Genomic DNA, 144,179 nt, shown 5'->3' on the forward strand with positions numbered 1-144,179 from the left:
TTTCTGTTGATATCTTGATTTCATGTCACTTAAACTGTGGGAAGGTAGAATTTCTGGGTTGTTGATTTGGCCCTCACGCAGGCACTGTGCGGTGGTGACATCTACGGTATATGGGGCAAGGTGAAAGGTCCTCTCTGTGAGCGCTCCATCAGAGGAGCAGGACCACTGGGAGGCCTATGCACCGAGGGCCCTCCCTGCTCAGAGATGAGCCTCCCATGGTGTGGGGAGCTGGGCAGTGTCTGCAAAGCTGCTGTCTGCCTCAGCCGCTGCCTGCCAGTGGGCAGAGCAGGACCTCAGGGGGCAGAGCTCTTGGGAAGCGGAGGGTGGCAAGGGTGGGCGGCTCTCACACCTCCAGCCCCCGTGTGGATGTGGGTGCCCTGTGGTCCTCACATCTCCAGCCCCAGCATGGGCGTGGGTGCCCTGCAGGAACCGCAGGTCTCCATCAGGAACAGAGTCCCAGAGGAGGAGGTGAGGGGCAGGAGCGCTGGGGAGCGGAGCGGACGCTGTGCAGGGTGCTCAGCGGAGGGGCAGCTGCAGGTGAGAACCCCGTGCAGAGCCCCAGCCTCTCTACTCGGAACAGCACAGCTGCTGCTACCCTGTCTCCTGAGGACCACAGAGCCCTCTGTGCGCAGCCTCACTGGAGACTCACCTGGAAGGAACTGGGAGAAGTCCTTAAGAGCCAGCTCAACACTGAGGCCTGCAGTGTCCCCCCACACAGGGCTGTGTGCCAGCTTGGGTGCGGGTCCCGCCAGGCCGGCCCTTCCTGAAAATAATGCAAGAAAAATAATGTGGTACTTTTCATTTACCAAAATGGCAAAGAAAATGACATTTTCAATCTTACTTGGGAAATGAGGAATTTCCCCTTTTATTATTATCATCTTTAACGCTTAGTTTTTTAAGCTCTACTCACTAAGATTTTCTCATCTCTTCTTCAAAAATCCATTTTTCCCTTAGAATTTTACACTAATAATTGTGTGTTCTTAGATCACCATGGCTTTACCTATGTGGGGCTCGTGTGATTTTAACTTTGTTAATTTTATAATTTAGGAATATACCGATATTCTTTTCTAATTAGTCTCTACGGCTCTTCAAAGAGTTATTTTATCTCAGATAACATCAAATAAATTATCTTACAATTTTATTTGCTTTATAGTTCTTTAAAGGCTACAAGGACATCATTTGTGAATAGATGATCAAATGTTAGAATTTCTCTTTGTATTCAAAAGTCCTGCTAAACTAAAATTGTATTTGAAGTTCAAATTATTTCAGTGTCCTGCTTTAGGACTAACCCTGAGAGGTGGTCTAGGAAAGAATGGTCACGATAACATATTTCTTCCATTTCTCTTTTGGCTGTCAAGAAAAGTGTTCTGGTTGATGTGGTAGAAGAACAAGCACTGTAAGAAAGAAATTGTGGTTTTCTGTCCTACTTGGCAGAGGAGGTCTTGGAACTATAAAAACCAAGACACAGACAAGGAGATGAAAAAAACTTGACAATAAGAAAACTAAAATGGGATGAAAATAACCACCTGTGGTAAAATAAAATAAAATAAAATAAAATAAATAAATAAATAAATCACTCCTCCAAGAGAAACATTTCCAGATGTTAATAATAAGGGTAAATCTACTGCCATATTTTACTGGTTGAAGAGGACTTTGTTTTGAGCATAATGACACTAATCCTATCTAATAAATAGGGAATATGCAAATTGACCGTCACACCATCCCAAAGGTGGTGGTGCCCATAGCCACAAGAGAGCCCATAGCCACAAAGGTGGTGATCCCCTTAGCCTCGTCAGAGTCCCCAGTCCTTTCAGCCCCATGGGGGGCGTGGTAGGTGCATGGTGCAGCTGAACCCGCCCTCAGCCCCACAGCCGCCCAGGGCTGGCCTGAGGTGCAGGCAAGTCTCAGATGGCAGCTGCCTATCTTCCCTGGGCCACCCAAGGCTCAAGTAACCAGGGCTGCCCAAGGCTTGCAATGCTGGCAGTGGCAGCAGCAGAGGTGTGATGGGGCCATTGCCTTCCCCTGATCGCTGGGTTGCCTCCTGCCCTGAGGGCTCCTGGACTGTGAGAGGAGGCAGGCCAGGCTGAGGGAACACCCCCTCCAGTGCATGAAATTTCATGTCCCAGGCTTCTAGTAGATAATAAAATCTATTAGTTTGTATAATTATTTTAAATAATGTTAATAATTTATCAAAAGGTACTGCACTGTAAGTATTCAATAAATCAAAACCTTCTTATTAATAAGTAATTTTAATACAAACTCAGTAAATATTCTATATTGCTAAAATCATTTCCATACAAACTAGAGGCCCAGTGCACCAATTGCACATGGGTGGGGTCTGGCTGGCTCACCCTGATGGGGGCCCATCAGGACAAGCCAGTGAGTGGCAGCGGCTGTGGGCAGCTGGCATCTGGCCTCACAGATTGGAGTGTTGGGGGACACTTGGGGACCGGGCCGGAGGGGCAGCTGCAGGTGAGAACCCTGTGCAGAGCCCCAGCCTCTCTACCTGGAACAGCACAGCTGCTGCTACCCTGTCTCCTGAGGTGCAGAGAGCCCTCTGTGCGCAGCCTCACTGGAAACTCACCTGGGATTATCAGAGGGGAGGGGGCAGCAGAAGGCTGAGCGAAGCCTGGATCAGGCTAGTTGGCTGCCATAGTGTGCATCATAGCCACTGGTCCTTCTGGTCATTCCACCATTCCAGTTCCTGCCCAGGAACTAAAAATGGTAAGATGGGGGTAAACATTTTTTTAAAATATCATTTTTTCTTCTCCTAATTACTTTAAAGGACACTGCTATTTAAATACACACAACATACACTGCCTAACAGATTATAACAGTTGTACAACTGTTTTAAAAGTTGTACAACTTTTAAAAATAATAGTACAAAGAAGAGAGTATATAAATGGAATGATACCATTATAAAATTATTATATTTTACATGAAGTGTAACAATATTATAATTAGTTAATAGTGCATATTATGATCTGAAGAACCCAAAATTTTCATGATAAACCTCCTAGCAAGTGTCATTCACATATTTATTCTTATACTAGAGGCCTGGTGCATGGGGTGGGAAGTGGGGGGGGGTGTCCCTCAGCCCAACCTGCATCGTCTCCAATCTGAGACCACTCGAGGGATGTCTGACTGCCCATTTAGGCCCAGACAGTCAGACATCTCTCTCACAATCCAGGACTGCTGGCTCACAACCGCTCGCCTGCCTGCCTGATTGCTACTACACTAACCACTTCGGCCTACCAGCCTGATCACCTCCTAACCACTATCCTGCCATCCTGAAAGATGCCTAACTGCTCCTCTGCAGGCCTGATTGCCCCTAACTGCCCTCCCCTATTGGCCTGGCCACCCCTGCACAAACCTCCCCTGCAGGCTTGGTTTCACCCAATTGTTTTCCCCTGAAGGCCTGGTTGCCCCCAACTGCCCTCCCCTGCTGGCCATCTTGTTTCCACCTGGGGGCAGCCATCTTTAACCATATTGGGGCAGCCATCTTGTGTGTTGAAGTGATGATCAATTTGCATATTACCTCTTTATTAGATAGGATCTTTATTCAATGCCAACCAAGGTCTCTCAGTAAAAGCAGCTTTATACAGTATAAAAATAATTTGAAGCTCTTTGTTAATGATCTGACATGAAACAAGTATAAAACTTAATTCATTTTATATCCCCAAGTATTATGTCTTAAAGCTGAACATTTGATGATTTCTAGCATTAATGAGTCCCATAATTTGTAGGTCTGTGGGGTTAGTTGTGACCTTCCCCTAGCAAAGCTTGTGTGACTTGTATTTGCTTTGCCTCTGATATTTTGGGCCAATTGTTATTTATTCCATGCGTATTTTTGTATCAAGGCCACAAAATCCCCCAAAGAATATTCTAAATGCAAATAGTTAATGGCATATATTGATCGTTAGTATAAGTAACTATACTAATACAGAGATGCAGCTCTGTAGCAGTAAACAGACTTTGAAAGGAGTCTACCTTCCCACACCATGTCCTCTGACCCCCTCCACCAAGCCCTCTGACAACTCTACTCTACAAATTACAGTCCTCAAGTCGCTCCATCTAGTTGATGACTTTCTCTACACATTAATTAATATTATATTGTTACATCATAATATAACTTCATTGTTTTATAATCAACAGCAAGTGACTGTGGTGATTTTGGAGGAAATAAAGACTAATGACAGCACATAATTATTTGTTTCTTAGAGAAGTCTCTAGCTTCAATCGTTCCATTTTATTTTAACAGAAAGATAAACTAGATGATGATCTTGCAGGTTTTTCTCTTGGCAAAGGTTGTCTTCCCCTGAAGCTTTTATCTCTGGATCAGATTTTGAGTAGGAACTAGATATATGGATGCATGAGCCAAAATAAAAAGCATAAAGTTATAAAATAAGAGGATATTCAAACTGTTTTTATTTAGATAAGACAACAAAAACAGAGTTTATCAAGAAACGTGAGCCTGGAGTCTGCACTCTGGTCTGCATGATTTAGCCTGGGACCTCAGAGCTTCATTTGGTACCATCTTTTGTTTCTCAGTCTGCTCTGCCTGGTCTTGGTTTCTCCTTACTTCTTATCATCAACTGTGGTTTAGCTCATTCATTCCAAGTCCCAGTCCAGACTCTATCACCCAGATGGAGAATTTTATGGTCCAAGTACATCTCTAAGCAAATGAGTAATTGGTTTAAAGGCTGGCATTTGTATGGAATGCACTTAATGCGATGTCAATAAAGGCGCCAGTGGCATATAGTTTATCCTGGAGTTTAGTCTTATCTTTATTGATGAAGTACATGAAAACATTAAATAGAATGCTTAAATCTTCAGCTCTCATAAGGAAGGATTACAAAGACAGGAATAGAATTTAAAGTTAATTATCTAAATTCAAAAAAAAAAGGTGCACTTTAAAATGAAAGAAAATTCCATACAGAAATTTTAAGTAACGTCACACACTCTGATCAAAAAGGAAATAACAGGCCCAAAATGGAGGCACTTGTGCTAAGCTCACATTACTGAACCAAGACTTAAAATCGAGGCTAATTACAGTGTTACTTCCCCCCAGGAGGGAATTCAAACAGCTCACCTGGCCGGAGGGACAGAGCCGTCCCCAATGGCGGCTCCTGGCCTGGAACCATTTCTCTGTGCCAGTCAGGCATGCCACCACTTTGGGAAAAGGACGGCACCGGTGGTGTTCGATCTTCTGGTTTTGTTTATCTAGCTGCCATTAATCCTTATGTGGTCGTGCCACACCCTGAGCAAGAAGCCTGAAACGTGGGGGTAGGGCTGTCTTCAGGGGTAAAGTCTTGCCATAGAGATGGGGTGGGCTTACGTAGAGCTAAGCGCAGAGGCTCAGGCCCGGAGTCCCATTGACACTAGAGAAGAACTGGATCTCGTCCGGATGAGAGAAGCCCGGAGGGCTTCCCACAGGGGCTGGAGGTGAGATTCTGAGGAAGCATCTCTGGGATGTTAATCACAGAAGCAGGCAAGTTCAGGGACTGGCAGCATTACAATGAGGTTGGAGAAAAAGAATAGGGATCTCGGAGGAAGCTTTGCTTTTAGCCACATTTTGAAAATCTACACTAATAAAAGAGTAAGATGCAAATTGACCATACCTTTGTGACACCCACCAGCCAATCAGGAGTGAGTATTCAAATTAACCCAACAAATATGGTGGGTTAATTTTCGTACACAGGCGCCAAGCAGCCGGGGGTGGGGTGGGATGCTTGCATAGTGGCCATGTTGACAATGCAGGCATTCTGCACTGTCCCAGCCACTCCAGGCCTCTGGGTAGCATCAGAAGGCAGAAAGGCAGCTCTGGCCAGAGCAAAGGCGGTGGCAGCAGCCAGGGGAAGGAAGGCTCATGCTTGCATGAATCTTTGTTCATCTGGCCTCTTGTCATGTTATAAAATCTAACCCTTCAAGGTCTTCCTTAGCTGTCGAAGGAATCTGGAAGTTACCAGATTGATCATAGGATAAACTGAAAGTCATCTTACCATGGAAATTGGCTGATCAAGGTAGTTTTTAAAACAATGAAATGGAGCAAAGCACAAGAAATGAAGTTGGGAAACAAGGTGAAATGGGTGCCAGGTGATGAGAAAACAGACAGCTGCTGGGTGAACACTCGGCAGGGAAACCACTGTGGGCCCCAACCAGGAATGCCACTCCTGGAGGGAACGGGATGCTGGTCCTCCTCAGCACGGCGCCCCAGGCTGTGCTTCTGCGTCAACCTCTGTGGAAAACAGCTTTGACTGAGCATCGAATGCCCACACCTCTTTGAAATGTCATTTCACAGCCTTTTGGAACATCTGCAGACCCTCCAAAAACCCAATCTGTTTCTTGTTTCCTATTCAACGTTAGGAAAACTTGTTTTTCAATTTTTCTGCTGCAGGAAGAACTTCTAAGGGATAAAGCTTTAGAGGTTTTACTCCCTTTTCCTCTAACCCAAGTCTTGTCTGTGCACTCTTCCTCGCCCTCTGAGTGTGAGTGTGGTGTGTGCGGGAGGAAGGGGTGAAGCACGGCATTTGGGAATGCTCATTGTCCCACATTGGCGGAGTGTCCTTGCAATCAGTGCTGGCCGGAGCGGCTCTTGCTGTGAACCACAGGCTTTGCATGACCTTAAAAAAGCTCTCAGCCACAAGTTGGATGCTTTTGGCAGCGTTACAATCGTAGCACCACCGGCAGGGAGAGCTTTGCTTCCCTGCTCACTCTGGCTGGGAGGGGAATGCTGGGTGTCGGGAGGCACGGAGAAGGCTGCCCAGCGCCTCGCACCCTGCCTGGCCCCTGGGCCTCCCCCCGGATCCCAGGTAAGACCGCAGGAGCCGGAGCAGGGTCAGCCAGTCCCTCCTAGAGAGGTCGGGAAGTGGGGTGCAGGGGGGTCCAGGGCAGATTGCCTCACCTTCCAGAGCCCCAGGCCTGTCTCAGCCCATAGGGCTCTAATTCAACCCAATAAATTGGTGAAAATGTGCTTTTATGTTTTATTATTATGCATATCTCTGTATATCACTTTGCAACATGCTCTTCTATAGATTATTAAAAACATGAAAACAGCAACAGAATGTTTGTTTTTTACAAATCTGTGGCTAGCCATTAATGTTATTCTTTCATATTCATAAATTATAAAATCTTATAGCAACCTATTGCTGAAAAATGAAATATCATATAAAGTTTAGTTTTCAATATTAATATTTTAAAATATTACAAATGGATAAAATGTCAGACAGCATAAGGCAGTGAACTGAAAAACTATAGGGAAAACACTTTCCTATAATATGGCATTAGTCTCTAAATATAAAGCTCAATGTCACAAATTTGGGTTCTTAAAATTTTTTTATATCACAAATTGTGTTTCCACTTAGATGTCAGAAACTGAGCTGGAAAAGATAAAAGTAAGAGCAGCTGAGCATTTTGAAAATGATAAAAGTAATATTTCTTGGTTGAAGGAAGGTAAGTCCTCTTGCTGTTGATTTTCTCCGAATGTGGAAGTTGTGCTTTTGTTTATAAGAGACCGTGTGGGAGACGGAATGAGTGCAGGGCGATTAAAACAATGTCTGTGCTTCCGCTTTTTTTAAGTTTTCTCCTCGGGCTGGGTGGCGTGTGAAGGTGTTTAGCACTGAGGAGCTTTTGTTCCCTCTGCCGCAGTAAACAGTGTTTTGCTGGGAGAGAATATGCATTTTCAGCTCAGATTATCTGTGAGGTTCTGGTTGTGCTGTAGGTTTCTCCTTTAGCCAAGGAGACTACATCATTGAGGACAAGTATTTTCTAAGTAATAATCACAGCAAGGAGGGCTGCTGTAGGAAGTGATGTCTGCAAATAGCATCGCCATTCACTGCAATTAAAGGGCCGCCTCCCCGGGGAGAGCGGCCGCGGCACCGTGTGCGTGAGGCGCTGCTGGAAATACACACACAGATCAATGCGTTCTCCTAGGACAGTGCGACTTCGTGCGCTTTTGAAAACACGTATAAGCTCGTGATTATTTACTAGAAGGTTTCGTTTTGTCCTCTTTTCATTTTACGAACATCTTAACGTTTCTTAAAGTAAACTGACTTGATATTTTATTGAAATAGGTGTATTTTTTGCATTATTTCATAAATGTATTCAATCGTAAAGTAACAGCTCTTAAGTAGTTGCCATTCCTCAAAATTGTATTCTCAGATCATGGGAGGAGACTTTAACATACACGTCAAGGAAGTTCTACAACATCAAAACAATAATAGTAATAGCATGGCCCTCATTGCAAATGTGTGCTGATAGTATGCTGAGTCATCACAACAGCCTGTACAATAGTAATTATTCCTAATTTTCAGAGGAGAAAACAGAATCACAAAGGGCTGAAGTAACTGGCTAAGATGGCAAGATTGTAAACGTGACAGAGCTGAATTCGATCCCAGAGAGTGTGACTCCACAGCATCTGAGTTTAACCACGACCTTACACAATGTTTCAAAGAAAAGATGTTAAATTACTTGCAGGGCGTGACCTGCCCCATGCCCCACTAATCTCAATTAGTAGATGGAGCTCCTCTCTGCTAGAGATTCTGTTTCAGGATAAAAGTTGATGCAGACATGAAGTATTCTCAGAATCATTTCCTTCAAAAAGCCACAGGCAGTAAAATTCTCTGGCTTCTCTTTATTATGATATTTTTAAATAGAACACTTAAAAAAACAGCACTGTGAAATGAAAAACTGAACTTGGATCAAAGATTTCCTTTTGCATTTCCTGTGAACTCCAAACCCATGAAGACAAAGGTGTTGGGCACTACTATTGGCAGTGATGTTTACATTATTTATTTTTGCTATAATTATTCCACTTTACAGTCTCATATAGAAACAGTGGTGGAATTGATAGACCAGTCGATTGTTTACTGAAGTACTTTCTTTTTTAAAAATTGTGTTCACTAAGTCTGTCTCAGCATTAAGTTTTTGTGATCTGTAAAAGCTAATTCCCCGGTGACCTGCCTTATCCCTTTGGACCCTTCCTTTAAGCTACATTCAAATTATGTTTAACATATTTCATAAAAGGACATTGAACCAGATTCTAGATGTTTATTAAAGTAAATTGACTTGATATTTTATTGAAATAGGTGTGTCTTTTACATTATTTCATGAGTGTATTCAATCGTAAAGAAACAGCTCCTAAGTACAATAGTTGTCATTCCTCAAAATTGTATTATCAGGTCATGGGAGACTTTAACAAATATGTCAAGGAACTTCTACAACACCAAAACAATAACAGTAATAACTCGCCCGCATTGCCAATGTGTGCTGATGTTATGCTGAGTCATGACAACAACCTGTGCAACAGTAACATCTTCATAGGGAATCATCTGGAGAATGAGCTAGTATTCAAACATAAATCTCTCTTTTTAATGTTAAGAAAAAGTATACGTGTTGTCTTATTTATTTTTAAAGGCAAACTGGCGCATTGGAAAGAGTAGAGCAATAGAAGCTAGGCAGGTGTGGTTTTCAAATCTCAGCTCAGCTGCTTGCTAACGGGCTGTGACTGGCGTTTTGCTGAGCCTCTGGCAGCTCAGAGTCCTCAGCAAGGCCTGGTGACACCTGTTTGTGTGATTGTGGAGATGAGATTTCATTATTTCTGTGTGTCCCCTCTTTAAAGCATAATTCAAAATAATATAGTTATATTTTTTGAGATCCTCATTCACATTTGGAGCAATTATTAATAGTAAGAGTCCTCTGTATTTTTATAGTATTTTATATAAATTTCATCATTTAGTCCCTAGAACAGCTTGATATGCAGTAACATTGTTCCCATTTTATAGTTTCAGAAAGACTTTGGATGTTCCTCAAATTTGGCAAACTGAATCTGGAACCCAGGTCTTCCAGCTCCAAATTATATTCTTTTCCTTAAACTACTCTGTCACATTGATTTTTCTAATGGTTATTAATCAACTTCCCCACCCTCAAAAAAAAAGTATATAAAATAGATGGCTTAAATTTGTTCCAATGGTTTTCACGAATGACGAAAGTAGTTGCTTCTCATGTCACAATGTGAGTGAGATGAGAAGCAACTACTTTCCTCCCTCTGCAACTCTAGCTGAGCACTCCCATGGTTAAATGTAGAGAACCATAGCAACGCCTCGCTGACGAGAGGCGAAGTAAAAACACCCACTGGAGGAACCCAGTGCGGACCTCAGGGTGTGCATCACCATCATGGCCAACCTGGATGCTAATGTCCTTTATAATATTTCAGATATTCACCCCATTTATCCAATGCGACTCAGCATTGTGAGCCACATGTTCCTGGAGCTGAGGCACGAGAGGGCAGGAAGAAAGGAGAAAGAACAGTCCTGCCCTGGAGAAGTTTACTATCTTATTGGCTTGCTTTTGCCTGAAAGGCAAGGCGCTGACTGCCTTCCACCTTGCATCGGCTGGGTCATGGGGGCGATGGCCTCAGCAAGGGCGCCAGAGAGCTGGTTACAGCACACCCAGAGCTATTATCCACAATTAGGGCGAATAGTGTTTGAGAAACACGCCGCAGACCCAAAATGCACTCACCTCCAGGTAATTGCATCCTGTTTCACAGTCTATCAAGGCATCAGGCGGTCCTCCATCGCTGTGAGTCACGCTGCCTTTAAACTCTAGATGATCAGGCTTTAGATCTATCACATTCCTACGTCCCAATTTAAGGAACTCAGGAGCCCAGGGATAAATGCTTAAGAAGCAAGACAGGTAACTCTGAAGTCAGATGTCCAAGGATCATGCTCAGAGAAAAACCTGTTTTAAGACAACCAGAGAAACAAAGTGTGGTTTTGAAAGATGGAGCAGGCAAGATGAGCTATCTTGTGCAATTTGGACCGAGGTGGTCTAAAGGCCAGTCTTGAAGGTGGTGCCCATCTATTTGCACAGGTGGCCGGAGGAGTGCTGGGAGCAGAGTCATCAGAGGCCATCTGCCTGCTTTGTGCTCCGGTCAGGGCGCCCTGGCCACTCTTCCTGTAGTTAACACAGAATCAGAGGGACAACAGACTGGCACAGCAAGGGCAGGACCCGGGGCTGAACTGAAGCATGCTGAGGGCATATGAATCCCTAACTAGTCTGCAGAATGGCTGGGGCAGGCAGAGGCCAGGCTAGGCAGCAGGCATGGTGATGGCTACGACAGAAACCAATTCAGGAACCCCAAGTGAGGAAACATGTCCTGGATAAAAGTCATAACAAGGAGAGGAGAAAAATAGGCCCAAATGTGAAAAACGTTATGAAGGGAAAATTGATATAACGGAGAAATTGGGGGGAAATTACAGGTGGAATAAGATGGCATGTAATGCCCCATTAAGCCAGGGAGCATTCTGGGTAAGCATTTCAGTGCCTACTGCTTCCTCCATTCGATACGGAAGAGAAGCATCAGGCAGGATGGAGCCTTGAAATTGTTGCTATTTGTAGTTTAAAATCGCAGCGTCGCCAGTGCTTGAACTGCACATAATTTCTTACAGTGTCTCCTGATTTTTTCAGGAGAAACTGGAAATCTGAAATTCCATGTGAAACCTCCTAACTTCTGAAGGTTAAGAAAATAATAACAACAATAAGAAAGCACCTTGCAGAACAAATTACGCCAAGTTCTGTGACTATTTCAGCCCATTGGCTACCAATTTGTAAGAATTTGTATCCCTAAACAAAACCTATTACAATTTTCCCCAAACCAGTTTTCCATAAAAATTGCTTCATATGTGCACACGCACATATACATGCACACAAATACTCACATATTTATAGGTATGTGCAAAGTCAGTTCTTTAAAAAATATGACATTACGACTGCTGAAATGAAGCTGTTTTCCTGAAATTACCTGGTCTTGTTTCAACAAGGCATTCTCTTCTGGTTGTAGTGAGCAGAGGGAAGAACAAAAATAGCCCAGTTACAAGCGTGCCCTCCATGCTTTATCATCTTCTCATCAGGTGCTGACTTCCCAATAACTGCCGGAGCAGGTGGGCCTTCGTGGGAAAATTCGTATTTCTGGAAGAGGTGTGATTTTAAAAAGAGGAGATGAGGGCAATGAACAAGTTTTTCTCTCATCTTCCAAGAAATGCCAGGAAGAAAGACACGTGGATGTTGAAAATTGTGTAGTCATTTTGAACTAAGTACAGGTAGTCATATGGTGACTAGAGTCTTTGGTGATTTCAAGATCATTATTTAAATACACTCTTGAGGAAACTCGATACATTTATTTAGTATTAAGATAGAGAAGTTGGGTCACCAATGACTTGGCATCTTGAATATATTGGTTATCATTTAATCAGAGTTAACACATATTAGGAATTGATGTAACAAGATACTGGAAAACAGCATAGAGCTTCCAAAAGCCATGTCCTAAAAATTCTCTTCTTAATAAAATGCAAAACTTCAAATCATATTACAAGAATCTCATCTCATTTCTGACCATTGTTTGCCAATGAGATGGAGAAAGTGAGAATCCTACTTCTATTGATATTCATAAATTCACTGAACTTCCATAATTCTAAGTGAACGAAAGCCCCCTTCCTTTGATCAAACATAATTTCAGATTATAAGCATTAAAACAATCTAAAATATATATTTTATTCAATTTAGCAACTATTTGATGAGGCTCCTCTTGAGCCCACAGACAACATGTTAGGCAAAGAAACAAAGGTGTCAAACAATGAAAATGCCATTTCTTCCTTTAAGGAACTCATTTACTTAAGTGTTTTATAATAATGACTAAGTATCAACCCAGGCTAATTCTTTCACTCAGGTACTTCTCATTTTTAAAAGGGCTCCTTTTTTTGACCAGCTTAAATATGAAGCCTCATTTATGTTTATTTCCACAAACAGCATAGCTTGAGATTCCTATTCTTACGAAACAGGATAATTAGCTCTTATTTCATTAGTCTTCATTAACTTGTGAAAATGTGTTACCTAATACCCAAAATACAGGTGAGGAAAAAGTAACAGCCAAAGAGAACGTTGGTTTTTGTTTAAACATAATTAGAAGGAGAAGCTAGATGGGAAAATGTGCCTTTGCAAATCATATAAATAAGTAAAATGAGAGCAAGATGCTTTTACAGGAGTCGTTTTCTGGAAGCTTTGGAACAGGCTGATGTGCTGGAGCATTGGGAACTCTCCTTTAGAATTAGTGATTAAGAAAGTTAAGAGAAAGATTTGACGTGAGAGTTAAATCACAAGAAGAAGCCAGCTGTGCGAAAATCTGCAAAGAACATTCCAGCAGGGAGAAGAGCTTGTATGCACACAGAGTGGCTCAGGATCCAGAATGGCTGAGTGGAAAAGAAGGAAGGAAGGGAAGGGGTACTGAAAAGGAGGGAGGGAAGGAGGGAGAAAGGGACAGAAAAGAAAGTGATGGAGAAAGGCGGGGAGCTAAAGGAAGGTGCTTAAGTTGGCAATAATGTTGGCCTGCCTTGCTGGCCTCAATCAGGAATTTGGATATTTTTTCCTTCATAATTGGAGCCACTGGAGATTCTAAGAAAGGGAATTTGAGCAATCACTTATATTGTATGAGCTAAAGAGTATACGGAGCCCTAGCTGGTTTGGGTCCATGGATAGAGCATCGGCCTGCAGACTGAAGGGTCCTGGGTTCAATTCTAGTCAAGGGCACATGCCTGGGTTGCAGGCTCCATCCCCAGTAAAGGGTGTGCAAGATGCAGCTGATCTCTCATCATTGATGTTTCTATCTCTCTCTCCCTCTACCTTCCTCTCTGAAATCAATAAAATAAAATTTTTAAAGAGTACACAGAAATAAAATAGAAGATACTGCAGTTGAATAAGCAAAAGGTGATAATTGAAGTAGGATAAAATTGTGAAAGTGAAACGGAGGAAATAGGTTTGGGGATCTAGTTCAGAGGGAAAGGTAACTGAACTGGCTGGTGCAGCAATTTGTGGCAACACAAGGAAATGAGTCAAGGCTGACCACTGGCTTGAGGCACTGCCTGATGGCGATGCTCAGTGGAGGGGATGGGAACACTGGCTGGAGGGAGAGACTCAGACCTGGGGAGTCAGAGTAAGATGAAATGCCTCTGAGGCATCCCACACAAAGATATCAACTAAGCAGAAGGATGTGTGAAATCAGTTGTTGACAAGGAAAATCTGCTCGAGATTTTACTTCAACATGAAGATTGAGAAAGCATTTGCTGATAGAGTAAAGGCAATGAAAATAAATTTCACATAGAAGGAATGGGACAGACAAAAACACGTCATGTTTCAAAAAGTGAATGAAAACAAGAGTGGCTGGAGCATCTTGACCCAAAGCAAGGCTGGCATTCGGAGAGTGTGGGGAGCTTGCCAGGAAGAGAGCCAAGAATCATTCATAGACTTAGGTCAGCATTTTGGATTCCAATAAACACTTTCCCCTGGAAATGCTACTGAAGATATATTTTACATTGCAGTAAAATATATTCTACTACGTTTTATTTTCAAAAGAATGTAAGGCTAAGGGCTATCAAAGGATAATACACTAATATCAAAATGTAATAATTATAAAACAAAGTTTTAATAGTTTGTATTAGGTTCTGAAGAACAAAATCAATAGAGATAGAGGACTATCTCTATTGATAGATAGTTGATAGATTATAGATATATACATGATAGATAGATAGAGATAGATAGATAGATAGATAGATAGATAGATAGATAGATAGATAATAGGAGACTTATTATGAGCTACTGGCTTATACATTTATGGAGCCTGAGAAGTGCCACAGTGTGCCGTCTGCAAACTGGAAGCTCAAGAAACCAGCCGTCTGCTTCCAGGCAAGCCCGGCTCAGGAGAGCCAATGCCGTAAGTCTTGCTTCAAGCAAGACATTCAAACAACAGGAGTGCCAATGGCCGAGGGCAGGAGACCATGGATGTCTTAGTTCAAGTGGAGGGAGCAAATTTGTCCTTCCTCTATCTTTTTGTTCTATTTAACCCCTAACAGATTGGATGATGCCCATCCACACTGGAGAAAGTGATTTTTTAAAAAATCAGACTGCCAATTTAAATACTAATATATTCCTGAAACACCCTCATGGACACAGTCAGAAATAAAGTTTTTGCCAGCGACCTGGGTAGCCTTTATTCTAGTCAAGATGACACATAAAATTAGTCTTCACCTAGTTCTTGAGAGGAAAGCAACAGGTGCTGATTCTAGCGAAATTAATGAAAAGCGGATTGTCTGGAGACTTGGAAGTGGCTCACAGGCAAGAAGCAGAACTCGGTCCAGCGGGGCTCCAAATAGCAAGACAACAAATGTGCTCAGGTCTCCACTCCTGGAACAAATTAGCTCCGCATACTTTTCTCTTCTCTTATCCTTATAGTCAAGACTCCAAATGCCAAAGAAGAAGGCTTACTAGCTTTGGCCATTGGTCCTGAGTGGACCGCCAGGGAGCCTTGGCCGGCAGCTCCCCAGGCCACACGGAGGACAAGAGGTGCTTCTCCAGCGGGAATTTGGGCTCTGGCACCAGATGTAGGGAGAACAGACGTGTGGCCCCCAAGGAATGTCTACTCTGAGAGCCAGCATTCCTGACCCGTTGTCAGTGCTCTTCTCCTGAGGGGCGTTCTCTTAGGAGCGGGGCAGGCCTTGCGGATGGAGTGCCGGACATTCCAGGAAGGGGCGTTCTTAGCCTCAACGCATTGCCCTTTTGCTGAAGTTCAAATGTCAGAATCACTATGACTCTCTGATAACTTCATTTTATGTTTGGAAAGTTCAGTAAAATAGGAGATTCTCTGTGTTCTCATAGGTCAACAAATTAAAGTCCAGAGGCCCAGTCTAAAGCTGACAATTACAATGTCTTTCTAACCGAGTCTATAAAGCAGTAAGTTCATTTCTTGTAAAATGATGACATTGATCCCAATGCAGTGGAAGGCCAAGAAGATGCCTTGTCAGCCCTGAGACCGTGGCAGCAGGAATTAATCAGTGCAAGTCCCACAAGTTGTTAACAGCAGATTTAAAGACTCCCTTCCATGGATGATAGAGCAGTGCATCAAATCCAGAATGGCCTTAGCTCCCGTTGTTAATTGCAGTTTTATGAACTCAGAGTGAGGAACCTGGAGAATGGGAACCGGTTTCTCCTCTTCCAAACGGGAGAAGAAAACTATAAAGAATGAGAAACTTCAAGAGACTTGCTCCTTTTAAGAGGGGGTTTCAGTGGACTAATTCATTTGCCTGTGTGTCACAACAGCTGTTGGTGTGATACACTTAATCAACATGAGTGTGGTGAGAGAAAAAAGCCCCTTATGTTCTATGCCTCAGGAATAAGGACATTCCATTTCTTGTAAATTCTACAGAGATACTTTAATTTTATGTGATGATGGCCCATTTCTTTCAGCTTAGGAGCAGCGTTTAGAGGGAATATACTCTCTAATAAAATGCACCTACACTAGGTGTTCACCAGACCATTAGTTAAAAGAGGGAATGTGAACAGAGCAAATGAAGACATCCCTCTGCGGGCATGAATCATCTGAGCCATTTGAGCCATTATTTAAGCCTGTCGAAAAGCAAATGTGCGGCAAAGACAAAAAGCAAGGGCAATGACAGTGGCTCTGCCAGAGGGTGACTTCAAGGAAAAATAGAGGGGACGCTCACAGAGGTGCAGTCTTAAACAAGACGTCAGGATTCTTCTTCTTTAGTTGAATTTTCTCACCAACATGGATTTGAAAAGAAATAGCTACACTAAGAAGGTAAGGAAGATGCTTTGTGATGTCTAATCTCAAACAACAGACACAAGGAGAGAAAAATCTGCATTTTCCCTCTTCTTCCACTCACAATTTTCTTTTCTGTTTTATATTTAGAATATTCAGCATTATAGATAGGAAATCATATTTCTACCAGTCACCAAAAGATATAAGTGAGTACCCTGAATATAATTTTCATGAAAATATAAAAAAGTTTATATAAATATACTCTTCAGGAGAATTAAAAAGTACATTAAGACCACAATTAATAAAAGAAAACATTCCACTCTATACATGTCTTAAAACTAACTTCTTGGACTAATATATAAACATTCATATTGATATGGTAAACCATTCATAATATAGGAAGCATTTGTTTTACAAAATGATATAAAATCAGGTAAACCAAGTCAGCAAATGTTTGGACTTTGCAAGGCACAGACTTACACAGCGATGTGCTGTGACTGCCATGCCCGAGGGACTTGTGATTAGTTGGGAAACAAATAACAGCAACTCATCCTGTTGCCGTACAAGGCAGACAAGAGCAAGCTCCCCAGCTGTATTGAAGTACAGTAGAATGCACACAACCAGTTTGGATGGAATTGTTTTCAGTATAAATCTCACACATCAAACCATATGGGTACATCCAATTCCTTAGATAGATGCAGATTTCTTTCAAGATTAAAACAGAGCTTGTTGGTTTGTTTTATTTTTAATGAATTTGGTGGATTTGGGCTAACACTACTATGCTAAGGAGTCACTTGAAAACAGCAGGAATCATTTAAAAATATTAACTTAGATTTCTCACATATCTTAAAAGATCTTTTATTTAAATATTGTTTAAAATGAAAAAAAAGAAACATATATCATAAAAGATAGACATCTTAATAGATAGGAAGGACTTCACTTTTCCAAGGGAAATGTTTAAGTAAATAATTTTATTTTTAATAAAGAGGGAAAATTGCACTAAAGACAAACAAAAGGTAATAATACTTGGAGGCACAGTGTGCTTATCGCACTGAACACTTTGGAGCATCTGAATTCAGTAAAATGTTAACACTTTACTATCTGCAGGCCAATGCCCATTAGTTAAGGAGCCCCGGGGCCTCTAAGCTCCAGATGAAGCGAGCGAGGCAGAGCTCTGTCACGCGCTCTGAGAGAAGCATGTGCTCCGCTTCAGGTTCACTTAAGGAAGTCAGTCTCATTTTGGTCTTTCCTGGATATAACGAGCAAAAATGATCTTTTTGGAAACCAATCATTTTGGAGACCAAACTAATAATGCTAATTAGGAATCGATTTCAACTTTCAAAAACACTGAACAGGAAAAAGCCACATGGTTAAATATGCATATTTAAAACACATGCATGTATTATATGTATAACTATGTTGCTGGAATAAAATATTTTATTCAATCCTTCCTTCTGGCCCTCCAATTTATTAATTATCTCTTATTTGTAAGATAACATAATTTCTACAAATTCAGAGAAATTGAGAATTTAGTTGGGCTATAAATCATAACTAGAGCTTCAGTAGGCAGTATCATTACAACTGATGAAACATGATGATGAAAACTGCAGACTGCGAAGCCTGGGGTCTTCAGAACACAGCAGTTATATTTGGAGGCAGAGTAAGAAATAAACCTTGCCGAGACCGGTTTGGCTCAGTGGATAGAGCATTGGCCTGCGGACTGAAAGGTCCCAGGTTTGATTCCAGTTAAGGGCATGTACCTTGGTTGTGGGCACATCCCCAGTGAGGGGTGTATGCAAGAGACAGCTGATGGATGATTCTCTCTCATCGATGTTTCTAACTCTCTATCCCTCTTTCTTCCTCTCTGTAAAAAATCAATAAAAATATATTAAAATAAATAAATAAACCTTGCCTATGCTACAAATGGCTTTTAAAGCTGGGCCAAATGTCCTAGGAGCAAGGGACGCCATCAGACACATCCGAGGTCAGCTTTGTGCTTCAGCAAACATTTGTGATTTGAGAATCTTTATGAAGATGAACTGGGAGGGTAAAATGGAGGTGAGGGGGCACAGAGTGTCTAATTAGAAGCTTTTTGCATGCACAGATGAGAAATAGTGATTTCTGAACTGGGATAATGGTGGCAGGGCAGTGGAAACAAAGATGCTGGCGCCCAAGACGGTGTTGACCCAAGGCCTTGACCATGGGCTGGACATTAAGGGGTAAGAGAGAGAAGGAGTTGCCAGGGATTAAAGAAAGTCTCTGGACTGTAGCAGACAGTGTGTGTGTGTGTGTGTGTGTGTGTGTGTGTGTGTGTCCTTATGTAAGTAACCTGTTTACTTTAGAAAATTTAAAAATGTAGATGGAAAACTTATTCCAAATCCCCACACTTGGAGATAGCCACTGTACATATTTTCTTTTCCGTTTCATACTTATGTATCAAAGTGTGTGTGTATATTTTTATTTACACATGCGTGATTTAATAATTTTAACAAAATCTGTTTATGCAATATATGTATTTAATAATGTGTTTCCCATACTCATATGAATGCAAATACCTTTTCTGAGTAATGAATATAGATTTATAGCATTATTTTAATTTTTGTGCACATAGTATTCCACTATTAAAGTGATAAGATATATGTAGCCCATTTCCTATTTTGGATATTCATATTTAGATTATTTCAAATGTTTTGCTTTTAAATCTCAGAGAAATGAGATTGTCGTTTCCTTATAAGCAGACTAACCAAAAGCACAAAGGCACTGGTGTCCTCAGACCTCACTGTGGGCTCTCAGGCCATAGTTTATGATGGATTGCACACCAGGGCTTCATTTTCATAAAGGTCACATGCAGAAGCCTTATCGTGCTAGTTCTACAGATGCAGAAAGTAAAGCTCAGAGAAGTTGAAATAATTGGGTTCAAGTCAATGGGTAATAGACAACAGCGCTAGGTCTCCAGTCAGGTATCCTGTAAACTGTCACTTCACTGAGACTTCCAGGCTTGCTGTGATCTGTAGCGATTACCCCTCAGCCTCGACTCCAGCTTTCCCAGGCATATTTAAGTAAACAGGCTCTTTGGATCTGAAACCCAGTGCATTTTTATCAGAAACTCTGCTTTGAAATAGAAGGCAGATAACCAATAACCCCTAATCTGTACTCATTTGGCAATTATAATTAAAGGAGACAGGCAGAATTTTGGGAAGTCATGCAGATGACGCCTCTTTAAACCTGTTATTCACTTAGTTGGATTCTCTAAACAGTGTCTTCAGCTTAGTCATGGAGAGTTGAAAGAGAAAGAGGACAGAGTTATGACATATGGCAAAGACTCAAAAGCCAATTTATCTACAGATTGTAGTGATCAAATAGTTCAGAATGAATTGCAATTTTGTAATATTACTACATTCATATTCAAGAGATAAAAGTTGCTCCCATGCAATCCAGTCATTTAAGACACAGTGAGTTATAAGGATTAATCATTTTAATATCTTCCCCATGAAGTTGGCTAACTACACAAAAAACAAAGTGGATGGAGGGGGGAGTGGAAATATTATTTTGTTTGCTGATCTTTGTGAAACAAGCCCTTGAAAATAAAACATAATATATCAAAGTGTGGGTGTGGGGATAATTCCAGGGGCCGAGTGAAACTATGATCAGATTAAGAAACAGCAATATATTTTTGCATGGCTAATAAACAGATCAAAAACCTGCAAACCTAAGGATATTTGGATGCAAACTCTAAGTTTAATTTTCCCATATCCCTATCTGGTCAGACCATCTCTCCAGCAAGAAAATTATATTATACACAGCCTTGTTTTCCAGTGTTCAGCAAGTAGCACCCACTGTCATCCTCAGATGTGACCTTGATTGTCATTGTTATATTTAGAACTTTAAAAAAAATGTATCCCCTTAAATCTTTAAATAGTAGGATTTAGCAAAGAATAAGGACACTCAGTAAAAGCTTTTCTAAAAGCCAGAAACAACATCTTTCAAAAAGCCACTATAGATATTACATCCACTGTATTTTTCAATCATGAATTAAATTCATTTATCCTTTGATGATCAGAAGACTTTGAGTTTATAATAATATTTTAATTAAAATTATAAAGCTATATTTAGGTAATCAAATTATGCTTTACAAATTTCCCCTCAAAAGGAAAATAACAATAAAAATGCTTAAGGAAGGAGTTTAAGAAACTAATTAAAATATTTCCCACTCTCCAAGAAGAAATTTAGTGCAATTCAAAAATTTCTGATTGCATAAATATACCATTGCTCCATAAGGCATCCAGACCTGTGGAATATTAAGCATTCATATTTCTGCCTAACCAATTGAAACTAAGAGATTATATGAATGTGGCTGAATTTGGCAATAGTAATAAGGGAGACTAAGTAGATAACTTTGGATTTAAACAGATATATAGTTTAATTACAGCTTTCTAGTGGATTAAATATCAAATATCGAAACTGCTCATTTTCACCGAGCCCTCCAGGCTTGCTGTGGTTTGTAGCAATTATCCCGCAGCTCTACTCCAGCTTCCCCAGCATATTTAAGTAAACAGGCTCCTGGGTTCTTTTGCATTGTTTTTATAAGTATTCATTTTATAATAACTAACTAGAGGCCTGGTGCACAAAATTCCTGCAGGAGTAGGCCTTTGCAGCCCCAGCTGTCTCTGCTGCCCTCGCAGCCCCGGCTTCATCTGGAAGGTCGTCCAGTCTATTCTGCTGTTTAGCTGTTTGTCAATTTGAATCTTACACTTTATTATTATATAGAGGCCCAGTGCATGAAATTCATGCACTCAAGTGGGTTCCTCAGCCTGGCCTGATGTCCTTTTGCAGTCCAGGAGCCTTTGGGGAATGTCTGACTCACAGCAGATAGTCAGACATCCTTAGCACTGCTGCAGAGGCGGGAGAGGCTACCACCATGCTGCTGTGCTTGCCAGCCATGAACCCAGCTCAGGACATGGCTGAGCGATGCTCCCCCTGCAGGAGCACCCTGATCACCAGGGGGCAGCTCCTGCATTGAGCGTCTGCCCCCTGGTGGTCAGTGCGCATCATAGCGACTGGTCGTTTTGCCTTCAGTCGATTTGCATATAGCCTTTTATTATATAGGATTACCCAGAGTCAGGCAAAAGAACTTGAACATTAAAATTGTCCAAAATAAACTTCAACAAGCAGAGAATTGTGGTTACATATAAATGTATTTGTTCTCTCTTTTATTTTATTTTATTTTTAAAATTTCTTTATTTATTAAGGTATTGCATATGTTTCCTTATTCCCCCATTACTCTCCACCCCCCCCCCATTCATGCCCTCACCCCCCTGTTGTCTGTGTTCATTGGTTAGGCTTATAAGCAGGCACACAAGTCCTTTGGTTGATCTCTCTTCCTTCCCCCCACCCTCCCCTAACTTCCCTCTGAGGTTTGACAGTCTGATCAATGCTTCTCTGTCTCTGGTTCTGTTTTTGTTAATCGGTTTATGTTGTTCATTATATTCCATAAATGAGTGAGAACATGTGATATTTATCTTTCACTGAATGGCGTATTTTGCTTAGTATAATGCTCTCCAGTTCCATCCATGCTGTTGCAAATGGTAAACAAGGTTTCTATCATTTCAGAAAAACCTTTTGATAAGAAATAATATATACCCAGTTAACCAATCAACCAACATTAGCAAAGCCATAATACACTAATGGCAGGGGAGGGAGGATATTGGATCAGATCCTGGCATTAGACTGGACCAGAGAGGCAGATCACTCCGTACTGATTAGCTTGTGAACATAGTTACTCTAAGGGCAATGGGGAAACACTGAATGGCATTAGCCCAGAGAAGCTGCTGTTGGGATCTGCGGTAGTGGAAGGGAGAGGAGAGCATGTGGTGGTGAAAAGCAGGTAGGAGGGCTTGCAGTACCTGGAGGAAGACTTAAAAGGGTGGCAGTGTGAATGAGAGCTATCCTGAGTGTGCATTGAAAATCGGAATGGTCAGGAATTCCTGGCACATTGGGGAAGGCAGTGGTCAGCAAACCATGGCTCGTGAGCCACATGCGGCTCTTTGGCCCCTTTAGTGTGTCTCTTCCACAAAATACCACGTGCAGGCTCACACGTACAGTGTGATTGAAACTTCAGGGCCCATGCGCAGAAGTCGGTTTTCCGCCTGGGCGAGTCTATTTTGAAGAAGTGGCGTTAGAACACTCAAGAAGCCACATGTGGCTCGCGAGCCGCGCTTTGCCGACCACTGGGGTAAGGGACACAGGAGACAGAGACTCCACACACAGCACCCAGCCTGCTGGAAAATGATTAAGCTCTTTGCTCAATTAAAAACACAGGTATTAAGCTGTATGCTCCACCTGGTATGAGTTAAAAGTAACTGATTAGAAAACGCATGTTAATGGATTCAAAGTGTTAGAAGTGACAGGTTCTGGACACTGGATCTGAGGACTTTGGTTGACTAAAGTGAGGACTTCGGTTGACTAAAGTTGACATATTTTCGGGAGGCAGTAGTCAATAGGGAGAAAGTATCACGTGTTGAGTTTGTTTCAGTATAGGGAGAAAATCAGCTGCAGATTTGGGAGAAAAATGAAGCACAGCATTTCACTGAGTTTACAGCACCTCATGTTTTACACTGTCACCTCCTTGGGGGCGTATGGGACAAGGGAATCTCAGTTTAGTAGAAAGTGTGAACAACTCATTCATTTAATTTCCCCTTTTGTACAGCAGAGGAATGCTTTCCCCTTCCCCAGCAGAAATGCTGCTGCTCCGGTGGATTATAAGATGTAAAACAGTTAGAATTCCGTTGATGCCTCCCAAAGGTTGATCCGCACATTAGACACAATCTTAAGTGGGGCCCAAAGAAGCTGTGAGGTTTTCAGGTCAGTGTGGGTTCTGTTTTACACAGAGTTTTGCTTTTTCGTTTCCATGAAGATGAAGGAAAACAATGAGCAAGTGTAGGAACAAGGAGGAAATAAAGTAGGGGGCCTGGATTTATATTAAACCCTGTTCAGTTTTATGAAATAAAGCCTTATATTGACAACAAAGAAAACAATTTTTGTGTATGCTTCTTTTTAAATGTTTCATTTCTTTTTCAGTCACAGCTGACATACAATACTATGTTAGTCTCAGGTGTACAAGATAGTGATTAGACATTTACGCACATTACAGAGCACAGAAATCATCCCGGCACCACACACAGTCATGACAGTAACATTGACTACATGCCCTGTGCTCTACCTCACATCCCCTGGCTGTTTCACACCTGGCAATGTGTACTTCTCAATCCCTCACCTCTCTCACCCATCCTCCCAGCTTCCCTCCCATCTGGAAACTACACATTTGTTCTCTGAATCTATTACTTTGTTTCTGTTTTATTTATTTAATTTCTTTTTGAGATTCCACACATAAGTGAAATCATATGGTATTTGTCTTTCTCTATCTGATTTATTTTACTTAGTATAATATTCTCTAGGTCCATCTATGTAGTTGCAAATGGCAAGATTTCATTCTTTTTTAAAGCTAATATTCCATTGTATATATGTATACTTTTTAAAATATTTTATTTTCAATTACAGTTGACATTGAATATAGTATTACTTTCAGGTGTACAGCAGAGTAATTAGACATTTATGTAGCTTATGAAATAATATCTTATAGATCTAGATCCCCTCTGGCATCATACATTAGTTAATACAATATTACTGAATATACTCCCTAAGCTGTACTTCATATCCCTGTGACTATTTTGTGACTACCAATTTGTACTTCCTTTTTAAATTATTATTATTGATTTTAGAGAGTAATGGAGAGGGAGAAATAGAAACATCAATGATGAGAGAGAAGCATGGATCAGTTGCCTTCTTTACATGCCCTACTGGGACTCGAGCCCGCAACCCAGGCACGTGCCCTTGACTGAATCGAATCTGGCTGGGCCCTTCAGTCCACAGCTGGATGCTCTATCCACTGAACCAAACCAGCTAGGGCCCAATTTGAACTTCTTAATCCTTTCACCTTTTTCACCCAACTCCATTCTCATCTGGCAACCATCAATTTTTTCTCTGATATATGAATTAGTTTCTGATTTATTTATTTTGTGTTTTAGATTCCACAGGTGAGTGAAATATTATGGTATCTGTCTGTCCATGTCTCTCTTATTTGACTTAGCATAAAAACCTCTAGGTTCATCCATGTTGTTGTGAATGGTAAGATTTAATTCTTTTTTTATGACCCAGTAATATTCCATTGTACATATGTACTACAATTTCTTTATCCAATCATCTATCACTGAACATTTAGGATGTGTCCATATCTAGGCTATCCTATCTAATAAAAGAGTAATATGCAAATTGACTGTACATCCACTACATCCACAAGCCACACCCACCAGCCAATCAGGAGTGAGTATGCAAATTAACCCAACCAAGATGGCTGTGGCCACAGAGCAAGCAGGAGGCTTGGGTTTTCCAGGAAATGGAGGAAGCCAAACTTCCCACACACCCTAGCCAGCCCAGGCCTCCACTCAAGGCTACAAAGTTTCAATTATAAAAGATAAATAAATTCCAGACACCATGGCCTCTCCTTGGGTCACTGGGGGGCGTGGCTGACCTGAAAACCACCACAGGCCCTTCACCCAGGCCGCTCCATGCCCCAAGGGAACCCCCACCCTGATCTAGGACACCCTTTAGGGCAAACCAGCGGACCTCCACTAGTGCACCAATCCTCTATCCTATCTAATAAAAAAGTAATATGCAAATTGACCATTACTCCAATACACAAGATAGCTGCCCCCATGTGGACATAAGATGGCTGTCACAAGATGGTCATCTGGGGAGAGCAGTTGGGAGGGATCAGGCCTACAAGGGAGGGCAGTTGTGGGTGATCAGGCCAGCAGAGATAGGCATTTGGGAGTGACCAGGCCTGCAATGGATGGCAGTTGGGGGTGATGAAGCCTGCAGGGGAGGACAGTTAGGGGTGACCAGGCTGGCAAAGGAGAGAAGTTGGGTGTGACTGGGCCTGCATGGGAGAGCAGTTACGGTTGACCAGGCCTGCAGGAGGAGGGGGGGACAGTTAGGGCCAAAGAGGCTGGCTGGGGATAGGTCAGGGGGCAATCAGGATGGCAGGCAGGCGAGTAGTTGGGAACCAGCAGTCCTGGATTGTGAGAGGAATGTCCAACTGCCTGTTTAGGCCTGATCCAGGATCGGGCAGTTGGAATCCCTTAAGGGGCCCCAGATTGGAGAGGGTGGGCTGAGGGACACGTCACCCTCATTCCCATACACGAATTTCATGCGCCTGGCCTCTAATTGTAAATAATGCTGCAATGAATGTAAGGGTGCATACATCTTTTTGAATTAGTGTTTTGAATTTCATTGGATAAATACTCAAAATGGGATTTCTAGATCATAATTTTTAGGGTTTTTGTTTTGTTTTGTTTTGTTTTTGAGGAACTTTTTTAATGCTGCACCAATTTGAAATCCCATCAACAGGGTATGAGGGTTCCTTTTTCTCCACATCTTCACCAATACTTGTTGCTTATTGATGATAGCCATTCTCCAGTGTGATGATAGCCATTCTCTCATTGTGGTTTTCATTTGCATTTCTCTGATAATTAGTGAGATTCAGCATCTTTTTGTATGTCCATTGGCCATTTGTATGTCTTCTTTGGAGCAATGTCTACTCAGATCCTCTGGCCATTTTAAATTGCATTGTTTGGGGTATTTTTGGTGTTAAGTTGTAAGAGTTCTTTATAAATTTTGAATATTAACTCCTTATCTGATTTAGCATTGGCAAATATCTTCTTCTAATTGGTATGTTGATGGCTTCATTTGTTATGCAACATTATTTAGTTTGATATAGTCTAATTTGTTTATGTTTTCTTTTGTTTTCCTTGCCTAAGGAGATATATTAGAAAAAATAATACTAATTGAAATGTCAGAGAGCTTATGTTGTGTGTTTTGCTCTTTTTCCCCTAGAATTTTTAGGGTTTGGGGCCTTACATTTAAGTCTTTAATCCATTTTAAGTTTAAGTTTGTATATGGTATAAAAATGTGGTCTGGATTCATTTGTTGTATGTATCTGTCTAGTTTTCCCAACATCATTTATTTAATAGGCTGTCTTAACCCCATTGTATGTTCTTGCCTCCTTTGTCATAGATTAATTGACCATATAGGCATGGGTTTATTTCTGAGCTCTTTCTTCTGTTCCATTGATATATGTCTCTGTTTTTATGCCAGAACCATTCTCTTTTGATTATTATAATCTTGTAGTATAGTTTGGTATCAATAAGTATGATACCTCCAACTTTGTTGTTCTTTCTCAAGATTGCTTTCACTATTTGGGATCTTTTCTGGTTCCATATAAATTTTAAGATTATTTGTTCTAGTTCTCATTGATATCTTGATAGGAATTGCATTAAATCTGTAGATTGCTTTGGGTAATATGGACATTTTAATGATGTTAATTCTTTTTATCCCTGAGCAAGATACATGCTTCCATTTATTTATATCTTCTTCATTTCTTTTTTCAATGTCTTATACTTTTTCAAGTACATGTCTTGTATCTCCTTGTTTAAATGTATGCCTAGGTATTTTTAATGAGATTTTTTTAAAGTTATCTTTCTGATTGTTTGCTATTTGTGTTAAAAAATTCAACCAATTTCTGAACATTAAATTGTATCCTGCTACTTTACTGAATTCATTTTTAGTTCTAATACTTTTTGGTGAAATCTTTAGAGGTATCATGTGATCAGAAAATGATAATGCTTTTACCTTTTCCTTTCAAATTTAAATGTTTTTTTATTTCTTCTTGTCTGATTGCTGAGGCTAGGACTTCCAGTACCATTTTGAATAAAAGTGATGAAAGCAGCCATCCTTGTCTCTTCCTTATCTTAAGAAAGACACTTTTAGTTTGTGCCCAGTTGGAATGATATTAGCTGTTGGTTCTTTCATACATTGTTTTTGTGATGTTATGTTCCCCTTATTCTGATTTTTTATGATAAATTGGTGCTGGATTTGATCAAATTAGTTTTCTACTTCTATTGAAATGATCATTTCCTTTTTATCCTTCATTTTGCTTATGTGGTATATCACATTAATTGATTTGTGGATTTAAACCAACCTTGCATTCCCTGAGTAAATTTGACTTGGTCATGGTGTATAATCTTAATATATTGTTTAATTCAGTTTGCTAATATTTTTTGAGGATTTTTGCATATTTGTTCAGCAGGAATAGCAAAATGCAACATAACCATTGTGGATCAAAATATATAGCACTTTACATATTTTTATTGTTGGATGTATGCCATTGAGAATAATGCAATCAAGTACCAAATTTTTGGAGCCACTCTGACCTGCATTTAAATTAGGATTCGCTACTAATTAAAAATTGGTCTTAGTCAAATCACTTAACATCATTGAGCTCTGATTACCAAAGCTACAAATCAAACATAATAAAGGCTGCTGCAGCAGACACAATTGATTGCCTACCCATCATCTATTCTTTTCTTCATAGTGAATCTCAATTTACATCAGAAATCCATCTGTTTCAGTGCAGCCATGTGTTCCCAGGAAGACTGGCTCTATCATCAGTCCCAGGAGTGGGAAGAATTCTGATTGATTTAACTCAATTCTAGTGGTCCCACTGCCATTTCCAGTGTTCAATGTAGACAATAGTTTGTGAAATAATTCAGGACAATGCAACAAGAGAGTTGTCTGCTAGGAGCTTTCAGTAAAGGTGTTTGTTTTGTTTTACTTTGGGGGAAGGTGGGTTGGTTTCTTTTGGTTTGGTTTGGTTTGGTGTTTTGTGTGTGTGTGTGTGTGTGTGTGTGTGTGTGTGTGTGTGTGTGTGTTTTTGTTTTGTTGTGTGTGTGTGTGTGTGTGTGTGTGTGTGTGTTTGTGGGTGTTTTTGTTTTGTTTTGTGTGTGTGTGTATTTTTTGTTTTGTTTTTGTTTTGGTGTGTGTGTGTGTGTGTGTGTGTGTGTGTGTGTGTGTGTGTGTGTTGGTTTCTAAGAGAGTTTACAAGAAAATGTTCTTTCCTCTTTTGGATATTGTCAAGTATTTATGTAATGCCTGATAGTGGGGAAGCCATCATATTATTACAAAGGGAAGCAGATTGATAACAAAGCCACATAACTAACCTAAAACAACTCAGAAAAATGTCTATTTTATAACTATTGTTGAGTCATTGATTTGATCAATCCTGTAGTCATCCTACCTCTGAAATTAATAAGTGAGAAATAAATTACCTTATTTTTTAAGCCAGTTTGGATTTTGTTAATTGAAACTGAAACTATTTTGCAGAATGAGTAATAACAAGTGAAAAGTACTGGACACCAAATAATAGCGATTATTATTAATTTACCTTTTTCTCATAGTCACTTTTTCATTTTCTTTATCTCTTTACCTGACCATTTGAAACTATCAGGAAACGTGTTTTTTTTTTTTTTATTTCTTTCTATATTTTTCTACATACCTATAGCAGTGCCTGTCAACAGTAAGTGTTCATAAACATTATCAAATAGAAACACATTTGAATCTAAGCCTTTTCATACACTGTAAGGTCTGTAATGACCTAGAGTGACCAAATTTTATTAGCAAAGAAAAAGAATGTTTTAAAATTAATAGTATAAGCAAAATAATTGTGATTTTCATTTTAAAGAATGATACTTTTTTCATTTGAAAGGAAAAAATATATTTCTATTAACTGAGTTTTACATGCTGGGCAAAATAATTTTGAAAAACTGACATTTTTAAAACACTAAGAAAAAGAAACTAAGATGAGGGGGAAAAATCTTAAAAGATGACAATATCTTTGTAAGATCAAACCGTGTCCTTAATAAAAATTGATAAATATTTTGACAAATAAATTTTAAAAATGCATTCAACTGTTGACTAAAGTACCATCCTTAAGCTTACATGCAAATTTCTGAGTGGGTGCTTAAGCCTTGTATGTTTATATGCTCCCTCTTTCATTAAATAATTTTGCTCTTTCTCTGTCTCCATAAGTCTCTTTGGAGCTCAATATGTAATACAAAATTTTAAAAAAGTGATGTGATAGGAACTGACACAATTATTTTTTACCAATTAGCAAATGTGACCAGACTCATAAAAACTTTTTTTCAGCCGAGACCGGTTTGGCTCAATGGATAGAGCGTCGGCTTGGGGACTGAGAGGTCCCGGGTTCGATTCCGGTCAAGGGCATGTACCTTGGTTGCGGGCATATCCCCGGTAGGGGGTGTGCAGGAGGCAGCTGATTGATGACTCTCTCTCATTGATGTTTTTAGCTCTCTATCTCTCTCCCTTCCTCTCTGTACCAAATCAATAAAAATATATATATATAAAAAAAACAACTTTTTTTCAATAAGGCCAGATACCTATTTATCTTTTTTATGTTTAGTTTAAGATTCTTGAATGAATATTAATCCTGTCTAATAAGGAGGGAGTATGCTAATTGACTGCCGCGCCCTCAAAGATGGTGCTGTCTACAGCCAATAAGGAGGGAATATGAAATTGACTGCCCTGCTCTCAAAGCTAGCACACCCACAGCCACAAGATAGCAGTGCCCAGTTCCCCCAGCCATTGCCACACACATACCTCTGGAGTCCCCGTCTCTGCACCCCCAATACTCCCCATGGCTGCCCCAAGGCACAAGCAAGCCTTGAATGGAGTCTGCCCAGCCACACAGGGCCACCCGAGGCTCAGGTAACTAAGGCTGGCCAAGGCTTGTACTGCCCGCAGTGGCAGCACAGAGGTGTGATGGAGCATTGCCTTCCCCTGATTGCCAGGTTGCCTCCTGCCCCTGAGGGCTCCCTAATTGTGAGAGGGGGCAGACCGGGCTGAACGACTCCCCCTCCAGTGCATGAATTTTCATGCGCCAGCCTCTAATGTTATATATATATTTTTAAAAATCATGTTACTGTAAAGTTGAATGTTATCTTGAAAAGAGAAACTTGAAGAAAAGGAGGAGACTTACAAATACTCTTATTAGGGACAAAAACCAGGTTAATACCATTTTATATCACTGTAGCAGAGAAATGTATGTGTTGTTTTTTTCACTAATCAATAACTAATATTATATCATAATAGTAGTTTTGAAAACAATGATGTTTTTATGAGAATAACAGAAATCATGATTATTTTTGACATTGTTATCATTGCTGATATCTCAAGGTATTGCTTATTCTGCCGAAACCGGTTTGGCTCGGTGGTAGAGCATCAGTCTGCGGACTGAAAGGTCCCAGGTTCGATTCCAGTCAAGGGCATGTACTTTGGTTGTGGGCACATCCCCGGTAGGGGGTGTGCAGGAGGCAGCTGGTCGATGTTTCTCTCTCATCGACGTTTCTGGCTCTCTATCTCTCTCCCTTCCTCTCTGTAAAAAATCAATAAAATATATTTTTTTAAAAGATATGTTTATTCTTATCTCATCATCAGTTATTCAATGTCTTGGTATTATTTAATTTATTGATAAATATGAACATATAACAATTTTAAAAATATGGTTTCCTTATGATCCTATAAATTTAATTTTATGCATTTAAAATGCTATTTTGAGAAGCGATCCATAGGCTTCACAGGTTTCTGGTGAAGCACCCTTGACCTAAGGAACAGATGGGCAGAACATTTCCAGAAATAGAACAACAAGGTGCAGGGGCCTGGGTGGCTACCACCGAACCCTGCCTCTGCCATCATGTAACATGCTACTTATTTCATGCCAAACAACAAAAATTAAAGTCTGCGATTGCATTACCAAAAAAAGTTCTTTAGTTCTTTCAAAAAAAAAAAAAAGCCTACATGTTTAATAATCAATTTTACATGTTTTTCTTTTGAGACCATTTTATTTTATTTTTTTTTTTTAGTTAAATGTATTTGGTATACAATATTGTGATAGTTTCATGTATACAAGATAGTGATCTAACATTTTTAAACCTTGCATTATGACCATAAATATTCTAAACTTACTTCAAAAAAGTTGATTATGTAGAATTTATATCCACCAAAGTAATTCTACTTTCAAAAAAGTTAAAACAGAAGTGCTATGACAAAATTTAAATCCGTTGTATAATCAAGGAAAGATGTTCTTTTCTTTATTTGAAAAATTATAGATGGATAGATGTGTATAGAAATGTATGCATGATATGTACTTATATCATCAAGTACATAGTTTTAAATATTTGTACATTATTAAATAAACATTTGATAGGCTATTATACTGAAAATGAATTTTGGTAATTTGTTAAATTCTTAGATGCTTTAAACAGGTTATTGCTCAAAGAAAAAAATTCATCCCAATATAAAATTTTAATTGTAAAAAAATTAAAATACATACAGATACAAAATACTCTCATAAAAAATAAAAAAAAAACAAGTTGAGACAACCAAGATGGCATTGTAAGTAAATCCCAGTACTCACCACCTCCCAGAACTACATCAAAATTACAACTGAAATACAGAACAGCCATCATTCAGAACCGCTTGAAAACTGCCTGAATGGAAGTCCTATAACTAGAGAAGTAAAGAAGGCACACTGAGACTGTTGGAGAGGCGAGTTGCAGAACAGGCTGCTCTGACATCCATGTATGGCATGTTTTTAATTGGGAGGGAAGCATGAATGAGGAGGACTCCCGTGAGGAGCAAGAGGTCCCAGCCCCACACCAGATCCCCAGCCAGGGATTCCAGAGAAGGAAGAGAAGTCCCCATAACTTCAGGCTGTGAAATCCAGTGGAAATTGTGGCTAAGTGACACAGAGGCTGCTGGCCTCTCAAAGGGCCTGAGCATGAGGCCAAATGGTCCCACTTACTCTGAACTCTGGCAGCAGCTTTAGGGAAATCCTGGGACATATGGGGAGAAATGGAACTGTATGGCATTGGGGTAGGAACTTGAGTGGTTTTCCCCCAGACAGGGGTGTTCACAAGGGTCATTGTTCCTATACTGGGACCATCCCTGTTGCACAGCTGACTGGCAGACATATCTAAATTTCCATAAACATGCCCACACTGTTCCTTCATCCCTGGTGATTCTCTGAGACCCCATCCCTTCCAATGTGCAGCACAACCAAGCCGTTTACCACAACTTTTTCATATGAATGGCCTGTCCAGGCTCAGCTTCAGACTTTGCTAAAATCTCTAAAACAGCAGCTGCTGTCAGCATGACCCAAACCTATCAATAAAAGACTCAAAACCCAGCACTAGCACAGTCTGCCTTGCTTCACAGCTGTGCCTCCCCTCGGCACTTATAAAACCAATATAAAAGGTAGCCATCTGCAAATGTCTCTGTAGTTCCTGCAAGGTGGCCCCGGGAAGAGGCTGACTGCAGCTCCCTGGAGGCCCCAGAGCCAGTGCACCCAGTGGACAGCTTCAGACCACACTATATTACAACTCTCCACAACCACAATTAATACATTCAAGTAGCTGACTCAGTGAGCATCAAGCTCCTCTGAAGTAAGTCCTGCTCTATACGGATGTCTCCTGCACAGCAGCTCTCTCACTGTAGTCGCAGCAGGTCCTCACAGTCAATTGGCCTGGAGGTCAATTCCTCCCAGTGATACCAACAACAATCAAGGTTCAACTACATGAGGAGTGTGCACACAGCCCACACAGGGGCACAACTGAAGTACCCAGCTTAGATAACTGGGGGGCTGAGGTACTGGGCCCTAAAGCACTCCTACTACATGAGGCTATTCTTCCAATTCCAGGAGACATATCAGATCTACCTAATACATTTTACAAACACAGAGCAGCAGCAAAACTATGAGACAAAGAAACATGTCATAAGTGAAAGAAATGGAAGCAAGCAAACTACTGGATAGAGTACAAAACAATGGTATTAAAGCTACTCAAGGATCTTAATGAGAGCTTCAAGGGACTTAATGTGACCTTCAAGGGACATAGTGAAACTTTGAAGGATCTTAGTGAGACTATCAAAGACATGAGAAAGGTCCAATCAGAAATAAAGGGTACACTAACTGAAATAAATAATAATTTACAGGACTCAACAGGAGTAGAAGATGCTAAGAAACAAATATATGATTTGGAATATGATGAAGCAAAAAAAAAAAAAAAAAAAACTAATCAGAAGAGCAAAAAAAGAATTAAAAAAAAAAATGAAGATAGTGTAAGGAGCCTCTGAGACAATATCAAGTATACTAACATTTTTTTTATGGGGGTGTCAGAAGGAGAAGAGAAAGAGCAGGTTATTGAAAACCTATTTGAAGAAATAATGACAGAAAAACCCTCTTACCTGTTCAAAGAAATAGACTTACAAGTTCAGGAGGCACAGAGAGTCCCAAACAAGAAGAACCAAAAGAGGCTTACACCAAGACACATCATAATTAAAATGCCAAAGAGAGGATCTTAAAAGAAGCAAGCAAATGGTAGTTAGTTACTTACAAGGGAGCACCCATATGACTCTCAGCTGATTTCTCAACAGAAACTATGTGGGCATGAAGGGAGTGGCAAGAACAGCAAGAACCTACAACCAAGATTACTCTATCCAGCAAAAGTATAATTTAGAATTGAAAGTCAGATAAAGAACTTCATAAACAATAAAAAGCTAAAGGAGTTCATCACCATGAAACCAATATTACATGAAATGTTAAAGGGTATTCTTTAAGAAGAGGGGAAAAAAAGATTTTTAAAAATATGAACAATAATGTCAATAAATATCCATGAATAATTGAATTTAAAAATAAAAAACTATATATATAAAACCCTAATATGCAAATAGACCAAATGGTGGAATAACTGAACAACCAAACAACTGGTTGCTATGACATTCACTGACCACCAGGAGGCTTGTGAGGGACCATGGCGGGCATCAGCAGCAGGCAGCAGAGCATGGAACATGGCAGGCATTGACCACAGTGCAAGGGTGGAAAAGGTAGGTGGGGAGCCAGACCAAGGCAGGGCACTGGTCACTGTCATTGGGGCGAGCCTCTGGTGGTTACTGAAAACTCTTTGTTCCCGCATGCCACAGTCCCACCTGGCACTCACACCTGCTGCCAGCACTGGACCTGCTCACACCTGCTGCAGGCACTCAGTGCCAATCCCAATCACTAAGTGAGAGTGGTGGTGGTTGCCAGCCCCGATCACCCCTCAGAGCTGCTTCACCTCCCCCTGTTCCTGAGGGGCGATCGGGACTGGCAGCTGTCTCTCATACCCGCTGCCAGCAACAGCTCTGCTTGCACCTGCAATCATGGCTGGAGCCGCTGCTCGCACCCGCTGCTGGTACCCAGTGCTGTTCTCGATCGCTCAGCACCATCAGTGGGTTCAAGTGGCAACTGCTGGCCTTGATTGCTCCTGAGGGCTTCTCCAACTCCTCCTGCTCCTGAGGGGCAATTAGGGCAGAAGCCACCACTTGCACCTGCTGCAGGCATCGGCCCCAATAGCTCCACAGCATCAGTGGGTGCAAGCAGGGCTGGCGCCTTCAGTGCATGGGGGTAGCAGTGGCAAGAGTGGGGCTGCAGGCAGACAGGAGACTGGGGCCACGGCGGGAGGGGCCAGACAGGGGCTTGGAGGATGGGCCGAGACCTGTACTCACTGCAGCCTCACAGCCCACTGTTCCTTTCAAAGTGCACAAATTCGTGCACTGGGCTCCTAGTAAATAAATTTTAAAAATCTAATTAACAAAATAAACAGATGAATAAAATAGAATCAGAGGCATGAAAACATGGAACAGACTGAGGATTCTCAGAAGGAAGGGGTGAAGGGGTTGTGGGAAATTCTTATGTGCATATATGCATGAACACAGACAATAGGGTGGTGAGACCTGGGGTGGGGAGGGGGACAGGTAGAGGTGGGCAATGGTTGTAAAAAGGGAGGATATCTGTAATACTTTCAACAATAAAGTGTTGTTGTTTTTTAATCACAAGTTTATGAATTTTTTTTTTTCTCAAACAGAAGGAGTCAGACACATGTAGCTTGAATTCACCCTGCAATAGCTTCCAAGTTGACCCTTATGGTTGTTAAGTGATTAACAGTAAGTTACAATAATTGGTCTTACTATGTGTCTGGCACAGTGTTTAAAGCTCTATCAAGGGGAACAAGGCAAGTAGAATAACAACACTCAGTGGCTCCAGTCTAGTAACATAGATATCTTATCACAAATAATTGGTTAAATGCAATTGTTTCCAATATTATGAAAGAAAATCTTAGGTTGTATTATCTAAATTCTTGCAAGTTTATGAGATATGTGCTATTATTTTCATTTGATAAAAACAACAACAGCAAAAATCTGAATTCAGAGACATAGAGTCACATGCCTCTTGTCTTAAGGGGCCACAGAGTGCCACCAGCATAAAAGAAGAGTTTAAAATACACAAAATTAATCATAATGTAATAACATCTTATACATTCATATTTGCCTTCTTTAGATAAGAGCTAAACATTAAATAATTGTCTATTAATATTTGAAACAATTATATCTTGTATATGTTAAGTAAAAGTTAATGAATGACTCAAAATAAAACATCATATAAAATGTAAGAGAGGAAGGGTGGGAAAATAGAAAGTATTGCATTCCTATGTTCTTCCAGAAGTCAAAGACCATCCATCTTGGAAGAAGGTTAGGTTCATTCTTGGTTTAAAAAAAAGTAGCACTTTGTTGAGTGATATTCATAATAGGAAAGTCTGTGCATGAGTATGGGTGGGGATATGTGGAAATCTCTATACTTCTCTCTCAATATTGTTACAAACCTAAATATGCTTTAAAATTGTCTTTAAATTTGTTTAAATAATAAATAATAAATATAAAGGAAATATTATATAGTATTCAATATTTGATGAGCATCTATTATATGACTAACAAATACATTGCATCTTTTTAAATATAAGAGATATAATTTATTGAGATATAATTTACATAGCACACAATTAACCCATTTAAAGTGTACAATTCAGTGATTTTTATATATTTTATTGACATATAAATGACATACAATATCCTATTTATTTCATGTGTACATCATAGTGATAGTTATATACATTACAAAATGGTCCACACAAAAAGTCTTGTTAGCATCTGTGACAGTTATTACAATACTTGAGGCCTGGTGCATGAAAATTCATGCACTGGAGGGGGTGTTCCCTTAGCCTAGCCTGCCCCCTCTCACCGTCCATGAGCCCTCAGGGGCAGGAGGTAACCCAACAATCAGAGGAAGGTGACACCCCATTACAACTCTGCTGCTGCCACTGCTGGCAGTGCAAGCCTCATCCGGCCCTGGTTACCTGAGCCTCAGGTGGCCCTGTGCAATGGGGCAGCCACCATTCGAGGCTTGCTTGCACCTTCAGCCAGCCTTGGGCAGCTGGGGGACTGAGGGGACTGGGGCACTTTGGAGGCAGGAGCTTGGAGTGACCGGGCCTGCTGTAGGTGGGCCTGGCCTTGCCTCATGCCTGCTGCCCTGGTGGAGCTGAGGGGACTGGGCACCAGTGGCTGTGGGCTCCACCATATTTGAGGGTGTGGCAGTCAATTAGCATATTCCCTCTTTATTAAATAGGACTAGTAGCCCTGTGTACAAATCCATGCGCCAGTAACTCTCCAGTAGCTCACTGCCACCCTCTGGTAGCTCTCCACCCACTGCCCCACCCTCCTGTAGCTCCCCCAACCCCCTCCTCCCTTCCCCTACTCATAGCTTGCTGCCCTGCCCCCTCCTATAGGTCTCCACCGCCTGCTTGTAGCTCACTGCCCCACCCTCCTGCTGATTCGTGATCTGGTCATTACATGGTCAGTCATTACACTTCACTGCCCAACAACCATTTGCATATTACATCTTTATTATATAGGATTATTGACTACTAGTATATTCCCTCTGCTGTACATCCTCATGACTTATCTATTCTATAACTGGAAGTATACATTGCATCTTGAACTATTTGATTCTTCTAATCTGTTTTCAGTGGCTCTTAGGAATGTTGTACTAATGAAGATTCAGAGTGGGGTAAGAGTAGCAATGCTGCCATCAGTGCCAGAGAGGATGACTGAAAGCTTGCCAAAGATTGGCCATTCTTGGCCCCTGAGGTTTCCAGACTGTTCTGAGGGTATTGTCCCTTCCCAGGAGAGTCTGAGTATGGTGGAAGATCAGGTCAAAGGAACAGAAAAAGCATACTACCCTGTGACAAGTACAGGAACAGAGTTATGTTCAAGATTTTGTATCAGTCCAGAGAAGTGAGATAGGTATGCTGCTAAAAGAAATTAGTAACTCTACTTATTAGTTATAATAATAAAAATAACATGTACATATATTGCATGCTTACAATTTGCCCAGCAGTGTCCTAAGCACTTACACGAATTTTCTCAAAATTCTTGAGATGGTTGATACCATTAAGTTGGGTGCAGATACCCTAGATGTTAATTATGAAAATACTAGAGGCCCAGTGCACAAAATGTGTGCACTCGGTGGGGGGTCCCTCAGCTCAGCCTGCACCCTCTCACAGTTCAGGATCCCTCAGGGGACATCCTTAGTGCTGCCATAGAGATGGGAGACTCCCACCTTGGATGTTGCCCTTGCCAGCCATGAGCCCAGCTTCTGGCTAAGCAGCATTCCCCCTGTGGGAGAGCACTGACCACCAGGGGGAAGCTCCTGGTTTGAGTGTCTGCCCCCTGGTGGTCAGTGCACGTCATAGCAACCAGTCGTTCTGCCATTTGGTCAATTTGCATATTACCCTTTTATTATATAAGATGTGAAAAAAATATTCTTTTGCAGTGGGTGTGTTTCCTAACGAGATAAGTAAAATTACTTCAAGTGCCCTGGCTGGTGTTTCTCAGTGGTCAAGCATCCTAGACTTGATTCCCAGTCAAGGGAACACGCCTAGATTGCAGCTTTGATTCCCTGGTTGGGCCACAGGAGGCAACCAATCTGATGTGTCCCTCTCACATAGGTGTTTCTCTCTCCTCCTCCCTCCCTCAGATGAGGATTAACTACAACAACAAAATTACTTCAAGCATATTATTTTCCTTAGTGAAAAACAAATAGTTTGGAACCACAGTGATTTAAGTTTTACCCATATAATATTGTCAATGAAACTTCAAAAACATGGCTCAACTGTACCAATTACATTTACCTTATTTGCTTATTTATCTTTATTTTTTAAAGTATTACAGATGTCTCCCTTTTCCCCTGTTGACCCCTTCACACCCCACTCCCTCTCAAGGCCTTCACTGCACTATTGTCTGTGTCCATGGCTTATGCAGCCCCTCTCTTCCCTCTGAGGTTGGTCAGTCTGTTCTGCTCACTCTTGATGTTTGTCAGTCTTCAAGGAATTATTTTTTTGTTTTTACTTTTGATTTTGCTTTTAGAAAAGTTAATAAAGTTTGGCAGAAAATAGATGAAGAGTCAAATACAAATGTTGATAGTTTATAATTTGGAATCAGATTAACTTCACTCTATAAATAATTTCAAGGCAGGATTGCAGAAACAAATCATAATAATTAGCAAGTACAAATATCCTGACCTTGTCACTTTTCCTGCTAGTTACTGTTCATCAAGACTGTCCTAATTAGATAACAACTATATATTAAGCACGTGACCCTTGCTTTCATGGAGCTCTAACTAGTACATGGTAATAGCTTCAAGAGTTATACTCATGAAAAACAGTCTAATTGGGCTTTAACACCAAGTTTTTGTCAGAAATTTAAAAAGCCTCTAGCCATGCCCAGTTGCTGTGCTCAATGGTTTGACCTCCTGCATCAGGAGGTCACCGGTTCAATTCCAGGTCAGAGCACATGCTCTAGCTGCCAGTTTGAATCAATGTTGATGTTTCTCTCTCATTGATATTTCTATCTCTCCATCTCACTTTCTCTCTCTAAAATAAGTAAAAACATATTCTTTGAAAACAAATTTTAAAGCTACTAGCCAGTATTTCTGTCACCCAAAACTATGTAATGCCCTTTTGTTTGAGGATGGGATGGCAGGAAGACTAAAGATCAGGGATCAGAAGTAGAGTTAATATAGTCTTGTAAGATTATTAATAGCACATATATTGAGTAATGTGTTTTTGACATGTTACACATTTTAAAAATACATTATTTACTCCCCACCCAAATATAACAGCTGTTAACATTCGGCCATAGTTGCCTCAGATCCTTTTCTTTTTTTTTCCTTTTTAAAAAAGTGGCAGATTCATTTAGTTTGCATACTCTTTATTCTCTTTCTCTGTTTGAAACTCGAATTTTAACTTGAAATGTAGACATCCAAACCCCAGCACTTACTGTGGTTACAGCTATAAGAGTCTGACTCCGCCTCACTGCCTTCCACCTGTGCAGTCAGCACTGGATGGTAGTGCAGTGGTGCCCTGAGGTACCAGGGAGGAGACACAGTCAGTGACACATGGGAGATTTGAACTCACCTCTGCCTGTCTTCAAGCTGCTTGTTCTTTGCACATGTCTAGAGTGCCCAGGAAGAATAATGAGAGACCTGCGTTGCAAGGGTAAGCATCCCGCCTTGGCTTCCACCAAATCCAGCCATTATTGAGGGTTTAGCATCTGCCAGAATGTGCACTGAAAACACAGACCCATCCAAAGCAGCAGTCAGAGTGCAGCTTGGTCTGACAGGGCTCCTGCAAATATGCTCCTGTGTCCTCCTCTGAACGAAGCTCTCACAGGCATTTCTGCCCCAGCACAACGTGTCTCCTAGCCACCCCATGCTGAACCACTGTCAAGATTATGGAGTCTATGGTTTAATTATTAATCATCCCCAAAACCATGGGCGGAGAGAATCCTACTGAGATTCTCAAGCCAATAACCTAAGACCTTTGGTGACTGGATGTATTTTCCACTGCTTCTTCTGCCTCCTGTTCCGTTTTGTCTTGTACCCAGAGCTAACCTTGGTGACAGGCCCCTTGGGACACCCGTGGGTTATAAGATTCATCCTTCCCCTTTTGTAAATTTCACATGGTGAGACCATGTTGTGGATTCATTTCCTCTACAAACATTTATTGAGCATGGCTCTTTCAGGGCACTCTGCTAGGCAATGTGGAAGGACTAAATAAAATAGCCGTAGTATCTGTATTTTAGTGGAGAATGGCAGGCAAGAAGCAAACAAATAAGTGCTTAGTAAGTCTGGTGATGAACATGCTAAGGAGTGGAGGAGGCAGAGTGTCGACAGGGCAGTCAAGGAAGGCTTCTCTGGTTAGGTAATGCCACAGCAGGGACCAGAATGAAATGAGGGCAAGAGCCACGTTTATATCGAGAGGGAGGGGATTCTGGCATGGGAAACAGCCATTGCAAAGTCCAAGTCCCAAAGATACCTGCCATGTTCAAGCCCAGGGAGGGAGAATGAGCCAGCCTGGGTGCTCGCTGCTGAGGCCAGAGAGAATCAGAGTCCGGCCATAGAAGGTTTTAAATTCAAGTAAGAGAGGAAAGAGAAATAGCAGGTGTATGTAAGGAACATGGTATGATTTCCATATTTTAGGTTGCATGGATAGGAGATGTGGCCATTGGGGGACGTGAGGGCAGAAGACATCTTCTTGAGTGGGTGTCTAGCCAGGCGGGCTTTCATTCCAAGATAGCACTGGCCATGGGCGATGCATCGGGTGCTAAAGTAGATTAAGGAGCCACCCACACTCAAAAAGCTATTTATACTGAATATTGAATGAGACCCCCTAAGACACATGTGTCAAACACAAGGCCCGCGGGCCAAATCCAGCCCGCCAGGCCTTGCAATGTGGCCCGCACCGCGCTGTCATCACTGCACTCCGCTGTCAGTTTATGACATTGTCAGTTTATGACTGTTCAGTAAACCATTCGGCCCGCGATTTAGGCTGGATTTTAGATTTTGGCCCCTTCTCTGATTGAGTTCGACACCCCTACCCTAAGACATAGTGACCCAGAACGTTTGGGATTGAGGTGAAAGGATGTGCATTTCAAACAAGGTGCATATGATGACTTACATATGCAAGAATTTTGAACAACTCTTAGAGTCCGGGAAAGCTTTGCAGAGAAGATAATTCATGAACTGAGTTCAAAGACAAGAAAGAGCCAGCTTGTGGGTGAGGGACAGAGAGCATGGGTAGAGGATCCCTTGGGGAGAGGAGTCATCGTGTATAAACACGGAGAGACAAAAACTATCAGCCAACATGTTCGTTCCTGTATTTGGTTGGAAGTAACTGGAACAGCTTTTCTTTTGAACTTTAACCCTGTGCCAGGCATACATATGGTCTCATTTTATCATTCCAGTTCCTCTGAGGGAGGGAGGGGCCTCTCCACGCTTTCTCGGCTAGTGAACAAATTCAAGCAGACCTGGTTTATCTCTGCCTCGTGTGGTCTTAGCTGTGAGACTGAGGACAGTCCAACAATGAAGTCCTACAGACCATAGGACAGACCAGGAGGTGCTTGGATGCCTTCCTATAAGCCAAAGAGTTTTAATGTTGACACAAAATCCATGGCAGGAGACTCTTTGTAGAAGTTTATACAAGAGAGTTGGCTCTGGCTTCAGGAATATATGGAAGAAGTAGTAATGCAGAGACAATACCTCCTCTCAGCTCCTTCAGAAAGCAGAGCCTATGGCAGTGGTAAAAGTGTCCGTGGCACATTTGAGAGGAGCATACCTAGAGTGGCCAAGGTGCAGAAATAGGGTTAGTGTCACAGGCTCAGTAAGGGCCACCCAGAGTTACCAGGTCCTAATCCCTGGGACCTGGGAATGTTACCTTGTAAGAAAAGAGGGTCTTTGCAGATGTGATTAAGTTAAGGATATTGAGCTGTGGATTGAGATGAACTTGGATTACCCATTTCAATGGGCCCTGCACTCAGTCATAAGGGCTCCCTTTTAAGAGAGAGGCAGGAGGAGATGTGACACACACAGAAGGGAAGAAGGTGTTGTGACCATGGGGGCAGGGGTGGGGGAGAAGTCGTCATGAGTTGAGAAAAGCTGGAGCCACCCGCAACTAAGAGACTCAAGAGACGGATGCTCCTGTAGAGCCTCCAGGGGAGTAGAGCCCGCTAACACCTTGACATTGCGCCAATGAAGCCAATTTCAGACTTCCAGCTTTCAGAACTGTGAGAGAATTCGTTTATGTCTTTTCAAGGTTGTGATTTTTGGTGGTAGCCCGAAGAGGCTATGCACTGGAAAGAAAGGATGCAAAACAATGTGACGGTATGCATTGTGATGCCTTACTATGCTGGTCACCACTCCACAGAGAGCAGCATCAGGGCATAGCATGGGCTGGCGGTGGAGCCAGCTGAGGGACCTCTGAAGAAACAGGACTCTAGTGCAGCCCAGAGTGGTTCCTGGAAACTCCATTCCAGACCCTATGTGAATGCAGAAATGGAGGAGCTACTTAGTGGTGCAATTAGAACTCAGCTTGTGTTTCAAGAGATCCATGCAAATCTGAACCTTCATCTTTGATTCTAAGTGGACTTAGATCTCACCAAGGGTGCAGGAAAAGGCGATGGTGGAGTGATGCATTTGGCAAGAATGTTGCCAAGGGAACTTGAGAAGGGACACAAGAATTGAACGCAAAACAAGGAATAAAGATGAAATTACATATCCAGGAATGTGTAGGAGATAAAGTCAAGAGGACCTTCTGCAAGTTTACTGTATAAAATTGACATTAATCAAATGAGCATTTGAGTCAAACAGATTTCACCTTAAATCTACCATTCATTCTATATGAGATCAAGATAATTTGATTTCTCAGAGTCTCAGTTTCTTCCCATCTATGAAATGGAAAGAATAATATGTACTTTTAATAGTTCTAATGAAAGGTTATGTGTAAAGCATTTATCACAGTGTTTGGCCTGAGGCACAAATAAAACATTGCAATGATGCTCACTGCTGTAATTATTGCATAGAGTGAAGAAGCAGAGGAAAGGATGGTAGAGGACGTATAGGAATCTGGCTTGGGCAACTGAGAGGACATTAGGAAGGGGAGAAACCTTGACAAAGTAAAAAATGAGGCATCTATATAGTGATGAACTTCTCAGAGCAGCGTCATTCCTTTGCTTGACCATCAGGACCACTCAGATGAGGAGAAAGGACCTATTTATTGAGCCCCAGCTGTAAGACACTAGCTTGTTTCTTTACATGTGCTATTTCATTGGTCTTGATAATAACCCTTTTATTTTGGATGCTTTACTATGTTATACAGAAGCAGAGTCTGAGGCATAGGCAACATAAGTAATTTTACTAAGGTCACTCATTTATGAGTTGGTAGAGTTAGAGATGTCAACCTAAATCCCTCTTACTCCAAAACTTGTATTTTCACTTTTTTCAGTATTCTTTCTTTTCTTTCAGACACCCCCATGGCCTACCATATTCTCCACACAAGCTTAAGTGTACATACAAAACACATTCCAAAAACAAGTATATTATTCTAGGATTTTCTGTACATGCAACATATAAGATGATATTGCAACTGACAATATCAAGTACTGATAACAATACAGAGCAACTGGAAATCTTGTACACTGATAAATGGACGTACAGATGGGAGTGATTTGGGGAAAGTGGTAAGCAGTATCTGATTAAAGCTAAATTATGCCCATTCTATAAACCAGAAATTCTGCTCCTAAGTTTATGTCCTATAGTAATGAGTGTGTATGTCTCTTTTACAAAACATGCATAACAGTATTCAAAGCAGCTTTATTCAAAATGGCCAATCACTGGAAACAGTCTCAATGTCACCCAACAATAAAATTGGTAAATAAATTGTGTCTTGCAATGGAATACAACACAGAATAAAAAAGAATAAATTACTGGTACATATAAAAACATGAATAAATTGTACAGACATAATGTTGAACAAATAAAGTTAAATATAAAAAAATATACAATGTATAATCCCATTTATTAAAGTATAGGAAAAATAATTATTAGTAATAAAAGTTAGAATAGTAGTTCCTCTTTAAAAAAAAATATGCTTATTGTTGAGAGTATTACACATGTCCTCCTTTATTCCACCTATTGTCCCCTCCACCAGGTTCACACCCCACCCCAAGCCTTCACCACCCCATTGTCTGTGTCCATAGGTAATGCATATCCTATATAATAAAAGGCTAATATGCAAATAGACTAAACAGCAGAACAGCCCATTGCCATAACACACACTGACCACCAGGGGGTAGATGTTCAATGCAGGAGCTGCCTCCTGGTGGTCAGTGCACTCCCACAGGAGGAGCACCACTTAGCTAGAAGCCCTGAGCCAGGGATCATGGCTGGCAAGCCCAGCAGCCATGGCAGGAGCCTCTCCTACCTTCATGGCAACACTAAGGATGTCTGACTGACAGCTTAGACCCACTCCCCTTGGGCCAAAGCCATCAGTTGGACATCCCCTGAGAGCTCTCAGACAGCAAGAGGGTGCAGGCAGGGCTGAAGGAAATCCCCCACCCCCAGTGCAATAATTTCATGCACTGGGCCTCTAGTATACATATAAATTCATTGGTTAATCTCTTCCTGACCCCTGCCCCCTTCCCTCTGAGATTTGTCAGGCTGTTCCATGTTTCCATGTCTCTGGTTACAGTTTAGTCATCAGTTTACTTTGCTCATTAGGTTCTTTCTTTGTTTATTTTTAGATTCAATTGTTCATAGATATGTATTTCTTAACATTTTATTGTTCATATTTTTAATATTTTTCTTATTATTATCAACTGTTTTTCTCTTGCTGCTTTAAATTCTCTCTTTGGGGTTTTAATTGTGATGTGTCTTGTGTGGGCCTCTTTGGGTTCTTCTTGTTTTGGGACTCTCTGCACTTCTTGGATTTGTAAGTCTATTCCTTTCACCAGGTAGAGATTTCTGTCATTATTTCTTCAAATAGGTTTTCAATATCTTTCTCTCTCCCTTTTCCTTCTGACGCCTCCATAATGCAAATGTTGGTACGCTTGCAGTTGTCCCTGAGGCTCCTTATACTATCTTCATATTTTGGATTCTTTTTTTCTTTTTACTGTTCTAATTTGGTATTTTTGTTTCCTCTGATTGTTGATTATGTTCTCAGAATTTTCTACTCAACTGCTAAATCCACTTTAAATTATTTTTTTCATTTCAGTTAGGGTATGATTAATTTGTGACTGGTCCTTTTTCATGTCTTTCACATTCTCATTAAAGTCTTTGAAAGTCTCAATAAGATCCTTGAGAAACTTTATAACCAATGTTTTGAATTTTGTATCTAGTAATGTGCTTGCTTCCATTTCATTTAGTCCTTTTTTTTTTTTTTTTTTTTTAATATTTCTTCTTTTCTTTCATTTGTGACATGTTCCTTTGTCTCTGCATTTTGGCTGTTTCCCTGTTTGTTTCTATGTAATGGGTAGAGTTGCTATGTCTCCTGGAGTGGCCTTGTGTCGTAGGTGTGCTGTAGGGCCCAGTGGCTCAGCCTTCCCAGTCACCAGAGATGAGCACTCTAGGTTTGCCCCTGTGTGGGCTGAATGCATACTCTTGGCATAGTTGAGCCTTGATTGTTGTTGGCATCACTGGGAGGAATTGACCTCCAGGCCAATTGGCTGTGAGGACCAGCTGCAACTACAATGGGAGAGCTGCTATGCAGGAGACATCCCTGTGGAGCAGGACTTGGTTCAGTGGGGCTTTGGTGCTCACTGAATCTGCCCCTTGAGTGTGTCCCTGGGGATGTGTAAAGGATAATCTGGTATGATCTAAAGCTGTCCACTCAGTGCACTGGCACTGGGGCCTCCCAAGAACTGCAAAGTCAGCCTCTGCCTGGGCTACTTTGCATGAGCTACAGAGTAATCTGTAGATGGTTGCTACTTGTTTTGGGCTTGGAAGTGCAAGGTGAGGCCAAGCTGTCTTGGATCTCCTATTGATAGATATGGGACATGCTGATGCCAACTGCTGCTTCTTTGAGACATTTTAGAGAGTTTGAAGCCTGAGCCAGAAAAGGCTATTCATGTGGAAAATATACTGCAAACAGCTTGGTTGAGGCTAAGCATTGGATGAAGTAGGATCTTAGGGAATCACCAGGGTGGAGTAAAAAGTGTGAGCCAGGCTGATAGAAACTAAGATATGCCTGTCAATCAGTTCTGCAACAGAGGAGGTCTCAGCATTGAAACAGGGGAGGTCTCACCCCTGTGAGCACCCCTGCCTGGGAGAAAGAAATCTACCTCCTGAGTTCTTGCTCTGATGCCAGACAATCCAGTTCCTTCCAGTATGTCCCTGCCCCCCACACCACACCAGCCATTGCCCCAGGGCTGGATCTCAGAGGGAGCAAGTCCATGTAAGTTTGTGTGTCGGCCCTTTTAGAGGAACTGCCTGGGTGTCCAACACCATCTGTGTCACTCAGCCACAGTCCCTGCTGGTTTTACAGCCTGAAATTACAGAGGCTTCTCTTCCAAATTCTAAGATCCTGGGCTAAGGGTCTGGTGTAGAACTGTAACCCCTTATTCCTCACAGAAGATTTACACAGGCGAGATATCCCTCTTGATTGAAAACAAACAAACAAACAAGCAAACAAACAAAACAAAAAAAAACCCCACCACATATAGGTGTTGGACCAGCCTGTTCCTTGACTCTGTCCTCCTATTAGTCTCTATATGTTTTCTTCTTTTTTTAAAAAAAAAATATTTTTTTATTTATTTCAGAGAGAATGGGGAGGGAGAGAGAAATAGAAACATTAATGTTGAGGAGGAACCATCAAATGGCTGCCTCCTGCACACCCCACACTAGGGATCGAGCCTGCAACCTGGGCATGTGACCTGACTGGGAATCAAACCATGGCCTTCTAGTTCATAGGTCAACACTCAACTACTGAGCCATGCTGGCTGGGCTGCTTCCTTCTGTACTTCTTTAGTTAAAGGACTTCCATTCAGCCAGCTTATAGGTGGTTCTGAACGATGGTTGTTCTGTATTTTAGTTGTAATTTTGATGTGGTTGTGGGAGGGGAATGTACTGGCATTTACCTGTGCTGCAATCTCGGTTCTCCTGGAATAGTAGTTACTCTTGGGCAAAGGTCTTCAGGAGGTTTGTGCAGGGGCACAAAGGAGTTGTCTGGGATGCTTAAAGAATTCTATATCATGGGTAGTGGTTACATAGGTAAACACAAAAATTTAAATCAATCTTTACACTTAAGAGTTATATATTTTGTACTATAGAAGTTATATCTCAATTATATATGAGGGAGCCAATAAAATCTGCCCAATAGGTGCTACGACTCTCATTCTTTCATCCTCTGCACCTGGCACATAGTAGGGCTTGAAGTATGTATGCAACAAATGAGCACATGTCTAAGACACTAAGCAATTTTCCACCCATCTTTAAGAATATCTCTCTTTTTTTCCCCCTCAGTGTCTCTCAGGTAGATAGTGGAACATCCTCACACCTGAGCACATGCTCATTAGAAGGAATAAACCATTGAACCAAGCAACAGCTTTGTAGTATGACATAGCAGTATCACTTGCATTAGGCCAATTTCCCACTTATGACAGCAGTAGTAGCACTAAAAGCCAATGAAAGTGATCTATCCATTCAGAGATCGGCTTTTATGGCTTATTTTAAATATTATCAGCAGAATCAAGAGCCACCATTACAGTGTCTAAAAAGCCTTCCTATCTTGTTAGCAAACTGTGATTTTGACAAATACTTATTACTAGGCCTGTGCAAGGCCAGTGCTGGGAGAGAAAAGCCAGATCATCCTACCACCCAGGTCATTGTGAGGTAAGGCCTGGGCAGGAGTGGACCCCCAGCGATCGATAGCAGGGAGCAGGAGTGGAACCCCTGTGATTAATTGCAGGAATCTGGGGGGTCTGCTTTCAGTCTAGGCAGGAGCGGACCCCCTGTGATTGATTGTAGGGAGCTGGGGCTCTGGTCCTGTCCAAAAGGTTTTTGGCCTGGGCTGGCCTTAGCAGGGGCAGAGCTGGTCCTCAAAGGAAGCTGGAGGGCCCCTGCCCAGGCCTAAAGCTTTGGCTAGAGGCTTTAGGCCTGGGCAGGGTCCAGCCCACAATTGGTGTGAACTACAGAGGAAACACCTTTTGTCACTGCACACTGCCTAAGCTTCCTGTATGACACTGGTAATAATCTTGGGGAATAAGAATCCAAAAAGGTAATCTAGGGTTTTTCACACTTCTGGAGTAAAAAAAAAAGAAGATCCTCTTCTGGAGGGCTAAGAAATGTCATATCCTGCTCTAGCCAGTTTGAGTCAGTGGATAATGCCTTGCCTGCCGACAGCAGGATCTGGGTTTGATTCTGATCAAGGGCATGTACCTAGGTTGCAGGCTCCTCCCTGGCCGGGGCCCAGATCAGGGCTCATGCAAGAGGCAACCAATCAAAGTGTCCCTCTCACTTTGACGTTGGTCTCTGTCTTTCCCTTTCTCTTCCACATTCTCTAAAAGTCAATGGAAACATATCCTCAGGTGAGGATAAAAAAGAAAGAAAGAAAGAAAGAAAGAAAGAAAGAAAGAAAGAAAGAAAGAAAGAAAGAAAGAAAGAAGTGCATAGCCTATGAAAGACACAAATTGAAAATGCCTAAAGAAAGTTGTTATTTTTTCTTGGTGAAGGGACTGGAGTCTGTGTTGATGAAAACACCTTGGTGGCTGTGGTGACTGGCAGTGGCTGCAGCAGTGGGGTGATGGGGCTGGTGCCTTCCCCTGATCTGCCTGGTTGCCTCCAACAAAGGGAAGCCAGACTGCAGCTTAGGCCTCCATGCGGAGTGGGCCTAAGCCATCAGTAGGACATCCCCTGAGGGCTCCCAGTATGTGAGAGGGGCAGGTTAGGCTGAGGGACCTCCCCACCCCCAGTGCACAAATTTTGTGCACCAGGCCCCTAGTCTTCTATAATTGAAACTTTGTAACTTTGAGTGGAAGCATGGGCTGGCCAGAGTGTGTGGAAACCTTGGCTTCCTTCATTACCAGTGAAACCCAAGCCTCCTGCTCACTCCATGGCCACAGCCATCTTGGTTGGGTTAATTTGCATACTCTCTCCTGATTGGCTGGTGGGTGTGGCTTTTGTATGGTGGAAGTACAGTCAATTTGCATATTATGCTTTTATTAGATAGGATATATTTATGTAATATGACATGTATCATATGTATGCTATGTATGTGAGATATATATATATATATATATATATATATAATATATATATACACACACACACATAAATATATACATGCTAGACACTACTTAAATACTTCACAAATATTAATTTATTAGTCCTTGCAACAGCACTATGAGGTATTATTATTATTATTATTATCTCTGATTTACAGATGAAAGAACTGAGGTGTGAGCAATGGGTAAGTGACTTGCCTGAGGTCACAATGTAACCAAGGGCAGGGCTGGGAGGTAGATCCCAGCTGGGCAGTTAGTTCAGGGTCTGTTTTCTATCATTATGAATACTGAGAACACAATATATAAAACAGATAACAATTTGTTAATATCAACATTTTTATATGTTAAAAATTTCTAAAATTTATTTAATTATTAGAGGCCTGGTGCATGAATTCATGCACCAGTGCAGTCCCTTGGCCTGCCCGATGGGATTGGGCCAAAACCTGCTCTCCAACATCATCTGAGGAGACCTGGATTGTGAGAGGGTGCAGGCCAGTCTGAGGGACCCCAGCAGCAAGCAAACCTACCAGTTGGAGTGTCTGACTCTTGGTGGTTAATGCATGCCATAGCGACTGGTTGACTGGTAGACTGTCTTTCCCCTGTGGTTAGTGCACATCATAATGAGTGGTTGAGTGGCCTTAGCATATCATTAGCATATTACACTTTGATTGGTTGAATGGATGCCAGATGACCAGACAGCATATTCGGCTTTTATTATATAGGAGAAGATCAGAATGATGAAGAGGCATTTCTGATAACTATAGGAATTTATGAATGACAACTGCAGACATATCACCCTAAAGAGATAGCTTATCTCTACAGTTTGCTTTGGAAAACAAAGTACTGAATATCTTCATTCTTACAGATGAATAGTTTCAAATGGTAATATTTCATTCTCCCTTTTTTTTTTTTAAACTCATCTTAATAAAACTAGTAAAAATCTTTAATGAATTCATATTTTTCAGGAGCAATAGTAATAAATTTGGGTATTAAAGTTAAGTCACTAGCAATATTTAATGATTTTTATAACATCTCTTAATGCATAAATATGGACACTTTGACAAGGTCAGTTTAACATTATTTGCAGAAAATATTTTTGAAATGTATCTTGTAACACTAAGCTGATAAACAATGCCATTAAAAAATTACATATCAGTACTCATTTCTGTCAAATCTTTACTCTATATTTCAAAAGAGATACATTTATTTTGTTCAAATGATTATTTCAAACCTTGTTTCATTTTCATCAATCATAATTTATCTGTAATTAAAACCACCAAAATATTATAATCTGAATTGCCTAATTAAACTCCCTGAGAGTAAAATAAATCAGGTCTCTCACTCTCTCTCTCTTCTCTCACCCTCACTCTCTTTAAGGGCCAATAAATTGTATCAATAGCAGATTCTGGCCCTCAATGAAAAAATAACTCTTTAAAAACTATGATCAATTAGTAGTGCCTGCAATTGGCACAGTCCAGGGAGAATAACAGTGTATATATGGGCTAGGTATTTCTATACCTTGCTCTTTTTCCCCTCTGACAATAGCAAACTGCTCATATACAGTAAAGCAAAAACAAGACCCTGGGTTATAATATTCTCATAACTCACAATTAAACAAAGATTGACTTTTTCCAAATTAGATGCTATTACTGAACTATCTGGAGCTTCCTGTGTTTTGGAGGATTATTCCGGAGCACCTCCCAGGAGAAGACTATCATTCTAAAATACTCCTGAGAGAAACAATTCTATGATCTCATCCTGAAGCTTTTAAGACTTCCCTTTGGATTAAAGGTCTTAGCATCTCGATTTGAAGAAAAAAAAGGTGATAAGTATTATATAAACACATTTTCTTTAGCATAATCTTCAGAGAAATTGTTGAGCCGAGTGATTTTTCATGAGCTACCTAGGATTAGCACACTTGTGATTCTACCTCTGGGATCAGCAGGAAACCTCATGCATGTCTTTCATGTCTCACTGATCACTGGGGTGAATCGGAGGTTTGGCAGTCCACTCGGGATCTTACTCATCTTCCTTGTAAACACAGCTTTTTTTCAGACAAAACTCAGCTCTCTAGGTAAACTTCCTGGAGCAACAGGGAGGCTGGAGTGCAAGAATACTTGGAGGTAGCATGAGGAGGGAGGAGACTGTGTGACCTGGATTGAGGCCTTAGGCACCAGTTAGGAGGCACCTGCCCGTAAAGGGCTCTTCAGAGTGTTTCTGCAGGATATTACTTCCTAGTTGTCTCTGCAGTTATTTATTTCCATGATCTTTTCTGCTCTCTTTCTCCCCAAAATCTTACCAAAAGAAAATTCTAGCTCGGTGACATGGAGGTTATTAATTTATGCTTTTCAACAAGAATTTGGAGGAAAGCGTGGAAGAATTTAGAGGAATGATAACAGGGTTTCTGCATTCCGGAAGTCACATATTCTCCCTAATCTCATAATTTAAAAAATTCTGAGCACTTTCTGGCTCAGCAATTGCATCCCTAGGTATTTACCCTAGAGAGGTCTGGGGCATGCTGAGGCCGGATACTGCTTGTTTGGGAGATTTGAGAAAAGTCTGAAGCCTGAGCCAAGAGAGGCTGTTTGTATGGAAAAGCCATTGGAAACAGCTTGGGTGGTCCTGCAAATTGGGTGGGTCTCAGAGGATCACCAGGGCAGGTGACCAGTGTTAGGAGGCTTAGTGGGGGAAGGGCCCAGAAAAGGAGCAATGGCTTTGGCCAGCACTTCCTTCTGAGAGAAAGCTGCCTCTCCAGCTTTCACTCCCACACCAGACAACTCAACTCCTCCCCATATATTGCTGGTACCTTTTGAGCTACTGTTTCAATGCTACCATTCAGAGACAGTGAGTCCAAGTAAGTCTGCAAGGGCCCTTTAAGAGGAACTGCCTGGGACTCTAGTAGCCTTGTTCTCACTCAGCCACAATCTCTGCAGATTTTTACAGCCAGAAGGTATGGGGACTTCTCTTTCTGGCCCTGGAACCCTGGGCTGGGGAGCCTGGTATGAGGCTTGGACCCCTGGATAGTCAGGGGGAACCCCACAACTGAGATATCCCTCTTGATTTTTATATACCACATGAGGATGTGGGACCAGCCTGTTATGCATCTCTGCCCTCTTACCAGTCTCAGTGTGGTTTCTTCTTTATACTAGTACCTTTAGCTATAGACTTCCATTTAGCTAGATTTCAGGTGGTTTTGAACAATATTTGTTTTGTAGTTTAGTTGTCATTTTGATGTGTTTATGAGAGGATGTGAGTGCTGCATTTACTATGCCACCATCTTGACCAGAAACTTTAATTACCAATATTTAAAATTATGATAGTTTCCATAGAAATGCCAAACTTCTGATGTCTCTTGGAAAGCAAATATCTAATGATACTTAATCTGCATCGCAAATGGCATCCATTAGCTGGAACCAAACCCATTTGTTCATGCATAATAAGTGTTCTCCAGTTCCCCTTACTTCCTACCAAGCACTTTCAACGTTTATATATCTACTACATGGTCATTTTCAGTTTGGAAACCATAAGCTAGATCAATGGATCAATAACTTGGATCCTCAAGATGTAAACAACTTTTCAGCTTGATAAATGACCTATAATCTCATTAGGAATGAAATTTTTATGTGCTAAAAATCAGTCCTGCGAAGTCACTTCCTCGTGTATATAAAGGAAGGTGCCTGCGAGCTGTGAAATTCCAGACAGCCTTTGCAAACACTGGAGTGGGACTAAGGAAACAGTCACACCTGCTGTAGAGAGAGCTTCCGTAATTGAAGTAACCCAGACTTACCCTGTGGCAGCCACTGATTGACACGTGCATGAAACACACAGCTTGTTTATTTATATTTTTATATTTGTGTGCGATTGCTCTGTGTTCTTTTTTTGTTTATCATTTGGGGGTCAGGATTCCCTATTGTTTATAAAAAGTTCGAAGTAGCTATATCTTAGATCTTTGAAAGGACTCATGAATAAAATCAGTTGCTTTTTCCTAAGTTGTTAGTGTATTTTGCTTGTTTTTGTATTCCAAATTTAAATGTAATCTAAAATTTCTAACTTATTTGCATATTCTGTGGTTTTCATTATTCAATTTCTGAGAACTCTGAACCTATTTTTTAATATTTTTCCTTCCCTAGAGAAAAAATAAATTCTTGGATTTATCTTTGTATTCTTGTTTAATTCTTATTTCTGCTTTAACCTATTTTTTTCTTCCTTCTCTTTTTCTTAAGATCATTGTCTTTTTCAATTTTCTTGAGTTGAGTACTATTTCAGTTGTTGTCACTTAAGAACAGAATTTTCCTAAGTTTATATTTGACTCATACTTTAAGTTTGTATATTTTACTACTATTGTATTTGTTTTCTAACTACAATATAATTTTTGTTTGATTTCCCCTTTATCTTATTAGGATTTTAGAGAATAATATTTAAATTTTCAATTGGCTAAGCATTTCATTTTAAAATTATCAATAAGTTCTAAATTTATTTCATCATAGTAAAATATAGTCTGCACATTTTCTGCTGTTCAGCATTTATTGGTATTTTCTTATGACCTAGCATGTTACAATTAATGTTTAATTTTTGTGAATATTGAATGTGGATATTTCAAATAAATATTCCAAAGATGTTTTAAAAGAATAGGTATTTTCCATTATAATTCTGCCTGTTGGTTTTGTTATTCCAATCTTTAATGCTTTATTTATAAATATATGCATTTTTAAACATTTGATAGCTGGATAAAGGGATATCAAGTTATCTTCCACCATAACAGTATTTTCTCAGTTTCTCTTTATGTTTGATCCTTATAGTATACAGGGAGCAGAAGCCTCACTCTACTTCAAAGAACAGAACTCTATTTCCATTGCTAACTATTATTCAGAGGCAAACATAGTATGTGCTTCAGAAAAATAATTATCATAAATTGGGAGTTTATAATACTATTGATTCTAAATATTTTGTAATAATAGTTTAAGTTCTGTTATAAATGAAACAAAAATACTTTGAAGCAAATAATCCCATCAAAGAGGATACTCCATTGTGCTACTTCACTAAAGGAGTAACCAAAATCAATAGCTTTTATTCATCAGCTGAAAAAAGGGGGGAGTGAGAGGGTACTGAGTTTAATATTTTGAAAAAGAATGCTCAAAAATTAGAGCTAATACCCAAATTCCCAACTCTACTTTTCAGAAGGTGAACTAATCTTTTGACTGGATTGGTACTCATGTCAGATTCCCATTTTTACTTAACAGAACTCGTTTCCTAAAAAACAAGTTAGCTTTCACCTAGGGAGGCTCTTTATATTAAACTAGGGGCTCAGTGCAGGGATTTGTGCACCTTGGGCCATGAGGCTGCTGTAGGCACGGGGGCAGGTCTCCGCCCATCCTCCGTGCCCCTGCCCAGCCCCTCTCATTGCAGCCCTCAGGTCACCTGGGCTGGCAGCCCTGCTCCCACCACTTCCACTCCCACATGCTGACAGCGCCAACCCTGCCCACACCCGCTGATGACACAGGGTGATCGGCTCTGGTGCCATCAGTGGGTGTGAGTGGCAGCTGCTGCCCGATCGCCCCTCAGGAGCATGGGAGGTGGAGAAGCCCTCAGAGGTGATCAGAGCCAGCAGCTGCTGCTCCCACCCGCTGATGGCGCTGAGTGATTGGGAATGGTGCCAAGCACCCACAGCAGGTGCAAGTGGCAGCTCTGGTGCTGGCTGTGGGCGCGAGTGGGGCTGGCACTGGCAGTGGATGTGAGCAGTGGCTCTGGCACCGGCAGCGGGTGTGAGTGCCAGGCAGGACCGAGGCACACAGGAGCAGAGAATATTCAGTAACCACCAGAGGCTCACCCCATGAGAGTGACCAGCCTTGATCTGACACCTCTGCTCACCTGCTCCACCATCCCACCATGGTCAATGCCCACCATGTTCCACAAACACCCTCTGGTGGTCAGTGCACATCATAGGGATCAGTTGTTTGGTTGTTTTAGGTGTTCTGCAGTTTGGTCTATTTGCACATTAGTCTTTTATTATTGCTTTCTATGCAGCTGTCATAAAAATATTACTTAAAAAAAATCTGGCCCAGCTAGTGTGGGTCAGTGGTTGAGTGTGAACTTATGCATCAAGAGATCACTGGTTCAATTCCTGGTCAAGGCAAATGCCCAGATTTCATGCTCAATCCCCAGTAGAAGGTGTACAGAAGGCAGACAGCTGATGTTTCTCTCTCTCTCTTTCCTCTTACCTTCCTCTCTCTAAAAATCAATTTTTTAAAAAGTCTGTATAAGAGAGAACTCACAATCCTGTAAGTTAGTATTATTTTAGAGCATGATAGAAATACCTTCATAATACTTAGATGAACGCATTATTTCTTAGTTTTCTTTCCACTACTGATAAAAATAAAGCTTTCTTCCCTTCTGCAAAATAAGGAAACATTAGGTATAAAAACCATTGTATAATTTATCTAATAATTTTATCAAATTTTAACACTCCCTCTACTGTCCAATCTTTGGGGGGGGGGGGGGAGATTAAAATTCCAACTCAACTTAATTCTCAATCTCCATTAAAGAGAGTGTTAAAATTCCAACTCAACTTAATTCATTGACACAACATTCTCAGAGGAAGCTGGAATTGCTCAGTCATGAGAACTTGGGCAAAAGCTGGCAGTGTCCATCCTGTATGAGCTGATGTGAAGGCTCTTCGGCAGCAAAGCGCCAAGGACCTGAGCCCTCCGCCAGGCCTTGCCTCTTGTGAAGGTGGACGCATGGGCTTAGTGTTCTCAAACTTCTACTTTAATGATTTTTGACATTTTCATATACCATCTGGGCTGATATTTACTAATTTTCTTGAAAACTGATTCATGTTTCAAAAATTAACTAAATGTATAGAAAATTATATATTTTCAAGATTGGTAAAATAACACGTGTAGCTGCCATAAAATGTTTAGATTAAAAAAAACAATTACCAGTTAAACAAAATATCATTCAACTTTACAAATTAAATATTTGACAATAAGTATAAACAATTAAGTAATATAAGATTGAATCCATTAACAAAAATATATATATAAAAATGACTTTCTTAATGAAAAAAAAAGATATGTTTATAAATGCTTTGTAATGAAGAGACCTTCTGTTTAAGATCACTTAATTGAAAAAAAATATATAAAAACCAAAATAATGTAAGAAACTTTGGTTCAATAAACTTTTGGTTCAAAAGACAGAGACATCAATGTGAGAGAGAAACATCAATCTATTGTCTCGCAACTGCTCCTCCATCAAACCTGCCCTGACTAGAATCAAACTTGCAACTTTTGGTGCATGAGATGCTCCAACCAACGGATCACCTGGCCAGGGCTCTGTCTACTTTTGACAGCCCAGCCCCACCCCCAAAGCTCACCAAACTGGGAAGGTTGGGCATGAGCATTAGTGTCTCAGTGAGGCTGTGCAGCGTGTTGAGATGGGGTGGCATTAGGTAGGACTGGGGTTGGGGGGTGGGGGAGTCATAAAAGTCCCCAAATTAAACGAGATCCCTCTTCATTTCTCCCTTCAATGTGTTCTAGAGCCTATGTCCTACCTTTGTCTTGCCTACTATCAGTGAAAAGAATGTCACATCTTGGAGAATACTAGTTAGTTTTTCTGCCTTTTTGTATGTGTATAATTCTTATTAATCATATCCTTCTGACTAAAATATGACTTTCCCAGAGAGCCTTACCTGAGTCCCAGCCTGCTTTATTTTAGCCTCGGTGCCTGAGAGCTCCGTGGCTCCTGCCTTTCTCTGCCATAAGACTCAGCACACCGCTATTGCTCCACTTTCCGTTTGCCCGGGAACTCTCAGAGCACGGGCCTCCATCTGTCTCGTTCACTGCATTCAGCAAAATGAGTTTTTAACCATAGGGGCTCGGAAATCTTTGTCTCATAGATGGATGACAGAATGTATGGCCTGATGCTAGCTAATGCACTCTGTTCAATTCCATGGTCAGCAGGGAGTCAGGTTGTATGCTACAGCCAGAGAAGCACTGGTCACACGTGCTCAGGCACTGTGATCTTTGTGGCTAGTCTGTAAATTAGCAAACTGATATTCAGCTCTTAGACATATATTTTATAAACCCAGTTGCTGTGAGTTGGTCCCTGAAAAATTAATCCACTCTTAGAAGGTTAAACAAAAGCAGATTTTTAAGAATGTAAAGATGATGAAGTTCTGCATTATGGAAAATTACCAAAATAAGCTAAACCAAGGAGATTTCTAGAATTCCCCTGATAATACCAAAGCCTTTCAAAGGTTCAGGATGTCAAGACAAGCTCAAGCCATTTTCCTGAGGCAAGCTGCATATATGTTTTACATAAAATGAAGAAATACCAAGACCTTGGTGCAAAATCAATGCTATATTTTAAATATTTATATTTTAATCATTTCCAAATAATGATTTTTGCAAAAAAGATAAAATGCAAAATGGTTTGGCTCATGACAAGATAATTACAGAATATAAAAAGTAATAACACTTCCTAGTACACTTACTGCTTCCAGCCATCAGGGCACAGGAAGATCCGATTCATCCTTCTACCTAGCATTACCAGCCAGAAAACTGGAAACACTAGAAAATAACTGTTCTAGCAATTGGATTATAGGACCTGCAGGGCTGTGCTTCCTGAGAGAAAGGAAGCAAACAAGAAGAGTCCTACCATGACCCAAGCCTCCTGCCTGAAGTCAGCTCCGAGCTGGAATATAAGCAGAGGACCCCAAAGGAAGACAGGCGATGCCACCGAGAGGGCCATGGGAAGACACAGAGATGCTACATCTGACTCTACGCAGACCTGAGTGAGATATGTCCTTGAGACTGGTGCCTGTCAATGCTGGTTTTCTTGAAGAATAATGTGAAGTCCCAACCCCAACGCTTTCCTTTTGGTTTCCAGCACTGACTACAAATAGAGTGCATTCTGGGAAAGGACTAGAGCTGAGGCCGTGACCTGCACGAAGCACCACATGAGAAAGGTCTGTGCCCCAGCCTCTGGCATGCAGAGCCTGGACTGAGAACTCCAGGAGCCATGGTGTAATTTCATGAGGGACTTACCTCATACACACATTATCTTCATCTAGTTAGTGCTAACTTCAGGATCCTTCTCTGTTATATCATTTACCACTTCCTTCACCTTTGTAGTTGTTCCCAATTTTACATTTAAATTTTAATTATTAAATAATAGGTTCATTGTTGGAATAAGCCTAACAGTTTTTAAAGAAAAAGGTCAACTATAACCATCACCCATTCTTACCATTTTTGTGTGCTTCTTTCCAGTCTTAAATTTTATAGGATAAATACCATTGTATTGAAGGTTCCATTTCTCTTTGATAACTATTTATATCATATTAAAGTTTTCATTATTTAAACATACTTCACTGTGGTCACTTAACATAAATCTCTGATTGTATAGTTTCTTTTTACTTTCTATAAATTTCCAGTAATGGGAGAGCTGGGTTAGAGCATATGTATATGTTTAAAGATTGTGCCGATCAGCAGCATTATCCATCTGCAATTGATAGAAATTCAGGTCATGCTAACTTAAGAAATGATGCTTTATTTGCCCTCATTACTGGATAGCCTAGGGATTGGTCTCATTTATGGCTGAATCCAGAGTTTATGTGTGTGTGTGTGTGTGTTTTCTCAATTTTTCTGTGAATAATTTCTGAATAGATGTTTTGACTTTTTATTTTCTTAATGTGTCTTTCCAAGAGTATACATTTTAAGTTTGATAAGCTTAATTTATTAAAATTTTTATGGTTTGTGCTTTGATGTCCTAAGAAATTTTTGACTACCTTAAGGTTCAAGTTGAAAATAATTTCTCCTATGATTTATTATCAAATATTATACTTTTGCATTTGCATTAGCTCTGTGATCCATTTCAAGGTTTCTTTTTGTTTGCTTGTTTGTTTTTGTATAATGTGAGATGAAAGTTAGGATTCTTTTTTTAATTTGCCCATGTGAATATCCAGATGTTCTAATACCAATTGTTTAAATAACTATCCATTTCCCTATTAAATGACTCTGGCACATTTGTCAAAAATTAGTTGACATTTATAGATTGCTGGGGTCTTATTGTGTTCCATTGATCTATATATCTATCTTTATACCAATACCACACTGTCATGATTGCTATAGATTTATTGTAAATCTTGAAGTCAGGTAGTAAAAGTTTTCCAATTATATTCTGTTTCAAAATGGTTTGGGATTTTGAGGCCATTGGCATTTCTGTAAATGTCTGCTGCTGGGATTTTGATTGGAATTACATTGACTCTTTAGGTCAATTTGAAGAAAATTGCCATCCTAACAATATTGAATCTTCCAATCCATGAACATAGTATATGTCTTTATTTAGATAGTCTTCAATTTATCTCAGTGGTGCTTTGTAGGTTTTAGTATACAGGTTTTGCACATATTTCCAAAAATTTATTCCTCAGTATTTCATGGTTTTTGATGCTATTATTGATGGAATTTTCCTCAAATTTATTTTCCAATTCTTTACCCATCCACCTTAAAGCTCTGCTTATCTATGATTCTTTTTTAGCCTATGGGCTACATTCTCTCCTGCCATAGTTTCCCTCCAAGAGGAAAAGTGTCCACTAACACTCCTAAACCTAATTCTTAAAGGTCGTGATTAAGGGAAGTTTCTTTCCTGTTAGCCCTATTAAGAAATTCCCAAAGAAGTCTATTCTCGAACTGCCTTGAGAGACCGGATATTCTAGGTATTAAGGAATTGAGAAGAGTTTGCTAAAGAAACCCCTTCCAGGGGAAGGTACTGGGAAGACAAAAAGCTTAGTTAACCAAGTCCTCTACGATATTCATGATGTATATTATCAAGTTACTCTCTAAAAAAGGTGTGCTGATTTTACCATTCCATACACAGTGCAAATATTATCTTTCCTTTTTCACAAATGGTGCCTGAATGTTTATTTTCACCATGAAATCTCTGAATATTTATAACTACTGGATATCCTCCCCACTGCTAGCCTTGCATTCCTCTTGTTTGCTGAGCGTACAAAGTCTGGCTTTTCTTGGGCATCACAGTGAGGATGCACTTTAATCCCTCTCCCAGGGAATTGAAATCATCTGCTAAAATCCCAACTATCCATCTGAAGAAGTTTGTTTAAACTTCTAGTTGCCAACGTAGGGGAAATAGCCCATCTACTGTGAAATACAGTGTTAGTATGTTTAGAAAGCTCGGAACTTGGAAGTAAATAATTCGTAGTGGAAATTCTCACAGAATAAACTAGAAGACCAATAGTATAATTTGACCCTTTCAAATGCTCTTCATACTTATAGAAAAAGAGGGGCATGTCTCATAACTAAGATTTCCTGTATAATGCATTATTTATTTTACTGATAGAACAGAAAGTAGGTTTTCCAATATAATATTAATTTATTTAAGATCTCTAGGGTTTCAATATACAACACTAAGAAGAACTAATTGAACAAATGGGTTCTGAGACCCTCAAAGAGTTAATATACCTCTTTAAATTAGAATTGGGATCATAGTTTTATTAGGTAAACTTTACAGTCAGTTTTTCATCTTAAAGAAAACCTAGATATTAGTTTATACAATGGATCATCCCAAAGAGTGTTAGTAGAAAGGCCAAACCATGTCTCTGTCTCTCAAATAATGAGTACATGAATATATATATATATATTTACCCAACAAAGATGGAGATGGAGGGCCTGTGGGCAGCACACACGGGAGCAGGGGCCGAGCTGCCAGGAGCGGGGCGGGATGCCTGCCACCCACCCCACAGCTGAAGTGGTTCAGCCGATGTCCCCGGGACTCCGGCCACACTGAGCCCGTGGCCAGAGCATGGGTGTGCTGGCGCTGAGAGGCTGGGGTCCTGGGGATGCTATTGGAGTGTCCAGTCCTGTCAGCCCAGCCTAGGGGCGGCTGGAGTTCCAAGTCCTTTTGTTTTCTGCAGCCATTGGACTTGAAGCAGAAATCAAGAGCCTGTGGAGCACCAGGAATGCTGGGAATCATAGTTCAGTGGCAGATGCGTTGCAGGATCTCCTAGACCCCTTTGCTGTTGCAAAGGGTAAAATTTTCTTCCTTTATAAGGCAAAGTAGCATTGCATAAATGTATCACAGGTATTTTACCCACTCATCTACCAATGGACAATTGGGCTGATTCCAAATCTTCACTATTGTAAATAATGCTGCAGTGGACATAGAGGTGCATATATTCTTTCAAATTAGTGTTTCGGGATTCTTCAGATAAATTCCCAGAAATGGAATTGTTGGGTCATAAGGCTGTCCCATTTTTTAACATTCTGAGGTAACTCCATACTGGTTTCCAGAGTGGCTGCACCAGTCTGCATTCGCACCAGCAGTGCACAACCTCACCCAGCACTTGATGTTCGTTGATTTATTGATGATAGCTATTCTGACAGGTATGAGGTGATACCTCATTTTGGATTTAATTTGCATCTCTCTGATGATTAGTGACATGGAGCATCTTTTCCTATGTGTGTTGGCCATCTGTATGTGCTCTATGTGAGAAGGGTCTATTCAGGTCTGTAGACCATTTTTTATTGGATTGTTTGGATTTTTTTTTTTTTTTTTTTTGGTGTTGAGTTTTATACATTCTTGATAAATTTTAGATATCAATCCTTTATCAGAGGTTTAATTGGCAAGTATGTTCTCCCATTCAATGGGTTGACTTTTCATTTTGTTGATAGCTTCCTTTGCTGTGCAAAGCTCTTTAGTTTGATATAGTCCCATTTGTTTATTTTTTCTTTAATTTCCCTTGTCCTGAGCTCTTTGGTTCCTTGAGTGTTCTAATGCCACTCCTTCAAAATAGACTCGCCCAGGCTGAAAACTGACTTCTGTGCATAGGCCTCAAAGTTTCAGGTGCACTGTATGTGTGTGCCTGCATGTGGTATTTTGTGGAAGAGCCACACTCAGGGGCCCAAAGAGCCACATGTGGCTCTCGAGCCATGGTTTGCCAACCGTTGTCTTAGGAGTTAGATCGAAAAAAATATTGTTACCAGAAATGTCTGAGATTTTACTACCTGTGTTTTCTTCTAGAATTTTTATGGTTTTGAGTCTAACATTTAAGGCTTTCATATACTTTTAGTTTATTCTTGTGTGCAGTGTAAGAAGGAGCTCTAATTTCATTTTTTGCACATATCTGTCCAATTTCCCACCACCATTTATTAAATAGACTATCTTTAGTCCATTGTATGTTTTTGCATCCTTGTCAAATATTAATTGGCTATAAAGGTATGGGTTTATTTCTGATTCTGTATTCTGCTGCATTGATCTGTATGTCAGATTTTATGCCAGTACCACAGTGTTTTAATTGATATGGCCTTGATATCAAATATTGTGATTCCTCCAACTTTGTTCTTCTTTCCCAAGATCACTCTTGCTATTTAGGGTCTTTTGAGCTTCTTGATAATTCTGATTCCATGAAGAAAATTGCTTCCCACTTTTCTGCAACTACCTCTGTCACCTCAACATTAGGGAAAATAGCTTGTATTTATTGTTCCAAATCCTTTTCTAAGTAAAACTTAATTTTCCTTAATATTTAGTGGGGGGAAAACACACAAAAGTCTCATTTTGCTTTTATGTTCTTTGTATCTAAGATGGTTCATGCTACTAATATAAAACTTGTGTAAAACAATAATTGACAATAATTGCACAGTTAAATAAAAATAAGCAAGTCTAGGAGTGTTTTATTTGAACTTTTAAAAAATATTCTTTTAGGTAGTATTAAAATGAAAGTGACTTTAATATGCTCATTAAATTCAACGAAGTTCAAATATAATACAGACTTACAGCTGTTAAAATCATGAAATTGACACTGTTTTATCATCATTATTTAGCATTTATTTTATAATAGGAATTAGATTTTGTTATGTACAATTACCAAAAACATTTATTGTTCAAAAAAGAATATTAATTATGTAAATATACCTACTAAATACCTGATATTCAAATCAAACTATCAAGATTTATAATTAATCTTATCTTTGCATTTTTTAATGCTTTTTAAAAATTTGGCTGAACCAGCCATATTACAACAATGAGCATATAGAAAAGCTTCTGGATTTATTTTTTTGTTTTGTTTTTAGATGTGATTGTATGTTTTTATTATATTTAAGTGTGGTGTGTTTTTTTTTTATCTCCTGGAATAGACTTTTTTCTTTTAAGTTTATTTGATTCGAGAATTTCAACCTTCTCTAAATGGGTCATGGTCTTGTTGAATGTTTTATGATATCTTGATTTTCTGTTTTATTTCCTCCTTAGCTCTTCTTATTACAATCTAATTGTACTTATTTGGGGTTCTATGATCTGTCTCATGAACTAGAACGTTAATTCCATGAAGATTTGTTTGTTTGTTTATTCTTGTGTCTACAGAAACTAGGACAGTCCCTGGCATGTAGTATGTACTCAAAAATTTTTTAATAAATAGAATTTAATAAAACTCAGTGCCTGAATGACAAAACCAGTTGGAGCCAGATAGCTACTTCCTATAAGAGGCTCACAAATCCCCTAGTTTACAATGGGCGCTTCATTCCTATTACCTGGCCCACTTCATTGATTTATGTTCTATGCCTAACTTTGCTTAACTTTTGAGATTGTAACCCTTGAAACATGTTTCCAATGTATTACTCTCTAACATATCTTAAGTGAAACACTTAGATCAATAATTCATTTGACAGATATTACCATAATAGATTGCATCCTCAGTTGAAACTCTGAGCCCTCCCATCCATTAAAAGAAGGGCATGAATTGATGCAAATGAAGTCGCACCTGTAAGAGGTTTGTAGGACATTGGTATGCTCCACCATACCCAGGGGAAAACCATAGCATATAATTCATCTACTGTAAGCCTAAGTAAGATAGAGGGTAAGAATTCCACCCAAACCAGGTGGATTTCCATGTCAGAATTATTTTGTTTGCAAAAATCTATTTAGTTCTATTTCACCACTAGTGAAACTCACAATTTTATCGATACTGTTACAACGCACATGAGCTGAAGCTGCAGCATCACAAACTTAATCAGGCAGAGGAGATGCTGTCCTCTGGATCAGCACTCCCACCTCTGAGGATGTTGTTTAGAAGACACGGGTTAGGGTGAAGAAATGGACACAGTGAATTCCCATACCAACATTATGGGGGAAACCACCTTGCATTTCAGTGGCAAAGGACAATGAGCATTATGTCCTGCTTGCTTATCCGTGAGTCCACTGCAGCTTGGGCGCAGCAGGGCTGAAGTGCAAAAGGCAGAGGCCTGTATTTTTAAGTACAGTGTTCTCCTCAGATCGTTTATGTGGCCAAGTCACAGCACCAAAAAGAACAGGGATATACACGCCACTGTTCCTGAGCCAGAGCAAGGGTGCACTGGTCAAATGGTACTCAGGGAAATAAAAGTTTAGAACAATGATGCAGCCTGATATATACCCACATTACATGTAGACAGAGACTGTTATCTGTGATCTTAGACCTCAGTATGCAGAGTCATATGTAAAGATTCAGGGGGTGCCCTTTTCTGGCCAAGATGAACTACCAGCATAGACTAGGAAGAGAGAAGACTGGTCAAGCACTTTACCCTCTGGACATGAAGTTCTAAGAAGATGGATATTAGAATTGGAACTACAAAGCACTGGCACCTCAAAAGTTTGAGACAGCAATAACCACAGAACCTGAGGAGTCACTGTGTCTCCAGAGATGTGGGCAGAAACCACCTTTTTGCAATTTCTCTAATGGAATGACAATCAACCACAGGCTTGTTGTGGAATAAGGCTCCACTGGGCATTACAAGTTTGGCTTAATGAAAACAATGCAGTAGTGTACAGTTTTCTCTCTCTCTCTCTCTCTCTCTCTCTCTCTCTCTCTCTCTCTCTCTCTCTCTCTCAGTATTTAAATGGTGATTTCACAAAATATTACTTTTAATCAAATCACATGGATAGATGTCATTATTTTATCATTTTTCTCTAAATAGATGAAATTTTATCAGATCATTTTTCAGCCAAACGTGCTATATAGTTTTGATGACGTTTTCTCATTATTTGACAAACTTTCCATTAAACCTGGCTTCCACTAAAAAGAACAGTGTGCTAAAGAAGAAACACACATGTTTATGTCTCTAAATCCAAAGGGAACACAGTATTTTCTTGGTCCCAAATTGAAAGATTCTTCCAGGACAAACAAAGGGTTGCCAGTGGAAACTCTGGATATTAGTATTTCAAGTGAGCTGGGGAAGCTGGAAATTTTTGTGAAACAAAAACATACAATAATTTCAAATTACACACATTCACAGAACAAATCTTTGCCAAACTGGCTGCTCAGATATTATTTTTCCACCTAAATAGTTTAATGGCTTTTCTTTTAAGTATTAGTTGAAAATATTTACCTACAAGCTCAAAGGAGCCTCCTGGAGTTGATTAAAACTTGGTTGGAAATATTCTAAGTTTTTAAAAAATGATTCATTATGAAGGAAAGTACAGAATGTTTTCTTGTCACTAACAATAAAATCTGAAACATAAAATGTGGTCTCTTCCCAATTACATGTGAAATGTCATTGACAACAATAAAGTTACAAGTAATTTACAAATTATGTATTAAGAGTAGAATTAATAAATACAATGAGAGAGATTAGTGACTTTAGCTGCACAAGATGAAAGAATTAAGAAGCCCAGCTCAATAAGTTGTGTGAAAGTGTTAAAACTCCAAATTCTTCAAAATATTTATTAAACAGACAAAAATAACTAGCAACAAATTGGAAAAGAAATCTCTTGGCTTAAACCACTAAGTAGAAGAGAGGCTATAAAATTTGCACAACCTGACCACTCCCTTTGTTTAAAAACAATCATTTAATAAACAGCTAGAAGCAAGAAACTCTCTCTTGATTTTCAACCAAAACAGCTCAACACTGCCTGGACTAGTGAGTCTAATTATGTGCTAGAACATAGGCCACTTGGCGCACTGTTCATTTTTTTTGCCAGAAAGCTCCCTCACCCCCTCAAGAATGTTTCTTATTAGAGTTAGCAAATAAAGGAATTTTAGTTTTTATTTTATGGTCACTGGCATCAGCGGTTACAATTTGAAATAACTACCGTATCTTAGCAACTCCAATCTTAACAAAATAAATACTGCAAGGAGCAAGCAGGCTTCATGCCACACTAGCATCTCATCAGCATCCAGAGGAGAAAGGGGAAGGAACGGAGGACCACGCTCCTGTGGTGTGCTGGCCTGACAGCTCTCCCAGGGCCAAAATCATGACATGGCTTTCCATTTCTCAGCAGGAGCACCTGCCATGATATATTTTAGGGAAAAAATTCATTCACTTAGTTCTACAAGGGCAGACATGAAAGAGGAAGGAAGAGGGATGATGTTTTGAAAAAAGAAAGATGTGAGGGGGGAGATAAATTTAAGTATTATTTTGCTCTTTTTTTTTTTTTTTTTCCTCCTGGGAATGGTGGCCCAATGGGGCTTTTCTCCTAAATTGCATTGAAACCAATGTTCACACTTGCACAGCCTGATAAGTTTCCTCCCTCAGACACTATATAGCCTGGTGTAGCTCCAAATTATGACTAAAATAAGAAAGAGGGTACAAAATAAATCCTTAGTGAATAAATTAACAAATCCACTTCTGTCCTCTCAAACAGGTTAGAAAATACTGAAGACAAAAATCTACTGAAACTATGTCATTCCCTGGATAGATTGCTCACAGGGTTCCTGATGGAGAATTAACCTGGATAGATGGCTCACAGTGTTTCTGGTGCAGAATTAAATTCTCATTCAACATGGTCCAAACACCCACATCCATCTGAAGTCAACCTGAGGCTATGCAATTTCAAAGGAAGACCAGGGACTTTGTGGTTAGATAGACTTCACTAGGGACCATTATGTTATCATTTCCAGCTCTGTGAACTTATAATATTACATTTAACGTCTCTGATCTTCAATTTCTTTTCAGCCAAATGGGATAAAACTCCCTAAGGAAAAAGATGGCGGTAAAGTTGTCAATTGGAATAATGTATGTAAAGCTCCCTAGCTCATTTCCTTGTAAGTACATTTACCATCAACAGAGTTAATCCACTTCCCTTTTCTTGATTTCCTTTCATCTGAGTCACACAGGCCACCATCAACAAACACATCACATCTGACAGCCTACTCAACACTATCCCGTTGTATACTAACCAGGTTTACCACCACTCCCGAGTATATTTCACTGTTGAGTTCTTTGGTTCATTAACTCTTGAATCTGTTTTATCCTGCCCATCTCCAATTATAAGTTGATATCTTGTTTAAGGCTTCATTAACTCTTGCTTGATTGCAAGAGCCCAGCATTGCTCATCTAATCTAATCTTGGACTTCCAATCTGCTGCCAGAATTCTCTTTCTGATTTTGACCAGGTATTTTTCTGCTTTAAATTCTCCTTTCTATGTATATGAGGCCTTTATTTCTAGGCTCTCCTTATTTCTTAAGTCTCATTTCCTGGAGTTATTCTTACTATGAACCCTATACTCCAGTCAAATCAGGCTGCTTCTATTGCTGCTTCATGACTCAACACTTTGACAATTCTTACACCATGTATATATATAAAATGATTTTTTTGCCCACTTGACAAAATCCATCTGCACTCAACTGAAGTATTATCTCCTGTAATCTCTTTAGAAGGCTGATAAAATTTTACGCAGGACCATGTCAGTGCAATATACCATGCCTTCATAGCACTTAATTACAATGCATTGTAATAATTTATTTTCTGTGTGACTCTTTTATTAAACCACGAGACAGAGAGTAGAAGACCTGACATTACAAATATGTTTTAGTATTCCCATTGAATAGCACAGCACCTGAATGTAATAGGTGCTCAATAATGTTAGCTCATCCACTTTACCACGCTCCTTCCTACCCTCCAAATAATAAAAGATGAATTAAATTGACCTCTTTTGACTTGTATTTTGATCATGTTAACTGAATACTTTACTTCATTTATTAAAGTAATACTATCAATAAAAGAATAATATACAAATTGACCATCACTCCAAGACACAAGATGGCTACCCCCATGTGGTCAAAGATGGATGCCCCCATGTGGAAACAAGATGGCCACCACAACCTGTGGGCAGTTGGGGGTGACCAGGTCAGCAGAGGAGGGCAGTTAGGGGCAATCGGGCCAACCAGGGAGTAGTTAGGTGTCCATCAGGCTAGCTGTGGAGTGGTTAGGGAGTGATCAGGCTGGCAGTCGGAAGCAGTTAGGGACAATCAGGCAGAGGCAGGCGAGCAGTTGGGAGCTAGCAGTCCTGGATTGTGAGAGGGATGTCCAACTGCCCCTTTAGGCCCTGTGGGATCGGCCTAAGCAGGCAGTCAGACATCTCTCAAGGGGTCCCAGATTGGACTGAGAGACACCCCTTATCCCCTGCACGAATTTTGTGCACCAGGCCTCTAGTGTTTAATATAATCTAAAATAAGACTGAGCATCTCTTTACCCCCAGAAACTTATACTTAAGTAAAAATATAATTTGATGTTGTTATTTTTGTGCTTCATGAATACTTCTGATTTTTGTTTCCCTGATTAACAAAATCCTATTTTGTGGTTTGTAACCTTAAATCTCCATTATGGCTCTATATTATTCTGCTTCTTGCTACTCTCACCCCACACAGATCTCTCTTTATATTTCCTTAAAAAATGCCCATAGTATGCATACAATAAAAACATAATCAATAGTAATAATGATGGAGAGAAGAAGGTTTATAGAAGAAGCCACAGGACCTGTAAGAGCTGCAGATATGGGAAATGAGCTGCACCCCGTCCACGTGTGATGGCTGAGAATCTGGAGAGATATCTTATCTGTAGTGTTCCTCCTCAGCCCAGAGCACCAGTGCCAGAGAGAGGAGCCCCACAGCATCTGGCTGTAAAAATCAGCAGGAATTCTGCCCATCTGGGTGAGACAGAGGGCTGCTGGCAACCCAGGCATCCTCTTAAAGAGCCCATGCACAGACTCACTCAGTTGCAGGCACCTGCCTGGCCTCCAGTGGAAAAACTGCAGTCAGGGATTGAAGGGGGAACAGAGACATACAGAGGAAAACTGAGTTGTATGGATCCAGGACACGGGTTGGAGGGACAGCCTCCATTGTCCCTATGTTGATCCCTGCCCCTACATGGCCAAATCTGAATCTGTCCTAGTCTAGTGAATACCTCTCACCCCATCACTCAGATGACTTTCTAAGACCCCATCTTTCACTATTGCCTTATAGGTAGCCAGCACCAGCCCTCAGTAGGCCCTTTTTCTGGATGGTTGTAGGCCCAGTCCTGGGGTCAGGCAGGCTCAGTTCACAGTGGGGTCATTCCAGACAACTACCAACTGTGGATCACTTTGTAGCTCCTACCAGGTAGCCAGGGCTGGTCACACTCAGCTGTTTACCTGACCCTTCACTGAAACCACTCCCAGGAAGACCCAGACCAATGCACTCAGTGGCCTGCTTCAGACCACAAAAGAGAACGACTCAATTAGCTTTATAAGTGGCATGCCCAAGATGGGGTCTCAGCAGGACCAGAGCCCACTGAGGAAAGCCCTGTTCATCAGGTCAGGACTGTACGGTAGCTTATAGGACGTGGGTAGAGCCTGTCTTCACAACCAGTCAGCCTTAGGGTCAACCCCAACCACTGATATGCTAACTCTAACAATGCTCACAACACAACCAGCACAAGGGACACTCCTGGAGCATCCAGTTTGGGAGACTGTGACCCTGGGCACACGGGTTTCCAGCTACCTAAGGTCACCCTGGCAGGACTGGGAGATGTAGGACATTTACCTAATTCATAGAAACAAACAAAGAGAGGCAGCCAAAAGGAAGAGACAAAGAAACATCTCCCAAATTTTAAAAAAGAAAAGAAAAAAGGACAAACTACAGAAAAATAACTAAATGAAACAGGGCAAGTAATCTATCAGATGCAAAGTCAAAATACTATAAGGATTCCCAAAAAACTCAGTGAGAACTTCAACAACAAAATAGTAAGCATAAAAGAAGGACATCAAAATCATAACAAAGAATCATAAATGAAGAACATAATAACTGAAATAAAGACTACACCAGCAGGAATCAATAGCAGATTAGATTAAGTAGAAGATTGAAAGACAAGAGAACAGTAAAAAATTAAAAACAGTAAAAAGATTTAAAAAAAAAATAAGGATAGTTTAAGGGATCTCTGGGACAACATAAAATATAACATCTGCATCATAGGTGTACCGGAACCAGAAGAGGAAGAGCCAGGATTAAGAATCTATTTGAAAAAAATGACTAAAACTTCCTTAATCCAGTGAAGGAAATACAAGTCCAAAAAGCACAGACTCGTAAACAAGATAAATCCAAAGAGACCTATACCAGGACAAGTCATAATAAAATGCCAAAGGTTAAAGGAAGAATCTTAAAACAGAAGAGAAAAGCAGTAAGTTACCTACAAGGTAGCTCCCTGAAGACTGTCAGTTGATTTCTCAACAGAAGCTTTGCAGGCCAGAAGGGATTGGCATGAAATACTCAAAGTGATAAAAAAAAAAAAAAAAAAAAAAAAAAAACAAAACAAAACAAAACAAAACAAAAAACAAGGACCTGCAACCAAAACTACTCTGTCTAACAAGATAAAGCCAAAGGAGTTCATCACCACCAAACCAACATGACAAAGAATGTTAAAGGAACTACCAGTAATTATTTTAACATAAATAGATTAAATGCTCTAATCAAAAGACATAGGGTTGTTCAATGAATAATAAAATAAGACCCATGCATATGCTGTTTATAAGATACCCACTTCAGATCCAAAGACCATTCTAGATTGAAAGTAAAGACATGTAAAAAGGTATTTAATGCAAATAGAAACAAAAAAAACTGGGGTAGCAATACTTATATCAGACAAAATAGACTTAAAACAAAGGCTATAATAAAAGACAAAGAAGGACATTTTATAATGACAAAGAGATCAACCCAAAAAGAGGATATAAACATCTATGCACCCAACCTAAGAGCAACTAAAGATGTAAAGCAAATATTGACAGACATAAAGGAAAAAATTGACAGTGATGCAGTCTTAGTTGGGGACTTTAACACCCTATTGTCATTAATCAATGAATAGATCCTCCAAACAAAAAACCAACAAGGAAACATGGCCTTAAATGACACATTAGAACATGTGCTATTTACTTTATTATTTATTTTATTATTTCATTTTTTCTTGATGAGAGAGAGAGATAGAGAGAGAGAAACATTGCTCTGTTGCCTCCCACATGTGCCCCAAACAGGAATTGAACCCACAACCTGGGTATGCACCATGACTAGGAATTAAACCTGCTACCTATTGGTATATGAGATAATACTCCAACTAACTGAGTCATACTGGCCAGCGATATGTAGATTTAATTGATATCTTTAAATCATTTCACCCCAAACAACACAATACACATTCTTTTCAAATACACATGAAACCAGCATTATTTACAATATCCAAAATATAGTAGCAACCTACATGCCCATCAATGGACAACTGAATAAAGAAATGGTACATATACAATGGAACATTATAGGGCCATAACAAAGAATACACTCTTACAATTTGCAACAACCTGGATGGACTTAGAGAGCATTAAGCTAAGTAAAATAAGTCAGACAGAGAACGACAAATACCATCTGACTTAACTTATATGTGGAATCTAAGAATGAAAGAAATGAACGAACAAAAGAGAAACAGACACACACTAGTAGATACAGAGAACAAAATGATGGTTACCATAGAAGAGGATTTGGGCAGCTGTGTGAAAACAGTGAAGGGATTAAAAAGTATAGATTTGTAATTATAAATAGGCATGGGGATATAAAGTGCAGCATATGGAAAATAGTCACTAATACTGTAATAACTATGTATGGTGTCAGGTGGGGATAGACTTATTGGAGATAAGTCTATTTGTAAGGTATATAAATGTCTGACTACTATGCTGTATACCCAAAACAGGAATTGAACCCTGTAATTAAAACATTTTTTTAAAGAGATAGGAAAAAAACAGAATACATGTGAAGTGTTCAAGAGTACAGTTAAATATTTTAGGTTCAATATTTCTGTAACAACTTTCCTAGTGGGCTTAAAGAAAAATACTTCACTAATTGCCCCATCTTCAGGAAAGTCATCAACCACCCAGATTTAATCAATCCCATCATTAGAAGTACTGCCTCTAAAAATAAACAAATGAAACTACATCCAATTAAAAAGTTCCTGCACAGCAAAAGAAACCATTAACAAAACAGAAAGGGGGCCCACTGTACGGGAGAACATATTTGTTAATGACACATCTGATAAAGGGTTAATATCCAAACTATATCAGGAACTCACACAACTTAACAAAAGGAAGACAAACGATCCAAGTAAAAAAATGGGCAGAGGACCTAAATAGACACTTCTCCAAAGAGGACATACTAATGGCCAAGAGACATGAAAAAATGCTCAAAGTCACTAATCATCGGAGAGATGCAAATTAAAATGACAATGAAGTATCACCTCACACCTGTCAGAATGGCAGGTGATACCATCAGTAAATCAACAAACGACAGGTGCTGGTGAGGATGTGGAGAAAAGGGAACCCTCTTGCACTGATGGTGGGAATGCAGACTGGTGCAACCGCTGTGGAAAACAATATGGAATATTCTCAAAAAATTAAAAATGGAACTCCCATTTGACCCAGCAATATATCCTAAGAACTATGAAATACCAATCAGAAAGAATGTATGCACCCTATGTTCATAGCAGCACAATTTACAAAAGCTAAGACCTGGAAACAGCCCTAGTGCCCATCAGCAGATAAGTGGATAAAAAATCTGTGGTACATTTACACCATGGAATACTACACAGCTATAAAAAAGAAGGATCTCTTATCCTTTGGGACAGCATGGAGGGGCCTGGAGAGTATCATGCTAAGTGAAATAAGCCAGTCAGAGAAAGACAAGGATCACATGATCGCCCTCATATATGGAATCTAAGTAACAAAATAAACTGATGAATGGAGTGGCCCCAGAGGCTGGAAGTATGGAACAGAGCACAGAATCTGCGATGGAAAGTGGGTGGTGAGGGCCTGGAGTTGGGGGATGGGGAGGGGTATAGGAGGGTTGAAAGGGGTCAATGGGGGAGGGCATATGTAATACTTTCAACATTAAAGTTTAAAAAACAAAAAAGAAAGAAATACTTTCTCTACTTTATTGATAAGATGGTGTAAATTTTTTTCTGTACACACCAAAGATTATCTCAAAATAGAAAGAAACTATAGAGGGAGCATGTCTGAACATCATCATGTCTGAAAAAGAAGTGAAATGACAAAAAGTTAGAGAAAGGGAGAGAAAATTAAGTTCAATGGTCAGAGAATAAAGTTATTCAGGCGATGTGAACTGAGTTCCTACCATCTATGGCACTGTGTCCGGCACTCAGGAAATAAATTTAAAACCTCCCGTCCTTCCAGGGCAGTCAGGGAGAGACCGACGCCACCAGTTATGATGTGACTCGAGCCTTATATTGTCCAAGAATATTCTGTTAAGGACCTATAATAACTAATTATTGAGCAAAAGTCATGATTAAATGTAATATTATTAATTACTATCCTGTGGGGAGGAAAAATTATTTACAATTTTTTTAAGATGGTGAGGTTGTTTTAAGGATAGCACAAATTAAAATTATATTGCTTTTCTTTATAAACTTTCTGCATCCCAATTATAATCTACTTTCTAAACAGTACACAGGGCCTTGCTTTCATCGTTAAATACAGATGCCCGGGTAAGTCTAAATGTCAGATAAAAAATGCATACTTTCAGGTATGAAGTATCCCCCCATATATTACAGGGGACATACTCATACAGAGATGTAGGCGTCATTTTATCTGAGATTCAAACTGAACTGAGCGTGCTGTGTTTGTATTTGCCAGGCCTGGCAGTCCTCTGCAGAGGGCGCCTGCAGGTCAGCAGCCGCCGCGGCCCGCAGTGGCCCAGGGCCGCCCTGGGCACAGGACAGGGCCGCGGCCGCGGGGCTGTGTCCCGCAGCTCTGGTCTCACACAGAGACTTCGCAGCAGTGTTCCTGCTTTGGCTCCCAAACGGCTTCTGGTTCATCACACAGTAACAAACGCGACCTTTCCCCTCACGTCCCCCTGAGGAAAACACACTCTCTAAATGGGTGGAAGTCTCAGAAATTAAAAGTGACTGTGAACTGTTCCAGAAGCTTGAGCTGTCAATACTTTGCGCTTTTAAGTAGTTGCCATAATTCACCCCAGAAGCATCTGCATATTTTGTGGAGTTTTTCATGGCGTGCGGTGAACTTTGATATCTTCGGGGAATAAAAGAGCTCTCTGTCTGTCTATCTGCACGTATATATTTAACAATGCAAGTGATTGTTACAAAATGTGGGCTGTTGTCAATTCCAGCTCCCTGTCAGAACAAAGGAGCAGAGGAGCAGGCAGGGCGGGATGATCTAATGTGCCTACGCTAATAGCAGCCCGGCCCGGCACCGCAGCCCTCCGCAGAGACTGCTTTAACACCATGAGCAGACGTTAAAAAACTGCACGGTGACAGGAAGAGTGCATTTTAAATTGTCAACCTTCACCGTGTCCTTTTGAAGAACAGCAATTACATAACCGGCAGCTTTATTTTGCATTTGGAATATATATACATAAAGCACGTTGCAGTGTTATGCCAGACTCCACAGCTGAATTCTTTATAGGAATTATTTATTTTTTACTATTACCTTTTTTCCCTTTATTACCAAGTAACTAGTGGAAGTTGCTATCAATATTAAGTAAGTAGTACAGAATTACAACTGTTTTCTATTTAAATTATTAACAAATGTATTTAATCAGGCCATTGACCATATGCCATTCTTTAATCACATTCAAAGTCCAGTTTGTAATGTTGCAAGGGTTACGCTTTTTGTCATCTTTATAACATTAAAAGAGTTTGTTAATATTCTAACAATTTGTTAAAGTTTAAGTCATTTCTTATTAGGCAATGGGAGAAGAAAATGCTATCCAAAAAGTAATTTTATGTCACCAAAACATCATTTAGTCTTTTTTTCCCCCCTAATTCTCTTCTCCTTTTGAAATAATTTTAGGAAAAGCTCTTTAAAAATGCAGACAATGCCAAGAGAAATGCATTGCAAGTACCTTAAATAGTTAATGTATTTTCTAAATGAGTGATTTAAAATAGCTATTAAAAGAGAGGAAATGAGCTTAGGTTTCTAGTAATGACTTCTCTTCAAAATGAAATCTGTAAATCCCTGATCACAATCCCAAACCCCAGAGGGCGTGGCGTCCTGGGGCCGGGCTCATGGGCCACACGGCCAGCAGCCCCAGTGAGGGCGTGGTTTTCATAGATGTAATCTGGGAGAACATCCACAGTTTATCATCCTGGGCACAGTTTATGAATGAATTTCCTTTTCAAAGTACATTGTTCTAGAAATCAACTTTTCACCCAAATTGTAACCAGAGCATATAGGAATGTGAGCGGAGCGCAAGTATGTACCTACAGAGACATGTGCATATGTGCTTATATATGCATGCACACACATGCACAAAATATAAGTGCCATTTTATTCGCAGCAGCATAATGACTCAGCCTGCGATTGTTAATAAAAGTGCATTTCTAACCATCGAATTGGAGTCTATTATTCTCAGTTAATTGCTTTGCCCTAAAGAGACTTCCAGCGGGCTGGCAGCCTGTTTGTGTCAGTTTCATTTTATTCACCAGTCAATCTTGTCTCCTCTTCTTTTTAAAGCCCATATATTGATCAAATAGATTTTTTAGCATACCTCCGCAGCTTTCACGGCATCTTAAAACATAAAAATAATCTTACTATCATCAGATACATTTTGATTACTTCATTCATTTGCCTGTTATCTTCATTGCTATTTCAGGAGCAAATAGATGCCCCTCAGATAGGCCCGTAATTTTGCCTTTGAATAGAATAGATGTAATTCACTTAAAGAGGCATTTGGCAAAAGTGATGGCAAGGAAGTGCACACTGTGGTGGGTGCGGGGCTGCTGGCAGCAAGGGCAGAGGACGCTTGTTGAGTGGGCACCTTCTTTCCGGGGTGCCCTGCAGAGGAGAGAGCGTCTTGTTACAGTGTGGCCTCGGGGGAGAGGTGCTATTAGGGGGTGAAGTTGCTTAAAGAAATAAATGGGCAGCATGTTCCATTTGAGCCAAAGAAGAACAGGAGAGCAGGGACAGAGAGCAGGGGGTGAGGGTAGAAAAGCAGTTAAGCTAGAAAATCTGAAAGAATTAGAATCTTCCTTCTGTGCGTCCGGTTGCGAAGAGGGGGGGTAAAAGCGTCATGGGGTGCGGAGGTAATTAGCAGATCAGAAGCACAGCTGTTAAAAGGTGACCCTCCTCCTCCCCCTCCTCCGTTACTCAGTCTGGGAAACTATGGACATCATGTCAGTGTTTTCTCCAGGGGCCTGGGTGCAGGCCTCCCAGCATCTGCCACAGCGCTCTCAGCACTGTCACTGTCCCGAGCCAGTGCTTTGTATGGAAATGCCTGTGCATGAGCCGGCTTGCCTTTCCCGGCCTTTGATCAATGACTCTAAGGGCCGGTTTCCATCCGGGACATTGGGACATTGGGGATACCTAGAGACACTGGGGGGGGGAGGGTCCCCGCTCTTTGGTGAGCAGGCTGAGGTGCACAGCCCACAGCCCACAGCTCAGCCCCCGGGACTGGGGTTCACTGAAGGACAGCAGTGCTGAAGGGGGCCCTGCTCTCCCAGGGTGCCGGGCACCCCCTCAGAGCGGAAAACAAAGCTGCAGCAGTCAGGGTGGCGGGAGGAAGGTCTCCACAGCCCACAGCCCAGAGACCCAGACAGAGACGAGAGCAGGAAGCTGCAGAAGCGCCCCCGCCGCCTGGGAAGAGCCTGCACCCCAGGAACGGTTGAGCAAAACACAACCCCCATCTTGAGGGAACAAAGAAAAATGAAGATCTTTGCTTGAGAGAAGATGTTTCAGAGGCCTCCAAGACAAACCAACTGAAAAATCCCAATAAAAAGTCTCAGTAAGAAAAATTGTGTCACGGTCCCTAATCCCCAACAGACCTTAACAGGAGGTTCATGAGCCAAAGACTGGCGTCTGCAGAAGACAAAGACAGAGAATGTCGTCTAGAGGAGGGGTATGCTAAGCGGCGGCAGCAAGATGAAGCAGACTGGCACCTTACAGTTAGGACTCCTACAAAGAATAACCAGAAACATGCTAGACCGTGTCACAGTGACTGCAACATCTCCGCGCTGGGAGATTAATATTTAGTTGAAGCCTGGGGCAATATTTTTAAAACCTTTTTTTTGTTTGGACGGATGCTTCATCCCCCACCTAACTAGACACCCCGCCACCAAGCCACTCCCCCGCACAGATGGCCAAGGCATTTGCTTTTTCAAATACTCCATATTTCCACAGCCGCCCACCAGACGAGAACTAGATTACCAATGCTGTGTAAACTTTCCCAGCCCTGACACAATGAGATTCCAGAACATGTACGTGTGCAGCTAAATGCAGCATTATACATAATGTACTGTAATTCCAACAGACAAGTTGCTATCTTCCGTAGATATACACATTTTCCATGCCAAACACATGAACGTCAATACATTTTTCTCAAGTTAAAATGGAAACCATTTAACAGATATAATGGGCACCATGACTTTCATTCTGCATTACTAATGTGGCAGAGGAGGGAAGCTTTGGCAGGGATCGCACTGAGACCAAAAATGTAAAAAAAAAAAAAACAGGAAACAACTTAGAGTTATCATTGCTGTCAAGCTATTGTCCCAAAGCCTGGTCAAAGCACGGAGATGTCACATGACCAGAAGAAGTCTAACTTCTTACAATTCTACAGATGAGAATGTGAAAAATGGACAAAATAGGAATTGGGTTTTTACAGAAAGATCAGAGTGGTATCAGCATCCATCTCCCCCATTCCCAAGGAGAAGGTGCAATAGACAGCTTGATTTTAGGGGAGATTAAACGATAAGTAAAGGAGAATTGGGAAGATTATCCATAAACCCAAATCCCGAGCCACTAATTTCACTGCAGGAAAAACATATTTGTCAAGTCTCCTTTCCATCTCCCTTGTAAAAATGTCAGAAATAATAATACATGTCATCAGCTCTTAACCTCATCTCAAGTCTTTCCAGCATCTACGATCACTACTTCAGTCATTACACTCCGAAGAACTTTTTCTTTGGTGCTGAGATTTAAGTAATACATTTAAAGCCCTAAACAAATGTCATTTATATATTAACACAAGGTTATTGGAATCAAGCAGACCTCAATTCTAAGCTTAGCTCTACTACTTACAAACTGAGTGAGCTTGGGCAAATAACTTTACCAGACTTTCAGTTTCTCCACCTGTACAATGGGTATAATCAAATTAAAGAACTAACAATCCCTGACGTAGAGCCCGTTGCATCTTAGCCGTAGTCATCCTCTGCATCGCGCTCACAAAGGGGCTGTGCACATGCTCAGTGCCAGGCTCCGGAGCGCGGGGCCGACTCCCGGAGCCCCTGGAGGAGGAGTGGGAGGAGAGTGGAGGCCGTCTTCCTTATGCTCATCGTGTTCCTTATGCTCTCCCTAGCGCAATGTTAAGAGTGAAAATGTGACAATATTCAGGAAAATCAAACTAGCTATTCTTTCAAAATATCACCAACCGAAGCCCTTCTGGCTGCTGGGCCCTGTGTAGTGCCTGTCCCCTCAGCGGCTGGCCTCCAGGCGTCCCATCTGCAAACACTGTGACAGCAGTTCCGTACGAGGTGGGAAATGGTGGGAAATGGTGGGCGTAGGAAATGACAAATATCTCTGACTGGGAAAGGTCCAGATGAGTTAGTAAGCTATTAACTTGGATCATTTTTCAAATGATGAATCAACTTTTATGAGAAACATTCGATGCTTTCAAACTGTTTATCAATATCTTAACTCTGTCATTGTCTATGCCTGTATTACTGAAATTTTAAGAACACCGCTTAATATTTTGTTAGATTATAGTGATGTGCCCTATAGTATAAAAACATCTCAAAAATTTAGTTTATATCTGACTTCTCACGGGGAATAAACGTTTCAAAATGAGGGTCTCCTAGGTGTACCATGTTTAGCCAGGTGAAAACTAAACTGGATCGGCACCACAGTAGCAATAGAAAGAGAAACAGATTAAGTACTTATAATTAAAGCTTGAGGAATGGAAGAATTCACACTTTCTTAGAGCTATTATTTCAGACAGTCTGGTGTCAGAATTAAAAGCCAACCAGTGCATCTGTTTATATTGCCAAGGATTTTCACAGAAGAAGGGCTAGGAAACACATATTTTTTAATTAGGGTCCAAATTCCAAAGAGCACCAAAAAAATAGTACTTCAAAAATATATGTCCTTGTGATTTGTATTGTCCAATGTCTAAACAAAGACAAAGAACCCGTTCCTCACTTCTCCTTCACAAACACAAGTGGGAGATTTTTTTTTAAAAAAAATGTGATTCTGTTGCTTTGGCCACGGACTCCTTTTTGTTTTCTGCTCGCTCCTGGCTGCGCTCCTGCTTCTCTTCCCAGGATGGAGTCTCAGAGGGAAGCGACGAGGAAGGCTCCGTGCGCACAAGGCCCATACCCGGCCCCGAGCTCCGGCCTGCAGAGCCGGTGCACAATGGCCGCCGGACATTACCGCTTTACCCTGTGAAAGTACACCTCCTATATTTAACGTCTGAGTTCACTCTTTGCTTAAGCTTTGGATTAAAGGAAAGTCTGTTTTTTTGTTGTTGTTGTTTTTTATCCATGATGATAATATAGGACATTGTCCTACTCAAATCTATTACCAACCCTATGTGTACTCTTCACCTGCAAGTTAGAGATAGTTCCTGCGGTTTCAAAGATTTCTTTTTTGTTCATTTTTAATACATTTTGTTTAGAATAACATAGCAAAATAAAAATATAGTTTCCCTACACAAAAATGTATAGACTTTATTCAATATTTATTGATCACCCGTTTGCCGGCCAGTGGGCTTGCTGTTGGGGAATGCGGAGTTGAGGAAGTCCTCTCTCCTGGGGGAAGTCAGGATTCTGGCACAGCCTGCCGAGAGGAGAGTGGAGGGTGGATGGGAGATGGCCTGGGAGATGGCCGGTCCTCAGGCCCCTCATTCGGAGTAGGAGGAAAGGAGGGTCCGGAAGCCTGAGCTCCTCACCGGACTAGAGTTCACATCTCCGAATCAAAAGCCTGCGTGTCTAAATAGCAATAGGTATACTTCTCCCCAGAAAATGATTGTTTGTTTTTCCCCAAAACAATAATCCCAAGCCTTGAAGGTCAAGACAGTTGACACAGAGTTGGGAGCAGAACACAGAGGCAATATTCATCTCAGTGACACAGCTGATGGGTGGTGAGGAGGGAGGCTTCAGAGCTCAGACCCAGCTGAATGCTCACCTTGAATCTACTGTACCAGTGGTCGGCAAACCCATCAGTCAACAGAGCAGCAAGCCGCGGCTCTCGAGCTGCAGTTTGCTGACCACTTTACTGTACCTAACCAGCTGGGTGATGTTGGCAAAAATGGAACTCTGAAAATGATTCAGATTATTAAATACTTTTAATTAAGATAGCAATATCTATATGACAGGTATACATTTCACCAAATAATGTAATTGGGTGGGTACTGAATAGCTACACAACTTCCTGTTTCTCCTTCTCTCTGATAGAAATGGAATAGCACTGAAGAAGGACCAGGTCAGCAGAAATCACATCTCAGCGTTTCTGCTTCTTACCAGCCATTCAGCGTGAGATCCATCCTCCAGCTTTAAGCCATTTTTATAGATCATTTTTGGCACCTTCACAAGATTAAACATTTCCATACTGAACATTTTGAGAGTTAGAAACCAGAGACTAAACAATTGCATTTAGAGATTTTTTTTTCTCAGAGAATTCCATCAGTATACACCCTCTAAGAAAATATGGGGAGTACACAGAATCAGAAGTATTTAAAATAAATTAAGCCTCCTATATAATTGTGTGAGTCTCATTCCATTATAAGTCATAGCCAACATAGGTAAGGGAGTTTGTAGGCCCCGTACGTAGGATGACCAGGAGACAATCTTGAGCAGCAGGAAGAGCCGGGTCCGAGGCCGTAATTCAGGGCCCGCCTTTACGTTCTCTACTCAGCGGGTTGGCCCCAGTTTTGCTTTATTCTCAGGCTTTTCACACACAGCAAAAAAAGATGGCTTCTGTCAGTCACAGCTCATCTCACCTTCCCAAAGGAGACAGCGCTCATCCCAGCATGCTAGTCCCAGGGCTGGCTGCCGGCTGCACCTGCTCTCAGAGCCGGCCTGCAGAGAGCTGGCCGGGGAGCCCAGGCCTCAGGGCCGTCTCCATGCACAGAGCAGGCCGGGTGAGGGCACCCCACCCAGCCAAGGGAATAGGCCTCCACGGGAAAGGGGAGCTCTCCTTCCTGAAACAGTCCGTGGGAAGATCACAAAGGATGCTTACAAATTCTCCAAATGCTGCAAAATAGACATATGTGCATCCATTTATCACAACCACAGCTGCACAAAGCCAGGATCTTACCAGTCTTGATCACTTTTGTAATCCAACCCCATGGAAGTCCACGGGAAAGACATTGTAAAGTTAGTGGATGTTCAATAAACATTTGTCGAATAAATAACTTGATAAATGAGCAAATGAAGGAGTTGTATGTCTAAGATCCTTGAGAAAAGTGGGATTGTCTCATACCTGATTCCAAGTCACTCACTGCAAATACTTCGCACATCTTCCTCAGATCCCCGGGGCCTCAGCTGGTTCCCCTGGGTGTGACTTCAGTCTGTTTTTACTTAGGATGGCAATAATAGATTGTGCATGTCATACACTTTCACTAGCATTTGACAAAAGTCAGACAACAACATGGAGAAGGGCTTTACCACCCAAGTACTAGTTAGCAAGTGACCAATTAACTATTAGAGGCCCTTGCTGTGTAGTTCAGTTGGTCAGAGTGTTGTCCAGATACATCAAGGTTGCAGGTTCGATCCTGTCAGGGCACAGACAAGAATAAGCCAACGAGTGCATGAGTAAGGAGAACAACAAATCAATCTCTCTTTCTCTCTCTGAAAATCAGTCAATAAAATTTTTAAAATTAAATATTAGCCATATTGTTAACTGATACTTAGCCATTCTCATTGATCATTATTCCATGGCAAGACCTTGCTTCTTGCCAATTGCTATACCTCTATTTCCCTCCAGCCTCACCAGTACGACCCAAACCACAAGTTTCAGCTTATCCTTATGGAGAGCAATTTAACTATGACTATCTCCTATGCCAGGGCTCAGAACACTCAAACTTTCTCAAGAAAGAGTCCCCTCCCTTTCATAGCTCCAAACATTTATAGCCAATTATGATTGTAAGTGTCAATTTTCTCTCTGTCTCTACACAAAAGAATGAATCACTCAGGGAGACAAGTGAAAAACCTTTGACCCAATAGTCACAAGTGAGGCCCCCACTAGGGAATAAGCATTCATTATTAGAAATCCATAAACAGTATGCATTCACATGATTGTTGTATGTAATCTATACCCTCTATACCTGTTAGAACTCACATAATCAATACTGTTGTCTTAGCATGTCTTCCCTGAGTCCAGTGCATGCTGTGAAGACAGTGGCCGTTCACTGATCATGAGGATGAAGGTGACGGGGAGGAGCTCTCTGAGATTTTATATCGTATAATAATAGGGGTGATAATAGCTACTTGGTGTGTCCAAAGATGTTTAAAAGCATTAACAGTTCACATGGTGCACGTTCTCAGAAAGCAGATCAATGTTTATTCTTCCCAGAGCGGTGACTCCGTGCAGTCAGGCACCTCTGGGTGGAGGTGTCGCCGCCAGTGTCAGCCTGGGACCCCGGGGGCCGCAGCCCCCAGTTCCTTATGTCAGAACAGGGCAGGTGTGGGGTGGAGGGGTTAAGGGGGTACGTCTGTAATGCTTTCAACAATAAAGATAAACCTTAAAAACGAAATAAACAGTGGCCCTGGCCAGTGGAAGGTATGATTAATGGTTAGGGAGCAGGGAGGGAGGCGCAGACTGGAAGGCGCTGGGATCCACGGTGCTAAGTAGCTGTCAAGGGAGCAAGGCTATTACTTGGTGCTCATCAGTTTGGGAAGGAAAGAGACACACGGACACACACACACACACACTTGCACACACATCGCAGCAGGCGGTGTGGTCCTTCAAAGGAGGAGAATTTATTTTATTTTTGTGACTTCTGGTCCAAATCTGCAAGTGAGAGTAGTGGGAACCTCTCTCTCTCTCTCTCTCTCTCTCTCTCTCTCTCTCTCTCTCTCTCTCTCTCTCTCTCTCTCTCTCTCTCCCTCTCTCTCTGGTTAGTGTGTGTTTCACAGAGTAAGCACAAGTCAACCTTAATTCAAGACCAACCAGGAAAGGATTCTGCAAGGTCTAGCTCAGCAGCATCCAAAGGGCCACAACCTGTCCTCAGAGCCCCCAGGTGCTCACAGCGGGCGGTGGGAGTCATAGCCTGTGCTCTGTGCGGGGAGTGGGTGTGGTGGGCCTGGGGAGGGAGGCCGGGGAGTGGGTGTGATGGGCTTGGGGAGGGAGGCGTCTAGAGCTCTCACTGGGGAAGGCCAGGCGCTGGGAGGGCTGGGCCAGAGCTGAGCTCACACAAAGGAGAAGGGAGTGAGGTTGCCTGGACTGCTGGATCCCAGACAGAGGCTGGGCTGCCTCTAGCAGGCCCTCTGGGTGTGGCTGAGGGAGGGCAGGAGCCTTCGCGCCCTTAAAGGAGCAGTGCCCCTGTGCAGCTCGCTGTGGGCACGCTGTTTCCTTCAGTGACACCTCTCACTTGCTGATTTGGAGCTTGTTAGGCAATGATGCTTTTCATGCATGATGCACTTACTTAAAAGCCCCGTGTGTTTTAATACGTGTGCAGATGATGACAATGAGACTGTTTTGTCAGAAATGGTAAAAGCGGGGGAAAGGTACTTGTTCCAGATGCAAAGCAATGGGAACATCCCCACCCAGTGCTCCTGTGCCCTTGGCGATGCTCCCAGGAGCGGGAGCAGCAGGGAGTGGGGTCGGGCTGTAGACCGCTATGAGAATCGGGTTCTGAACCCCGCCTCCCATGGAGGAGGACGATAGCACAGCGAGGGGAGGGGCCACAAAGCGTCCTCAGGTCTAAGCAGATATTGGGCCCTTGGTTCATCATTCTCTTCCCAGTGTGAATAGGTGGTAAGAAAGGGGTGCATGGTTTCATGGATAAACGAGCACCAAGAGGAGGAAAACCAGAATCCCTGACTCAGGAAGTGCAGCACGCTGTTACCACAGGTCAACTCCTATCCGCCAACTCCGAGAGAGATGTCTGGTGCTATTTCAAATGTCCATTTGGCTGGAGGTTTTTCTTAAAGTGTGTGTATGCATGAGGTTTCTATTATTGACCTAATGGTAACATAACAATGAGTTGATAGAAGTTTTGAGAATTAGCTACTAGTTCTAATGGTCAAAAATAAGGGTTTGATATCAGCCCACAAATGAATACATATTGTTATGAAAGTACATCCTGGTGACAAAAACTTCTGTTGTTATACTGAGGGGAAAATGGATCTCCTACATTCTCCTGCATAATAACGGGAACTATACTGGGTGATTTTAGACTATGCTTACCTTTTTGAAAGAAATAATATGAGATATTAGTTGTTTGACATATACTATAGAATCTATTAGGCCTTTTAACAGTAGCTGCTTTCAAAATAACACCTCCCTTTTTAGTGGCCTAACTTAATAGAAGTTCATACTTGGCCTCGTAAAGCTCAATGCACACAGATATTTCTGGATTGCTCCCCATCATGTGGTGACTCAGGGGTCCAGCTTTTTGTTTAATTGATTATTTATTTATTTACTTATTTATTTATTTTTGAGAGAGAGAGAGAGAGAGAGAGAGAGAGAGAGAGAGAGAAACATTGTTTTTAGAATGATGTCCTAACGAATTGAGCTATCCAGCCGGGAGGGATAAAGCTTGGTCTGGTCCTGTACCTCTGTCACCTCAGGGGGCTCCTCAGAAGTCTCTCCTGCATTCTTTGCTCAAAGCTGAGGGTTGAGTAAAGAGTAGTGTGAGGAGATTTGTGTGGCAGATAGTAGGTAAAAAGCCAGAAGTGAGGCACATCACCTTTCTGTCCGAACCCCTTTGGGTGACCCCACCTTGACGCCAGGCGGAGTGGAGTGCAGTGGCCTGTGGTCAGAGAGGAGTCGGGCTGGCTCAGTGCATCAGGCCGGCCTGTCACCAACATACATCTTTGTGAACTGAGGATGGTGCCCATGTTCCTCAGGCACACTTGAAGGAGTGGGTACACCAACACGTGCCAATAGAGCATTCGGCATGTCTAATGTTCCTGTCACGCGTGTGGAATTCTTCCTTGGCTGTCTTCAGGTTTTCCGCCTGTGTCCTAGCTATTGCTCCTCACCCTCCTCCAGTTCCTCTTCTCACATGCATACCAGGTGCTATACTCGAAAACAACTTTTCACAGAAAGTTTTCTACTTTTCACAAAAGAAAATGTGCGTCTTTCCTTCTCTGCCTCCAGATCAGCTCCTGAAGGGTCTTCTCTGAGGAGACCTGGGAGCGGGAGCCTGACTGCTGTCCCCCAGCCTCTCCACGGCACAGGCTGCGTGGCGTCCTGTCTTCTCACTGCACTCTGCTCTTAGACTAGAAGCTCCTAGAAACCTGACTTTCATTGGAGCTTCTCCTCACCTAGTGCAGTGTCTGACTCACTGCCATTCACTGAGTGATTCTAGAATCTCACGGTGAAATCTACATGTACATTTTAATCAGTAAAGAAAACAAATGCAAGGTGGATGCTGTCTGTCAAAGACTAAATGGTTCATTAAAAAATTAACTGGAGAATTATATATTTTCCATTATAAAAGTATAAGACTTTTACATTTTCAACATTTAGCATCATCTTAAAAAAAAATAAGCGACCTGGCTGTTTCCTGAAACACTTTCCTTTCAAAGTTGTGCTCACTTCCCAGGAGAAGGAGAGCAAAGGCCGAGGCGGCAGTGCAAGCACCGGTCCCACCACGCGCTGCGCTGCCTGAGCAGAGACCCGCCGAACCGCGGGGCCGGGCAGCGCTGCCTGGGCGGGGGTCCGGCATCGGTGACCAGGCGGCTTTTCTGAGAGGCAGGAACAAAACCGTACACTGACAATGGGCTACTTTTCAAATTCAGTTTTGATTAGAGAAAATACATTGTTGTTAACTTTTTCATTCACAGCAAAACAAAAATAATATAATGTCGTATATTTTAGTTGGTATTTTTACATTATTATAATATTTTAGATATTATTGTACATATTGACTACTAAAACTAATTTTTCTTTATATCAGAATTTCTAAAACTTAGAAATAGTAAAGACTATTAGCACTTATCTATTCCAAAATATTGAGATATTAGCACACATTATTGTAATAAGAGTGGTGGCTAATTCAAACTGGTATCATTAAAGTGACTTCTTTGCATATAATTCATATTGCTTACTATATTACTGTTATAATGCTACAATATTATCAATATTACTTATGATAGTACATGCACTAGGAATGTTACTATTCACCTATTTTATCAGCAGCCATGCACATTAGTAGTTAAAAGCCCATCTTCCTTTTTAGAACCAGAATTCCTGAGTTTAAGTCTCAGCTCTGTCACTCACTATCTGTCATTAGCAGGGATCCCTCAGCCCAGCCTGCCCCCTCTCACAGTCTTGGAGCCCTCAGGGGTGGCAGGTGACCAGGCACTCAGGGAAAGGGGACACCCTATCACACCTCTGCTGCTGCCACTGCCGGCAGTGCAAGCCTCAGCCGCCCTGGTTACCTGAGCCTCAGGTGGCCATGGGCAGCTGGGCAGCTGCCATCAGAGGTGTGCCTGCTCCTCAGGCCGGCCCTGGGTGGCTGGGGGCTGAGGGTACTGGGGGACTCCTGAGGCAGGCTTGCTGAGTGGCTGGATCCACCTGGGGGCAGGCCAGGATGTGCCATGTGCCTGTCACCTCAGCAGGGCTGAGGGGATTGGGTGCCACCAACTTGTAGCTGAGGGCACTGTTGTCATTGAAGGTGTGACAGTCAATTAGCATATTCCCTCCTTATTGGCTGCCATCTTTGTGAGGATGGGATAGTCAATTAGCATATTCCCTCTTTATTAGGTCAATTAGCATATTCCCTCTTTATTACCTCAGTCTCCTCATATTTTTAATAAATGTGGATATAATTTTGTTTAGCCTTAGGGTAATGGTATGGATTTATATAAGGTTTTATGTTCAACTTTACTTTCTTACTCTGCTCCCTCCCATTCATCCTACTTCAATGTGTCTCCTAGCCTTTCCATCTATTGAAAGTTTTCTAGCAAATGTTACCAAATTGCCAAACTAGGTGGTTGTTTCCCATCCTGGGAAAGTATCCTTGCCTTCTTTGTAGCATTTCATCCATTTAATCATACCCTCCCTTTATTTTAATGCTCTCATCTCTTGGGAAGGAGAAGAGGTGCAAATTCAGAGAAACTGGTAACACAGCAACCCAGGGTTAAACACAAGCAAACAACAGCCACACTGTAAGGAGAAGACTGGAATTGCTTTACTGATTAATCTGAAGGAGACCAGATATAGTGTAAGAATAACTAGTATCCAGTCTATTTTCCCTGTAACTCTTCCTCCACATTGGAATTCATAACACAAATATATGATATTGCTTTATTTCTGCTTTAACCTTTTATTTCAGGGTCTCAAACAGGAATTCAGGGAACTTAGATACAGTCTGTGTGTCTGGGATGGGGCATGTGTGTCATATATGTAATATGGTTCATTCTTCCAAGGATCCATAGTAAGGACAGAGCTGTGCCTGTCCTTCCCCTCCACCCCCATGATCCCTCTGCCCTCCTCTCTCTATCCACCCAGCTCTCACTGTGCTCTGCTAACTGCTGTCTTTCCACTTCTATATTTCACAAGCTTTTTTCTTCTTCCTGGAATATTCTTGCTTTTAATTTCTACCTGGCATTTGAATACTAATTATTTGAGATCCTGTGAAAATTGTCTCTCTCCTTAGACATCTTTCTTCATTACACCAAACATAACTGGAAATTTCTAAATTTTGCACCCACAGAGCTGTGTGCATCACCTCTGTTTTCCACTCTTTAAGTTGTGTGAGTGCCTGTCACCTTCCCAAAGAGTGAACCCTGAAGGCAGGGCCAGGTCTGATCCATTACTGTGTACCTCCCAGTAGTTAGCATACTGCTGGGTATATATACAGGACTCATAAATGTTTCCTGACTGAGTGAGCAAGTTACTGATTATTGTCTTGCTTCAAATTCTTCTGTTTGGGGGGGAGGTATTGTATGGTGTTTTCTGAGAAATCTTTTTTAAAACAAATGTTGGTGAATGCACATGATTACTATATACTCTTCCATACAGAGATGAATTCAGAAATAATGTGCTGTTTCATACCTTTTCTAAATTGTTTTAAGTCATGTAGGCATCACATCAAAATGCAATTTGACAGTTGGAGATAGAACAAAGATTTGATTCCATGATTTCAAGTCCTAGGAGACCAGCACTCTCTCCACTAACCTTTTGTCTAAATGGGGCTCATTGCAGAGTTACCTCCACAGAAAGACCACCGTACACCTGGCACTGAAACATGGCGTTGCTGCAGGAACAGCTGCACAAAGAGGGGAAACTGAGGCAGAAACACGTTGTGCTTTTTAAAAGACATAAATCTAAACTACTTATTAAAATATATTTTCAATCCATTGTTTTTAATTTTGTGGATTTGAGAAACACAAAACCCCTTTTGATCCAAAATAGAAACAAAATTCCCTCACAATCGTGTATAAAGAGGTTGGAATTAGGCATGCGTCTGGCATCTTCACTTTATAAAAAGAGAAGAGTTTGAAGCAGGAGGAATATATAAACAGTATACATTGACTCCTGACACGCCACTGCTCTTTTAAACTAGAATAATAAAAATTTGCAAATGAACAAAAGAATGGGAGGTAGATATCTGATTTACAGTGTTTTTGAGATGAAGAACACTATAAAAAAGATCAGCATGAATAATAAAGCATTGTTAACTGAGTCATGACATTTCTATTCTAGCTATGACTTGAACAGCAGAACTGAAAATGAGCACTTTGTGCCACGTTCAAGTGGGAGGGAGACATATAATTATAATTCTTACACTGATGAGGATTCAAGAAAACCTTGGGGAAAGTTTATTGAAAAACATATTGATGTATCATATTATAAATTGCTTTTTCTTATTAAACCAAAAAGTACTCTTTGTTGGCTATCTCATCATGGCATAAAAAGTGTGTCATGAAAAGACATACTTGCCGTAAACTCCTCTTACTTTGAGAAATTGCTGCCATATATTTATTCTGTAACTTTCTCAACATGTAGATGTATTAGAGAGATATATTTTCAAAATAGTCTTAACTTCCATTGTCTTGACCACACATATCAACATCGTCATATCATTTATCAAAAATCCTCATGGAAACCTAGTATTTAGTCAAAACTAAGGAGTCCATTTTAACAGCCTGTGTGAAAGTAAAAGAAGATATAATATTATGCTCTCATTTAACATCCATTTCCTTTGTTGGATGGTTAAGGGGAAAAGAACTTCAAAAATATACTGGTGTGCCCAAGTGCAATGTTTTAATGAAGGACAGAATTGGAAATGGCATTTGCTGAGTAAAATTCGTAGTGAATGAAAATACACACCCACAACAGAGGCGTGAAATCTCAGAAGGTGTAGAAGGCGGTGGCAGCCTTGAAGGCAGAGGGGGCTGTGAGGCCAGGCGAGCTGTGGAGGTTGTAGTGCTGTGATAATGCGGTCTCGCAGGGAGCTCACAGTTCAGGGAGCATGCTCATTAAGTGCTCCAACAAGAAAATGAAGAGTTTTCCTTTAGAAAAAAGGGGCACCTTTTAAAAAACAGCTGGGGCCCTTCCTCCAGAATAGGTGGTAGAACATAATAAAGCGAATTGGTCAGCCATTCAAAGTCAGCTGACCCATGGAGTCCTCTGCACACACACACACCAAGGCTACTCATCCACCACTGCAAAGAGCTTCGAAGACTGAGGCAGAACGCAATGTGTCTGGTCTACACAGAGTCCTTAACCAGGACTTTGAGCCAATATGCAAAGGCCTACCCACAAACTTAGAAGAAAATATACTTTGGCTCTTTCTTGCAGTTTACTAATTCCATTTCATCTGCAACCATTTCTCTCTGTCTGTTAGTGATAAAGATACACATGGGGGTTTGGTTTCTACACTAACCTGGCGTTTCCTACCATGTCAGTTGTGATAAAGAGTAAGACTAAGACACACGGGGAAATATATAAAGACTATGGCTGGTGCACTCTTGCGTATATTGATGCATATAGCATATTAGGTTACAGTAGAGAAAGAAAGGAAACCACAAGGTTAGGGGTGAAAGCACAATACAGAAGTCAGACTAATGAGGTGGTATCAGAAAAAGAGCACAATAAAAGAGGATCAAAGATTAGAGCTAACGGAATGATAACACATTCACCTCCAGGAAAGAAACTCTGAAGAACCTAAAGGCCCCAGGTCACACCTGCATGTGAATTGAACTGACTGTGTGCAGCCTTGTTGTCAATGGATTCTGATGCAGAATGCCCTTAAAATTGGGTAGCATGTTGGGGAAAGGAACTTCTCAAGCTGAAGTTTTGGAGATGAGCCTCACACAGGGCACCACAAACCAGCCCTGAAGACTCATTATGACAGCTCAGAGTACAAGAAATTGTGAAGCAATTTTCTAGCAGGAGAGAACTCCAATCTTCTTGAATTGAGGCACTCAGTTGCTTGAAATCTAGTAAAATAACTTTTGCTTGGAAATGAAAACATGGTATCTTTTCCAAATTCTAACTCAAACTTACTTTGAGCATATATGCACCCAAAGTCTTGGACACAAGTGTTTTATAGTGCTCCTCATTGACAAACTGGGTTTGAGTCTTGGCTGTGTGACCTGGGGCAAGTTGCTTCGTCTCTCTGAATTTCAGTTGTCCCATGTTTCATAATAGGTGCAAAATAAATAAAAACTTTGAACAAAGTGTTGTTTTCACATATTCCTATCCTGCTGCAAATACTCAGACTAAAAAGAGAGTATAGAATAATGAGAATCATTTGAAGTAGGTGGAGGAAATTTGGCCATAAAATATGCCAATTTTCCCATCACTCTCTGATTAATGGACGTATTTTCAACCCCAGATAGGAGTCCATGGATGCAGAGCACTGACTTACACTATACAGAATTTCTACTGTGACAGGGCTGGCATCCTTAACTCCCACGTTGTCCAAAGGTCAGCTGCAGTGCATTTGATATTAGAAATCTGCCTGTGACTCACACTTAAGGACCAGACACCTTGGGAGCATAACCCAGCGGCCTGGGATCCAACAATTACTCCAGGTGACTCCGCTGAATGCTAGCATTTGAGAGTATCACAAAACAAAATCTATGGGCTCATGCCAACATGACCTATAAACTAGACCAGTTGGATGCAACAAGCGGATCACCTGTAAAGGGGTATCTCTAAGAGAGACCTTGACAATAGAAAGCGTGCTTAAAAAAAAAAAATCAGCACTTCTGATGACTTACTCAGCTCAGCTAAAGAGAGGGGGAAATACTCTTTCTGGTCTTCCACCATAATTGAATTGGAATCACCTGGCTTATTTATACTTGTTTGTATCACCAAGGGAGAACTTCAAGCACAGTGTGGTTGACTCATTTCAGGCTTAAATATTCCATTAGCTAAGTGGTAAGGAAGTTCACATAACCCAGGAGGCCCCATGGTTCCATCTCAAGTATTATTCCTTTAGAGTTTCTGTCACTGTTTTCAACCTTTTTCGTTTCTGCAAATGTATTTGGCATTCAATTAAATTGAGATTAATCCAAAACAGATGCCACTGCAGTAAAGAAGTGCATTGCTGAAACCCTACCATCAGAAGTACTAAATTATCAGCACATAGACACAAACAAATCCATAAATATCAATTATTTAAAATGACTTAAAATGCATAGTTATTTATATAATTCATTTGAAAAATATAAATGCCAAAGGACTCTAAACAATGAGCTAAAATGACTAATTTTCTCTTCATGGCAACATGAAATCATAAGCTGAGGACCTAGAATTTCAAAGAACCTTCATCTCCAGTTGCCAAGAACAACTCAAAATTTTGCCCAAACCTCTGACTTTATTTTGTTGAGTGTGAAAAGTCCAAGTCATAGAGGGTGAATGCAATAACGGTTACTAATATTGTTTATTGACTAAGTGGGACAGAGCCAGATTTTAGCCAGGCACCATTGTTCTTTTTCTAGGACAACCTACGGTAATTGATAGAGTCTCTTAAAGGGGAATCAGGTGACCAGACTACCCAACTGATGTATAATATATGAATCAAACATTCATCATCATCTAATTCAGCAATGCCCTTTAAATACCAAAAATAAATAAATAAACAAACAAACAAACAACAAACACCTCAACAGTGATGGCTGGACACAATCATATGCTTTAGAGTCCCAGGGAGTGAAACAACAATCAAGTTGACTTATCTCTTATCATATAAGGTCCATCTCATTGTCCTTCCTTTCCCTTCATTTATTTAATTCTTACCTGCCTCACCTGAGGTCATGCCCTGAGGACATGCTTAGAGAGAGGAAAGGATGAGAAAGAGACATCTATGTGAGAGAGAAACCCACAACCCAGCGATGTGCCCCAACCAATAATCAAAAGACAATCAACTGAGTCACTCCAGCCAAGCCTCCTTTCCTTTCATTTGACTTCAGCCTCATGGGGGAATCCTGACCAGCCTTTAGTCATGAAGGAGTCATACTGGTACGGAAATCAGGTGGCAGACCCATAGGAGGGCTGCCTGTAGGCAGTCTATCTGTTGACATGTTTGTCTCCTTTAAAGAGACCATAAAGTCCTCAGAGGCACAAAGGTACCTCACTTACCTTCATATCTCTTGCACATATTAAGTGGTTAAGAGGAAGAACGATAGCCTTCAAATGCCTGAATTCAGATTCTCACTCCAACCTTCGCTAGCTTAGGAACACAACAATGAGTAAGGCGCAGCCCCTTCCATGCTGAGCTGCATGTTCTCACTAGGGAAACTGAACTGATAATAACTTTCTCATTTGGTTATTGTGAGGATTAAATGACAATTCATTTAAAACACTTAGCCAAAGATTCTCATAGTGTGAAGAGAATGTTAGCTATCATTATTTTCATTATTATAGCAGGTGCTAAACAAATGAATACACGGAGGAATTGTGTGGGAGATGAAACTGACACCTGTGGTTTATTCCACATCTAAAACTCTATTCAGCTACAAGAGAGGTTCATATCTGAAAACTTCGTATCTGAAAACACTCCAGTAGTGCTGGGCATCTGTGTTTGGGTGCAATGTAATGTAGCAGGAAGTGCATAGGACTAGAGGCTGGAGGACCAGAATGGAAACATTTCTTCATCTACCACATAGGCTGATGCATGTCTGCATTTCACCTTCATGCGAGCACGGTGTGAAGCTCAGGAATACCAAAGCGTGTCAGGGAAGCGCAGTCCAGGAAGGCTCCAGAGAAGCTGAAATGTCTGTGAGGGTGGGAGTGGGTTTCATTGTCTCCATTTTCCCGGGACCTTGCAGGGTTTCCAAGCACAGTACGTATTTTCCGGCGTATAAGATGACTTTTGAAACGAAAAAAAGTCAACCGAAAATCGGGGGCAAAAGACCAAAATTGCACAAAAATTACCTGCAAATCTTGATGGCAAAGTAAGTCTTTTCTTTGAAGTGGGGGTAGTCTTATACAGTGAATGTAGGCCTAAACCTATGTTTTAACTGTAAAATTAGGGGGTCGTCTTATACCCTGGAAAAAACGGGTAAGTAGCAGGTGACAAGTATCATTTCTGCCAAGTCTTGAGGGATGGTTAGGAGCCCAGTAAGGAAAGACAAGAGGAAGGGAGCCCAAAGCAGAAAGAATGGCACTTGCAAAGCACTCACAAAAATCGAGATATGCCCATGTGCATGTGCGTGTGTGTAGAGGTGCTGTGCTGGGGGGAGGGAAATCAGATTGAACAAGGTAGTGGCAATGAGAACCTTGTGTGAACTGAGAGCTCTGTGCAGCTTGGTCATTTCTGTGTGACCTCCACTCTGGCCTGACCCCTCCCATCGCACAGTGTTGAGATGGCCCCCCCCAGCCCGGGATCTCCTCCACAGAGCCCAATTCTCTCTTCCTCCTTTCCTCCTGAAAGTGGGTTAGAAAGCCGTTAGACTAAAGACATACAATGCTTGCCTTCATCATTCCTTTTATGAAACAAAAATACAATAATTTGCAAAGAATAAAATTATGAGTGCGGGCACACTAACCACCAACATTTCCATTTTTCTGGCTTTCTAATCTTTAATAATACTTTATGGTTCTCCATCTTAAAGATTTCTATTTTTAATTTCTCATTCTGACGAGGAATGCTTCTTCACTGAAGAAATACATTTTGTTAACTTTATGAAGGCTTTTTGTATTGAAGGCCTTTCAACTCTTCACTTAAGAAAACCTGAAAGATTCGGGAAATTTGGGAAACTCGTGTTCATTACTAACATTTGGCACATTCAGAGAACTCTTTTGTTACTTTATTGCACCACCACAGAAAGGCTGGTGAGTATAAGAGTATCAGGGACCGTGCTTAGGGCCATGCCTCTGCTCTCAGTTTTGCCTGGGAACAGTCTGAGGACAGCTCTTCCTTACATCATCAGATTGTGCTCCTCTGAGTGCTTGAAAAGGGCTTTATTCTTATAATTCAAAATGCTTTCCAGGTTTCCATCTCTTTTTACTAAATTTCAGACTGAGTTTCTCACTCAGAAACCTTCCTACCCAGGTCTCTGCTTCAGGCTTGTCTTCCAGCAAAGCTTACCTGTGCGCACATGGTCTCATTTCTTCCTTAGAAACGCTATCTCCGGTCAGATCTGTGTGCCCTGATCTCTGGAGCAGCATTTATTATAACACTTCATTATAGCCTGAGTCCTTTGTCCCTGACTTTTTAACATGGGGGCTTTCAGCATCCGCTCTCCGTATCCCGATGCTGCTTCTGCGGAGCTGTCTGCGCTCTGCCCTCCTGCGGACTGCAGGCCGCGGCCCCGCCCGGACCCCGTCAGCCTCAGTCCCACCCAGCTTTCCACCTCACTGTGTCTGATCCGCACGTTCACCTTCTCCTGTCCGCAGAGTTCTTTGGCAGCAGAATTAAACCTCAAACAGGTTTGGAGAGGTTCTTCTCTTTTCCTAACAATCGTATCTTGTCGGTGAGAGTGGCAAAAGGAAACCTGTGTCATCCTGGTCAGATCCAAAAGCACGCTCCACAGGAGATGCAGCCCCGTGTCCTGGCAGACAGAAAAGGCGGGTTTTGTTTGTTTGTTGTTTGTTTGTTTTAAATTTTATTTTCTTTCTTTATTTTTGTTTCTGAACCAGGAAGAGGGGAGGCAAAGGCGCCCGTTCCCTCTCAGCAGAGCGGGCGTGGGCCCAGGCGGGCGGGACTCCTCTGTGGACTCTCCCGGCTGCTATAGATGCAGTTCCTCGGACGACCGAACCCATGTTTTCTGGATGGCGAACATATTTCTTTTTCTCCTGTCAGAGGTGTTTTAGGAGGAAGCTAGAAGAAAGTCTATCAAGGATTGCTATAAAGAATTTAGGTTTAAATTTGGAAACATTGACTACGACTGTTTGGCTTTGAAAATAATTTTCACAACTTATCATTATTAACATATGGAATAAATTAATACTCTTTTTTAAAGGAGCCTTTATTTTCTTAAAATGGCCCGAATACTTCATAGAATTGTCCTGGTATTTTAAGACCTGAAGATCTAACCTAACGTGCTGGCCTGCTTTGGCGCTGGAATATACTCCGAGCAGCCCCGTGCCCGCTCAGTGCTGAGTGTTCTGTGCAGGAGAGTGAGCGGCGGGTCTCTCGCCAAGCACGGCAATGCACCGGAGTGTGGTTACCAAAACTGCGGAGGGTTTTTTTCTATTTATTGTTATAGCTCGGATCCTTGTGTCCCTGGTAGGCTTTAAGTGACATAAATATGCATTTCCATCTGCACATCCTTGTCAGGAATAGTTCTGCTGGGAGGTGTTATGCCGCCCGAGTGCTTCCCGAATGGAGTCTGTTAATCCTGTTACCACCATCGGAGCTCAGGACAAGTGTCCTCAGGCCGCCACTGCAGCTGCTGGGGCTGGAGCCGTGCCAGCAGCCACACCCGGGGACCGAGGAGAAGCACAAGTTGAGTTTCCCTCAGATGGGGAGACGTAGAGAGTCAGCCTTGCCTATTACTTGGACTAGTGGTCCCGCAGTTTTTATTGTAAAAAAGGGGGAATAGCAAGCCCACCTTAGGTATCTACATACATGTAGACACACATACACACACAGTGGATACCTATGCTGCCATATTAACTGAAATGTGATTATAAAATGTACAAAAATAGCAATAATAGCATTTTAAGAGAATAACCATAAATAGCTCTTCTAACCCCATTAAATAGACTTGTTACCAAATGACAGTGCTGGCGAGGATATGGAGAAAGGGGAGCCCTCGTGCACTGCTGCTGGGAATGCAGACTGGTGCAGCACTGTGGAGAACAGTGTGGAGTTTCCTCAAAAAATAAAATTGATACTGCTTATGACCTAGCAATTCCACTTCTGGGAATTTATCAGAAGAAACTTGAAACACTAATTTGAAAGAATATATGCACTCCTATGTTCACTGCAGCATTATTCACAATAGCCAAGATTTAGAAGCAGTCCAAGTGCCCATCAGTAGATGAGTGGATAAAACAGCTGTGGCACATTTACACAATGGAATACTTCTTGACTGTAAAAAAAAAAAAAGAGAGAGAGAGAGAGAGATAAGAACGAGGAGGAGGAGGAGAAGTAAGAGGAGGAGGAGGAGGAGGAGGAGGAGGAGGAGGAGGAGGAGGAGGAGGAGATCTTATCCTTTGTGACAGCATGGATAGACTGGAGAAATCATGCTAAGTAAAATAAGCCAGTCAGAGAAAAAGGAGTACCATAGGATTTCACTCAGATGTGAGATCTAATAAACAAACTACCAAGCAAAATAGAGACAGACTCATAGATATAAAGTAGGCAGACAGCTCAGGTGGGTGGTGGGGTGAGGAGGGGTTGGGAGGAATTGAGCAAAAGGGAAAAAAGAGAAAGAATTCATGGACGTGAACAAAAATAAATAAATGAACAAACAAACAAATATATAAACATAAATAGAAGGGCTTGGACCTCCCTAAGTATATGAATATAATCCAATTTGAAGTCCATTGGGCTAAACTCCCACCAGGAAAACAGGTCTTCAATCACCAGTCAGGTTCCATGATACGCTGGGTGCACACACTGGGCCAACAGGAGCTGTGAATAAGCATGTGACTTGCTTCTTCATGCACTTCCTCCCATTACCTCTTGCCCTCCCTCACAGTGTGTCTTGATTCGTGGTGTCTGCAGGACCTCTGCAGAGATGATAGCCCGCCTACATTTACACAGTTGTCATGCCTGACACTCACCTGTCAAGGCCCATGAGCTGGCAGGGAGCCTCCAGTCTGCCAGTGCACTCCTGACACTAAAGCCAGACCCAGCTCAATAAAATATAATAATTCAATTAAATCCCAATATTGCTTTTCTTTTTAAAAATCTCTGTCTAGATGAACATGATAGCTTTATAGTTAAGGGGTATGAACCTGGAGCCAGGCTTCCTTAGTTAAACCCCAGTTTCCCGGCTTGTGGCCTTGGGCATAGTGCTTCACATCTCTGTGCTCTTGTGTCCTCATCCACAAAATGGGGATGACACAAGTGGTACCTCACAGGTAGGGTTCCTGGGAGGACTAAATGACCTAACACATGTCAAGGTCATAAAAGAGTGAGTGAGATGTCTTGGAAATACTGTATATGTCATATATATATAGTCCATATGTTTATGCACATACTAGAGGCCCGGTGCACAAAATTCTTGCAGTTGGGGGGGGTCTCTCAGCCTGGACTGCACCTTCTTGCAGTCCAGGAGCCCTCAGGGGATGTCTGACTGACAGCTTAGGCCTGCCCACACTGGCAGGACATCCTCAGTGCTACTGTGAAGGCAGAAGAGGCTTCTGCCACCACTGCTGCACTCACCAGACTGAACCCGGCTTCTGGCTGAGCAGCACTCCCCCTGTGAAGCACAGTGACCACTAGGTAGCAGCTCCTGTGTTGAGCATCTGCCCCCAGGTGGTCAGTGCATGTCATAGAAACCAGTCATTCTGCTGTAGGGCCGAACCAGCTCTCCATCAACCTCCGAGGGATCCTAGATTGGGAGAGGGCACTGGCCAGGCAGAGGGACCCCACCAGTGCACAATCGGGGCCTGGCAAGGACACAAGAAGGCTCTAGTGCATGTCTGGCTTGTCTCACTCAGTCCCAGTCAGCTGGACCCCAGCAGCAAGCTAATCTACCAGTTGAAGCATCTGCTTCCTGGTGGTCAGTGCATGTCATAGCAAGCAGTTGAGCAGCCGTAGCATACTATTAGCATATTTTGCTTTGATTGGTTGAATGGCCGACTGGACAACCAAACACTTAGCATGTTAGGCTTTTATTATATATGGTAATATATATATATATATATATATATATATATATATATATATATATATATATATAATAGAATCAGAGTGAGTGACATCTTGGAAGTACTGTATATATAATATGTTACATATGATATATATGATATATAAATAATATATTATAATTATAATATATATGTATATCAGATATTTCCATTTTCTTTTGTGACTCAAATACAATTTGTGTTAATAATGGTGGATTTATAGGGGATTTTCTTTTCTTTTGTTATATTCTTCAATTTTACAGATTCAAATGCAAATGTTGCTTTCAAATAAAAATAAGCATCAATGTGTATATTAGTACCATAGAGATAATTTTAGACTCACCAGGGTAACTGGCATATCGAGGGAGGAAGACCCTGGAAGAGTGTGCAAAAACTGGTCCCAGGGAAGATGAGTCAATTGTCAACCATCAGCCAAAATATCCACCTTCCATCGGCCCGTCACTGCAGTCTCCTAACAATTTCTAATGCTTGCTTTCTGCCAGACACTGAGCTAGTGCTGAGGAGTCAAAGCTGAATAGAGCATGCATTTCCTAGGGGAGCTCAGAACAGGGAGGAGGGAAATGCAGCCACAATAACCACCGTACAATAAACTGAAGAGGACCGCAGGAGGTGTCGCCCAGGCCCCAGAGCTCCCACAGGGAGCATTCCTTTCTGTTGGAGTGGTGGGCACTGTGGGGAGCGTCACAGAGGAGGTGACCTCCGAGGGGGGAGTGTTGAACGCGCAATCAGTAGGAGTTGTGGTTCTGAGCAGACATGTAAATTGCCTCCTAATCAAATACCAGCAAGAGCAATCAACCAGGAGTAAGGAAAGTCAAAAGGGACAAAGGAGTTCTACTTCAGAAGAGTATCTTGATCTCAGATCAGAGTGCCTGGTTCCATAAAGCAATTTGTGGATGTGAAGTTTGACGGCCACAGGAATTAGGAGACATAAGTTCAAGTACTAGCTCTGCCCCTTACCAGCTGGGTAATCTTGGGCAAACCACTAAAATGCCTGACCCTCCATTCACTTTCTCATTCATCTAATAGTTATAATAACACTTTGCAAAACTGTTGGGAGCCTAAGATGAGATAATGCAAGTAAGAGACTTTAAGTGACATTAAAATAGTTGGGATGAATAAATTGTCATGGTTTTAACATAATAGAGGATATTTTGAATAATTATAGTTTAGTTTTTAACATTTATATTTAAACACTGATCGTTTAAACATCAACTGTATATGTAACACCAATTCTGCACGAATTCATAACTTGATTGGCTTCATTTATTTTTTCAGAGCCCTAAACGTATTACTAATGCAAGTGCATCAAGCTATAAAAAGAGCTAACCAATTTTTTTCTGAAATAACATGATCTTTATTTCTTAAGACACTTTGTACAAACATTAAACTGAAGATAACTGCATAAAAATGAAATGGAGGCTCATAATTGCAAACTGTTTCCGTGTCCGAAGAAGATTTAACCGCCTCCCAGGACTGAATTGCTCCTGTTACGGCTCTGGGCCGGGCTATAAAAGTATATCACTGAGCCGCCGCCTGTCTGCAGGTGCAGCGCCAGCGGGAGCACAGCTGCGGCCCTTCTTCCGAGAACGAACTGGGCCCAAACCCGCAGCGGCCACCGGACTGAGGGGCCGGGAGTGCGGAGGAAGCGGGGAGGGGCTGTGCTCCTCTTGTCCTTCTTCCTTCCTGCTTCACCCTCTCCACCTGGAGCTCTCACTGCTCCTGTTTCTGGAGAAATAACATATTTTTTCTTCTGTCTTTGTTTAGAGAAGGGGTTTACTCTAGCTAACCTAAAGGCTGAAATGTCCTCTTGTCATCGCTCTGGGTGAGCATTCCGTTTAGCTGTGGCGGGCGGGGCAGTTGTAGCTGCATCGCCACCAGCCTGAGGAAGGCCCGCTATAACCTGGAGCCTTTGAGGCACCTCTTCCCACCAGAGCTGCCCCTGGAACCCGAGGCCAGACGCCCATCCATCGGCTTATTCCTCTCCCCCACCCAAACACAGACTTGATGAACCCAAAGTTGTGTTTTGTCCAGTCGAACTAACAGCATATAGCAATGGAGCACGCATGACTGAGTTATTTCCGTCTATTCTAAAAGGTAGGAATATTTCAGGAAGACTTCATCCCTCAGCTGAGAAAAGGAGCCGCTCAGCTTTGGAGAAAGAGAGGGCGGCGTGTTTGTGAAGACACCTGTCCTCTGGTGCTCGGTCTGGGCAGAGGAGGCCGTACTTGCTACTGTCGTTCTGTCTTTAAGCAGCACCAGTTCTCACTGTACTCACCACCAGATAGTAGTGTTCCAAGCTGAGAAAACGTGGTTCTAGCTCCTTCTAGTAAGTTTCAGCGTGTTCAATGGTATCAACTGCTCTCCTCTATGTCATGTATGTGTATGTGTATGTATTGTGTTATTCCTGCCAAGCTGGGGACAGTACAGTCTACATACCCTGACAATAAAAACAAAAATATCATTTCTCACATTTGTGTGAAGTTGACAACAAAAACCCACGCACCTTTTACCCTCTCCAGTGTCCTTCAATTAACTACTTTTACTAGCTGTACTTATTAGTTAATCAGTTGGTAGCATATTCCTTGAAATGTCATCTTTCTGCTTTGATCTGATTTCAATCACGGATAATTACAGCATTAAATTCTAAACCAAAGAGTAGTGGAGATCCAAGAGAAAATATAATTCAACTTATAGTTCTAAAATTGGCCTATACATTTGAAATACTAACTCACCTTAACATTAAAATCATCCTTTCTTAAAAGCTTATCTAATCAAATTTATACTAGAGGCCAGGTGCACGGGTAAGGTTCCTAGGTCTGGCCAGTGAGCAGGGCCAATCTGCAGGGCAAACAATGGGGTGATTCGGGGGGTGGAGGTGGGGGGCAGCTCCTGCATTGAGTGTCTGTCCCCTGGTGATCAGTGCATGTCATAGCGACCAGTCATTCTACTGGTTGTTCTGTCATCCGGTCGATTTGCATATTAGGGTTTTATTATATAGGATGGGCTTTTGGAATTCACCATTCACAAGAAAATTATAATAAAAAGTTACCTCTTCTATTTTTAAGCCTTACTGGAAGATATGTTTATTGATTTATAGAGAGGGGAAGGGAGAGAATGAGAGAGAGAGGAACATCAATGTGAGAAACATTGATTGGTTGCCTCCTGTATGCTCCCTTACCAGGAATCAAACCCGAAACCTTTTGTTGCAAGGCGTGACACCCCCACTCACTGAGCCACACCTACCAGGGCTTACCTTTTCTGTAGACATTTTGGCAATACATTTGGTATGTTAATTGAGAATAAGAGAATGGGAAAATATTCAGGTAAAAATGAGCTTTTAACATGTTGTGTGTGTGCATGGTGGGTGTGCTTTGTTTTGCTTTTTTAACTGAGTAATCTAACCAGAAGACTATTGCTGAAGGCATCGTTTTGACTGCAGTGCAGGTGTCATAGGGAGGGTTTCAGTGACTGCTGGCACAGTCCAGATCTGAGAGCACAGATCCTTAGACCTGAGGGGTAGTTTGGGGAATGAAAAAGAAGAGATGGACTGGTGAGATATTTAGAAGGAAAGATACATAAGACTTTGTAAAGAGCTGAATGGAGGGATGGGGCAAACCAAAGAGTATTTTTAAGCTTAGGAAACTGGAGCTACTCAATTTGGGGAAAGAACAAGGGACTTGGTAGAAAGAGACATAAGAATTGCAAGGGTTTACCTGGTAAGTTACATGAAATACCCACAGCCATTACAAGCGGGGCTGCAGGCTGTGATGACTGTGGCCTCCTGCGCACCACGCCTGTGGGAACTCCGGGTTCTCAGCACCAACCACGGGCCAGCGCACAGTTGTGCTCGCGTGGGGCCTGGCCGACCGACTGATAGAGGTTTGGGGTCAACTTTACAAAGAAAACAAAGCTGTGAGTTTGAACAAGTAACAAGGATAGGGTGCAAAGAAAGAAACTAAGGAGACCAAGTCTTGAGAAATAAATATATTGAAGAGCTGGGAGTGGTGGTGGGGAACAACTAACAACAGAGACAAGGTTAGATAAAAAAAAAAATTAAACCAAAACAGAGAGAAAGGAAGAGAAGGGACAGATGAACAAGAACAGAATGAGAGGAGCAGGGAGGAGAGATGCGGCTTATTATTAATGTGACTGTGTGTATAGATATACACCCAGTGAACAGGTGGATGCAAAAATTAAAAAGTCACATTTAGTGGACAAAAATAAAAAGGATTAAAGTGTTTCCTTAATAACTGAAAGTAAATAAATGAATCGTTCCTGTCACATTGATTCATCTATTGCATGTGGCAGCTCAATAAATGTTAATTGAATTAAATTAATAGCATTTGCTCAATGGTAATAAAAAATTAATTAACTGTCTGTCTTTTCTGATATTTAAGTGCATGCCCATTGGTTCTGAAATTGCTTCTAGCCCAAACATAAATTTTCTATTTTACTGACTTAAGATACACTTACTTTTTTTCCCTGAGGAACACAGTTGAGCTTCTAATTTTTGCCCTAACATTGGTGTTTTTTTCTGTTGAGAAAAATTATTTTTCCTACATTAATGTCAAGATCTATCTATAACATCCCAAATATAGTTTCACATGTTACTTATTTAATTCCAAAATAGTTTCTCTGCAGAGATGTGATACCATTTTGATGTGATTCTCCTTTTAGCTTATGCTACTTTGTAATACTTTGTTACAATGTCAAATACCAGCATGAAAGATGCAGTCTGGGGAAACACTGTTAGCGTTGCCTCTATAAGACAGAAGATGTCATTTACATTCACCCAGAAACTGCTTCCTTCAGATGTCAGATTCCGGGCTGAACAGACTGGGGTGTGTGTCAGATGACTTTCCAATGAGCAACAGATAGTTCCCACGAGGAAATTAAAAAAAATAATAAAAATATAAACAGAGATATAGGATTAAAATAACTTTATGAATGGCAGTTTAAGTTCTCCATAAAATTCTCTCAGTACAAGCCCAGTACCTCCAAATGGTTGCTGTACTTAAAATTGTCACAAAATTAAAAAGAGAATCCTGTACCACTTGGCTATGTACCGTCTTCTCTGTATGTTCTTATATTTCAGTAACCTCTATCCAATTTTTTTGTTGTTGTTACTGAATTACTTTGTGCGAAGGCAATTTGAATTCCATGCAGCCTGACTGTGTGGATCATTTGAGCTGATTGTTAATTGCACCTGTAAGCACGGGGCTGCTGCACTCTCCATATTAGCAAGTTCCGTACCATCAGCTCTTTCTGAGCGGCCCCTGCGCCTTGCAAAGCCGCTGTGCCCGACCGGCAGGACCCTGTGTGCCAGAGGCACCTGGTGTGGCTAAGGCTGTTCCGGGAGAGGCGTGTCAGTAGGCTGTCTGGCGGGCTTCATTTTGGGTCGGGACACGTCACTGGACTCGGGGTGGGTGAGGAGGGTTTTGCTGACGTGCAGTCTTTACAGCCAGGAAGCGAGACAAAAGCTACAGACAAATCAGAGCAAAGCTTTTGGAACCCAGCAGGCCTGGGTTGAAATCCCACTTCCACCATTTGCTAAGGAAGATTCTTCAGGCAACTTATAAACTATCTGAGCCTCAGTTACACTCATTTGCCGTTAGCTGGAGACACCAATTCATACTTTTCTCTCCGTTCAGAGAGGCTGGCAGTATCGACCTCTTAGCGTTTTTGTTAAGTAAGGTGTACAGAGGGAGGCAAAAGTAGGTTTATGGTTGTTCATATAGAAAATGCTATAGTAAGTGATAAGTAATAATACAAGAATAAACTTTCACATGCTTACAACTGTAAACCTATTTTTGCCCCATTCTTCGTAAGTGATTTGGCTTGTGGCCTGGGTGCTTTGCCCCCAGGAAATATTTGGAAATATCTAGAGACTTTTTTTCGTCACAACCTAGGGTGGTGTGTCCGCTGGCATCGAGCAGGGAGAGGACAGGGATGCTGCCAAACTTCCTGCAGTCCCCCGTCATGAACAGGGATCTGGCCCCAAATAGCACGTGTTCTAAGAGCCCTGAGAACTGGTGTACAGGCTATGTTTGTGATACAGGCTGGTTACTGGGCACTTTGGTACCCAAGAGAAAAAAATTATTTCTAAGAGCAGCATCCTTATATCATTAATTTGGTGGATCTCTCTTGGGTTATAGGAAGCCAAGAGGTTCTCAGTCTGTTGAGCTAATTCTATCTCTTCAATATTTCATTAATTACTATCAACAATAGTTGTTTTTCCTGAACACTTATTTCTGCCAATCCTTTTTAGGATGAATCAAACTGCCACTAAGAGCTATAAAGCCAGCAGCATAAGGGTTGCGAATAAAAATTAAATATTGTTGAAAGCCAACGCTATCGGGAGGATGAGAAGGAAATAAAATGGCCTAAGACAATTGTGTGTGCTGTACTGTTAGCTCCCCTTCTGTTACAAGACCCTGGAGAGCGACCGGTCATGAGTGGTTTCTGAACATCACTCACGCACACAGCAGTGGCGTGTTCTCTCCCCGTCTCCACTCTCAAACGCAAAGGGCCCCTGAGGCAGGGAGTCTCAAATGTGCCTGCATGTTGGAATCAACTGAGGAGCTTCAAAAATCCCCAGGGACTGCGATCTGATCTGTTGGGTGGAGTGAAGAGAAGTGGTGGCCTGAGCTTTAAAAAATGCCAAATTTTAAAAGGGTTCCCCGTGTGAATTGTGCTCTGAAGACTAATACTTTTATAATATTGCACTCTTTTATTCTTACTTGTATTTTCATACAAAATTTTCTGCTCCAAAATGCTTCATTCTTTTTTATTGTTTGTTTTGTTTTTTAAAAAATGTTCAGCTACAGTTTATATTCAGTGTATAGCGTAATGGTTAAACACTCATGTACGTATTGTACAGAGTGGTCCCCTCCCACCAGTAACTCCAGCGCCAACCTGGCGTCATAGGTAGTTGTTAATTATTGACTATATTTACAACCCTGTGACTATTTTATAACTACCAGTTGTTTTTAAAAAGACTTTTTTTCTTAGAGAAGTCTAGAATGTGAAATTTTCTGCAAATGTCCATTCTTAGGATCACTAAATTGTATCTGCTATAGTGAGCTTGTGTGTGTGTGTTTTTCTTTTTTTATCTAGATATGCAACTCACAAATGACAAACATGCAGAAGAGAAACCCATTAACGCTATCGTTATCAATTCAGTATCGGAGTTCAGCATCACAGATGGGCCAGCCAAGGAAACTTCCACCGAGAAAAAGCTGTCAGGATCCACCCCATCACTGTCCTCCCTTGAAGAATGTCAAACGAGATTTTCTTACCTCCAAACCGATACGTCAGCTCATCAGAGAGACACTGATGGTATGTTTCTCAGAACCACCATCTCTAAATAAAGCTCCCAGCCCCCAGCCCTGTGCACGCATCACATGTGCTGTTAGGGGGGATGCTGCATGAATATTAAACAGGACGGCTTTCACTTGAGAGCCCTGGTGAGTGACACATGTCAAGGTCACTTTGCAATGATGAGGTGCTTGGCAGATGGGTTGCTCTCAAGGCTGGGAGTCAGAGGCAGGCTGCTGTGGAAGCAGTGGGGTGAGGTGCACTCGTTTTTGCTGTGGTGAAGAAAAGGGCACACTTTCTTTCCTCAGATCTGGGACTGCTGAGGTGGGGAGGAGAAGGCAGGGTGGAGTGGCATTGACATGCTGGGACAGTATAAACGTAGGCTGCATAGAATACCGAGATGCTTACAGCAGCAACTTGCATAAAAGGGTTGGTTCCTCTAGGCCAGTGTTTCCCAACCTTCTCTCATGATGAGAATCACCTGGTGGAGTTGTTAAAACACAGATTCCTGAATCCCAACTAAGAAGTGCTAAACTAGAATTTTTGAGAACATATAGGTAAAATTGCATACCTAACTTAGTGCTCTGTATATAACATCTGTGTTAGAGCACTAGTTAAGTATACAATTTTACCTATATGTTCCCAAAAATTCTAGTTTAGCACTTCTTAGTTGGGATTCAGGAATCTGTGTTTTAACAACTCCACCAGGTGATTCTCATCATGAGAGAAGGTTGGGAAACACTGCTCTAGGCAATATCACTTCCCAAGCATGCTGATCAGTGCAAACCTACATCACACTGTCCCTGCACGTGACAAAGTACGTTCCGTCCGTAAAGCCTGTTTCCAGCTGATTTGGAGCTAAATGGTCAGGATAGTCAAGTTCAAAGTCACGGACAACACCAAGAACTGCACTCAGGGTAACCGTGCAGTGGCCTTTACGGAAGACATAAGCCATTTAAGAACGTTGTGTTTAGAGAAAGCTAGAAGGAGTTTCTCAAAGGAAAATTCAAACGGTATAGTTTCTGGTCTGTAAATTCATATTTACTTTTTACAAATAAGAAAAAAAAATTTAAAACAAAGTCTGTGTAAGAGGAACTTGGAATCACATCAGTTTAACTCCTGGCTCTGAAATCGTTACCTGCAAAACTGTTTGTCTGTCTGTTGCCAACTCTGAAGCTCAGCCTCTGGTGACACAGTGGGCCGGCAGCAGCCCGCAGAGCTCTGAATGTGACCTGACGGACATGTGTGCAGCAGCCGGTGCAGAGCCGTCACACCATAGGTTCCGGGTGTGCTTTTATGATGATGGCAGTTTTAGAAAATAGGGAGGAGAAGATCCTAACATGTCATATAGGTGGTGTCTTGTACAAACGTTGTCATGGATGCTTTAGAGCAGAAGCCACAGACCCAGCTGCCTGGTCAGCAGGAGACGCTGGAATGCTGGTGTAAACTGGAAGGAGGTGACCAGAGGGCGAGGCAAGGGAGGGGGAGGAAGAGGGAGAGGCACAGCGCCCACTAGTGTCTGGGAACCTGTTCCCTTACCAACCCCCACACAGCCCAGCAGCTCAGGCCCACGTTGGCCTGCGACTGCCAGGTCATGACCTCAAGTCCAAGATGATGCCCAAGTTTCTGGCTTTTTCAGTTTGATGCCAAGCAGGAAAACAGGCCATGCAGCAGAGGCCTCTGCATTTTGTCAGCTCATGTCAGGGACGCCAGGGTCTTCCTTGTAAAGGTCCTGGCCATGTGACCCCAGAATTGGAACCCGCCCTGGAGTTCAGGCACACCGGGCAGCACGGCAGGCCTCTCTGTGCACAGCAGGGGCGGGAGAAGGAGCAGCCGTAAGGTGCGGCACACCCCATTCTCAGGCCAGAGGACTGCTGCACTGGAGCAGCCGCCATGCGGAGCATCCCGCGTCCTCCTCCTTTAAGAGCTGACGGGAGCCGTGGGCATCACTGGGCGGCTTCTGCAGGCCCGGGCGCAGGCCAGTGACCAGGCTGACTGCTTGCCCAGCCCTCCTGCCCTCCCTCCCACAGTGGCAGCCCGCCCCCTCGGAGAGAGACGTGGGACCTGGGGGGAGAGTGCAGGAAGCCAGGCCAAGGCCACAGTCAGGGACCCAACCGCACTCCGTTACCTGAGGGACACGCTCAGGGACCGAACCACACTCCGTTACCTGAGGGACACGCTTAGGGACCGAACCACACTCCGTTACCTGAGGGACACGCTCGGGGGAGGCAGAGCTAAGTCGGACGCTTCACGGTGGAGAATTTCGTGGTGATTAATTTAGGGGCAGCGGTGGGAGCGGGTCACTCGCACGGAGATGAATGCAGGAGCCGCTTCCAGAGCCAGCGGGGACAGAGGGGAGGGGTCACGCCCACCCCCGTGCCACGTGCGGTCCATTTCTTTTCACACGCATGGTGAGGGCGGGACTGTGCTTAACTGCTGATGTCCATTATTTACACACACAGCCGTCCTCTAAACAGCACGCACAGCCTCCCACGTGCGGGTCCCGGTGCACCATGGGGTTTCACAGCGTTCCAGGGAGGCCCCGCGGTCCCTCCGGGTACCGGGGAGAAGGCCCGGGCCCCGCCCGCCTCCGCAGTGTTTCTCCGTTCTGATTGCAGAAGCATCCCCGCGGGTACGAAAAGCAGGGAGGCTGTGGTGTGAGAACACAGGCTCCCGAAAGGAACCCTGGGAGCACACCTAATTGGTGTATAATTTTGAATCTGCGATGTCTCATCCAGGTGGAAGAGGAGATCATAAATACAAGATACCTCCCAAGAACAGTCTTAATTACACCATGGGCTACTGAGCAAAATGATTACATTTCCTCCCCAGCAAATTTCATACAATTAAATGCAGTAGTGTCACCTTATAAAGTGTTTCAATTTTATAATTATTTCAGTTCATTTGCTCAGAGAAAAAAAAACACACAAGCACAAATTTACTAAGTATCACCCAAATCCAGTCATTCCGGCTCCAGAGAACTGACTGGATGTTAGCTGTGCTTGTCTGAACCTAAATGGATCCTGACATGTTTAAGGAGCTGCCGGCATGGATGACGGCGGGGTGATCCCGGCTGGAAGGAGCACTCAGTCGTACTTACTCACATTCCGCAGCGCAGACTTTTTACACACGCCTGCGTGCGGGGAGTGGGAACCAGTGTGTGCACTTTCTGACCGAGACCTTCCAGTGACCGCCCAGAGCCGCCGCGAGCGAGCTTCGTGGCTCGGCCAGATTCCCCCCGCATGGCCCCTGTGGCTCCCAGGCCCGCTCTCCGGACCTGAGCGGGCTCCGCGGGCCTGCTCTCCGCCTCTGTTTGGGGAGAAGAAGGGTGATTGCTCTTTTTCTGGGGTCACTCCTGGAAGAACCATCATCTTGCTTTTTTGGATGATGATTCTCAAAGCAGCAGGGGGCAGCTCCTGGGGTTGTTACCAGCAGGCCCGCTCCTGCCACCCCATCCCCAACCCTCATCCCAGCACCAGGGGAGGCCCAGAAAAAGGGTAGGGGGCAGGGGGCAGGGGTAGACCTCAAGGGGGCAGGGAGTAGGAGGAGGTCCCAGGGGGCAGGGGGCAGGGGATGCCCCAGGAACCAGAGGGCATGGGGAGGTCCCAGGGGTTAGGGGTCAGGGCTGGCCCCAGGGCCAGGCTGGAAGCTGGAGGGTTCTCAGGGAGGACAGGGTGTGACCATGAAACCAGCATTTGTGGAAACTCCTTGTAGTGGCACCTTTTCCACTGTGATCACATGTGACTCTTTGTAACAAGGACCCCCACACCACCACCACCACCACCACCTTAGTCGGCTGCACCTGTGGAACCCACATCCATCCTCCGTCATCAGGGTGCCCCAGCCTCCGGTCCTGCAGGCGCCTGGGGTGGGAAAGGAAAGTCACCAGCTCAGGGCTTCTGTTCTGGCCGGTTGCTCAGAGAGAGTGCCAGCATTGCCATGCGGCCTGCTGCTCTTGGATTAACCTTAAAGCTTTTAACCCATTTAGAAGGTAAAGAGTGGGGACGGGAGGTGGGCAGCAGACAGCAGTGACTGGAACCTCTGCCAGATGGCAGGGCTCAGCCAGGGAGGAAATTCACAGAGGATGCCAGGGAGGGCGCAGGAGAGGTAGACTGCCAAGTACAGGACCAGGGAGCACCCAGCAGTTGGCAGCAGCACGAAGGCTCTGCCATCTCCTCCGCTCCAGGCTGGAACCTAACCATCCCTCCCTGCGGGCACCTAACCATCCCTCCCCACCATCACCTCACCATCCCTCCCCACCTGCGCCTCACCATCCCTCCCTGTGGGCACCTAACCATCCCTCCCCACCATCATCTAACCATCCCTCCCCACCATCACCTAACCATCCCTCCCCACCATCACCTCACCATCCCTCCCCACCATCACCTAACCATCCCTCCCCACCATCACCTCACCATCCCTCCCCACCTGCACCTAACAATCCCTCCCCACCTGCACCTAACCATCCCTCCCCACCATCACCTAACCATCCCTCCCCACCATCACCTAACCATCCCTCCCCACCATCACCTAACCATCCCTCCCCACCATCACCTAACCATCCCTCCCCACCATCACCTAACCATCCCTCCCCACCTGCACCTAACCATCCCTCCCCACCATCACCTAACCATCCCTCCCCACCATCACCTAACCATCCCTCCCCACCTGCACCTAACAATCCCTCCCCACCATCACCTAACAATCCCTCCCCACCATCACCTAACCATCCCTCCCCACCAGCACCTAACAATCCCTCCCCACCATCACCTAACCATCCCCACCATCACCTAACCATCCCTCCCCACCATCACCTAACCATCCCTCCCCACCATCACCTAACCATCCCTCCCCACCTGCACCTAACCATCCCTCCCCACCAGCACCTAACCATCCCTCCCCACCTGCACCTAACCATCCCTCCCCACCTGCACCTAACCATCCCCACCATCACCTAACCATCCCTCCCCACCATCACCTAACCATCCCTCCCCACCTGCACCTAACCATCCCTCCCCACCAGCACCTAACCATCCCTCCCCACCATCACCTAACCATCCCTCCCCACCATCACCTAACCATCCCTCCCCACCATCACCTAACCATCCCTCCCCACCATCACCTAACCATCCCTCCCCACCAGCACCTAACCATCCCTCCCCACCATCACCTAACCATCCCTCCCCACCTGCACCTAACCATCCCTCCCCACCTGCACCTAACCATCCCTCCCCACCATCACCTAACCATCCCCACCATCACCTAACCATCCCTCCCCACCTGCACCTAACCATCCCTCCCCACCATCACCTAACCATCCCCACCATCACCTAACCATCCCTCCCCACCTGCACCTAACCATCCCTCCCCACCATCACCTAACCATCCCTCCCCACCATCACCTAACCATCCCTCCCCACCTGCACCTAACCATCCCTCCCCACCATCACCTAACCATCCCTCCCCACCATCACCTAACCATCCCCACCATCACCTAACAATCCCTCCCCACCATCACCTAACCATCCCTCCCCACCATCACCTAACCCTCCCTCCCCACCATCACCTAACCATCCCTCCCCACCAGCACCTAACCATCCCTCCCCACCTGCACCTAACCATCCCTCCCCACCTGCACCTAACCATCCCTCCCCACCATCACCTAACCATCCCTCCCCACCATCACCTAACCATCCCTCCCCACCAGCACCTAACCATCCCTCCCCACCTGCACCTAACCATCCCTCCCCACCTGCACCTAACCATCCCTCCCCACCTGCACCTAACCATCCCTCCCCACCATCACCTAACCATCCCTCCCCACCATCACCTAACCATCCCTCCCCACCTGCACCTAACCATCCCTCCCCACCATCACCTAACCATCCCTCCCCACCATCACCTAACCATCCCTCCCCACCATCACCTAACCATCCCTCCCCACCAGCACCTAACCATCCCTCCCCACCTGCACCTAACCATCCCTCCCCACCATCACCTAACCATCCCTCCCCACCATCACCTAACCATCCCTCCCCACCATCACCTAACCATCCCTCCCCACCTGCACCTAACCATCCCTCCCCACCATCACCTAACCATCCCTCCCCCTCTGCACCTAACCATCCCTCCCCACCATCACCTAACCATCCCCACCATCACCTAACCATCCCTCCCCACCAGCACCTAACCATCCCTCCTCACCATCACCTAACCATCCCTCCCCCTCTGCACCTAACCATCCCTCCCCACCATCACCTAACCATCCCCACCATCACCTAACCATCCCTCCCCACCTGCACCTAACCATCCCTCCCCACCATCACCTAACCATCCCTCCCCACCATCACCTAACCATCCCTCCCCACCTGCACCTAACCATCCCTCCCCACCATCACCTAACCATCCCCACCATCACCTAACCATCCCTCCCCACCATCACCTAACCATCCCTCCCCACCTGCACCTAACCATCCCTCCCCACCTGCACCTAACAATCCCTCCCCACCATCACCTAACCATCCCTCCCCACCATCACCTCACCATCCCTCCCCACCATCACCTAACCATCCCTCCCCACCATCACCTAACCATCCCTCCCCACCTGCACCTAACCATCCCTCCCCACCATCACCTAACCATCCCTCCCCACCATCACCTCACCATCCCTCCCCACCATCACCTAACCATCCCTCCCCACCATCACCTAACCATCCCTCCCCACCATCACCTCACCATCCCTCCCCACCATCACCTAACCATCCCTCCCCACCATCACCTAACCATCCCTCCCCACCATCACCTAACCATCCCTCCCCACCTGCACCTAACCATCCCTCCCCACCATCACCTAACCATCCCTCCCCACCATCACCTAACCATCCCTCCCCACCATCACCTAACCATCCCTCCCCACCTGCACCTAACCATCCCTCCCTGCTGGGAGGGCTGCTTCAGCCCCAGAGAAGGTGTCATGGCTGGAACTGGGGAGCTCCCACCCTGCTGAGGCACTCAGTATGCCCCCCCCACACACCCCTACCCCCGCCCCATGGATGCCTTTCCCTTACTGTCCCTCAGCCTGGCAGCAGGAGCACGGCTTGCTTGTGGGTGGGTTCGAGGCGGGAGAAGCTCCTGAGGAGCTGACTGTTTACATCACTCTGTGTCAGGTGCTGTGAAGGAGAAACAGGTGCCAGGAGCCGCAGCCAGGTTGCGGCACAGGGAAGTCACAGGCCGGTCACAGGCCGGAGCCTCCAGGCTGATGGGTTAGGTCAGGTTGGGAGGGGCGAGGACACAGGCCCCCAGGTAGGGGCACCCCAGGCCTGGAAGTCAGCCGGAGGGGAGGGCGGGGAGCGGGACAGGAGGAGAGCAGGTCCAACTGAGGCAGGGCAATGGAGGCGTCCGCCCAGCTGGCAGCAGGCCCGGGGCTCCGAGAGGGTGACTGTCCTCCTTTATGGCTGAGCTTGTCCTAGTTGCTGGGGAGTCAGAGGGCCCAGGGGGAGCAGGGGCCTCGGTAGGAGGCTGGGCTGAGGATGAGATGAAGGCTGAGGCAGCCAGAACTAAGGATGTGGACAGAGCCTTATGGGCTTCAAATAAAAGTCTGAGACAGAATCAGAGGGACTGGATGGAGAACCGCGGGGAGCCTGTGAGAGGAAGAGGGAAATGGCAGAGCCTGTAGGCTCCTTGTGACTGTCTGTGTGTGGGCGCCGAGCCCGCGGTGCTGGGGGCGGCCGGTGCGTGGCCTTGGCGGGCAGGTGCGATGTTCCGAAGGCCCGGTGTGAGGCGGGAGGCTGGCGGGCCATCTCGGCCTCCAGGGCTGCTAAGAGGGGTGGCCTCAGGGACTGGGACTCAGACTGCCACGCTGACTGAGCACAGAGGCCACGGAGTGGTGCGGCAGAGAAAACACCACGGAAGGGAGCCTGGCCTGGTCCCAGCAGCCGCGGCCAGTGCTCCCAGGCCGCCCGCCCCTCCTGTGCGAAGGGACCACGCAGCCAGCGTGCGCTGCCCTGCAGAATGGGGTCAGAGGGCGTGGGGAAAAGTGTGAGCACACTTGGAAGTTGGGGAAGATCTGTTTCCAATTCATTAACGTTGCCACGTTTTCTGTTAAAGGCTCTGCCTTTTATAGTCAAATAAAAAGGACTGAGAACCAACTCGCTCTATTCTCAAGTGCAAAGTCGAAGGGAGAGGAAAGAAATGCTAATTTGGCCCAAGAGGTGGGTGGAAACGTCTTTTTTTTTTTTTTTTTTTTTTTTTTTTTTTTTTTTTTTTTTTAATAAAATGGACGGCAGACGTCAGGAGCAGGCCTCTGGCACCTGCCAACTCGCAGAGACCTGGCACCGGACCTGAGCCCGCGGCTCTGTGCCCGCAGGAACGGTTAGGTCACTGCACAGACAAGTCCCTGTCCTTTCCCAGGACACGAGCCCCCTGCACCCGCCCCCTCACCTCCAAACTACCCCGAGACTCCTCCACAAAGGACAGGGCGCAGGGGTCGCTGTCACTGGTCATGCCCCGAGGACATCTCGTGTGCCTCCGCCTGCCGGGTCGGGGCGGTTGCTGGGTTTTTCCTGGGGGCGCCTCCTCTGTGCGGTGCTGCCGCAGCAGCAGGCTTGGTGTTGGTGACACTGGAAAGGTTTTAAGCCCAGATCTTTGACCACCAACACGCCCTGGACAGAAATGCATACGCAAAACAGTCTGCACTGTGCTCACTCCTGAGTTTTTGTGGGTGCTTTGCAGTGACTTAGGAGGCATGGGTGAGGTGATCACACGTTAGAAACCAGCTCTCGGTGAATAAAACTGCACCCTCCGGCAGAGAGAACGTCCTGTAAGGTGTGAGGGAGCGCTGCCTGCACCCACGCCTGGCGGGTAAGCTGCCACGGAGCCCGGGTGGCCTCCACCGCTGTGTCTTGGGGAAGGGGGCCGGGCCAGGAGGCAGGGGCCAGGAGGAAGGCGCTGTCCATGTCCACCCAGGCAGGACTCACGTCGGACACAGTGTCTTGTAAAAGAAATTAAAGCATTTGCTCCTTTGTGGAAAGGTTCCCATGCTCTTTCTTCTCTCTTGAGGATTAACAGTCCAGGGAAGATGAAAGGGAACATTTCCTGGGAAGCTTGTTGAGGCTGAGTGAGGGGCTCAGGGCCGCACTGCTGGCCGGTGGCCGGACAGCACGCCTCCCTCTGGCTGCCGTCTCTGCCAAGGAAAGTCCGAAAGGCAAAGCCATTCTCTCTTCTGGGGAAGCCCTTCCCTGCACCCCCCAGCTATTTCCGGGCGCTGATCTCAGTCACAGGCCATCCATGCCAACACTTAGGTAGATTTCTACAAAACACTCCCATGTTTTGGGGAAATTTCTAACTAAAATGAAACGTTATAATTTTAACAAGAGAACTGCTACATCTTCTAACTAATTCCCTTTATGAAAACCAAAAATATAATAACTTATAACCCATCACAGCTGTTTGGCTAGAATTGCCAATTACCTTCAAGGCCTTAGAGATACTTTTCAGGTTTTTACAAGTCTGCATAGTAAATCTTTAGACCAATTTTCTTAAAAGGAATTGATCAGATTTATACCGTTTTAGGAATATAATGACGTATTCTTCTAATCAAGGTTTTATAGAACTGAAGGAAAACTAGAGACAAGGATTAAACAGAGAATACAATAAAATAAAACTATGGTTAGTTAAAAGTTACTGACATTCGGTTTTGAAAGGTGCTTTTCGCTTGGATTTGAATACAGGTGTGGAGAGTGCATGGGAATCCACATCAAACAAATAAGAAAGCCTTGTGACCAAATCCAAGAAGTTTGTAGTCTTTCCCTGTCCCAGCCCTAACTGCTCCTGAACCATCCCTGCTCCGAGGACCTGCTGGTCTCCAGACAGCTGTGTGGCTCCCAGCAGCTCCGCATGCCCAGTGAACAGAGAAGGTTAGAGGTGGCAGGGCTCTAAATGAGCCGATTGTGTGGGATCAATAGGAAACGCTCAGGAAGCCAATAAGCCATCATTAATGAGAAGGAGCCTGGGGGGGGGGGGGGGCTCAGACAGCACGGAGCACGGGGCCCGCCGGCCCGCCGCCGCGGACAGGAGCTGAGAAGGGCGGTGAGCTGCCACGGCCATGGCCACACCAGCCCTCCACGCCGCCCCACGCCCCTGCTCACTGTCTTCTCCTCCTTTACACAGAGGAGTGCGCCTCCCTCATCCTCACCTGCCTCTTCTGCCAGTTCTGGGACTGCCTCCTGATGCTCCCGGACACGTGTGAGACGGTGTGCACCAACGTGTGCTGCCCCTCCTACCGCTACCACCACACCTCGGACGAAGGCAACTCCCGGAACGACTGCAACTGCAACTGTGACATGGACTGCAGCCTGTTTGAGTCCTGCCACGAGACCGGCGAGTGCCTGGAGCTGGCCATGGAGATTTCAGAGATCTGCTACCGCTAGCCGGAGGGCCTGCCCTCGGAGCCTGGGGAAGTCAGCAGTGTCCCGCAAAGATCTTCTTCCAAATTCCACACCCGCATGGCTCGCTGAAGACTAAGATGCTGATCACAGGCGATGAGCACGGCCTACGTCCCTCCTCCACGCCCTGGGCAAGAGATGTGTCCCAGCCACACAGCATGCTGACCGCCGTGCTCGTGTGCTCGCTGCTTGCTCCATGAATGTGACTTCATTCACAGACTCGGGACAAATTAGTGCATTCTTTACCATTGACACATATTAGCTCATCTTTCTAATGGACTCATGCATAAACATTATGCATTGTTGGTTATTATTAATAATGTATTGCATAACATCATTTTGTAATTAAAAATTTATTTATACGATCTCTTAAAATTCACTTATCTGTACAGTTTAGGTAGGAAAGGGAATTAAATAAATTAGAAACCATGTCCCCGTAATTACAGCAGATGTCTGGAAGCACCTCCAGTGGATTTCGAACATGATGTCCTCGGAGGGAGCCGGTGGCTCTAGCCCGTGTTACTCCATGTCCAAGCTGTGGCCTCGCCAGTGACGCGTGTTCTTAACTGGCTGTGGAAAGGCCCTTCTTTATGCAGTGAGTGGAAATGGGAATTCTGTGCAAGTTTCAAGAAAATGGCCCGGATCATCGATTCCTCGTTTCCTCCTTTCTGTTTGTCAGGTCCCACAGGCAACGGGACATTAAAACAGAATCAGCTCGCTTTGCTGACCCATTTGCGCAGGTGCCGAGGGGCTGACTACCTGGAGGCCCGCTCAGCACGATTTCCCAAATCAGCAAGTGCTTTCAAAATCATCGTGTTCTCTCCTGATGAAGTTTGAGGTAATAAAGAATTACGCTGAGCGCCTCCACACACTTACAGATTTCCAGAGGATTTGTGTGGCCCCTGCTGGTGTGGCTCAGGGTCGCGCTGCCCTGCAAGGTTCCAGCTGGACTCCCGGCTGCACCTGCCCGGGTCCCGGGTGGGGTGTGCCGGAGGCAGCTCTTCCTGTGCTCTCACATCCCTGTTTCCTTCTCGCCCGCTCCCTGCCTCTCTCTCTAAAATATCGATTACATTTTTTAAAAGAGATTTTATGTAAATTAGAATGTACTTTTCAAATCAACCAGATTATTTTCGGGGGAAACACATCTAGGCTGAAGTTACACTGGACTCGTTCTGTCTCCTGCAGGCATGGCATGGCTCATTGCTGTGTTCTTATGTATTCCGGGGAGATGCTGCACTGTACTTATTGGATATAAAAAGCACAACGTATCAATAACCAAGCGGAGACGGCAACAGTGAGGTGGAGAGGCAGGGAATTTACTGCAATCCAGGCAAACAGCAAAAACTTCAAAGGACCTGCTTTTGCTTGACTAGGTAATTTCAAGCAAAAGTTACATTTATCCGGTTTCTGTAGTAAACTGACACATTTTTCTACTCAGCAGTAAATTCCTCCAAACACTGAAAACTCCTCCTGGGCCGCCTCGGGAAAGGGGCCGCTGGCTCCGTCTGGCTCCGGCGCCCGCGGGCCCTGCTGCCCGGCTGTGCTCACCCGGCCTGGCGGCCTCAGCCCCGCGGCCAGGGCTGCTGTCAGAGCGGAAAGGGCTCCACTCTGGGTGCACAGGACACAGGACGCGCAGGTCAGTGTGGGGGAGGAGTAGCTTCTTACATGGGAATGGAGCATTCTCATCCAACATCCTCCCTTTGCACAGAGAAAAGAGAATCCCCCGGAACTGACATCCCCAAGACAGTGAGTGCGCGGCAGTGACAGGTGCCTGACTAATCTCTAACCTTCTAAGCCCTGTGCCTCCGCAGCTCCTACTGTCCAGGCCCACAGGTCAGCTGCTCCAACTCCCACAGGCTGGTGCCTAAATGGCTGTTCCCTTAGTGCTGGCCCTGCCCTGGCTCTCCGGCCCCTCCCATGGTCCAGTCACTGAGAGCAGAGGCCCTGCCGGGGCAGGTCTTGGGGATCCTGTCCCTGGAGTCACTGATGGGGTCATGCCGCATTGTTGTTAAGGATTTTGACCATCATCCTTTCTTCTTTCCAGACCCTCAGGTTGCACAAAGCTTATGCATTTCAAATGCGAATTGAATGCTTGTCAATTAGAGACATAACAATCACCAGGGCTTACTTTATGATGTGGTCAGAATACCAGGGGCTTTCTGGGCCTCTTTCCAAGGCTGTTCACCCGTCCCTCCTTCTCAGAACCCACTGTGCTGGAGCAGGAGGTCGGCTATACAAAGTGTGCCATTTCTTTTCTTCCTAACCAATAATAAAACATTATCCTTTTTGCAAACATGAATGGCTCTTTCAATTGCATTCTTACACAATGAAACATGCGCGGCTGGGAAAATGCCATTGCAGAGGTAAGACGGATGAAAAGGAAATGTGATTATTGATTAAATACAAATATCAGAATCTGAGAAGGATCCGAGCTCTTCCACAGTGATGAAGGCCGGTGATTAAAATAAAGACAATGTCATTCTTTAAGGCGGGTCTTCGGGAAAGAGTGTTCCTATTGAAGGGAAACTCTCGGAAAGAGAGATTTGAGCAGGTACAACCGTTATAGAGAATTGAGAACAGAGATTTCCCACAGCAATATGACCAGGCAGGCACATTGTCTTTGCTTTGCTTAGTGGGTTTGTATAAAATTGTGCTTCTCTAAAAGCCTACAAAATATGGAAAGTAATGAAGAAACCAGTGACGTTTAACTTGCTAATAAAATGTTCCCACTACCTAAGCTGATAGGCCTACAAAATTAATTATCAATGCTGGACTTTCAAGGTTAATAAAGCAAACGCCACTTCTGTTTTCTCCAAGGGAGTATGAGAGCATATTGAGGTAGAAGAACTTTACAAAAAGGAAATACCACATAAAGGCACATCAGCATTCTTTTTTACAAGGATACATTTGTAGGTGGAAATGCTAGAACAGAATTCATGATCCAATTCCCAAAGTTTCTCCTTCTACAAAATGGAGCAAAAAGATGAGATGCACACTTCTGTCAGGTGGTTTGACTGGAAGAGTTTGCTCATTAAATGCTAAATTTAACTCAGACTATTCATAGGTATAATCTCTGATGAAATACAAGTACTTGCCTTATGGTGTATGGAGTATTCTTTATATATATTGATTTCAGAGAGGAAGGGAGAGGGAGAGAGACAGAAACATCAATGATGAAAGAGGTTCATTGACCAGCTGCCTCCTGCACAGCCCTATTGGGAATCAAGCCCACAACCTGAGCATGTGCCCGGACCAGGAATGGAGCCTGGGACCTTCTGGTTCATAGATCAATGCTCAAATATGAGGCACATCTGCAATTCCTGGGTATTCTTTGAAGAAGATGCCTGAGTTAAACCTAAAGAACTGTCATATTTAGCCTCATGTGAGTTGTGTAGAAAGGCAACAAGAGGAGAGGGTGACTTCTTAGTGATTAGAATCCACACGGGATTATTGGGCTTCTCTACACAGGTCTAGACAGCTGCTAACATTACTGGGAAGGAGCCCAGAATGTTGGAGGATGCAGGAATGCAGATGGGCAGGACCTGCATCATGTCTGGATAAAAGGGCCACCTTCTGGTCCACCATCATGACAGGTTTGACAATCTGCTTTACCACCACCTCTCAAGCTGTAGTTCCCAATTGGAGGTGATTTTGCCTTCCCCAGGGTTCAACTATGAATGTCTGGAAACATATTTGGTTGTCACAATGGAGAGGGGACAGGTGCTACTGGCACCCAGTGAGTAGGAGCCAGAAATGCAACCAAACAGCCTTCAGCACACAAGACAATCTCCCATATCAAAGAACAACAGCCCAAATGTCCATAATGCCAAGGCTGCAAAACCGATGCCATCAGACTTAAGACCTATATGAAACTCACCTTAAAAAAAAAATGCTTAAAATGGGGTTGCCAGATAAAATACAGAATGCACAGTTAGTTTTGAATTTTAAATAAGCAAAAAATAATCCTACCTAATAAAAGAATAATATGCAAATTAACCATCTTTCCGCTATCCCCACAAGCCACACCCACCAGCCAGGCCAACCAGCCATACACACCAGCCAATCAGAGCGAGTATGCAAATTAATCCCAACCAAGATGGCTGCCACCACAGAGAGCAGGAGGAAGGCTTGAGTTTCCCTGGCAATGGAGGAAGCCAAACTTTCCACACATTCTGGCCGGCCCAGGCCTCTACTCGAGGCTACAAAGTTTCAATTACAGAAGATAAATCCCAAGAAAAATGGCGGCAGCCATGGAGCTAGAGAGAGCAGGCTAGGGTTTCCCCCTCCAGGCTACAAAGTTTCAATTATAGAAGATAAATAAATCCCAGATACCAGGGCCTCTGCTTGGGTTGATGGGGGGCATGGCCTGCCTGCAAACCACCACAGGCCCCTCACCCTGGCCACCCCACACCCCAAGGGAACCCCCACCCTGACCCGGGACACCCTTCAGGGTAAACCAGCCGGCCCCCACCCATGCACCAGGCCTCTATCCTATCTAATAAAAGAGTAATATGCAGATTGACCATCACTCCAATACACAAGATGGCTGCCCCCATGTGGTCAAAGATGGCCACCCCCATGTGGACACAATATAGCCACCACAAGATATACAACAGGGGAGGGCAGTTGGGGGAGACCAGCCTGCAATGGAGGGAAGTTGTGGGCAAACAGGCTGGCAGAGGGAAAGTTAGACATTAATCAGGCTCACAGGGCAGTGGTTAGGGGGTGATCAGGCTGGCAGGCAGAAGTGGTTAGGGGCAATCAGGAAGGCAGGGAGGCGAGCAGTTGAGAGCCAGCAGTCCTGGATTGTGAGAGGGTCCCCAATTGGAGAAGAGGCAGGCTGGGCTGAGGGATAACCCCCTCTGTGCACAAATTTCATACACCTGGCCTCTATTATTTTATATAATCAAGACCTGATATGCAAATGGTCATCACAACCTCATGCCATCACACCTTAACAGCTCAGATGTTTAACACTGGGGAGAAAGGAATGGGGACCAGCCAGGCTGTGGCCTGGGAGAGGGACAAGCCACACATTCATGGTCCCAGGTACCAGTGGCTGCACCTATGCCTGCGGCCCAGCCTGGGAGAGGACAAGCCACAAGCCCTGTGGTCCTGGGCACTAGCGGCTGGGGTTGTGACCCGGGAGAGGGACAAGCCACCCACCCCATGGTTCCAGCACCTGCAGCTGTGGTCCAGGCGAAGTCACCTGCCCACAGTCCCCTGTGGCTATGGCCAGCCCAGAAGACACTGACCTGGGTTCTGGGTGCCTGGAGCCAGCCAAAGGTAGGAAAGCCTGGATACCGGGTGCATGCAATCAGCCAGAGGAGGGGATCCTAGGTCCTGAGTGCTAGGCGAGGCAGAGGCAGTTAGGGGTGAGCAGGCCAGCAGGGGAGCAGTTAGGGGCAATCAGGCAGGCAGGCTAGCAGGCAAGCGGTTAGGAGCCAGCAGTCTCAGATTGCAAGAGGCAATTGGATATCCCCTGAGCAGTCCCAGATTGGAGAGAGTGCAGGCCAAGCTGAGGGACCGCCCCTCTCTCCACCCCCATGCATAAATGTTGTGCACTGGGCCTCTAGTCCTATATAATAAAAGCTCAATATGCAAATTGACCATCACTCCAACATAAGATAGCCACCACATATGGCCAGCAGGAGAGGGCAGTTGTGGACAATCAGGGGAGGGCAGTTGGGAAGGATCAATCCTGCAGGAGAAGGCAGTTGGGGTGGACCAGGTTTGAAGGGAGGGCAGTTGGGGGAATCAGGCCTACAGGGAAGGGCAGTTGGGGGCAACCAGGCCTGCAGGGAAGGGCAGTTATGGGAAATCAGACTGGCAAGGAAGGGAAATTAGGAGTGGCCAGACCAGCAAGGGGGGAAGAAGTTGGGGAAAACCAGGCCTGCAGGGGACGCAGTTAGGGGCAACCAGGCTGGCAGGGGAAGGCAGTTAGGAGTGACCAGGCCAGCATGGGAGGGCAGTTAGGGGCAATCAGGCTGGCAGGGGAGCAGTTAGGCTTTGATCAGGCTATTAGAGGAGTGGTTAGGGGGCAATCAGGCAGGCAGGCGAGTGGTTGGGAGCCAACAGTCCTGATTATGAGAGGGATGTCCCAGATTGGAAAGGGTGCAGGCTGGGCTGAGGGACACCCACCTCCCATGCACAAATTTTGTGCACTGGGCCTCTAGTCTATATCTATAAAAGGCTAATATGCAAAGTGTCCCCACAGAAGTTTGACTGGGAGACTGGAAGTTCTATTGTGTGTTATGATATGTACTGACCACCAGGGGGTGGCACGGAAAAAAGGTAGGCCAGACAGCAGCTGACAATTGGGGAAGGGAGGCCCCAGCCAGCAGCCGGAAGGCCCCAATTAGCCCTGATAGCCAACCAGGCCTAGAGACCCTACCTATACACGAATCTCGTGCATCAGGCCTGTAGTTTTACTACATTTATGTCCTGAATATGATGTGTGACATTATGTTATAAAAATGATGCCTCGCCTGTCTGAAATTCAAGCTTAACTGGCATCCTGTATTCGTTTGTTAAACCTCACAGTTTAACTCTAGTTCAGACGCCTCCACATCTGAGAGGGGCCTGTTAAAGTGATTTCTCTTCCCTCACGGCTCCAAGGCAGGACGAGCTGCTTACCTCCTTGGTCAGAGGCCAGGACACACGTTGGGCCACATTTGACAATGAGCGAGAGGGGAGCCTGGCTGGCAGATCAGCTCCAAAGCAGGACTTGGGTATTTCCCTCCCGCCAGGTTTACAGAGGGCCGACTGCCTTGACCTGCGCTGGCCCTGCCTCGGTTTCTCTGCTTCACATCCCTGCTGGCAACCGAGGAGGCACCTCAGCCAAGCGTCTTGATTCAAGAGGTTGGAAGCAGAAGTTCTCACTTAAGCCTAGAGATAGAAACCACATTTTCTAAATCAGTCTTGGCCAGAAAGACCCATCTAGAGAGGTGCCCCCCAAACCCCTCCTGCACCGGGCACCCGGCCAGCCCCTCATCCACATTCCGAGAGGGATTCCAGGGGCAGGAGTTGTTTTTAATCAGTCCACAACACTGCAGCCGAACAAATGCATTCTGATCCTCAGAACTTTCATCTCAAATGCTCTGCAGGAATCAAGGTCACAGTAACCTCTTTTATGGTTTATTGTTCCTCAAATGTACTTAGAGTGAATTTACAAAGCCACAGCTTGTTTTGTGGGTGCAGAGCTTTCACGAGGTTCAGCATTCTCTGACATCCTCTTTGTTTCCTCTTTCAGCACTTTCTGCCGATGGGTCCTCATTTAATATCATTTCCCGTAAATTTCAAAAAAAATTAAATAGAGAAGAATATTGAACAAGAGTCCCCGGGTAGCTAAGCTACTCATCATTTGTAATTTGGGATCTTCAGAGAGCTGCATTAATGTTTCACTGCTCTACGGCTTTGCAGTTCAAGTGCCGGTCCCCACACTGGGCCAGCCGGCCAGACGGTAAGATGGAGCCAAGGTTCTCACTTTGTCATCCTTACGATCAAACGACTGCCAATCGGGGCATGGCAGTAAACCACCTAGCTCCAGGTGAGTGATGGAACCACCCGGGAGGTGAGGTGAAGATGGTTCTGATATGCTGAAGGGCCTCAACAGACCCAGACGCCTCATGGAGCTACCTTTTAGTCAACGTTTTGGATGACTCTCATTCCAAGCATAAATTCATAGCTTTGCTCTACTGGTAACTGTTTTACAATATCATGTTAGCAATGTATTAGAAATGCTTTCTGAGAATAAAAGTGTCTGTGTAACTCCCAATATCATACTGCCTGCCATCAATAGTACTTGTATAACAGACTGGAAAATACTAGTTCAGATGAGACCTATTAGGAGACCGATTAGCAGGTGATTGCCCAATACAGGTAAGCCTTAAGGGAAGCATGGATGGAGTGGTTGTTGTGAAATGAGTGGCCATGGGGAAAAGAAGAGGCAAGAGTCCCATCTAGAAAGGGCTTGAGTGCTAGTTAGCCATGTGTTTAGGAGAGTGGAAAGCTGCTGAAGACCAGCGGGGGATTCCATGATTAAAGTGGTGCCGGAGCAGGGCTGGCCACGTGGCCTTGTGCGGACAGATTAGCACAGGGAGAGACGGCGGGCTGATGGGGAGCAATGGCAATAAGGCATGGGGTGATGAAGGCTGGAAATAGGATGGTGACAGGGAAGACAGAAGGGACGAGGCGGATGGGAAAGAAATTAGGAAAGGATCGTTAGTCCTTTCTCAAACACTTCTTATTTTAACATTCCAATGTCCCCTCTTCTATCACACGTGTGAGTCATGGAGCCATTATTTTCTGTAGGGAGCGAGGGGCCGGGAGCAGGGAGCTCCATTCCGAGTGGGAAGGCGAGGCCCCGCTTAGCTCCACTGAGCCAGCCTGCTGCTGCCCTGCACACTGATGTAATTCCAACATAAAACATAATCTGTAATATTCCAGGGGAACAAATCCAATTCTTGGCCGTATAAATTTTCATATAAGTCCATCACAATTCATTCCCCAAACATCTCATTCTCTTTGAAAGCTGGAGCTGCAGCAAGTGATCAAAAAGAGTAGTTTAAAATTGCTCTGGAATTTCCAGAGACGCTAAATCTGACCTGCCTGCGGAGCGGGACCAATCCCCCGAACTTTAAATCACAGGTAAAGGGTTTTATGTTTTAAAAGATATATTCCTCAAAGTTTATCACGGTGTATTAAAGTCAAATGTGAATTATTACTTACCAAATCTGGGGTTGATGTCTCCCCTTGATTACCCCAGGTGAGTGAGAATAAGTATCTTCCAACCAACATATTTTTTACCTTTTCATCTGCCTCTCGCTATTTACAACAATGAAAAATAATAGCCGAGCAGTGACTGTGCAGGGTTGGATGAAGTGCAAATCCCATCTGACTCCAGCCTAAATTGTATTCCAGGCCGCTGGCAAGTTCTGCTGCTGGAGACAATAATGGAAACTGACTTCTCAGTGGCTGGGCTGGTCCTGGAGGGATAATCAGTGAAAGCTCATCGGATGGACTTGCCGCACAGCGCTGGCTTATAACCCGGTGCGTGCAGCGTGGCCCTGACTGAGCGCTGCTCCCTCTCCCCCCTGGGCTCCCTGCGTGCGGGAGACAGCCACGTCCTAGGCAGGGGCTCCGTAAAACCCTGGGGTGAGCAGACATTTTATAATTAATGCCGTGTATACAGAAATACCTGCCAATCCTTCTGAGCAAACGCAGTAATTATTAGTAATTCCAGATTCCTCCTAGGGGCCGGGGAAGGAGGACAGACATGAGTTCAAATCCTGCCTCCATGATTTACTAGTTAAGTGTACTGAGTCAGTAAGTAAATTTCTCTGAGCCTCGGATCCCTCATCAATAACATGTCATTAATAGTACCTACCCTATGTGGGGATGAAAGCGATCGTTCAGCAAGGCCCTTCGTGTAGGTGCAGTGCCCACAGGACACTCCTGCTAGTGAACTGCAGGTGTGCTTACTGTGGGTACAACTGCCCTGTTCATTTGTTTCCACAGCACGGACGCTCTGCTCCACTTCTGCAATACCGCATATACCTGCCTGTGAGCTTACCTGCTAGTATACCCTGCTTTTCATTATTCCCTGGTTCCTCTTCCAGAAAGCCAGCACTTCAAATCCACATATCTCCTTTTAGTTTTCATTTTTCTATTAATCATTGTTAATGTTGACGTTATTGTGTCTCCAACCCCCCCTTCTCCTGCCCCCACTTTGACCACCTCCACCAACTCCGGCCTTCCCTTCTCTTGGCCTTCCCTCCACTACTGCCCTGTGCATGGGCATGCATGTGCGTCTTTATCTGATCCCTTCAGCTTCTGTATCCAGTCATCCCTACCCTCTCCTTGGGCCACGGCCAGTCTCTTCCAAGCACCCATGCTTCTGGTTCCATTTGTTCCTCGGGTCATTTTGTTCATTATATTTCACCTGTGAGTGAGATCATATGGCTTTTGTCCTTCTCTGACTGGCTTATTTCACTTAGCATAGTACTCTCCAGATCCCTCCACGCTGTTTCAAAGAGTAAGAGTTCCTTTTTTTCTTCTTCTTCTTTTTTTTTTAATAGCCATGAAGTATTCCATGGTGTAAATGTACAACTGTTTTATCCACTCATCTACTGATGACACTTGAGCTGTTTCCAGATCTTGGCTATTGTAAATAACACTGCTATGAACATAAAGGACCATATATTATTTTGAATTTGTGCTTTGGGATTCTTAGGATATATTCCTAGAGTGGGATCACTGGGACAAACAGTAGTTTCATTTTTAATTTTATGAGAAAAATCCATAGTTTTCCATAGTGGCTGCACCAGTCTGCATTCCCACCAGCAGTGAACTAGGGTTCCCTTTTTTCCACATCCTCATGAGCACTTGTCATTTGTTCATTTATTGATAGTCACCATTCTAACTGGGGTGATGATGCAAGTGTCCCCCACTGGGATTAGGCCTAAATGGGCATTCAGACATCCCTCTCACAATCCAGGACTGCTGACTCCCAACCGCTCATCTGCCTGCTTGCTTGATTACCCCCTAACCACTCCCCTGCCAGCCTGATCAATGCCTAACTGCTCCCCTGCAACCCAATTGCCCTTAACTGTCCTCCCCTGCCAGTCTGGTCCCCCCTAACTGCTCTCCCCTACAGGCCTGGTCCCCCCAACTCCCCTCCCCTGCAGGCCTGGTTGCCCCTAACTGCCCTCCCCTGCAGGCCTGGTCACTCCTAACTGCTCTCCCCTAACTGCTCTCCCCTGCTGCCCTCCCTGCTAGCCTTGCCCCTCCTCACCCCCCCCAACTATCCTCCCTTGCAGGCCTGGTCACCCCTAACTGCCTTCCCCAACTGGCCATGCTATGATGGCCATCTTGTGTCCACATGGGGGCAGCCATCTTGTGTGTTAGAGTGATGGTCAATTTGCATATTACCTCTTTATTATATAGGGTATGATCATGTGATTTTTATCTTTCATTTTATTTATGCAATGTACCACATTTACTAATCTCTGAATATTGTGCCAACCTTGCATCTCTAGAATAAGTCCCACTTGAACATGGTGTATGATTTTTTTAAAATATATCTTTATTAATTTCAGATAGGAAAGGGGAGAGAAAGAGAGAGAGAGAGAGAGAACATCAATGATGAGAATCATTGATTGGCTGTCTCCTACACGCCCCCTACTGGGGATCGAGCCCACAACCTGGGCATGTGCCCTTGACCAGAATCAAACCTGGGACCCTTCAGTCCATAGGCTGACACTCTATCCATTGAGCCAAACATGTTAAGGCTGGTGTATGATTTTTTAAGGTATTGCTACATCAGATTTGCTATTATTTTGTTTAGGATTTTAGCATATATGTTAATCAGGGATATTGGCCTGTAATTCTCTTTCTTTGTTGTGTCTTTATCTGATTTTGGTATTAGGATAATGTTGGCTTCATAAAAAGAGCATCAAGTTTTCCCTCCTCTTGAATTTTTTGGAAGAGTTGACGGGGATAGATATTCATTCTTGAATGTTTAGTAAAATTCAAGTGTGAAGTCATCCTGTCCAGGACTTTTGTTTGCTGGGAAGTTTTATTATTATTATTATTATTATTATTATTATTATTATTATTACTACTACTACTATTTTGGTTACATTCTTTGTTATTGCTTCTATGTCATGCACTTCTCCTCTGATCTTGACTATTTCCTTCCTTCTACTTACTCAGAGCTTTTCCTATTGTTCTTTTCCCAATTTTTTTAGGTATAGGTTAGACTTTTTACTAGAGATTTTTCTTGCTTCTTTGGGTAGGTGGTTAATGCTATGAACTTCACTCTCAGAATTTCTTTCACTGTGCCCAATATAATTGAGGTCATTGTTGGTTAATTTTAATTTATTTACAGGTAATTTTAATTTTTTTCTTGATCTCATTGGTAACTCAGTCGTGGTTTAACAACATGCTAGTTAGCCTCCAGTGTTTGGATACTTTTGAGCTTTTTTTTTTTTTTTTTATCATGGTTGATTTCTAATTTCATTCCCCCATGATCTGAGAAGATGCTTGATATTATTTTAATCATTTTTAATTTGTTAAGACTTATTGTATGCCCTAATATGTAGTTTCTTTTTTCAGAATATACCATGTATACTTGAGAAGAATGTATACTCTACTGCTTTGAGATAAAATGTTCCAATTAAATCCATCTGACCCAGTGTGTTATTTAAGGTCACTGTTTCCTTGTTGATTTTTTATCTGGAAGATTTATCCATTGATGATAGTGGGGTGTTAACCTGCCCTACTATGACTGTATTGATATTGATTCCTTCCTTAAAGTCCACCAACAGTTATTTAAATATATTTAGTTTCTCCTATATTGGGTACATATATGTTTATAAGAGTTATATCCTCTTGTTGGATTAATTCCTTTATTATTATGTAATGACCTTCTTTGTCTCTTTTATGGCCTTTGTTTTGAAGTCTATTTTGTCATATATAAGTATTACTACTACTTCAGCTTTGTTTTCATTTTCATTTGCCTGGAATTTTTTTCTATTCCTTCACTTTCAGCCTATGTGTATTTCTTGTTTTGAGGTGTGTTTCTTGTAGACAGTACATATATGGTTCGTGTTTTCTTATCTATTTGGCTACTCTATGTTTTTTTATTGGAGCCTTAGGTTCATTTGCCTTTAAGATTATTATTGATAGGTACTTATTTATTACTATTTTTTTGCTTATGCCTATGTTCCTCCCTATATATATATATATTTCTTCTTAGAGCAGTTCCCTTAGCATTTCTTGCAGTGCTGGTTTGGAGATAATAAACTCCTTTACTCTTCTTTTGTCCTGGAGGCCCTTTATTTCACCTTCAATTTCAAATGGTAGCCTCACTGGATAGAGCATCTTGGTTGCATATTCTTGCTTCTCATCACTTGCTTCTCATCCATTCCAATCCCTTCTGGCCTGGTGTGTTTCTGTTGAGAAATCAGGAGACAACCTTTTGGGAACTGCCTTGTAGGTAACTTTCTGTCTCTCTCTTGCTGCCTTTAAGATTCTCTGAATTTAGTCTTGGCCATTTTCATTATGATGTTTCTTGCTGTAGGTTTCCTTAGTGTCTTCTTGATTGGTACTCTCTGTGCCTCCTGAACTTGTGTGGCATTTTCTGCACCAGGCTAGGAACCTTTGTCATTTTTTCAAACAGGTTCTCTGTCCCTCACTTCCTTTCTTCTCCTTCTGGTACTTCTATAATGTGGATGTTGTTATTTCATGCTGTGCAAAAGTCCTCTTAAATGATCCTCCTGGTTTTTAATTCTTTTTTTCTTTTTTTCTGATCTGACTGAGCGATTTTGTCTATCTTGTCTTCTAATTCACTAATTCTGCCCTGTACTTCATCCAGCTTACTGGCTATTCCTTCCAGTGTATTCAGTATTTTAAATATGGCATTCTTCATTTCTGAGTGATTTTTCATACAAATTCCTCTTTTTCATGCTGTTGTTCTAAGTTCATTGAGCATCACTATAACTATTACTTTGAAGTATCTATCTGAAAAATTGCTTGCTTCCATTTCACTTAGCTCTTTTTCTGAAAATTCCTCTTATTCTTTCATTGGAGCCTGTTTATTTATCTCCCCATTTTAGATCTCATTATATTTGTTTCTATAGATTAGATAGAACTGCTATGACTCCCAATCTTGGTGGAATGGCCTTTTGTAGTAAGCATCATCTGGGATCGAGTGGTGCAGTCTCCTTGATCTCCTGGGTACTGTAGGAATGTCTCTTGTGTGGCTTGTTTGAGCTCCCCTGTTTTAATTGAGTCTTGATTATTTTTGGCCCTTTCATGCATAGAATTGACCCTAAGGCTATGACTATGTAGTCTTAAGATGTCTTGATGGGCTCAGTGGCACAATTATTAGCCCTTTAGACTTGGTATTTATAGAAATAGACCTGTATCACCATCTATGAGACACTGTGCATGGGCTGTCCCCTGATCCAGGGTGTTCCCTGCAGGGTATAAAGCCTGCCAGGATCCACATTTTAGTGTGTCTAGTTGGATTGAGTTCTGGTATAGTCTGAAGTCCATCCCTGGTTGTGTTGGTTCTGTCCTTTTGGGTGGGTTGCAGATGCAGATCGCTGTCAGATGTTATGTATAACAGGCCTTGGGCGTCTTGTGTTTCGTTACTACTCTTTTCACTGTTTATGTGTGTGTCTACTAAACATGTATGTGTATAGAAGGGGCCAGTCTGAAAAGATGTCATCTTCTCTAAGCTTAGAGCTGGGGGAGCTCTATGGTCAGACCAAAGCTCCCTGAGGTCTTCCTCTACCTGTCAACTATCAATACTTCTCCTCACTGAGGTTGCCTGGTATCCTTCAGAGCCTTCCAAAGAGACTTTATAGGAGGGACCCAGGCTAGTTTGGCTCAGGCTAATGGTTCCCTGCTTGGCGATTAGGTAGGCAGGCCCCCAATGGAGGGAAATTAGTCTCTGCTTCAAAACTCAAATCCTCAGTCTAAGGGGGATTGCTGTAAGCTCAGGTTGCATCCAGCCTGCAATCTCTTCTGCAGGACCAGGTTCAGCTCAGGGGGATAGATAAAAAGAGTCTCTGCTTTAGGATGCTGCCAGCCCAGCCTCAGGAGGAGGCTAAGTGCTTCCTTGCTGTCTCTCACACTTGCAGTCTCCCACTCCATGCCGAGCTGCTCTCCTCTCTACAGAACTGCGCTTAGCAGGGATATCGAGGACTTCACGAGGCTGAACCCAACACTCTCTTCTCAGGGGTGATGTTTGAAGCCTAAAGGGGATTGGGGCTCTACCTCCCCTTCTCACTTCTTGGGACTGTTTGGTAGAACTCATAAGGAGCTCAGCTCAGCCTCCTCACAATGCAGTCAGATCCCAGCACTTGCCCATCTTTCTCCCTGACAGAAGCCTCTCTGGTGAAAAAAAAAAATCCCAGCTCTGATTGTACTTGTACCCTTGTGCCACCAGACCACACAGGAGAGGGTCTCAGCAAAGCAGGGCCTGAAATTCCCAGCTCCACTTAGGCTACAAATTCCACCGTGTGGGCCAAGAATCCCAGACCTGTGATGCTCCTCCATACCACCCACTGAGCAGGACGGGCGGTCCGGGGTGCTCCGGAGGTGGAAGAAGGGGTTCTGACCATTTGTTGGAGGTAGGAGAAACCTTTCCCCTTCCCCAAGCCAAGCAGTTCAGTCACCGACAGGCTCTACAGAAGCATTGCAAGACAGGAGAGGGTTCCTCAGAGTCACTGCTGGATGCAGCCCACAGACCTCTTAGCTGGCCCCAAACACACAGCACAGGGTCTCCTGCAGTCAGAACCCAGAGCAAACTTCTAGGCTGGGCGCTTCTTCCCTGGGAGGGGGGGTCCCTAGTGACCCAGGCAGACAGAGCCCCCTGGTTCCCTCTTCCTTTATGTGACTCTACTCCTCTTACCAGTCTCCACTGGTACAGTGCTCCTTAAATACAGTATTTCTAGTCAGCTAATCTTCCCTTGGTTTTTCAAATTGATTGTGCAGTATTTCAGCTATAAATCCAGTCCTTGGCTGGTAGCAAGGGCACAAAGCCTCCAGCTACTCTGCAGTCATCTGCCTCTCTCGTCATATATCTTTATTTTACCTTTATTAAGATCCTGTACTCTTTTCTCCAAAATTAGAAAAATACTTCTTGTAATAGGTAACTTCAATAAACTCTTATTGCATGCCAAGCACCCTATGAACAGCCTCTCATTGAACTTCCTCAACAAACTGAGGAAAGTATGATTATTACACACGTTACTGATGAGAAAGTGAGGCTTGCAGGGTGTAAATAACTTTCTAATGCCAAGGTAACACAGTGACAGAGGAGAGATTTGAACTTAGGAGTTTTTCTGATTCCAATGCCCATGTTCTTAGCCACTTAAGCTACAAAATGACCAGGGTTGAAGGTTAAATTGGCCAATTCAACCTTTCGAGAATTTAAAAAGTGGGGCAGTGTAGGTGCCTGCTCTCCTCCTTAATCTGGTGAGAGGGTCTTCAACATGACCACTCAGGGAGCTTGACGTGCACCCCTGTTTTGTGGGGAAGAGGGACACTACATCAACTCCATCCAGAAATCAGAGGGGTGAGCTGTGTGGACAAGAATTAGCGTGGGGACTTCTGCGGGACTGCACGTGGCTGAGGTGCAGAGAGAGCTGCCCGGAACTGCCTCAAGCCTGTCTCCGAGGGTCACCCGCAGAGTCCATGAGGTTTCAGCAGGAAGAAAGTTAGGAATGAGCAACAAGTCCTAAGGGAATAGGGCTCCTTCTCCAAGGTCAGGGGAACTGCAGACAGAGAACCTCCTCCATGTGGGAGTCCCTGAGGAACCCACAAAAGAAACCAGGAATGTAACTGTCACCTGAAACGTGTGGGTCTAGAGAAGATGACATGTCTTGTGAGGGTGCCAATCAACTTGGGCATTTTTACCCTCCTCCCCCTCCTGCTTCCCCTCCTCCTTTCCCAGCCCCTTCAGCCTCAGGGAAGTCAGAAACCAAGTACATGCACAACTGAGGAGGAAAATGTTGGCTGAAGAAGGAGAAAGGGCCCACAAACCTCTCCTCCAGCAGCCAGTCCTCAGGCAGTCCCCACCTGGAGCAAGAAATGGCATTGACTGAATAAAAGCAAGAACTACGGTCATTACTGCTCAAAGGAAGTTATGACTGTGACTATGCCCATCCTTCCAGGTTGCCTATTGCTGAAGAGTAAACAGAATGCCTGGGCCTCCCTGTTCACATCTGAGGGCGGGGAAAGGTGCACTCTGCTGAGGAAGTGTAGAGGATGATGAGAGACAATAGAAGGATACTTCACGGGTATACTCCACCGCACTCCTTAGTGGCCAGTGGTGACGGCTGTCTTACAATGCTGTGGAAGCTTCTCCCGTCTTCCATGGTAAGAATGTCATAACTCAGCCAAGAAAGATCCGAGAATTTTGGTTTCTGATTCTCCTCCTAACAACCTTCCAACTCACTGCTGCCAATTGAATCCCTTCCAACTGTTAGGAAACTATTAGGATTTTTTCAAAATAAACTACTATTTTTATAAATAAAAATTCTATTATTGAATATGAGGACAACATCATCGGGATTTTTCTTTTCCATTGAGTATACGGTCATATGATGTTAGGAAAACCATAGTTTTAACAAATCCCCTGTTACTGGAGTAGACAAAGCTTTGGTACACTGTGATGAGGAAGGGGTCTCTGTGTTTCCCAGGGAGCATTCAGGTGATGACGAAATAAGGGGTCTCTGCAGGTCACATTGCAAGCTCTGTGCAGCAGCGGGTCAGGACTCTGGCATCACCTATTGGAATGTCCAATGGGAAAATTAAAACAGCACTTAGAAGTTGCCTGGCTGGATGACTTAGTGGTTGAGCATTAACCTATGAACCAGAATGTCATGGTTTGATTCCCAGTCAGGGCATATGCCAAGGTTGTGGCTCAATCCCCAATGTGGGGCTTGCAGGAACCAGGCAATCAATGATTCTTTCTCATCATTCTCTCTCTCTTTCTCTCTCCCTTCCTCCTTGAAATCAATACAAATTATATATATATATATATATATATATATATATATATATATATATATATACACACACACACATATATATATATATATATATACACACACATATATATATATATATTTAAGTTGAAATCGATATTAGGTAGTATGTTCTGGATCTGCCAACCTTGAATCTTTTACTCACCATGAAAATGAAATTTTCAAAAAGCAAGTGCCAGAGACAACTCAGGGGTTACTCATGCTCTGTGGTCCTATAAGCTGGTACAATACAATATCGGGGCACTCTCTGCAAAGTGTTCGGCCCTCTCCACAGGCGGGTGGGAAACCCCAGTCATTGGCGAGGTCTAGGCCTCTGTGCGCTGTGGCCCAGAGTCACAGGGAGAAAGGGCAGAATGGCACTCCCAGCAACAGCTGAGCACGTGGGAAACTCCGGGCTCCAGGCAGGGATGGGGCCCAAGCCTTCGTATCACGTGGCCCGCAGTTAGATGTGCGCTGTGAATGGAATTGTCAGGTGACCCACTTTTGAAATGAAATCCAATAAGGTTTTCTATAGGATGGGGCAGATCCATATTTATGTGGTGTTTGGTGCTTAAAACCTTTTAAGAAACAGAATGCAAATATATCTTACAATATACCAAAATTTTGTAAAAACATATTAACATGTTGAAAGGGCTCCAACACGGGAGAGGACCCCAGAAGCTTAAATCTCAGTAGTTTCGAGGTGAACCACTTCCGCTTGGGGTACAACAGAACCAGTTTTTCTGCAACCTGTTGATGGAGACCTAGACATCCGAAGCCAACCAGTTGCACCCCTAATCCTCAAGGGCCTCTCAGGGATTCGCCTGCTCCTGTGTCATCTTCAGAACAGCACGCACGCATGAGACTCTTGACAACCTGAGAACTAAGAAAGGCCCTGCCAGGAGGCATCTCAGGCTCCAGATCAGATTCTTCCCAGGGATCCCCCGTAAAGGTGACAGAGCCGCACGGAGTTATTCCAGCGAGTGCTCACCACCAGATTACTCAGTGGGAGGTGAGACTCCACCTTTCAGTGTCCCCTTACCCTACTATTTTCATTTCTTCTTCTACATCTTTAACTTACGGTTTCTAATAATCCTTGGGAATTATGTGCAACAAGCATGATGAGAAGAGGATCAAAGAGAAGGAGAAAGAAACAGAGTTAACAGCAAAACTTCCTTCATGAGAACATCCATGTAAGTGGTGGCTGAGCCACAATTACCCTCCACACAGTTTAAAAATAAGACCTTCTTTAGCTCAGCAGCACATCCCGGCATTCCTTACGGCTGTGGCAGCACAGTGTTTCCGGCAGGGGCTTTGTGGAAGAAGCCTTCTAAAATCAAATGCATAACACAATCTTCTCGGAAACTCATAGGACACATTAAAGGTAAGTCCTGCAGTAAAATGAGCTGTACATGTGTTTAACCCACCATTTCCCAAACATACATGAGCTAAAGAAACCGTCTGTCAATAGCGGCAAATATATTTAAATTATTGGCTCAAGCCCTCATTTAACACTTCAAAGCCTCATAGACAATGCACTCCACTGGGCATGATTATTTCCTATAGTTGCACAAGACAGTTTTTCAGAGAAAATGGAATGACCCACCCCATCTCTGCAACTACTCTGCTTCAAATAGGAATGTGCACCAACATGGAGCCCCCATCTGCTTGAGCGCAGAGCGAGATTTGGCAATCTTTTCCGCGTGGCATCCAAGAGATTCTGATTCCGCCCCGGGAGGCAGTGGCACGTTCCCTTCTTCTCTCTCGCTTTGTTCCATGGCAGGCGCCCTGCTCTCTCTTTCTCCGTCTCTTCCTCCCTCTCAATATATATCCATGCTCTCATTGTTTCTCTTTAACGGCTCCCAATTTGAGAACCAAAAACGCTCCTTTATTAATTGATCAGACAGTAGCACAGAGTCACAGCTCTGTGGGAGTCGTCCACCCTGTGAGTTCAAGGTGGCTCTGCCTTCTTGTCACAATTCTGGTTCCGCAGGACTCAGAGAAATCTGCTCCCAAAACTCTAAGAGCCGGTAACTTCCCTGTGAACTAATTACTGCGCAGCTATTCAGCGCAGGTCCGACAATTCCTCTGAGAAACACCGCCCTGGGTGTCTGGATGGTCCTAACACCAGCGCAGCACGAATCACGCCGCACCAGTCTCCGAGCAAGCAGTGCGTGCTTTTTCTTTGTCGTTCCTGAAAACATTTTTTTAAAGAACCAGACAAACAAGTCCACAGGGCACATACCTAACGGTCTCTTTAGGCAAGTCACGGCCGCTTCCTGCGCCTCGCTTTCCTGGCCTGGCACATGGCGGTCGCCGTGGCCGCGGTGAAGGTCGGGGAAAAGGCGGTGGCACACGCTCAGGGGCTGACACGCAGCAGCTGGTCCACAGACTCAGGCATTTCCTACACCCTCAGACACCTCCTCCTCCCAAACTCTCAGAGGACGAGGGGGCTGTTTCATTCACGTTTCAGTTCTGATTAACGCTTTTGTCAGCGTCATTTGTGTTTGCATTATTAATATATAGTTACAAAAATCTAGTTATTAATCTTTTGAACCATGAGCCATAGGTGTGAGAAGGAACCAAAAATGGGCAGAGGGGGTTGGCAGACAAACCTCTTTAGGTAGTTAAACACTCGTTGGTAAGGAACTTGCTGGAGGTGGAGCTAAGCCATAGTTGCCCCCTAATTAGCGGGAAATTGACATCCCTAAGAATGACTCTGCGGCTCTGTTACTTAAAACTGTTGGGTTTATGTTGGAGTAAAACCGAGCTAAATTGGGCTAAAGTCACATTGGGGGGCTCTCTTTAAATTAGGCTGTGAAATCACTGAGATCGAGGTGAAATTTCCCAAAAGTTGGTCTTCATTGGGAAAATGAGCAGACCAGCCATTCCTCAGAGTTCTCTCCGCCCCACCAGGCTGTTCCTTTTACATCCAACGTCAAAGGCAAGTCTCCCCCATTCCGCCTGCACCCCAGCACTCCCGCCATAAAGCCTGAGGCCAGCTGCAGCGGGAGCTGCTCGCTCGGAGCCACGGCTTCAAACAAACGCCTGGGCGGCCGCCAGCATCTATATGGGCACACGGAGCCTGTAAAACATTTGGTGCCGAGTGGAAAGACGCCTGTGCGCGCTGCCAGACGTTTTCAGCTTTCTTGCACCTGTGCCAAGTGTTTCTCGGCTCCTCTACCCCTTCCCTTTGAGGGGCGGGTGCGGGGCTGCGGGGAGAGAAGCCAGCTCTGCGAGGGCACGTCCACGGGAGCTGAGGCGCCGATCCCACTCCACTCCTGCTTGCTGCCCAGGCCCTTTCCGAGGCAGAGAGAGCACCTCCAGCCAATGTGGGTACCGGCTTCTGAGCCCGCACCTCTCCGCATTCATATTCCCCCACCCATCACTGTGGGCCCTGCAGTCCGCCCTCCCGCCCGTCCCGAGGCCTGCTGCCCTCTCCGTCCTGAGCTCCCAGTCGATTCCCTGCTGCCCCACCAGCACCAAACTGAGGATTATTTCAAGGAAATAATTTGCACATTGAGACAGTTTGTAATATGCAAAACTATGTGTGGAAGAGAGTATATGTTTCTTAAAGGAAGAACACCCAAAATGTTTTCAGATGGAAGTGTGAACATGTCTAAACATAGATGACATAATACAGATCATGAGAAAGTCAATTTCAAATTACCCTGGGATCCTGTTTTCAAGAGAAGAAGTCAGGGGAGGGGCCTTCTCGGAGCCCACACAATGGCACCGAGTGTCAGAGTCCCACAGGCTGTGTGGATCACCAGGCACGATCTCAGTTACTGCTACAGCCTGTGAGGGGAGGACTCTCATCGTCCTGTTTACAGAGCAAGACACCGGGAGATGCAGTCAAGTCCCGCTCCAGGGAGCAGAGCTTAGCCTCCATGTCATCCACAGGGCTTCGCCCAGGCGGGATGGGACGTGCAGTAAAGGGCCGCAGCCTGAGCGTGCGCAGGCCTACATGGACTGTGTGTGCAGGGTCAGGCATGCACTGGTAGTTACCCACCAGGAGGCTGGCGCTGCTATTAGAATAGCGGCCGCAGGCCTGAGCAGCCGCTTCATGCGAGGCACTTTTCTAAGCAGTTTATATTAATTATTTAATTCTATCATCATAGAAAACTGTAAGAGGTATTACTGCCCTCCTCTGACATGTGAACAATTAAAACTTAAAGATATCTGACTAAGTTTTCTTACATCCAGGATTAAAATCTAAGTATATTCAAAGACAACTGATTTCTAAATCATCACTCAAAAACCCCAAAATACCAAAATATTTTAAAATGCATCTTTTCCCTACACACACACACACACACACACACACACACCCCAAAACCCAGTTTCCTGGTGAGAGAAAGAGCGGCGGGAGCTGGGCCCGGGCTGCAGGCGCTGGGACGCCCCGGCACATGTCTCCTACCGCTGAGCAGCCGCAGCAGGGCCGCCCCAGAACAGCAGGGCGCCCAGGATGGGGTGAGGGGACCCCGTGCCTCTTCCCGAACGGGGGTGCCTCCACGCGGTGGGGGATGTTCTGGGGTCAGGGCCGGGCGGCTGGGGGACAGGGCGCCCGGAGGCCCGCCGCAGCCTCGCCCCTGGGGGGGTCTCGGTCTCAGGAGGGGTCCCACCGGGACTCCAGGCTCCTGGCCGTCCACCCCCAGCGCAGCCCCGGAGCTGCCGCACTGCCTTCGGGCCGGGCCGGACGAGGGGCAGCTCGGAGGGAGGAGGAAGGACAGACAGCGAGCGCCGGGGGTCTGGGACTGGGGCAGCCCCCAGCCCGGACCTCTGAGCCCCAGACCCTCTGAGTGCGGCCCAAGGAACCCGGCCTCAGTTCCCATCCTTAGAGGGGGATGGTCCCCCGCCTCCTCCCCGGGGCTGGGATGTGTGACATCGGAGGGAAATGTGAGAGGACACTGTTCTGTCCACTGTGCAGTCCTCACTGACCACAGCAAGGCACACAGCACCGCCAGGAAGCCTGTCCTTCCCGGGACCCACCCGGGACCGGGACCGGGACCGGGCCGCGCACCGCCCTCCGCGGGCAGAGCCGGCGCCGGCAGGCCGCTCCGCACCGGCCGCTCCTGCGATGTCCTCTGGGGCTGCGGCTCCTGGGGCAGGCGGAGGCATGGGGAGATTTATGCTAATTCCTCCGCGATGGAAAGCATGAGCTCTCTATCCTCATTCTAAGAGACCATAGGCAGGTCCGCCCTCTTAACAGGATTTCCAGGAAGGGCGCTGCCGCGGAGAAACGCTGGTTTGCTGGCATCTCTACATTCCAGGAAGCGGCCGTCTTAAGTGTAGCGGAGCCCGGAGCAGAACATTAGTTTACCGCCCCTCCTCCCCCGCACGTCTCCAGCCAAGAGGAGCAGAGAGCACGCACTGGCCGCGGACATGCAGGGTCTGTGGGAGCGGGGCCCTCGGAAGAGCCTAACAATGGGAGTGGGGAGGGCGCTCTGCCCCCAGCAGCTGCTCCGGAGGCCCTGCCAGCATGTGTCCCGGCCAACTGGTTCATCTTGCTAACTATAACGCTCAGCAGACGGGGAGGGAGTGTTTATAGACATGTACACACACCATACATTTTTCTCAGCGAGTACATATAGAGACCTTCCAACTGTATATTTTGCAGACATACAAACACTCACATATATTGTCCATATGTTCAAACAATTTTTAAGTTATAGCATGAACAAATAAGGATATCTTTACCCTGAAAGTTGCTTGAGGCACCAGAGTGGACACGTTAGAATATTATTTCAAAGACAAACAGAAGTGGGTTTGAGTTAACCTTTTCTAGCTATGTGACTTCTTCCATAAAAATGAGAACAATCCTGGGATCTTCCTCATATGGTGGCAGTGAAGACTAAATGGGATTGTGCATATATATAAATCACTTAGCATAGCGTCTAGTGCTAGGTAAATTCTCAGTAAATGTTACTTTTATTGATACTAGATACCACCCTGGTTGGATAGCTCAGTTGTTTAGAGCATCACCCCAATCCACCAAGAAAGTAAGTGTGATCACCATCAGAGCACATACAAGAATCAACCAATAAATGCATAAGTAAGTGGACCAACTAATCAATGTTTCTCTCCCTCTCTCTCAAATCAATCAATCAATCAATAAATAAATAAAATACTAGATACCATACCAGGTTGTGATCACCCCAAATCCTTCAGAACAAGAGAGGTCAGAACAAAGGGCAAGGTCCTGTAGAGTGACCACTTAGAGACTTAACAACTTAATGTCCTTTTGCTATTTCTCACCAGACCCTGACACACAGCCATGCTTTTCTTGTCCCTCTCTCCCTTCATTAACTGTGACCTCCCAGAAGTCACACAGTGTACCTTTCTTTCATCTTTGTTTTCCCAGATCTGGACCAGAAACCTGTTCGTTATAGGTGCTCAATAAATATTGATTGAGAAAACTATTATTTATAGATGCACCTATGCAAAAAACACCTGTAAATGGGAAGTACCAGATTAAAGTATCATAGTGAAAACTGATATTTTAAACAAAGAAGCCCAAATAAAGCAAAAGAGTATTTTTAAAAAGGACATATTTTCTTTCACTAAGACTAGAGATACCTATTTCCACTAATAATTTAGGACACATAGACACATAGATGTTTGTTAAAGTTCTAAATAATTTTTCTTGCACATACCACATTCTTAATCTGAAGTTTTCAGCCTGAGCTCTTAAGCAAAGCTTTATAGAGCCTTTAACAAAACCTGTGTGTGATGAATTCTTCTAGATATTTATGGTACTCAAACCCCTAGTCTGTTACAGTCTTCTTATCCACTTAGTTGGAGAGAAATTTTAAATTAAAGCCTTTCTCAAGTCTTTCCATAATATACAACTTAGTTTTCAGGGGAAAAAATTCTTTTCATACTCTTATTTTATCAGTTTACATAATATTGAATTAGTTATGAATAAAACAAGCACCTTAAGCATTAATAGATTTGGTAATACAGTCAATTAACTCTTGACTTTTGTTGGTACACAAATCCAATGAAAGATATACTACAGTTGTTTTTTTGTTACACATGAGCACAGTATGTTTTCCGGGAGAAATAGAGAAGGTTTCCTAAGGGGGGGATCGGATATGAAGGCTTTTGTTGAATTACCTGTAGAATAAGTCATAAACCTTTGGGGAGGGTTGGAGAAAGAAGAACTCCAAAGTTCACACTACAAAAATATTTTCAGCCAAAACCGGTTTTGCTCAGTGGATAGAGCGTTGGCCTGTGGACTGAAAGGCCCCAGGTTTGATTCCGGTCAAGGGCATGTACCTTGGTTGCGGGCACATCCCCAGTAAGGGGTGTGCAGGAGGCAATTGATCGATGTTTCTCTCTCATAGATGTTTCTAGCTCTCTAGCTCTCTTCCTTTCTCTCTGTAAAAAATCAATAAAATATATATTTTAAAAAATATATTTAAAACATTTTTTTCAAGTCATGTCAGACCAAGACATTGATGAAAACTGATTAAGGCTAAACTCTCTAGTGGTGCTATCATCACACACACTTTGTCCATGTTCCCCACTCGGGCTGCGTCTGCTTTCCTTCCTCCTCTGAGGACTTGATACAACCAAGGCTTACAGGGTGGAAATCATAGGGGCAGCCCCAGCTGAAGCTGCGGTCCAGAGGCCTGTGAAGGAGCTCTCCTACCCACCACGCCACATCCACCACTCCTGCCAGGAAGACCATTAGAGGGGCAAGAGGAAGACGTGGCCGGTTACTGTCCCCAGCGGAAAGGGAAGAGCCTGACATTTCTGAACAGGAAGCTGCTCCTTTGCCACTGCAGCAGGAGAAGGAAGATTTCCTCTCGCCCAGCAGCAAGCCTGGGAACACCACAGCTCAGCCAATGAGGAGCCATTACCGCCTGCACCGGTCCTTCCCTGCAATGAACTTGCCTTTTTCTCTGATGACTTCTGGGTCCCACCCGCTTTTGTATAAAGCCTTCCATCCCTCTCCCAATCTCTCTCTGCTTGCTAGATGATATGCTGCCCAATTCATAAATCTTTAATAAAGCCAACTAGATTTTCAAATCTATGCCGTTAAATTTTGCTTATTAATACAGCACATCTCCATTGGCCATCTGTATGCGTTCCTTGGGAAAGTTCTATATAGATCCTTGGCCCGTCTTCTTCTTCTTCTTCTTCTTCTTTTTTTTTTTTTAGGGGAAAGGTTCTAATGAACATCACAAAGGGACTGACTGGGCGAGGGGGACACACATTTCAAATGCAGCCTTTACTGCCAGGCTTCAGAGGCTGAGAAGGGAGAGGCTCAGCCCTGCCTGTCTCTTCCCAGACCCAGAGGCAGCTAGCTGCAGGCAGTCCCTGAAAGGCGGAGGGGAAGAGGAGATGCCTCTGCTGCTTATGCCAGGAGCAGGAAGACCCAGAGCAACGAGCTGACCTCCAGAGGTCAAGAGAGACTCCCAGTTAGGCTGGAGCATCGGATGTTGGCAGGGTAGATGGACTGAGGGAGCTCTTGGTTATCAAAGAGCACGAGGGCCTGGAGGCCCAGGGCTGCTGGCTGCAGAGGCTGAGACCCTGGGGTGCCTCTGCCCGTTTTTAATTGGATTGTTTTGTTGTTGTTGAGATTTATTTTTTTGGATATTAGTCCCATATTGGAAGTATCATTTGCAAATATCTTCTCCCATTCAGTTGAATGCAAATTAGTGCAGCCACTATGGAAAATAGCATGGATGTTCCTCAAAAAATTAAGACTAGAACCAACATATGATCCAACAACTCCAGTTCTGGGAATTTACATCAAAAATATAAAAACATTTATTCGTAAAGACATATCTACTCCTGTGTTCACTGTAGCATTATTCACAATATCCAAGACAGGGAAACAATGTAAGTGTCCATCTATAACTGACTGGATAAAGAAGATGTGGTACATATACACAGTGGGATAGTGCTCAGCCTTTACAAAAGATGAAATACTGCCAATTGAGACAACATGGATCTTGAGAGTATCAAGCTAAGTAAGATATATCTGACAGAAAAGGACAAAAACTATATGAATATGTGTGGACAATAAAGCAAAGAGTAACAAATGAACTAACAAAACAAACTCATAAACACAAACACCATGGTGGTTACCATAGGAGAAGGGGGTACAGGGAAGGCAAAGTGGGTAAAGAGGGTCAAATATATGGTAACAAAAAATCCCCCTAGATTTTGGGTGGGGAGCACACAATAGAATATGCAAATACCAAATTATAATGTGTGCACCTGAAAATTATATAATGTTATTAACCAATGTTACCTCAATAAATTTAGTTTTAAAAAGATAATTCTTTCTCCAGTGTTTTGCAATGCCTTTATTTAAATAAATCAAATATCTATAAAAAAAAAAATTTTAGCTCACCATGGTCGGTGTGGCTCAGTTGGTTGCGTGTCCTCCTGTGCACTGAAACGTCACTGGTTCAATCCAGGCCAGGGCACATGCCCAGGTTGTGGGTTGGGTCCCCGGATGGGGTGTGCACAGGAGACAAACAATCATTGTTTCTCTCCCTCTCTCTCTAAAATCAACTTTTAACAATTATAGCTCATCTTTTGAGTTACCCCTGAGCAATCAGAATTCTACCACATTTGGTAGAATCTCCTGTAAGTATAACCCTAAGTAAGATGTGG

The 144,179-nt window shown here is 43.4% G+C and overlaps 1 protein-coding gene across 1 annotated transcript; it reads left to right on the top strand.

Moving 5' to 3' along the window:
* The first annotated feature begins 6,729 nt into the window (after positions 1-6,729).
* Positions 6,730-117,142, top strand: MDFIC2 (MyoD family inhibitor domain containing 2). The gene is made up of 4 exons (XM_084902099.1): positions 6,730-6,812; positions 7,365-7,452; positions 106,358-106,579; positions 116,726-117,142. The coding sequence occupies exons 2-4, from the start codon at positions 7,365-7,367 to the stop codon at positions 116,983-116,985; spliced, it is 570 nt and encodes a 189-aa protein (XP_084758225.1). The 5' UTR covers positions 6,730-6,812; the 3' UTR covers positions 116,986-117,142.
* Positions 117,143-144,179: the final 27,037 nt, after the last annotated feature.

Source organism: Pipistrellus hanaki, assembly GCF_964339955.1.
Source record: "Pipistrellus hanaki genome assembly, chromosome: 13".
NCBI classification, from domain to species: domain Eukaryota; kingdom Metazoa; phylum Chordata; class Mammalia; order Chiroptera; family Vespertilionidae; genus Pipistrellus; species Pipistrellus hanaki.

What these genes read in the sequence shown, in the direction of transcription:
- MDFIC2 (XM_084902099.1), top strand. Translation starts at nt 7,365, where the DNA reads ATGTCAGAAACTGAGCTGGAAAAGATAAAAGTAAGAGCAGCTGAGCAT. An exon ending in TATTTCTTGGTTGAAGGAAG is followed by an intron (nt 7,453 to 106,357) that starts GTAAGTCCTCTT and finishes TTTTTTATCTAG; the next exon opens with ATATGCAACTCACAAATGAC. An exon ending in TCATCAGAGAGACACTGATG is followed by an intron (nt 106,580 to 116,725) that starts GTATGTTTCTCA and finishes TCCTTTACACAG; the next exon opens with AGGAGTGCGCCTCCCTCATC.